Raw genomic sequence first — 144179 nt, forward strand, 5'->3', positions numbered from 1 at the left:
ACTCCATCTGAGACAAGTCAGCAGGAGTCTGAAGACGAGTCAGAGGAGGATGGTGCCTGGGGGTAGGAGGAGGAGCAAGAAGAGCAGGCCTTAAACTTTTCTGGAATCCCTGGTGTTGTTCGTGGATGGGGGGAGGAGACCGAGGATGACATTCTCCTGGGTGATGAGCAGGAGCCAGGCCGCTCCACCGCTTCCAATTGAGTGCGAATGGGGGCCTTCTTGCTCCAGTATTTGAAGAGGGACCCCTGTATAAAAAGCATAAAGGGCAAGGACCAGTACTGGTTTGCAACGTACTTAGACCCCCGGTACAAACACAAAATGGCAGACATGTTACCAGCATCACAGAGGGCTGTCAGAATGCAGCATTTCCAGGCCTTGCTTCGAGAGATGCTGCATTCTGCTGTTGCAGGCGCTGGCAGAGGAATTTCCACCCACAGAGAAACTGTTGAGGGTACCAATCCCACCGCGCATGCAAGAAGAGGGCGGTTTGAAGATGTGTTGGTCACTTTGGATATGAGATCATTCTTTCAGTCAACCTATTGACAGCTGCCCTCCTGATCCAGCCTCAGGGAACACCTAGACCGACAGGTGTCCGACTACATCGGGTTAACGGCCGATGTGGACACTCTGAGAAGTGAAGAACCCCTTGACTACTGGGTGTGCAGGCTTGACCTCTGGCCAGACCTGGCACAATTTGCCATGGAACTCTTGGCTTGCCCCTCGTCCAGTGTCCTGTCCGAAAGGACGTTCAGCGCAGCAGGGGGGATCGTGACCTATAAGTGCACTCGCCTAGCTCACGACAGTGTACGTTGAATGCATAATTTTTGGGGCCTGTAATGTAACTAGCCAACAGTAAAATTGTTATACGGTGACCGCCTAATGTACCTCCAGCCACATTATCAATTGTTCTTTACTGTACGGTGAATGATTAATTTTTGGGGCCTGTAGTCCACTGGCCTGCAGTAAAATTAATATTCAATGACCGTCTAATATACCTCCAGCCACATAATCACTTGTTCTTTTCTGTACAGTGAATGAATAATTTTTGGGGCCTGTAGTCCACTGGCCTGCAACAAAATTGATATTCAATGACCGTCTAAAATATCTCCAGCCACATAATCACTTGATGTTTTCTGTCCGGTGAATGAATAATGTTTGGGGCCTGTAATCCCGTGGCCTAAAATAAAATTTGTCTAGGCTCCAGCAGGGCACGTTTTTGATAGTTTCCCTTTAAGATGCATAAAAATGGCCCCTGATTAAAATACATTTTTTTGTGGGAATTTTTGCCATTGATCCCCTCTGGTTTGTCACTGTCCATGTTGTGGGACGATTTGTGCACTTCTAGTAAGTATTTGGTGACTGCAAATATGACCTGAAGGTTTTTCAGGTTCGCCTGCCATTAAAGTGAATGGGACCCGCCGCGAACTTGCGGTTTGCGAACATTTGATCACATTCGCGCATCGTTCCGCCTGATGTTCGTCCATCACTAGTCGCTGGTGATGAATTACTTGTTTGAAAACACTTTGACCATAGACAAAGATTGCATTTGTATTAATCTATGCAGGTATCCTTCGTATATGTGGGCAAATCCATTTATAGGCTGCAGAAGTACAAGAAGGATAAAATTAGGTTTAGGGTGTTATGGATTCTAGGAGCAGATGACTTTTAAAGGGACAGCACCATCAAAAATCTTTTAGCACATATTAAAAGCTTATATGCGAATATTCTATGTAATTTTTTTTTTTTACAAAAACATGTGGCTGGTGGATGATTTTCTGGGTACAATTTTTGGAAGTCATGTATGTATGTATTCTACTTCTTGCCCTAGCTCCTTACTTCCTCCTATGTTTGCTAGAATTTTGGCTTAGCAAACAGCCTTGCTTTACTTTCTCAGCCAGACCATTCACTGTGATCAGAGAGGGAAGGAGATAAATGACTCAATTAGAGCATCATACATTACACTGATAAGTTCAGTGCTCTTCTGTGGGTATATTTATATAGGCCTATCAAGAGAACAATAGATTATGTTGTTATCCTATTTCTACTAATCTACTATTATACTTACAGATAATATATTACCCCCACAGCAGCGGTAAACTGACAATGTGTTCCCTATCTATAAAGGAGTTTTATCTCTGTGCTGACTGCTACAGAAGGACAATATTTTGTATTTAATTTTCAATGGCATAGAACGACTGAAATAAAAAAAAACTAAGAAAACAGACAAAAATTCTAAAATAAAGGGGGTCATTTATTAAGACCAGTGATTTATACACAGGTCTAAATCCCGATGAGCTGGCGGTGGATGCACCAAAGTTATGTAGAGGTGCAAGCCTCTACGTAACTTTGGCGCTTGTTTCAGCTGACCATGCAACTTGGTTTAAACTACCCCAGCTCCCTTGCTGGCGTAGTTTAAGACCATTTCCACGCCATAAACTGGTGTAGAAAATGGTAAATGAGACGGACCGGCCGGTCTGCACTTTTCCCCGCTCATGTCAAGTCCCCTTTTTCTACCAACTTTGGAAAAGTGGTGTGAGTGGGGAAAAGGCGCAGATCTTGCTGCAAAACCCCTTTGCGACAAAATCATTGCCTTAAATACACCAAATATTGGAGTATATTTCATAATAAATGACCCCAAAATGTTTTAAGAGAATGCCCCTTTCTGACCAAAGTGTTCCTTTAAGAAAAGTTGCAAAACATTTGTCTTGACCATGTGGAGTTGAATGCTGTTTTGCAGTTCACATATAGAACAGTCCAGAGCTGCATTCACAACCCTTCTGACATCAGAGCTGAAATGTCCCTCTGATGCTTGCTGTCTCGATGTCTGCACAAATCTGTCTGGTGGTTTGCATTCTGGGAAGTGTGTCCTTTACACCAGGAACCAAACAGTAGTATATTGTGAGAAAAAGCAACTGCTCCACTGTAGCTCAGTTAAGTTTTTTTAGCTGTTTCCAATAACAACCAGCAGAACTATGAATTCAGCTCTGTCAGTGTGTCAAATGGAATTTACATATCAAAACATGAACAACCCATTATATTACTGTTTAATAGTATTCTAGGCAATGTAGTATGTAGAAAATTTTATGTTATACTGTAAATTTTGTAATGTAAGTTTTAATATGTCACGTGATTTATGCACATTACCCTGACTAGTCATCTGGGCGGATCTACTCTGGGGATTAGTCACTGCTTCTGAGCTGCAATCATGCCCACGGTGACATGATGGATGTGCCAATCAGGGTCCAATCATTACATTAGCTTGTGAAATCTTGTGCCTGTGCTCTCTCTTCCCACTCCCTGACCTCTGTGCCTAAATCTCCCAGTTTCTGGTGCATGAATGGAGGACAGGAAAAAGGAGCACAGGCGCGAGATTGTAGGAAATAATGTAATGACACTGCACCCTGCTTGGCGCGTCAATCACCCCACAGTGGGCATTAGTATGGCTCAAATGTCATGACTATTTCCAAAAGCAGAACTGGCCAGATGACTAGTCAGGGTCTTACATCAATCATGCACCAGATTGAAACTTGTATTTTCACAATCTCAATGATCAGATTGTCTTCCTACCAACTTGTCGAGAATGATGTTAACAGCAATATAATGGGTCAGTGGTGGTTCAATATGTCTGACCTACGAATATGAGTGCATGAGCAACGACTCGCTAGTGACTAGAGTGCATGAATATCTGGGACACGATGAAAGACTATCCGCTCATTTTTTGTTTTGTAAATTATGGAAGTCTTTTGGACTGGGTTCCTTAGGTTCACCAGAGGAAATTAATTTGGCACAGAGGGGACATTTGAAACTTTTGTATATGTCATCTTATGCCATTGTCTATTCCCTCTGTAAAAGCTGCAAACTCCTCAAAACAGGCTGGTAACTGCATTTACACCTATTCACCACTAGGCGGCGCTGTCACATCATGGTCCCTCAAGATACAATATTAATTGGTTGCAGGAGGACCATTGTATGTTAAAACCATTGTAAGTTGACTAATCGGTTCCAAAGCCCCAAAATGTCATCCAAGATAAGAGAAAATGAAGATTTAAGAAAAATAAGCAGATAACTAAGAAAGATAAAACAAGTCCTTACATATAACAGTCAGGAATAGCTACTAAGGCTACTTTCACACTTGCGGTAGGACGGATCCGACAGGCTGTTCACCATGTCGGATCCGTCCTGCGGCTATTTCGCCGTGCCCGCGGGCCGCCGCTCCTTCCCCATTGACTATAATGGGGACGGGGGCGGAGCTCCGGCGCAGCACGGCGGTGCACGGAGAAAGCCGCCGGACTAAAAAGCCCGACATGCAGTAATTTTAGTCCGGCAGGCTTTCTCCGAGCACCGCCGTGCTGCGCCGGAGCTCCGCCCCGTCCCCATTATAGTCAATGGGGACGGAGCGGCGATCCGCGGGCACGGCGAAATAGCCGCAGGACGCATCCGACATGGTGAACAGCCTGTCGGATCCATCCTGCCGCAAGTGTGAAAGTACCCTAGTCCAGCTATTTTACCAGAGAAGTGGCCTTGATTGGTTGGCTCTGAGTCTGAGACATTGTATGTTGAGTCTGGTTTTAACTTACGATGGGTCAGAAAAGACCATTGTATGTTGAAAATATTGTACCCTGAGGCCATTGTATCTTGAGGGATCACTATACATATATATATATATATATATATATATATATATATATATATATATATATATATACACACTCACCTAAAGAATTATTAGGAACACCATACTAATACGGTGTTGGACCCCCTTTTGCCTTCAGAACTGCCTTAATTCTACGTGGCATTGATTCAACAAGGTGCTGATAGCATTCTTTAGAAATGTTGGCCCATATTGATAGGATCGCATCTTGCAGTTGATGGAGATTTGAGGGATGCACATCCAGGGCACGAAGCTCCCGTTCCACCACATCCCAAAGATGCTCTATTGGGTTGAGATCTGGTGACTGTGGGGGCCATTTTAGTACAGTGAACTCATTGTCATGTTCAAGAAACCAATTTGAAATGATTCAAGCTTTGTGACATGGTACATTATCCTGCTGGAAGTAGCCATCAGAGGATGGGTACATGGTGGTCATGAAGGGATGGACATGGCCAGAAACAATGCTCAGGTAGCCCGTGGCATTTAAACGATGGCCAATTGGCACTAAGGGGCCTAAACAGGGGCGGATTAAGTGCATGATAGGCCCGGGGCTGTCTACCCAACTTAGGCCCCCCCCCCCCTCCATTTTAGTTTAGTTTTTTTTTTGTATGAAGAGGCTGCGGTGCTTTATGAGCGCCACAGTCTCTTCTTAGGCCATATGACATCTTCAGACTAAAAAAAAATACCCCAAATTGGGTCCTAAAACTGAAAAATTTGGGTCCTAAAACTAAAAATTTATAGTGTCCACAGTAGCTATAACGTCCCCTAGAGACCCCAGTAATAATACCACCCTATATTGTGCTCCAGGTAATAATCCCTGTATAGTATCCCCAGAAATAATAGAATTGCCTCCTATAGTGCCTCCCCAATAGCAACACCCCCATATAGTAATTTCCACCACACTGCCCCCACATAGTAATCCCCCCATAGTAATTTGCCCCCACACAGTAATTTCCCCCAAACTGCCCCCATATAGTAGCTTGCCCCCACACAGTAATTTGCCCCACACTGCCCCCATATAGTAATTTCCACCACACTGCCCCCACATAGCAATTTCCCCACACTGTTCCCACACACAATAGTTTTCCCCACACTGCCCCCCCCCTAGTAATTTGCCCCCACACAGTAATTTCACACAAACTGCACCCATATAGTAGTTTGCCCCCACACAGTAATTTGCCCCACACTGCCCCCACATAGTAATTTGCCCCACACTGCCCCCACATAGTAATTTCCACCACACTGCCCCCACACAGTAATTTGCCCCACACTGCCCCCACATAGTAATTTGCCCCACACTGCCCCCACATAGTAATTTCCACCACACTGCCCCCACACAGTAATTTGCCCCACACTGCCCCCACATAGTAATTTGCCCCACACTGCCCCCACATAGTAATTTCCACCACACTGCCCCCACATAGCAATTTCCCCACACAGAAATTACCCCACACTGTCCCCACATGGCAATTTCCCCCACACAATAGTTTCCCCCACACTGCCCCATATAGAAATTTGCCCCCACATAGTAGTCCCTCCCATAATAATTTGCCCCTACACTGCCCCCACATAGCAATTTGCCCCCACATAGTAGTCCCTCTCATAATAATTTGCCCCCACACTGCCCCCACATAGCAATTTGCCCCCACACTGCCCCATCTAGTAATTTGCCCCCACATAGTAGTCCCTCTCATAATAATTTGCCCCCACATAGCAATTTGCCCCCAAATAGTGTAGTCCCTCACATAATAATTTGCCCCCACATAGTGTAGTCCCTCTTATAATAATTTGCCCCCACACAGCAATTTGCCCCCACACTGCCCCATCTAGTAATTTGCCCCCACATAGTGTAGTCCCTCTCATAATAATTTGCCCCCACATAGTGTAGTCCCTCTCATAATAATTTGCCCCCACATAGTGTAGTCCCTCTCATAATAATTTGCCCCCACATAGTGTAGTCCCTCTCATAATAATTTGCCCCATACAGCAATTTGCCCCCACATAGTGTAGTCCCTCTCATAATAATTTGCCCCCACACAGCAATTTGCCCCCACACTGCCCCATCTAGTAATTGCCCCCACATAGTGTAGTCCCTCTCATAATAATTTGTCCCCACATAGTGTAGTCCCTCTCATAATAATTTGCCCCCACATAGTGTAGTCCCTCTCATAATAATTTGCCCCCATACAGCAATTTGCCCCCACATAGTGTAGTCCCTCTCATAATAATTTGCCCCCATACAGCAATTTGCCCCCACATAGTGTAGTCCCTCTCATAATAGTTTGCCCCCATGCAGCAATTTGCCCCCACATAGTGTAGTCCCTCTCATAATAAGTTTGCCCCCATACAGCAATTTTCCCCCACATAGTGTAGTCCCTCTCATAATAATTTGCCCCCCTACAGCAATTTTCCCCCACATAGTGTAGTCCCTCTCATAATAATTTGCCCCCACCACTGCCCCCCCCCAGAGTAGGCACATGAAATAAAAAAATAAAAAATGAACAAAAAATGAAAAGATAAATACTCACCTATGTCCAGGGCCAGGCGCTTGCTCGCAGAGGAAGGCGGGATAAGTCAGGCGCGTCACAGTGCTGCGTCCCGGCACAGGCGCGCGATGACGTCATCACGCACGCCTGCGCCGGGATTTCACTACCGCATAGGCCTCAGGCCTACAAGGCCTGAAGCCTATGGCGGTGATCGGCGACGGGACAGGGAGCTATGCGCTCCCGTGCCCCGCCGCAGTATGTGGGCGTTCGGGTCAGCGCTGGGCCCGGGGCTGCCGACCCGAACGTCCCTATTGTAATCCGCCACTGGGCCTAAAGTGTGCCCAGAAAACATCCCCCACACCATTACACCACCACCACCAGCCTGCACAGTGGTAACAAGGCATGATTAGAGATGAGCGAACTTCTGTTTTAAGTTCGGCGTCTAAAGTTCGGGGGCGGGTTAGCGGAGAATCCCGATCTGGAACCGGATATGGATTCCGACTTCCGTTGTGGTCCGTGGTAGCGGAATCAATAATCGGCCATTATTGATTCCGCTACCACGGACCACAACGGAAGTCGGAATCCATATCCGGTTCCAGATCGGGATTCTCCGCTAACCCGCCCCCGAACTTTAGACGCCGAACTTAAAACAGAAGTTCGCTCATCTCTAGGCATGATGGATACATGTTCTCATTCTGTTTACGCCAAATTCGGACTCTACCATTTGAATGTCTCAACAGAAATCGAGACTTATCAGACCAGGCAACATTTTTCCAGTCTTCAACAGTCCAATTTTGGTGAGCTCGTGCAAATTGTAGCCTCTTTTTCCTATTTGTAGTGGAGATGAGTGGTACCCGGTGGGGTCTTCTGCTGTTGTAGCCCACCTTTCTTTACCATTCTGACATTCAGTTTGGAGTTCAGGAGATTGTCTTGACCAGGACCACAACCCTACATGCATTGAAGCAACTGCCATGTGATTGGTTGACTAGATAATCACATTAATGAGAAATAGAACAGGTGTTCCTAATAATTCTTTAGGTGAGTGTATATATATATGGATCCGATAAACAACAACACACATATACGTAAATCACAAAATATTTTATTAATTCATCACATAAAAGACAAAAAACGTAAACATGAATAAATAAATAGCAGCAGTAATGTGGCGGCACTGCGAATCAGCGCCCCACCAAGGTTACAATATGGATCTATCCCCCAAGCGCACGTCAACTGCTAGCCTGAGCAAGCCGCATGGTTAGAGCGAGAACAAAGTTCTCATACACAGGCCAGGTGGAAACGTGGGCTTTCGGTAACAATACAGTTGTTACCATGCTAGCTGTAATGGAAATATAAATGGATGCAGTGTGTGGGTCATCCACCCCAGCAGCAGCACAATAGCATGCAATATGCATCCAACATATAACACTACACAACCAGCATGGAAAACACATATAAAAACAAGTAAAGGGGAACCAACCTTGGGACCTTGGTGAGCGCACCCCTCGCTCACCAAGGTTGGTTCCCCTTTACTTGTTTTTATATGTGTTTTCCATGCTGGTTGTGCTGGTTGTTCTCGCTTTAACCATGCGGCTTGCTCAGGCTAGCAGGTGACGTGCGCTTGGGGGATAGATCCATATTGTAACCTTGGTGGGGCGCTGATTCGCAGTGCCGCCACATTACTGCTGCTATTTATTTATTCATGTTTACGTTTTTTGTCTTTTATGTGATGAATTAATAAAATATTTTGTGATTTACGTATATGTGTGTTGTTGTTTATCTGATCCATTTGAGTTTTGCTCACACATGGTTTTCTCATTGTTTTTGAGAAGTATTTCGGTTATAATGAGTGTATATATAGTAGAAGGCAGGCATAGGAAGTTTAGTTGGGAGGAGTTTAGGAGAGAAGAGCCGGCGCCACCCAAAAGCAATAGTAGGCCACCGCGTAGAGCGCACTCTTGCTGGGGGCGCCGCTCTGGCCGCAATAGAAGTCACAGCGCTCTCCGGTCTGACTCTCCTGCGCTCACTCCTGCGCACCCCCCCACTGCTGGCGGCTGCTGTGAGTTGATAGGTGCGACTCCTCCGTGGCACACTCAGACTGCACTGCACTTGATGTGTAGAAGCGCGCAGCGCAGTCTGGACTCTCCTCAGCTGCAGTGCTGCTGGGAAGGGGGGGGCGCTGTGCGCGCGAGAGTCACTGTGACTTTTCTTGCGACCACCGCGGCAGTGTCTGACATAATGCAGGACTCAGGTCTTGCAGAAGTCCTGCATTATGTCTCAGACAGCCCTCCCAGGCATCCACATCAGGCATGCTGCAGGTACTCACAGAGCGCCCCCTCTGTCTGGTGAAAACCGGACCAGTCCAGACCTTACCTGCTAAAGCACATGTTGATGTTGGTTCACAGTGGACCAGACCGCCAAACCTGCTGAACCACAGACATGTTATTGAGAAGTGGACTGGAGCAGACCTGCTGATAAACACACCTAGGCCACCACCAGTCAAGGTAAAAACGTACAGTTGTCAAGAATGTAATGTAGTGTAGGGGGCCATGTAATGTTTTGAGGCCAAAATTGCACAGATGACCACCAAGAATATCTAGAATATCTAAAATTAGCTGGTCAAGTAAAATGTTGCATGCAACAATCATTAAATAGGTGGCCGACAAAAAAAGGGGCAGGTCAATTGGTGGAGTCAAGGGGGGCGGTAAAATTAGCTTTTGCCTAGGGTGGCAAAAATCCTTGCACCAGTCCTGACTGGATCCCTTCTCTTTGGAGTGCCAAACGATCGCGCTGTAAAACGCCCAACGCCCCAAGAAGTACATGAGCTTCTTTGGGGCGTCTTGTCGCGCGTTCCCGTACATAGACCTTAGCGGGAACGCGCGACAATGGGCGTTCGCTTGTCTCTGTATGCGCGATTGCAAACGCCCGTACAATCGCGCATACAGAGCGCTCCTTTCAGAACGCTCAGGTGTGAACCCAGCCTAACACTAGGGGCAAGGAACTCCAGTAGGCTGTCGTAGTTTTATTCCGGCCGCCTCTCGGCATGTTTGCCATGCTGCCGACGGAACTCCGGCCCGCCCCCATTATAGTCAGTAGGGCCGGAGTGGTAGTCCAGGGCCACGCGTGCACTAGCGGTAGCACGGATCCGACAGGCTGTTCACCTGCTGGAACAGCCTGCCGGAGTTACTTGCCGCTAGTGTGAAACTAGCCCTACTAGCCATGAGGACTGGGTGGCAACAATCCAGAAATTTCTGGTCAGTCCGTAAAAATAGGTGGCTTTTTTCCTGTGTTTGTTAAAAAAATAGATGTGTCCGTGATTTTTTTGAGGCTGGTAAACATGACTAGATTAATTTGGTGGTAATTATCATCATTTTAGGCCTCATGCACACGACCGTTGTTGTGGTCCGCATCCGAGCCACATTTTTTGTGGCTTGGGTGCGGACCTATTCACTTCAATTGGGCCGCAAAAGATTCAGACAGCACTCCGTGTGCTGTCTCCATCCGTTGCTCTGTTCCGTGGCCCCGCAAAAAAAAAAAAATATAGCATGTCCTATTCTTGTCCGTTTTGCGGACAAGAATAGGCATTTCTACAATGGGCCGCCCATTCTGTTCCGCAAACTGCGGAAGGCACACGGACGGCTTCCGTTTTTTTTGCGGATCCGCGTTTTGCAGAACGCAAAAAAACAAAAAGGTCGTGTGCATGAGGCCTTACAGCTCACAGTAAATGCTGGTGATGCGTTCTTATCAATATACTGAGCTACAGACCTGTATTAATTATAATCTTGATCATTCATTATGGATTTTCAATTTCTCCGTAAAAAGTTTTTGTCTGTCTTTGATTTTGGGATAAGTTGTGCAGGAAAAAAAACATTCTGGTGCCAACTGAAGTAGTAGCTCTACACTGGCCATGAAGGCTACCTTCACACTTGCGTCCTTGTTTTCCGGTATTGAGATCCGATAGAGGATCTCAATACCGGAAAAAAAACGTCCATTTAGTCCTCATGCATTCCTTTGTTCCGGCAGCGTTCCGTTTTATGGCTGGACACAAAAACGCTGCAAGCTGACGTTTTGTGGATCCGGCACTGGAAATCGGATCCGTCACCCATTGACTTTCAATGTATTTAGTGGCGGATCCGTTTTTTTCTGTTTTGATTTCACACAATCGCATCCTCCTACCGGAATGAATGCATCCTGATGTGCAAAATCAAAATGGATCCGTTTAATTTCGGTATTATCAACGAAAGTGTGAAAGTAGCCCCTTAGTTGTCACCCAGCTTTTCAGGGAAAAGATAAAACAAAAGGCTATGATGTGCAGGGACCTGACAGGAGCAGACATCTCAATGGCCTGTATGTACTGGTGTATTTGTGGAGAAATATTGACCAGTCATGGCTCCCACTGAGGAGATACTGACATGCTGTGACTGTGAGCAGCCCCCCGCCGCCATGGGGCTGAGAGGAGGATGCTGGCGGCGCCGCAGCAGCTCGGAGCTGACACTGGCCCTTTAAGAGCCGGGCCCCGCCCCCAGCTCCGGGGGTGTGGAGAACAAGAAAGGGATTTGTGTGATCGTGTTATTTGTCGCCTAGTGTGACAGGGACAGTGGAGCATGCTGACTACAAAGCCAGGGATGTAAATCCCCCTGCGCATCGTGCACCAGCAATGATCCCCATCGCAGGGTAAGTCACCAGGCTGTGCCCTCGCTCACTGGGCATGGATGCAGGGCATTGCTGGGGAGGGATCCAGGGCTTGTGTGCCAGCCTCGGAGCATCCATCATGTATAGCAGGCTGCAGGCTGTCCTACATGAGCTGCCACCCCCTGCATTATTGATGGAGGCTCCAGGGTGATGGTCCTGTGTGCCCTTCTGGGAGGGGGGGGGGGGGGGGGGGGGGGTCATGTCATGGAGCCATGAGGGGCTCACATCCATGGAATAACAGAGCCAGCTATGTGTACACACAGGGGCAGATATGGGGGCACCCCAGATATTTCAGATTATCCGCGGGTCCCCTCAATAAATGGTGATCATCAGAACTTTCTACAAGCTTCATTTTCTGGGGCGTTCTTCATACTGTCGCTGCGTTGCTGGTGTTGTCAGCCTATGTGTCATATTCCGCCAGGCTGCTCCAGACCCTTGGAGAACATGAGGAGGTCTGTGGCACAGCGTCTTTTAGATACCTGCACACCTTGCCGTTTACTTGCTGTTTTTCCTCGTGCAGAAAAAAAAAATGCAGCGTAATACAATTCCAAAGTGAATGCGATTTGATGAATCTCATGTACGCTTTCCGTATTTTTTTACGTGCAGAAATTGACCTGTGAATATTGAAATCCTCAGCGTGTCAATTGTTTGTGCGACTCGGCTCCTTCTGTAAAGTGGTTTTACCCATAGACTTCAATGGGGTTCATAATGTAAACAGAAAATCTGCACACAAAAAAAAACACATAAAAACTGCACAAAAACAGAAAAAAATAGTGTGTTTTTTTTTTTGCTTGAATTTCATGCAGATTTTCTGCCTACAAATCTGCACCGTCTGCAGGTAGCCTTAGGGGATGCTCACATGATGGGTTTTACAGCGTAATTTTGTGTAAAATCTGTCGGCGGGCGCGTCCTTTCTGCCTCCAATTCTTAATGCGGCAGCCGGGGAACATGTCCATTAGGCCTCATGTACACGGCCTTTCTGTGCATTGCACGGGCAACATCCGTGCCGATTCGCCGGACGGATCCAGACCCATTCGACTTGATTAGGTCCGTGATCCGTCCACACAGCAAATAAGTAGTGCTTCCATTCCGCACCGCACAGGACCTTCCGAATTGTGGACCCATTCAGGTAAATGGGGGGAAGGGGGTACAGGGTGCACACGACCAGTGCCTGTATATTGTTTGCGGTCCGCAATACGGGCACGGCCGGGCAAACCCTGTTCGACTGAATTGAACCAACTTTCCATCGCAGAAATGTTCTGCCACAAAATCTGCGGCGTGTGAAGGCACCCTTACGATGAACGATATGGCCTGTCACCCCAAGTCAGGATATACCCTACGTGGCATTACATATGATGGCCAATGACTAAATGCCATCAACACTTTTGGCCTGATTTTCGTGGTCTTCTTACGCTATCCGTCCTCGACCGCTGGCGCCCCCTTCCACTTCTCCATCCCCGTAGACATAGCGGCTGCATTAGAAGCGCTACATTAAATACTACATTAACGCCTATGACAGGACCCATTCACAAAGCTCTTACTCCCGATTGCTTTTCTATGGCCGTAGTGGGGGCCATCTGGACATTTATTGCCCATTTACCTAAATAAACACGGCCATAGGCGGTGATGGATAAGAGGCTGCTTTGTTACTTCGTCCTGGTGAAACATAATCTTATTCTCCAGCGCACACGGAAGGAGCGGACAGAGGAGAGCGGGGCGGATTGCGAACGCAGGAGGTCCCTGGCAGCAGAGGCTTCATTCACATGGAGCTCAGTTTGAAAACATCCCCGGCTCAATTGAATTAATGGCCTCAGTGTTTCCTCGTAGCTGCGTTGGCCGAGCTGAGTGGTCATTTATAGGTTTAATGTATTTATGATAATGACTGGTAGGAAAGGTCCAGGCTCCACTCATCCCTGTGCAGCAGATGGGTCTCATGGCTGGATGTGCTGCTCACAGCTGCCGTACTGTACATCATAAAAGCTTATTGCCCTTCCAGTATTGACTGCGGAAATGGAAAACTGCTGGGAGAACATGGGGCTCGATCTGTGGTCTGTGTGTGTTCAGCGAAGGATGCCGGGAATGGCTCATTAGATTGCATGTCTGAGATACTTCCAAAAAAAGGAATAAATCCTAGGTCAGATTCCCAGGTAGCAATGAGTGGTCCAAATAGTATCTGTCTGCAGGAAATTCACTGGTAAACCGGGCACAATGCCTTGTGGGGCTAGATCTGCTGAATGGAATGATAGCTTTCACTTAGCGATCCGCTGAGAAAAAGTACGATGCAAATGAGCAGTTAAAGTATCTCATGAATAATGTAAAATATGAAAATCAGACATCATATAGTACATGACAAACTCATTTTTTTTTTTTTTTTATGTATGCAATTTTTTTTATTTATGTAAGTTTTACACAATGATTTCATTTTTGAAACAAAAAAAAATCATGATTTAGTGTTTCCATAGTCCGAGAGCTATAGTTTTTTCATTTTTTGGGCGATTATCTTTTTTTATTTTATTTATATTTTTATTGTAAATTTCACAGTGTAACAGGAAATAACAAAGTATCAAGGTATAGGCTCGCAAACCAGCCCTGTACCTCACATGGATCCAGAGATCTCCCCATTCATTTAGATTTATATCAAGCTGACAGCTCAAGGGGAGTGTCCTTTCTGCTGCAGCTCAGGGGGCGTGTCCGTGCTCTGCCTATCATAACTCAGGAGGCAGATGAAGGATGAAACTGAGCATGTGCGGCCCTATCAGTGAGCAGGTCAAAGAAATAAGAAAAAGAACAAACAGCAGGTGGCGCTATACAGATACATTTTATTGCATAAAGGGTGTATTCGATACCCAGATTCTGGTAATTGTCAGGAGGGAAGCGTTCTCACCCGGCAGTCGTCAGATAGTTAGCAGAGGACACCGCTGCTATTACATCCAGCGATGTCCTCCTCAACATGGGGAGAAGCGATAGATATGCCACCAAGTCGTCACTATTAAAGACAGTGGAGTGTCGGCGGCAGATCGCTATTAATGCGATAGTTTTTTCATCCATCAGGCATTTAGAGGCAGTATTAGGCGTCATTTACACGTCAGTGTTCGGTCAGTGATTTCCATCAGTGATTTGGAGCCAAAACGAGGTGCGTCTCTAAAGACAGAACAGGTGCAGATTTTTCCCTTATGTCGGTGTAGCACCACTCCTGGTTTTGGCTCACATTCACTGATGGAAATCACTGACCAAACACTGATGTGTGAATGAGGGCTTACAGTGCCAAATGACCGTTAACGAGCGTTCATAGGAACGCTCATTACCGATCATGGGGCATAAAATCTGGCAGTCTACTATACCCTTAAGGCCTCATTCACACGGACGTTGTCCGGCCGTTCTGTGCATTGGGGCCCGCAATTTGCGGTCTCCAATGCACAGGCAAAGTTCATACGGCCATCGGGACGGGATCGAGAACCATTCAACTTGAATGGGTCCGTGATCCATCCGCACCGCCAAAAAATTTAACATGTTCAAGTGAATGGGTCCGCATCCGTGATGCGGGGAGAACACGGCCGGTGCACGCATATTGTGGACTGCAATACGGCTACGGCTGGGCAATGGCCGTGTGCATGAGGCCTAACTCAGTAGTTATAATACATTTTTAATTACGTACAAATACAAAAGTATAGACTACTTTAATAAACTGTAGAATATTTTTCAATCCCCTTAAGTGCACCAAAGGCGGGCCAAAGACACTCTGAGCACCCTAGTTTCTCCTGCTTCCTTACCTCTCTGGTGGAGATTCCGGGCCCGGCTGCTTTGTGGCATAAATGCCAGCTTTTATACCCTCACGTGACCCTGTCAGTCAAGATGGAGAGGGAGGGACTGGCAGAGGAAGCTACAGGAGGAGCAAGGGTGCACAGAAGGACTGGGGCCCGCCCTCGGTGCACGTAACTGCTCATTTGCATATGGATTAAGACTACAATTTCTCCAGAATGAAGCAGTGCCTCGGTAAGTGAAAGGTATCATTACATTTAGCTGAGCTTGCTGTCTTACAACACATTGCAGTGAATTTACTGGTGACAAATTCCCTTTAAAAAAAAAGCAGGAAAGAGGATGAATTTTGAAGTATTTTATGTCATATTCTTCAGGTAACCCCCTTGCATAGGCCCAGTCCTCCAGCACGTGAAGTGGCCATTGATACGTTATAGTGACCCATAGGGAGCTTTAGAAATGTCAAGGGGGCTGATGTGACAGCAAGCAGTAGTCCTTGAGTGATCCTCTTCCATTAGGTTGATGGGGAAAAAAAATCATTCAGTCATTTCAGAGATATATCCTTCAGGGACTAGTGTGACCACCAGCATCGCCACATGACAGCTCTGATGGTCGCCCCCGCTTTTCTAGAGCCTCCTGCATTGCTGCAATTATCATGAAGACTCCTTTTTCCCCGGACGGTACAAACCCTGCAGCACTACATGGCACAGCATAGATACTGTACTGTGCAAAAGTTTTAGGAAAAAATGCTGCGGATTTAGAACGCTGCCAAAAAGTGTTTCAGCAAATCGAGTTGGGGATTTGGTAAGGATTAAAGGGGTTATCCAACCCCTATAATGCCCCCCTAATGCCCAGGCACCTCACACAGGTTATACTTGCCCTGCTCCCCTGCACCTGTGTCGCTCCTAATGCCCACACCGCCGCTGCTGCGCGATTCAAAACATCCAGTGACGCTAGGCAGGCTCGTCCCCGTCGTGGCCTGCTATTGGCTGCCCTTCGCATTACCAGATGTTTTGATCGGCGCGACAGGCAGATGCTGCGGCGGCCGTGCGGGCATCAGAAGTGACGCGGGGAGCGGGCAGGGCCGATCCTACACGGGATGCAGTGGGTGCCCCGCACCCCAGCGCTGTCACCCGAAAGGCGCCGAGCGAGCCGCCGGGACTTTTTTTTTTTGACTTTTTTTTTTTGACTTTTTTTTTTTTTTAACCACCTCCGGACCGCTGTTGCTGTACGCACAGACGCGTCCTGGAGGTGGTTGATTCATTCCTCCTGGACGCGCCGGCGCGAGATTTCCTGTGAAACACAGGCGTGCGCGCTCACAGGAACGGAAGGTAAGAGAGTTGATCTCCAGCCTGCCAGCGGCGATCGTTCGTTGGCAGGCTGGAGTGGAGTCTTGGCCTGGTCTTTCAGGGTGTTTAAGCACTGGGGGCTGAGGTGGGTTAAGCCGAGCAGCCGAGCCGCCGATTCGCCGAGGAATCTGCGAGCCGAGCGGGATGTCAGTGACGACGTGACATCAGAGCCCGCGGCGCGCCGCCTCTGCGGCTGGAGATCATATAGCTCCGCTCGGCTCCACCCACCTCTGCCATCTTCAGACAGAGTGGTAGCTAGGAGGCAGAGGAGGGACTGGAGCGAGCGGACAGCGGAGCATTTTAAAGCTGCTGCTGCCTGATTCAGCTGAGCTGATTGAGCCTGCCCAGTGCCTTGAATGCCTTCTGCCTGGTCTGGATAGAAACATTGTAAAGGGGAGGAGTTAGTAAGATAACCACGCCCATGTGGGGGCGCCAGAAATATTTCTGCACCCAGGCGCCTGTGACCCTAGGATCGGCCCTGGGAGCGGGGTAAGTATAACCTGTATGAGATGCCTGGGCATTATAGGGGTTGGATAAGACGTCTATTTGTCTCCAAATTTATTCTGCAGCAGGACAACGGCCCCAAACATACAGTTAATGTCATTAGGAACTATCTTCAGCGTAAAGAAGAACAAGGGGTCCCGGAAGTGATGATATGGCCCCACAGAGTGTGCATTCCGTATTTTGCGGAACGGAACAGCTGACCCCTAATAGAACAGTACTATCCTTGTCTGTAATGTGGACAATAATAGGACATGTTCTATTTTCTAGCAGAGCGGACCTATTGAAATGAATGGTTCCGTATATGGTCTGCAAAAAAACCGGAACGGACACGAAAAGAAAATACGTTCGAGGCCTAAGTGGTACTTGTCAAGAAATCCATGTTTCAGTCCCTGTCTGGCAAAGGACTTGTGCCACCAGAGCGAGTGATTGTACAGAACCAAGCAGTATAAGAAATTTTTCATTTAGGGTTCATCCTCATGACCGTAGCCTGTTTTGCAGTCTGCAAATTGCGGATCTGCAAAACATGGATACCGGCCATGTCTGTCATGTGACCAGGCAAATCACCTCCATGTGATGTCTCCTCAATTCTAATACACTGCACCGGTCATCTGTACTTGTTTTGTTGGAAGTTTAGTGCAGATGACGGGTGCATTGTATTAGAATGGAGGAGACATCACATGGAGGTGATTTGCCTGGTCACATGACCCTCCATCTGCGGCCATCTTATGGACAGGACCTCTGTGTGGACAGCACAAAAGACTGTAAATAAGTGGCATGCCTTATTAAATCTAGAAAATGGAGCAGAATTTCAGCAAAGGATAAATTAGTAAATGCCATATAATCATCTCACCAACAAATTGGTCAGCAGTAACCAGAAAGTGGCCAACCCATTTAATTATGGGATAACCCCCTTTAATGATATACAGTGCAGTCGGTCTTCAAATCTATCCCTGTGAAATCTCACTAATAACCAATATGGCTGCAGTTACATGTCCCCCTTGGAGTGTGGTTTAGGTTTCGGAAACCGACAGAAATTCGGTTGAAGAATGAGAAAACTCCACATGGAGCTGTAATGGCAGCCATTGTGGTTGTCAATCAGTTTTTCACCAAAACAATTTTAACAAAAAATAAATAAAAAAAGGCTGAATAGATCAGGTTAATTCAAGAACTAATGGTTACTGGTGATGCGATAAAGAAAGATGCTCCTCACTTATGTTTACAGCTATGGACACAGTGGGGGAGAGTTATCAGAACTGGTGTAAAGGAAAACCTGCTTAGTTGCCTATAGCAACCAATCAGATTCCACCTTTCATTGTTCAGAGCTCCTTTGGAAAATGAAAGGTGGAATCTGATTGGTTGCTATGGGCAATTAAGCCAGTTTTCATTTAAATAAACCTCCCCCTAAATATACATATATATAGTTTCAGTTCCTTTGTGTTTCCTTCCCGATGAAGCTACCGTGGTGCTCTTTGCCTGTAATTGCACAGAATTTGTACAGGCGGTGATAGGAAAGGTGATAATGACCGATTTTGACTCGTTTTTGCCACGTCATGGCTGTGTACGTTTAGAGGTGTGTTGGTGGTGCACAGCAGAATTGTGAATTATTTTACATGACATAAGGGAATTGATAGAATGGTTTAAGTAATTGAATGTATTTAGAAAATGGAGCTGTGTTCCAAACATCCGTCCTCTCGCCTGTCAGCAGAACAGCCTGTTTTATCTAATGTCGTATAATTAGCGTTCAGCACATATGCTTCGTGAATCTGAATTCACAGTCTCTCGGGGTCAACAACAGACTGGAGATTAAAAAACACGAGCGTGTTCTCCGGCTACTGTATTGTTATACATAGGCTCAACTATAGATTACAGGCAAGTACCCGAGGTATCCTAAAAAAATCCCTGCCGTTCCTCTTGTATCCAGATCATCCCTGCTTCTTAAGGGCTCATGCACATGAACGTGCTGTGTTTTGCGGTCTGCAAATTGCATATCTGCAAAACACGGATGCCGCTTATGTGCCTTACGCCATTGACGGAACGGGTGGCCGATAGAAATGCCTATTCTTGTCCGCAAAACGGACAAGAATAGGACATGATCTATCATTTTTGCGGGGTCACAGAACGAAAAAACGTATGTGGACAGAACACAGAGTGCTGTCCGCATCTTTTGAGGCCCCATTGAAGTGGATGGGTCCGCATCTGAGCCGCAAAAACTGCGGCTTGGATGCGGAACCAAACCACGTTCGTGTGAATGCGCCCTAAAGAGGACACGCCACTTCTTCTGTCATTTTGGTTGTTGTAAAGATGTGTATTCTCCATTAAAAAATCTATTGGGAGCATCTTTTTCTCAGAACTCTTATTTTGTGCTGCTCCTCTGTTACTCTTCCTAGAAATTCTGAATACATTGAGAACTGGGTGTTACCAGTTAGTGGTGTGTCACACGCGGTCTGTCACTGGCAGCACTGATTGGAAAGTGCCAGAGTGTAGGAACGTACATCCAACTGGTAACAGTTGAGGAGTGACAATACTTAGGAGTTCACAAGAAAGATGTTTTATTGTTATATTTATTGTTATATTATAGGGAATATAAGTATTTACTAAAGGGCATATGTCCCCACATTATCAGCGTTAATCCTGCTGACACGTGCGCTGAATTATTGTATTTAGCCCTAATTATTTATGTGGCCTCAATGTATCTTAAATCAATCCTTTATAATATGTAAATGAGCCCCTGGGTGCAATAAGGGTGGTGACATAGCACCTAGAGGCCCCACTCCCTGCCTGCTTTGTCACGCCCCCACCGCTACGACTGACAGGTCAGGCAGTAAAAACATCCATGCCTGGCCCTGAAGAGTAATGGGAGCACATTCGGCGCAAGCGCTGTACAGGGGCTAATTTACATGTTACGCATTACATTTAGCACCAGTTGGCTGTCAGCTGGATTAATGCTGATAATCTGGTGAAAGATGCCCTTTAAAGGGGTTGTTCCATTACAAACACTTACCCCCTATATCAGGGCTGGCCAACCTGAGGCTCTCCAGCTGTTGTAAAACTACAACTCCCACCATGCTTTGCTGTAGGCTGATACCTGTAGGCAGTCTGGGCATGCTGGGGGTTGTAGTTTTGCAACAGCTGGAGAGCCTCAGGTTGGCCAGCCCTGCCCTATATAGAGGATAGGGAATAAGTACCAGTACTAGGCTATCGCTAGGGAGCGCGTGAAGCAGCAGTGCACATGTGTGACCACCAATCTATTCAGACAGCAGGGGCCCTTTTCTCATGATCAGCCCTTGTCCCCTATCCTGTGAATAGGGGATGAGTATAATGGGACAACCCCTTTAAAAAGAACCTGTCGTGACTGGTTGCTATGGATACACAACAGTTACAGCCTGTTAAATAGGGCAGTGTATCCCTAGCAACCAGTTAAGTTATTCTCAGGCTGTTAAAGGGATCCCGTCAGATCCCTTAAGCCCTATTAAAGGTGTATTCCCATCTGGGACATTGATGGCATATTGCTAGGATATACCATTAATGTCAGATAGGAGTGGGTCTCAGAAGAGGGACCCGCACCTATTTCTTGAACGAGGTCCCCAAAGTGAAGAGACAGTAGCCGTGCATGTGCGGCCACTCTCCTTTGACCTCTTTGGGAGTTCCAAAAATAGACGGCCACTGTCTGGTAATTTTGGAAGTCACATAGCAGTGAATGGAGAGAATGTGCAGTGTGCTGTACCTGCAATTTGGCAGCCTCGTTAGGGAGCAAGTCCCAGAGGTGGGACCCACACCTGTCTAACATTGATGGCTTATCCTAGTGATATGCCATCAAGGTACCAAATGGGAATTGTGCCACAAAAATATTTTACTGTTTTCAACCCAGTACCTGGGTTACTTTTGTAAATGCATGTAATTAAATTTTGTATAGCCACTGAGTTATTCAATAAAATGAATCTGTATAGCACCACCTCCTATTTGTTCTTTTCCTTATTTTGTTATCCACCTCACTGAGGTGGTCGCACACGCTCAGTTTAAACCTTCAATTGCCACAAGCCATATTTTCTGTTAGAAGGTGTGGCAGTTACAGGGCAAGAGCTGCAGCAGAAAGGACACTTCCCCTGAGCTGCTAGCCTGAAATAAATCTAAAAGTACAATAGGAACAATGAATGGGGAGCTTTCTGGATCCATGTAAGGCTACTTTCACACTTGCGTTCGGGGCTCCGCTTGTGAGTTCCGTTTGAAGGCCGACACCCGAACGGATCCGTCCAGCCCTAATGCATTCTGAGTGGACGCGGATCCGCTCAGAATACATCAGTCTGGCACCGTTTGTCCTCCGCTCCGCTCAGCAGGCGGACACTTGAACGCAGCTTGCAGCGTTCGGGTGTCCGCCTGGCCGTGCGGAGGCAAACGGATCCGTCCAGACTTACAATGTAAGTCAATGGGGACGGATCTGTTTAAAGTTGACACAGTATGGCTCAATTTGCAAACGGATCCGTCCCCCATTGACTTTCAATGTAAAGTCAAAACAGATCCGTTTGCACTATCATGAAAAAAAAGAAAACATTTTGTTCATGGTAATGCAAACGGATCTGTTCTGAACGGATCTAAGAGTTTGCATTATAGGTGCGGATCCGTCTGTGCAGATACCAGACGGATCCGCACCTAAACGCAGGTGTGAAAGTAGCCTTAGGTACAGGGCTGATTCTAGCTTTGTTAAAAAAGTATTATCATATACTATATGATGTCTGATTTATTTTTATTTTTTTACATCAATAATAGTTTAACCCCTTCTACCCCGGGCAAGTTTTCGCCCTTCTGCCCAGGCCATTTTTTGCAAAACTGACATGTGTCACTTTATGTGGTAATAGCTTTGGAGCACTTTTATTTATCCAAGCCATTCTGAGATTGTTTTATCATGACACATTTTACGTCATTTTTTTTTTTAGGACGTTAGAATGCTTGGAATTTTAGAAGCAATTTTTAAAATGACCCCATTGTAGAAACTACACCCGTCAAGTTACTCAAAATTGATTTTATAAACTTTGTTAACCCTTTAGGTCTTTCACAAGAATTAAAGGAAAATGGAGATGGAGATTTCTAAATTTCACATTTTTGGCAGATTTTCCATTTTAATCCATTTTACGTCATTTTTTTTAGGACGTTAGAAGGCTTGGAATTTTAGGAGCAATTCTTAAAATGACCCCATTGTAGAAACTAGACCCGTCACGGTCGTGTGAACAAGCCCTTAAAGAGGTATTCCCAGAATATCCATTTTATGCAGCTGCCAAAGGTGGCAGGGTTACAGAAACAGCCGAGCGGGCTGTTCTATACGGTTTCTTTAAATCCCCAAGAAGTGAACGGGAGTTACAGAGAGAGCGTAATGGCGGGTTTAAATGGCTTGATTTTCAGGCAGATTATCAGGAAGGAACGTTCCTACGCATGCTCGTTTCCGATAATCTGTTCATTTAAAGGTGCAGCTGATCACCCGATGGATGTTAAAGTAAATTAATGTTTCTGGGCAGCAGATCGTCCTGTTTAAACAGCAATCTGCTGCACAGGAACAATGCAGCTATAGGAGGACCAGAGATTGCAGTAGCGACTGCCAGTTGTCAAGACGCAATGCTTCCTTCCCCGTAATCGGCTGCTGCTCGGGCCGTGTAAACCCGACATAACACATATGTTTCCCCGTATCCATAGGTATCAAAATGGTGTCGTTCACTGTGCTACGCTGTTACTTTGTTCACTTTCATGAGAGTTACAGCCCGCTCAGCTGGTTCGGTAAGTCTGGATGCTGCATAAGGTAGGTATTTTGCAGCCATGAATGTCAGATGGGTGTGGTAGGCGCAGCACTTTGAAGTGCCTTTTGCGCTGTGGCATTAGAAGAATTTGGATATCTCTGACTTTTTAGTCTAACCAGACTGTCTATTACTCTGTAATTCCTCTAGCACCGTTCTATGGAAACAGTAGGTTTAAAGAGCACACCAAATGCTTGAAATAACTTCTTTATTAACGTCAACTTTTCTTCATATATAACACTGCTGCCTCTGCAGCAGATAGTCCAGGTACATAACACGTGTTGAATAAAGTATCAGAAAATGGCAGTATGCATAAGATGGTGGTTCAACTGTTCAATCTTGTCATTCAACATAAAATGGTGGATACATTTCTCTCTTCAGTATCTGTACTTTGACTTTAGGTTATTTAAGCACTTTATGATCTCTCTGAGAGGTATATCTGAGGTTAACCAATAGTTCACTTGCTCTACTTGGTTTGCAGTTTTCTCTATACAATTGCTTATGATCTGGTATGAGCAGTTCGCATTTGTATGCAATTTGTTTGGATTGTATGGCTCAGTAGTTCGTTTGTATGGTGTTTGCAATTGTGAACGTTGTAGTTTGCAATTGAATTTGTTGGAACTGTAAGTAGACACACTTATAACTGGCTCAGTATACAGTTCTAATCACTATATTAACAGTAGGAACATTATATAACTGTTTTAAATACCAATTTTGGTCTATATGCTTCTATAAAACACAGCTCTTAGTGGAGTGAATGTCTGTTCAGCTTCTCTCTCTGGTGAATAATGATTCCAGCAGCTCCTGCTAGGGGAATTTCCCATATAAACTGTGTGTGAGGCTGGCTGTAAGTGGTCAAAACTCCTGCAGTGTGTGAGGCTGGCTGTGATTGGTCAAGACTCCTGCCCAGCAACAACAGTTTAACTCTATGCTTTTTGTTGTTTCTGCTGTGTCATTGAGCTTACCTTGACATCCAAATAATGAATCTTAAAGGTATATTATCTTTTCTGCTTCTGTGAACACAATATACATAACATTTATATGACATCCAAACATGAAGTCACAGTAAATAACTCTGCTTTTGTCTTTAACACACAAACATAGGAACTGTATTAGGTTATCGGCAGGTCTAGCTGTATAAACATATAAGCTATATTAGCAACCTAGGACAGGTCTTAGCTGGCCAGCTACAACGGGAATACCCTTTAAAGATAGACATTATCAAATAAGTAGGGGGTTGTGTAGGGCATAGTGCAGGGATGTAAGGTCACTTGCTAGTTTATCTGTGCGGTGCTCCGTTCCCCTGCTGTGCCCCCCTTTTACTTTTTTCGCCTGTTATGTAAATTAATATCATCGATACAGGGAGGAGGAGACTGCCCTGTTTCTCAATGGGCGCCTCCTTCTCCCTGGCTGTGACGCTCTCCGCTGTGATTGGACCGCTCTACAGCCAGGGAAAAGGAGACGCCCATTAAGAAACAGGGCTGTCTCCTCCTCCCTGTACCGATGATATTCATTTACATACCAGGTGGGAAAAGTAAAAGGGGGACACAGCGGGGGAACGGAGAGGCGCCCAAACAAACTAGTAAGTGACCTTATATCCCTGCACTATGCCCTACACAACCCCCTACTTATTTGATAATGTCTATCTTTAAACCCGGGACCCCTGCCGATCAGATGCTGATGATCATCAGTTTAAACAAACTGCAAAACCCCTTTAAGTAAACATTACTAAACAGATAATCCTTACAGTTTTCTTTTTATGCATCTGCTTTTAAAGTTGTCCAGCACCCACATCAGTCATGGGAAAAAAGTAAAAGACCCTTTAAAACGTAATAAGCTGTTGCACGGCTTTTAGCAGCAGTAATTACAATCAGACACTTTCTGTAATTTAGTACGAGTCTTTCACTTCATAAGAAAAAATCCCAAATTGAGATTCGAAGTAGTGTCTGAGGCTGCGGGGAACAGCTGATCAGTGGGAATGCCGGGTCTCGGACCATCACTTATCAAATATTCATGACCAATCCTGAGAATAGATCATCAATATCATGAGACCGGAAAGCCCATTAATAATAAAATGTACCTTTAATAAATAAAAAAAGGATTTTCCCATCAGCCCTTCCCATCCCATAAGCATGCATTTGAGGGGAAGAAGATACATATAGTAGATGTCAGGCACTTCTGGTGCTCCCTAAATGGAATCTGTCACCAGCGATCCAGCTGCTTGTATAGACAAATAGCTATGGTTCACCTGATTTCTTTTGTTGATCCCAGGCTCCATTCCTAAGTTATGCAAATTAGGCCTTTGGTGCAATGAGGGCATCACCATTGCTCTTGTTGCATCTAAACTCCACTCCTTTCTGTGGTCGGCCCCTCCCTGGCTGCTTTACCACCACCTGGCCTTGTCAATCAAAGCAGCCAGGGAGGGGCTGACCACAGAAAGGAGGGGAGTTTGGGTGCAATAAGAGTAGTGGTGAGGCTCCTATTGCACCAAAGGCCTAATTTGCATATTAAGAAAAAGTAGCTTGGGGACGGAGCCTGGGACCAACAAAAGAAAAGCAGTGTTTTAATCAGGTAAACCATAGCTATATGCAAACAGGGAGGTCGCTGGTGACAGATTCCCTTTAAAGGGCATCTGTCAGCAGATTTGTACCTATGAAACTTGCTGACCTGTTACATGTGCACTTGGCAGCTGAAGGCATCTGTGTTGGTTCCATGTACCGTACATATGTGCTCGCATTGCTGAGAAAAATGATGTTATAATATATGCAAATGAGCTTCTAGGAGCAACGGGGGCGTTATCATTACACCTAAATGCTCGGCTCTGTATGCAGCTGCTATGCCCTTTGATTGACAGGGCCAGACAGTGGAGAGGGCGCAGCAGTTGCAGAGAGAGCTGAGCCTCTAGGTGTAATAGTAACACCCCCGTTGCTCCTAGCGGCTCATTTTTCTCAGTAATGCGGGCACATATGAACATGGGACCAACACAGATGCCTTCAGCTGCCAAGTGCACATGTAACAGGTCAGCCGGTTTCATAGGTGCAAATCTGCTGACTGATGCCCTTTAAGGATGGGTCTGGTTATAATCTAGTAAAGGGGCTTCATTGTCATCATCATTTGCTGGACACACAGTAGGTTTCAGCAGGGAATTTACATGAGAAAGGAAATTGATTTTCGGGACTGGTATTGATTTCTGTAAAGCTCCAGTAATATGTAGGTGCACTTAAGCCACCCACTGTTCAGTCATCTATAATTCCTGAAAGCATTCAGTAAGAGGTCTTCACCCAGGTCAACGTTTGGCTGAATCATTCGTTCCCAACAGTTGCCCAGCGTCATCCGATCTCATATGTGGCGTAAAAATACTCACTGGTCGGCAGCCCACCCGGTGTAAACAAGGGGTGAGCTACAGGTGCCTATCGGACTGTCCATACTGACCCCGAGTCTGAATCAGTTTATATGATGTCACCTTTTTATAAAATTGTTCAAAAAGTTTGTAAGCAAAGCTGTTCACTGATGATTCAGATGCCATCGGTTCTAATAATGCTTCTTGTTTTTACATTAATATTTTTAAAGATATAAGTGAAGAAGTCAATCCAGAGGGGACATATCCACAGGATAAGCCATAAATGTCCCGTAGATACAGGTCCCACCCCAAGGACTGGTTCCTATCTTTGAGAATGGAGCCACGTCTCACCGGTGTCTGGCCCCCACCGATCAGATACTGATGACCTATCTACTGATGACCTATCCAGAGGATAGGTCATCCCAGAGGATAGGTCATCAGTAAAAAAAAAACTTGGAAAACCCTTTTAAAGGGTTTGTTTAACCACTTTTTAAAAGAAGTACTGTAATACACATCTGCTGCTTCTGTTTCGACGTTTCCCATGTCCCTCAGAAGTCTCTGTACTGCCTGGTCCCTGTCGACACAGGCATGCGACACTGTAGCCAATCACTGATTGTATTATTTTTTTTAAATAGAATTTTAAATAAATTTTAAAGGGTTTTCGGATTGCGTCAAAACCATTTAAAATAATAATTTATGAAGGTAGCTGTTATTTTGTAATGCATTTATTTTACTCTTATTGCTCCTATTTGCCATTCTGAGCTCTGGTCACATGACCATGTCCATTCAGCTCTTTCTTATTTCCTGTTATGTCCATGGGCGGGGCAGTGATAGGGGAGTGTCTATGTAACTGGCTGGGTAGGAGGAGCTATAATCTAGCTGGGTGTTGTTAGAGGCGGTGCTGGAGCTGTGGTAGAGAAAAGAGCAGTGCATCATGGGTTTGGTTGGATACAACAACAGGAAGTGCTACATACAGGATGGAAACCAACCAGAAGGATTTCTTTACATGTTGAAAAGGGGTCAGGAGAGTCTAAATAGAAAGAAAACAAAGCATGGGGAAGAAGTACATGAGGGGAGCAGCTACATGGGCATATCTGTTAAAAAAAATTGAAATCCGAGAAAACCCTTTTAAGTGGCAGGTCATGGGAAGCTGTACCTGGATAGTATTTTTAGCATCCCATGGAATACATGGATGGGCCTAATCCGCCAGAGCAGAAGCTTCTGATACTTAGCAGCTTTCCACTCTGGCTCCTATGAGTCCTGAGACAGAGACCTCTTCTATGAGGTCTAAGGGCCTTAGAGGGGTATTCCTATCTTAATGATCACTGTTAAATCTGTTAAAGATTTAACAGTGATCATTTTTCTAAATATATTTAATTAACTAATTCCCACCCCTTAGAAGAAAATAAACATATACTTACCTGACTGTTGTCTTCCATCTCCTCTGGTTACGGCCACCGCTCTTCTCAGGAATCGCGGTGGCCGCGCTTGCTCAGACGACTTCTCTTCTCCCGGCCGGCCGCACGCAGTCCCGAAAGCGCACGCCGAGGCCGCGCATGCGCTATGGTGATTTCTTCCTGGCCAGTATAGTATACTTGCCAGGAAGAAGTCAACAGGGCGCATGCGCAGCCTCGGCATGCGCGTTCAGTCCAGCGCGCGGCCCGGCCGGGAGAAGACTTCAATCAAGATGGAGCCCACCCCCTGCCGAGTGTCGAAACCAGGAAGTGGACAGCGCGCCGGGAGCAGGCAAGTATGAAATAGCGTGTTGAGAATACCCCTTTTAACTGGGTGTACAGAAAAGGGTTGTCCCTTGAAGCTTTATATTCGGATACTACAGTTTGGTTTGGGGTATAATGTACATTTGCTTAGAGTTACCAAGCTGGAAGTTAACTGATGGACATTTCCAAGAATTGGTAATAACGTTCTTTACATTAAGTAAACTATTACTGAGAATTCTGTATATCTAGAAGATCTGAGGCAATAGTCCAGTCAGCTGTGCTGTAATTTCACAACTTAATGTTCAGTGTCTTTCACGCCATCAGCACTGATCATGTGCGGCCCGCGAGTCACCGGACTCATTCAGTTACCGATGCGTGCTGCTAAATGATCACTGTAATTGCTAATTAACATCATTCAGTCTTATTAGATGGGTACAAGTAATGTCAGTATTTCTCATCTATTTCCTGAACCTTTTCAGATGGAATTGCTTTTTCATGTTAAGCGCTTTCATCTCATATACTTCAGCCATTCGACTGGCAGCTACTCTTTACCTATATGTGGGCATTCTCCTGTTTGGCATAATTTCCACCTTTCCTGATCCCAATGTACAAGACCAATGGACTATTTAGATATGAAGAATAACACAACCTGCTAATTCTCACTAGTGGAGCATTGTAGCACGTCTTTCTCTAGGTGGTCCCACACGTTAGATGAATTATGGTTGAACCCTCTGGAAATCAGCAGGTCCTGTCAGATGTACAGCGGCGTCCCTAAGGGTGCCCATACACATTCAATAACAGCTATCTCTCCTGGCTTTCCCGTATGAACCAAGCCAAATGTGTATGTGTATTCTATGGGGAGAGCAGAGAAAATGGCTCATCTCTCAGAAGAACAAAAGGATCGGGCAAAGATGTTTATTTTACCCAATCCTCCTAATAATGTTGCGGTGGAGTCAGGAGCTTCCCATACACATAAACTTGCCGTTCTCAGCAGGTTCAGCCAACAAAAGACTTAGGCAGGGCAAACTGACCATAGACCCTACCGTAAAAACTTTGCCGATGCCTAGGTGACCTCCTGAGCCCTCCTCGCGGCCGTTGACCATGGTTAGTAATGATCTGACGTTCCCATCTTGACTCATGAATTCAACTAGAGTAGGAGGACAGCACATGGCAGCTGCCACAGAGGGGCAGTTTTTGAGGAGGTATTTTGTGCTGCTGGGCAATATTTTGTTGGGATGGTATAATGTGCTGCAATATGGTATTTCTGCCCCTCCCCCACCCCTGTGTTGACCCTGCCTTCTGTCAGTTTGGGCCCCACTATAAAATAGGGCTACTTTTAGTTCCCGTGTATGGGCAGCTTTAGAGAAGGATTGGGCAGTTGGATTATAACATGCTCGATCCTTTTTGTTCTTCAGGAAGATAAGCCGCTGCCAGAGGCGTATAGCAGCGGCTTATTTCCTTCATTGAGGAAGCTTACATATCTGTGGCGGGATTAGGAGGAATGGCTTTGAAAGCGAACTACAGCCCCTGATATCGATAGCAAGCAAATAACTGGCTTCTGAGTGTGTATTCTGTTCTCATTGGTGTCATGTACTCATCTTTCATTGGTCGTGCAAAGTAGAAATGGATATTTATCTAGAAGGGCATTCATCAGGAGTGTCATCACACAAATTTCTGGCAGGGTAGAAATACCGGCAGCATGGTGACTGAGCGGTTAGCGCCGTTCAGCATGGAGGTTGGAGGAGCTCCCCGTGTTTGTGTCGGTTTCCTCCAACACAACAACATGCTGATAATTTAATCCTATTACATTAGTCCTAACACGTTTCTGGGATTGTGGGGACTAATGTGAGCAATGGCAATCTGTGTAAACAGCTGCAGAATATGTTAGTGTCATATTAGTAACGTGTCATATTAGTAACGATTAATAAATACTGGGTTAATAACTTATATAATGTAAAGGGAGTCTATCAGCAGTTTTGACCTTGAAAGACTGCTGACAGCACTAGCTAGGGTCTGGGGAGAAAGGGACAAACATACCTTTTTGCAGCGATGTTATCATCAGGAGTAGTGTGAATATGAAGTTTTATTCTATCAGGCACCGCTCAAGAGGTGGAGCTTTAATGTGAAGTGCTTTCTGCACTAAGCTGCTTCAGAGCCCATCCCCCAATGCAGAGAGCACTTGCAGGAGCAGAACCTGGCAGAATAAAATTTCATGTCGACACCACTCCTGATAATAAAAGCTCTGTAAAAGGCATGTTTGTCCTGCTGTTCCCAGGTCCCTACCAAGCACTGTCCCCAATATTAAATGATCTTTAAGGGATCATTGTCCTTTGAAAAATAGAATATTTTCTATGTGTCCTATATTTTATAGATTTTTATTTTCTCTGAAATGAATATAAATGTGTCTGGAGGCGACATCATGTTGGCGAATTGTTGTGGATGTGTCACATGGGTGACATCATGTTGGGAAAGTAATATGGACAAGTCCTTAGGTGACATCATGTTAAGGAATCAGTATGAACAGCTCTGGGGATGACACCATGTTTGGGAATTATATGTCTGTTATTAGAGTCAGGTTGTAGTATTATTCCTGCATGTCCATGACTGATTGGTAAAAATGATGCATCTTAGGCTACTTTCACACTAGCCTTTTTACTGGATCCGTCTGGGTTCAGCAAAAACGCCTCCGTTACTGATAATACAACCATCTGCATCCGTCATTAACTCCATTGAAAGTCAATCGAGGACAGATCTGTTTTCTATTGTGGCAGAGAAAATTGATCCATCCCCATTGACTTGCATTGGGGTTCTTGCTCCGCATCCCAGGACGGAAAGCAAACCGCAGCATTTTGGAACACTCCGTTCTGTTCAGTTCAGTTTTGTCCCTATTGACAATGAATGGGGACAAAACTGAAGCGTTTTTTTTCCGGTATTGAGCCCCTATGGTGGAAATCAATAACGGAAAACTAAAACGCTAGTGTAAAAGTAGCTTTATTATTGTGTGTCTCATGTTCACATACAAATCAATTTCCCTTTTAGTTTTTTTTGTCTTGTCAGATCGGTTATCATAGTTGTGCAAACCATAGGAAAATGGAAAATTGTTATTTTTAGCAAGTTCTCGTTTTTGCATGGGAATCTGCATATAGATGTATATGTCAGCGAGATTAACTGGAGTTTCACATCTGGTGAAATTAACCAATAAATGTTCTCTGTTTATAAAGTTGACTCACAAAGTAACAAACTTTTTTAATATTTATAATGTAAGCAGTTAGCTCTCCTGGCATGTGCATTCCCTATAAAGTATCAATTTTGGAGCAACTTGTGCCATTCCTCTGTTATTCCCCCTGGAAATTTATGAATAATGTAACAATTGGGTGTTACCATTCCCTTTGTCATTGGGGTGCATCCTTAGGCCCCTTTCACTCAGGCGAGATTTCCGCGCGGGTGCGATGTGTGAGGTGAATGCATTGCACCCGCACTGAATCCGGACTCATTCATTTCTATGGGGCTGTGCAGATGAGAGGTGATTTTCACGCATCACTTGTGCGTTGCGTGAAAATCGCAGCTTGCTCCTCTTTGTGCGTTTTCCACAAAGAAAGCAAGCATCGCAAGCAAGTGCGGATGCGGTGCGATTTTGACGCACGGTTGCTAGGTGACGATCGGGATGGGGACCCGATCATAATTATTTTCCCTTATAACATGGTTATAAGGGAAAATAATAGCATTCTTAATACAGAATGCATAGTACAATAGGGCTGGAGGGGTTAAAAAAATAAAAATTATAACTTAACTCACCTTAATCCACTTGCTCGCGCAGCCCGGCTTCTCTTCTGTCTTCATCTTTGCTGTGCACAGGAAAAGGACCTGTGGTGACATCACTGCGCTCATCACATGGTCCGTCACATGATCCATCACCATGGTGATGGACCATGTGATGAGCGCAGTGATGTCATCAAAGGTCCTATTCCTGTGCACAGCAAAGATGAAGACAGAAGAGAAGCCGGGCTGTGCGAGCAAGTGGATTAAAGTGAGTTAAGTTATTTTTTGTTTTATTTTTTAACCCCTCCAGCCCTATTGTACTAAGCATTCTGTATTCAGAATGCTATTATTTTCCCTTATAACCACGTTATAAGGGAAAATAATAATATCTACACAACACCTAACCCAAACCCGAACTTCTGTGAAGAAGTACCAAACATGCCGATTTTTCTCACGTGGGTGCAAAACGCATTAATATGTTTTGCACTCGGTCTGGAAAATCACGCATTTTCCCGCAACGCACCCGCATCTTATCCGGGCCAAAAACATGACGCCTGTGTGAAAGAGGCCTTACACTGTCAGTGCTGACCGTCTCAGACTATGTAGGAACACACTGAACCAGATTTACTAATGTGTCTGCACAAAAAATCTGTCTAAGAAATGTAGGGTCTCTACACTACTTTCCTAAATATTCAACAAGCGTGGGAAGTTAGTGGAAGAGAAGGAGCATTTAGGAAAAGGGGGCGGACCTAAGGTGCGCCAAAATTAAGAGAATTCTGGTGTAAAAATCTGTCTAAAAGTAAGGGCTCATGCACACGAACGTATTTTCTTTCCATGTTCCTTCCATTTTTTTTGAGGACCGTATGTGGAACCATTTATTTCAATGGGTCTGCAAAAAAAAAAAAAAAACTGAAATTAATAGTTGGTATAGGGTCAGTGAAAACTAGGGATGTCCCGATACCATTTTTTTAAGACCGAGTACAAGTACCTATACTTTTATTTAAGTACTCGCTGATACCAATTACCGATACCAATTATGGTGTGGTAATGTTTTTACAGCAAATTTCTATTTAATTTAGCCATAGGGGAGATTTATCGAACCTTGTACAAAGAAACAGCGGCGCAGTTGCTGATATCAGTGAAAAAAATATAAAGCTGGAATTTGGTTGCTATGGGCAACTGCTTTACTTTTCCTTTGTACAAGGGTTAATAAATGGGCATATAGTATTTCCCAACCAATGTGCCTCCAGCTGTTGCAAAACTACAACTCCCAGCATGCCCGGACAGCCTTTGGAGTTGTAGTTTTGCAACAGCTGGAGGCACACTGGTTGGGAATCACTATTATATGCCCATTCCCCCCCTCACCTTATTTTATATTCACTGTTTGAACATGAAATGGAGAGAAATTAACTGAATTTCTCCATTTCATGCACCATACCCACCTGGCCTGCTGTAATCCTTCCCATGCAGATGCACCAGAGTACTGGGAGGAAGTGGCTTTAAAGAGGACCTTTCATTACGATAAAAAATCTAAACTAAGTATGCTGACATGGAGAGCGGCGCCCAGGGATCTCCCTGCACTTACTATTATCCCTGGGCGCCGCTCCGTTCTCCCAGTATAGGCTCCGGTATCTTCAGATTTTCGGCTCAACTGGGAGGAGCCTGCTCTTGTTCTCCTGGGCGTCTCCTTCTCCCATGCTGTAGCGCTGGCCAATTTCTCCCAGGCTATGAGCTGAGCGCTGCCGTCCCCATGCTGATCGGCTGGGAGCGCCGCCGCACAGAAGCCGACACGGAACCCGCCACGGCCGCCCCCACCGCTGATCATCTGGGACACGGGACCCGCCTCTGCACGGCCATCAGGTATCGGCAGTGGTATCTGCGACATTTGCACGAGTGCAAATGTCCGGTATCGGGACATCCCTAGTGAAAATCATCTATCTCTGTGCCTGAGGGCCTGTGATAAATCCGGAGTAGGATTTAGGCCTCATGCACACGACCGTTGTGTGCATCCGTGGCCGTTGTGCCGTTTTCCGTTTTTTTTTCTCACACTGCCACCAATGCTATTATTACACTATAGGGAGGGAGGGGGGGGGGGGGCGCACACTGCCACCAATGCTATTATTACAATAGAGGGAGGGGGGGGCGCACACTGCCACCAATGCTATTATTACAATAGAGGGAGGGGGGGGGGCGCACACTGCCACCAATGCTATTATTACAATAGAGGGAGGGGGGGGGGGCGCACACTGCCACCAATGCTATTATTACAATAGAGGGAGGGGGGGGCGCACACTGCCACCAATGCTATTATTACAATAGAGGGAGGGAGGGGGGGGCGGGGGGGGGCGCACACTGGCCACCAACGAGTTAACTACAGGGGAGGGAGGGGGGGGCCCCACTGGCCACCAATGAGTTAAAAACAGGGGGGGGGGTCTGCCCCCTGCTGCCTGGCAGCACCTGCCAGGCAGCAGGGGGCAGTCATGTACACAGTTTTTTTGTATATTCTAACCTGAAGCGTCCCCATCACTATGGGAACGCCTCTGTGTTAGAATATACTGTCGGATCTGAGTTTCACGATGTAGCTCATATCCGACAGTATATTCTAACATAGAGGCGTTCCCATGGTGATGGGGACGCTTCAAGTTAAAATATACCATCGGATTGGAGAAAACTGCAATAGGATGGTATAAAAGAACTCCAGACTTTACATTGAAAGTCAATAGGGACGGATCCGTTTGAAATGGCACCATATTGTGTCAACGTCAAACGGATCCGTCTCCATTGACTTGCATTGTAATTCAGGACGGATCCGTTTGGCTCCGCACGGCCAGGCGGACACCAAAACGACTTTTTTTTCATGACCGTGGATCCTCCAAAAATCAAGGAAGACCCACGGACGAAAAAACGGTCACGGATCACGGACCTACGGACCCCGTTTTTGCGGACCGTGAAAAAAAACTCGTGTGCATGAGGCCTTAGTAGGAGTAGTAAATCTGCCCCAGTAGTACATTTCCAGGAGGAAGAACAAAGGAGAGTTGTTATTTTATAGGGAGTTCAGGTATTTACTATATAAATTATAATCTCAGATTGTATACAGAAGATTCCTTATTTATTTTATTTTTTTTCAGATTTTTATCTTATTAAGGGCTCATTCAGACAGCTGTATGCTGTTTCCAAAAATGCGGATCCGTTTTTTTTTCCGGATTAGATGCAGACCTTTTCACTTCTATGGGGCTGTTTTCTTCCGTTCTAAGGCCTCATGCACACGACCGTTGTGTGTTTTGTGGTCCGCAAATTGTGGTTCTGCAAAACACGGATGGCGTCAGTGTGCGTTCTGCAATTTGCGGAACGGCACGGACAGCCTTTAATATAACTGCCTATTCTTGTCCACAAAGCGCGGACAAGAATAGGACAGGTTATTTTTTTATTTTTTTGCGGGGCCACGGAATGGAGCAACGGATACGGACAGCACAAGGAGTGCTGTCCGCATCTTTTCTGGCCCCATTGAAGTGAATGGGTCCGCATCCGAGCCGCCAAAACTGCGGCTCGGATGCGGTTCAAAACAACGGCCGTGTGCATGAGGCCTAAGGCTCTGCAAAACAATTAAAACATGTCCTACACTTGTCAGTCAAAATCAGGACGTGGAGCCATTGAAGTCTGAGGGTCTGCGTGACGTGAACGCATAGCACCCGCACTGAATCCTGACCCATTCATTTCATTGGGTCTGTGTAAATGAGCATTTTTTCTTTCATGCATCAGTTCTGCGTTGCATGAAAATCGCAGCGTGTTCTATATTCTGCGTTTTTCACGCAGAGCTGACCCCATAGAAGTGAATAGGGCTGCGTGAAAAACGCATCGCATCCGCAAGCAAGTGCGGATGCGATGCGTTTTTCACTGATGGTTGCTAAGAGATGTTGTTTGTAATGATTCTGTTTTCTATCACGCGTGTGAAAAACGCATCAATGCGCATTTCACCTGCACAATACAAACTGAATAACTGAACGCAATCGCAAACAAAACTGACTGAACTTGCTTGCGAAATGGTGCGAGTTTTCCTGACCTAAGTTGTATTCAGAATTTCTTCTTCCTACACCTGAGGGCTGCTTGAGGGTTAGTTTGCCAATTATCAGGTGCAGATTTGGCATGGATTTTGTACCTGTTACAGATGGCGCTTCTCCGTCTTTATGTCTTTCCACGCGTTTTATGCTGGGACATATTTCCATTTGGCTGTGACCAGGATTTATAGACTGTGTACAGCATTCAAAAGAACCACAGAGGCTAAAATCAGTCCTGATTAAAGTCTGAATAAAAAAAATGTTGGCTACAGATTCCATCTCCCAACCAAGAAGCATTCTTTATGTGACATTCTGATTGTGAGATTACAGATGGGAGGGTGGATGCTGTCTGTGGAAGCAAGCCAGCGCTTCTAGTGCTTGCACAACAAAACCAGTGACTAGTTACTTTCCAGCCTCCACAGCCCGCTTCACTTAGACTCTGTTCACACTCTGGGGGGAATTTATCATGAGGGGAATATTTGAAGTCCGTTTTGCTTGAGTCTGCGTTGGAGTACACTTAGCAAACGTCGCGTGTTGTTTTTAATAAATTTGTCCTATCCTTAAAGGGGTTATCCCACTTCGCCTTTTCATACTTACCTGCTGCCAGCGCGCAGTTCACTTCCTGGATTCTAGCTGGGGGCGGGCTTCATCTTGATTGAAGTCTTCTCCCGGCCGTGCCGCGCATGTGCCATGGTGACTTATTCCTGGCCAGTATAGTACAGAGCCGGCATGCGCGTTTCTCGGCTCTGTACTATTCTGGCTAAGAAGAAGTCACCATCGCGCATGCGCGGCGGCGTGTGCGCATTCAGGACAGCGAGCGGCCCGGCCGGGAGAAAAGAAGGAGTCTTCTGCGCAAGCGCGGCCACCGGGATTCCGGAGAACAGCGGTGGCCGTAACCAGGGGAGACTGAATGACAACAATGAGGTAAGTGGGGATGAATTTTCTCCTAAACAGTGGGAATTTGTTAATCAAATGCATTTACAAAAATGATCACTGTCAAATCATTAACACATTTAACAGTTATCATTATGATGGGATAACCCCTTTAAGGCTACATGCACACGACCGTATGTGTTTTGCGGTCTGCAAATTGCCATCCGTTTATTTTATTTTTTTGCGGATCCATTGTAACAGTGCCTAAAACGGACAACAATAGGAGATGTTCTATTTTTTTTGCGGGGCTATGGAACGGTCATACGGATGCGGATAGCACACGGTGTGCTGTCCGCAATTTTTGCAGACCCATTCTGAAAACGGCTGTGTAAAGGCCGCTATTCAATGTTGCGTGAAAAGGGCGTGAAAAGCCTGAAACATCACACTAAGGCCTCATGCACACGACCATTCTGCAATTTGCGGAACGGAACAGGCGGCCCATTGTAGATCTTTTGCGGCCCCAATAAAGTGAATGGGTCCGCACCCGAGCCGCAAAAACTGCAGCTCGGATGCGGACCAGAACAATGGTCGTGTGCATGAGGCCTAAATAGAACTGAACTAATCTGTTTGTTTATTTTTTATTTTTTTGCTTATTGGAGTTTTTGCTGTTTTTTTGGGGGGGCTTTTATGTGACTTCGGATGACGCGTAACTTCCAGCACCTGAATCTCTAGTAACATAGCGCTGTTATTTTTTCACTTTTGGATCTTGTAATTTGTAGTGATGATAGAAATCATGTTTTGTGAGAAAAGTTTTGTAATCTCTGGGGAAAACGTTTTATGATAATTCAGCATAAAAGTTGCTGTTTTGTGCAACTTTCATTATTTTGTATGAATAGAAAGTTCCTTGAAATGTTTTACCAGTGACAGAAAACTTTCCATGTCTGTTGTGACAAAATATAGTCCTAGGGGGCGGGGGGGTAACATTAGCACTTTTCCACTGCCCTATTCCACTTGCCTGTACTCGATTTTCGGTTTCTCGTAGTTTGTACCTCCTCAGTATAGATGATAGCAGCATAGTGACCATTCTGTATGACAAATCACTGGTCAATAGTTTGATCATGTGACCTTTGTGGTACCAGTCTCCTCACATGTGGTTCTAAAAAGGTACCATTTTCAACAGGGTAGAGTCAGATAAAGTCGAACTAGGTTCATACAGTACATAAGGGATTAAAGGGAACCTGTCATCAACTTTATGCTAACCTCACTGAGGGCAGCATAAAATAGTGACAGAAATGCTGATTTCAGCAGTGTGTCACTCATGAGCTAATAGTAAGTGGTTGCTGAGAACCAACATCACAATCATTGGAACCCAGGCCTTGAAAAGAGTCAAATCTACCTGAGAAGAGTCCTGGTTATTAGTAATCTCCTGCTCTCCCGCCATCTGCTGATGATTGGCAGTTCTCTCCTAGATAGAAAGGGAGAAAACTAGGTAGAAGCCGGTCAGTCATCAGCAGGTGGGCAGGAGAGCAGGACTTCATGAATAACCAGGACTCTTCTCAGGTGGCCAGGACTCTTTTCCAGGCTCAGTCTGCAATAATTGTGATGTTGGTTCTCGGCTTTATACTGCCGTTAGTATGGGCAGCACAAAGTTGATGTCAACATGGAGCCCTAGTTGGGGACGTGAACCGCTAATATACATGGGGCAGAAGACCTGTCAGCACTCTATTCCAGGCTGCAGGCTACTACACAAGATTTGCACTCTTTGGCCTCATGCACACGACCGTTGTGTGCATCCGTGGCCGTTGTGCCGTTTTCTGTTTTTTTTCGCGGACCCATTGACTTTCAATGGGTCCGTGGAAAAATCTGAAAATGCACCGTTTGGCAGCCGCATCCGTGATCCGTGTTTCCTGGCCGTGAAAAAAATAAGACCTGTCCTATTTTTTTCACGGCCAACGGTTCACGGACCCATTCAAATCAATGGGTCCGTGAAAAATCACGGATGCACACAAGATTGTCATCCGCATCCGTGTCCGTGATCCGTGTCCGTTTTTTCCTATCATTTCAATGGCAAACTTGACTTAGATTTTTTTTTCATTTTTCATGTCCGTGGATCCTCCAAAAAACAAGGAAGACCCACGGACGAAAAAACGGTCACGGATCACGGACCTATGGACCCCGTTTTTGCGGACCTTAAAAAAAAAACGGTCGTGTGCATGAGGCCTTTATGTTATTATATTTTATTTGTGCTCTTTTTGTTATTATATTTGTGCTCTTTATGTTATTATATTATATTTTTGCTCTTTATTTGTGCTCTTTATGCTGACAAATGACATTATATTTGTGCTTGTTATGTATTACATTTGTATATTACATTTTGGAGAATATGTAGCACATTCAGTATCTATTTTCGGAGGTTACATAGCCCAAGCAAAATTATTTTTGATAAAACCAAAAACTTTCAGTTCTACTTTCTTTGTGGTTGGAAAACTAAAAACAAAGCTCTTTCTTATGTCATGCTTGAAAGTGCACAATGAAAAAAAACCTGTTACCTCGCACTAAGCAGCTTCTTTCAGTTTGTACAGTGTTACAATTTTTTCCCCTTATATACCAACTGTACTGATTTATGGTGTAAGTGTTTGTGACATCCCAAATCTAACAAGTGTAGCGGAAAGGTCTTGAAGATAGAAATGCATGAATAAACCAGAAGAAATTGCCGCCGACTGCAAAAACTTTGTGAAGCTAAGACTCATGTGAGTTACATCCATAAAAGTCAAATGGAAAAAAATTGTGCAATTCAAAAAAAAATTCAGAACTGCATTTCAGGCTTCAGAGCTCCAGTCGCCCAGCTTGTGCTTTCTAGGAAGTGCACTTTATTCACCAGGGACCTCCAGTAATCTGATATGGGAAGAGTTAACTGTCCTGCTGCATTATAGGAGCTCCGCTAAGCTTTTTGCGATGGCTCTGATTGTTTCCAATGACAACCGTCAAAACTATTATTATAATACAGGCTGTAACTCCGACAGTATAAGTAATACAGTATATCCAGAAAGTAAGCCGTGTCCTGCAGAATGGTGCCACATGGAAAATTGTGTTTAAAGGTGGGAATAATCAAAATTAAAGGAAGTGGAATTCTGTCCAAACAGCCGTACTTTGCACCTGTTCTGCCTACGGTATTTCTGTGTTCAGTCAAGCAGTGCATTCAGCTGGGTGGATTTATATAGGAGGGAGACATTTAGGGCAAGGTAGTCACGCTACTTCTCAACCAGATGTTTTTGGAGGCATCAGCTCACTACACAGTGGTGGACGCCCACTACACAGAGGCCCAGATTTACTAACGTGTCTGCGCCAAAAATCTGTCTGAAAAATGATGCACAGTTTGGTGCATCTAGGGTTTCTACACTTTTTTCCAACCTGCATGACAAGTGGGTTGGTGTAGCAGAAAGGGGATGGAGCTTCGCGGAAAGGGGGGCTTAAGATGTGCCGTTCTAAGTAATAATCCAACCAATAGTTGTTAGAGACTCAAGCGGAAGGTGTCCATCCCTGCACCAGATCTAGCATCCAGCCTGAGCCTCCAAGCTTACTCCAGCTTCAGGATTAGTAGATCTGGACCAGACTGTTATAAGAAACATCCCGCTGTTACTCTTGGAATCGCCATGAATTTGAAGTGACATAATGTGCATTAGCGTTTATTAAATGTTTGTATCTCCATGTTTTGACCTTATGGCCTTTAAATATTAGACCAGGACTTTGTAGGATTAGCCATAGGCCTCTCAAGTCTTGTAGACCAGCAGGTCAGTGCTGGATATTGGGTGTCTGCCCAAGTGATCTCTCTCCCATCTTACGCTGGGTTCAGACCTGAGCGTTCGGAAACGAGCGCTCTGTATGCGCGATTGTACCGGCGTTTACAATCGCGCATACAGAGATTGGCGTTCACACATTGTCGCGCGTTCCCGAATTTCTATGTGCGGGAACGCGCGACAAACGCCCAAAAAAAAGCTCAAGCACTTGTTTGAGCGTCGGGCGTTTTACAGCGCGATCGTACGTGCTGTAAAACGCCCAGGTGAGAACCATTCCCATAGGGAATCATTGGTTCTTGCCTGTTGTGCGTTTTACAGCGCGTAGGAACGCGCTGTAAAACGCTCAGGTGTGAACCCAGCGTGATGAAATTGCCAATGGGCCTGTGAACTGAGATGACTTTTGGCACTTGGGAAACCTAAAGTTAGGGTCCATTCACATTTGTTCCGCAATTTGCGGACCCATTCACTTTCAATGGGGCTGGAACGGATGTGAATCCGCATTTCCGGGATCCGCATCCGCATTTCTGGGATCTTCACCCATTTTTTTCGGGATCCGCAATTCCGGTGCCTGAAAAAAATAGAAAATGTCCTATTCTTGCAATTGCGGACCAGAAAAGGCATTTTCTATTATACTGTCTGTGCGGATCGCACATTGCAGGTGTTCTTGTTTTGCAGATCTGCAATTTGCGGATCCGCAAAACACTTATGGACTTGTGAATGGACCCTTAGGACCTCTTTCACACAGGCGTCATTATTTTATTCGTCATATTCGCGCATTTTCCCGCAACGCACCCGGATAAGAGGCGGGTGCGTTGCGGGAAAATGCGCAATTTTTCTGCGCGAGTGCAAGACATTGTAATGCGTTTTTCACTCGTGTGGGAAAAATCGCGCATGTTTGGTACCCAAACCTGAACTTCTTCACAGAAGTTCGGGCTTGGGATTGATGTTCTTAAGATTGTATTCTTTTCCCTTATAACATGGTTATAAGGGAAAATAATAGCATTCTGAATACAGAATGCATAGTATAATAGCGCTGGAGGGGTTAAAAAAAGTTAACTCGCCTTCTCCTCTTGATCGCGTAGTTCCCGGTCTCTTTACTTCTTGAATGATGAGCTGTGGGCTAAAGGACCTGTGGTGACGTCAGATCACATGCTCCAATCACATGGTCCATCACCGTGGTGATGGAGCATGTGATCTGACGTCACCACAGGTCCTTTAGCCCACAGCTCATCATTCAAGAAGTAAAGAGACAGGGAACTACGCGATCAAGAGGAGAAGGTGAGTTAACTTTTTAAAAAAAAAATTTAACCCCTCCAGCACTATTGTACTATGCATTCTGTATTCAGAATGCTATTATTTTCCCTTATAACCATGTTATAAGTGAAAATAATACAGTGAGTAGACTATCAGATAGCAACCGTGCCTGGAAATCGCACCGCATCCGCTCTTGCTTGCGGATGCTATGCAATTTTCACGCACCCCATTCACTTCTATGGGGCCTGCGTCGCGTGAAAATCGCACAATATAGAGCATTCTGCGATTTTCACTCAACGCACAAGTGATGCGTGAAAATCACTGCTCATGTGCACAGCCCCATAGAAATGAATGGGTCAGGATTCAGTGCGGGTGCAATACGTTCACCGCACGCATCGCACCCGCACGAAAAACTCACCCGTGTGAAAGGGGCCTTAAAGTGGTTTTCTGGGACGGACTTTAAATTAAACTAAACCAATGTTCAACTTTGTAATGCAACATCTGCAAATTCTTAATACTGTCATGTATACTGTTTTTTACAGTTTTGGTCTCGCTGGTGTCACGGATCAGCGGGTGTGAACTCACTGCGCCACTGACTGGCTATACTGTGTGTGTGGGGGGGGGGGGGGGGGATGTCTGAGCAACTACCTGGTTTTCACTAAAGCCTCTGGTGGTGAGAATACACTTGAGCCGTTAGGGTAGTTGCCAGGGACTAGGGCTGGGCAATATGGCCTAAAATCTATATCGCAATATAATTTGAAGCATGTGCCATATAATGATATATTGCAATATATTATTTTCTTCTGTATGTATACAAATTACATGGCCAGTCATAATCCATACATCCCAGCCAGTAGCATTAGCCCCATGCAATTGCCAGTTTGCCACCATCATCATGTTCCCCAGCCAGCCAGAGCGTAGATTCGGGCCCTTACCTTTCCTGCAGAGTGCGCGGCTGGCTGATGGAGTCTGCAGGAGACGTACCGCGTCTTCTTCCCAGCATGCACTGGGAGGGACCTGACGTCACACACAGCATCAGCCAGCACGCTGACGATGTGTGCACGCAAGGCTCTGGCCAGCGCAGCGCAGTGCAGAGTCGGGGGGCCACGGAGTGGTGAGTGAGAAGCTTCTTCAATTCACTACGGCTCTGTGGTCATCTATCGCGATATGGCGATATAGCTAAAATCTATATTGTTGCCCGAATTTATGGCGATAATATCGTATATCGTTTATATCTCCCACCCCTACCAGGGACTACTTCAGAGCAGTTACTGAGTCAGTGGCAGGTGGTCCGGGTGGATCAAAAGGTACCTGAGTAGGTACCGGAAGTATAAGCGTAGTCAGGCGAGCAGAGATGTTACCAGGAGCAACAGTGTAGGACAAAAGGATAAGGCAGAGACGTGGTCAAACAGGCAATGGGTCAGGTCAGGCGGCACAGGTACAGGTCAGGCATTCCGGGTCGGCAACAGAAGAGTCAAAGCAAGCAGGCAGGGTTAAGACGATAAGCAGAGTCCAGGAACGGAGTACACGCCAACAACACAAGTGGTTATCAGGCTCTTTAGCAAAAGACAAGGACCTTGTCACTGGGAAGAGGGCAGAGCCACCTAAATACCTGCAGAGAGCCAGGGTTGGTCAGCGAGGTCACCTGACCGAACGCCCACTCAGCCCAGGGAGTGATGTGCTCTGCCCTTAGAGCAATGAAACATGAAACCAGCCGAACACAGGCTGTGACCGGGGCTGAGTGGAAGCTGTGGAGCGGAATCCTCAGAAGCAATGCACACACCCTGACAGAGCCCAAGACTGCAGCGGTAAGCGGGGGAACAGCGGGGGCGCCCCGCAGCCGCTGGTGATCCCGTGTCATTCATAGTGCACATGATCTATCCAGACTTGGTCTGCACCACCAATCTCAACAGTGACGTCACTGTATGGGCTGGCTCTATCACCGTTCGGCACTGGGCATGCATTACATGTGCAATACACAAAGCGCAAGGGTTTTGAATGATCTAGGAGACGGGAAAATATTGCACAGTGAGAAATGCAGTTTGGGCTGTCACTTCCACTTCCCCCAAATAAAGACGTGCAGAAGCACAAGTGGCGCCTGACTCAAATATTTGGTGCAAGAAACAGCAAAACTTACCAAACGTTACTACATTTCCATTGGACACCTAAGGTTACAGCAAGTTTTGAAATCTTTATCTCTCAGAATCCCCCTCTAAAAGTGCCCCATTAGACCATCCAAAGGTTGTTCCACGATCCGCCACCCGAATGGAGAGGCAGTAACGCATGTGTTCCATGGGGCTACCAGAGATAGCCAAGTGCGAGTACCCTGCTATCTCCGGCAGTCCCATAGAGTTCAATGCATGTGTGACCACTGGTGTATTCAAACACAGGGAACACAGGGCCCCCGTTCACATGACAGGTGTGGCCACAGTGGTCGGACCCCACTGATAAGACATTTATCCTCTATCCTGTGAATAGCAGATAAGTGTTTGCAATGGGACAACCCATTTAAGCTGGTTATGTGAATAAGGCATTAAACATTTTGCCACATTCAGCCAGCATCCCGATCACACAGCGGAAGAGAGGTGACCAGAAATTGGGCTTGGTTAGGGGTGATCGGCTCTGTATGCTGTAATTATGGGCGGTGTATGCACTAAAACGGTACTGTATGTCTGCATGTACTCTTTATCTGAGCACCTTATGGCACTTTTGGGGCAATATGTGCGTTATTTATCTGTCTACTGTATGTCATTGTTAATTGTGCAGGGCCTATGAGGCCTTAAAACGGATAATAGAGTATCCACTTTGCAAAGCAGAGGTTTTTTTATGTACTTTACATTTTTCTGTCTGGTAGCGCCCCCTGCTGGTTCCCCTTCTCCTGCAGACAATCATGGACTAATGGTCCCTTTTACACAGGATGACCATCTAGCAGAATTCCTTCCTGACAATCTGATCGCTAGCAGAGGAGACCACTGCATTTACATACACAGATTTCCTGCAGAGTATGGGGAGGAACAATCGCTAATGCCGTCTCCCTTCCCCATACCGACTCGTTGTTTCCCGGCAGCAGATCGTGCTTACACAGCATGATCTGCCACTGGGAAAACAATGGTCTTTTGTGCTGCACAAAAGATACAATTACCCGATGAATGAGCGTTTTAAGGTACTTTCAGACTAGCTTTTAAGTTTTCCGGTATTGAGTTCCGTCATAGGGGCTCAATACCGCAAAAAAACACTTCAGTTTTGTCCCAATTCATTGTGAATGGGGACAAAACTAAACCGAACAGAACGGAGTGCTCCAAAATGCATTCCATTCCGTTAAGTTGCGTTCCCAGACCGGAGAGAAAACCGCAAGATGTTGTATTTTGTTTTCCGTCCTGTGATGCGGAGCAAGATGGATGCGGCATGACCCCAAATGCAAGTCAATGGGGACGGATCCGTTTTCTCTGCCACAATAGAAAACGGATCCGTCCTGGCACACAATGTAAGTCAATGGGGACGGATCAGTTTTCTATGAGACAAACTGCCACAATAGAAAACGGATCCGTCCCCCATTGACTTTCAATGGAGTTAATGACGGATCCGTCTTGGCAATGTTAAAGATAATACAACCGGATCCGTTCATAACGGATGCAGATGGTTGTATTATCAGTAACGGAAGTGTTTTTGCTAGTGTGAAAGTAGTCTTACTCGTTCATCGGGTAAGGCTACTTTCACACTAGCGCTTTGGCTTTCCGTTTGTGAGATCCGTTCAGGGCTCTCACAAGCGGTCCAAAACGGATTAGTTTTGCCCTAATGTATTCTGAATGGAAAAGGATCCGCTCAGAATGCACCAGTTTGCCTCCGTTCCGGCACTATTCCGCTCTGGAGGCGAACACCAAAACGCTGCCTGCAGTGTTTTGCTGTCCGCCTCACGAAGCAGAGCCAAACGGATCCGTCCTGGCAATGTAAGTCAATGGGGACGGATCCGTTTTCTCTGACACAATAACTCAGAAAGGAAGATAACACAATATCGATGTGTAAAGTCACTGAAAACTGTGATCAATTGCTGAACTAAAACATAACTTTTAATTTATACATATCAATAAAATGATAGACCCTAAGGCAGTAAAATAAATCAAAATAGCTGCTTGTAAGCAATCACACATATATTTACACAAGTAAGAAACTTAGTGCACGGCGGCACGTTTTCAGCGACTTCTCTGACATAATCTGGCACAAAAGAAAACAGATCCCTCCTCCATTGACTTTCAATGGTGTTCAAGACGGATCCGTCATGGCTATAGAAGACATAATACAACCGGATCCGTTCATGACGGATGCATGCGGTTGTATTATTGTAACGGAAGCGTTTTCGCAGATCCATGACGGATCCACAAAAAACGCTAGTGTGAAAGTATACTAATCCCTATGTGAGTAAAAATAACAAATTCCATAAAAAATCTATTTTAAATTTGTGGAACAACCACTTCTTTTGTAGCAAGTAACACTTACCGTATATTACCATATTACTTATGTTTGTAGCTACATTCACACGGGGGGATTATATTAAAGCTAAAGCAGCAGGTTTTTCCCTGATTCTCCAGTCATAGGCTGTAAAAATATGAATGGGGTCACAGTATATATTGTTTAAATCAGATGACAAAGGATCATAATGGCTGATTGATTTCCATGAACAACAGCGTCCCTCTCATCCAACATATCCGTCAGAAAGCCTAATATTGGTAAACCAATTAACATCAATATCATCAATCTCTGTTACTAATTGGCACGCCTGTGCTCCTGCTTGGCAGAGATCTCTGTGTTCCAGGAATTACTGCTATAGATACAATTGATAGGGAACATTAGAAATGAAAGAGAGCGATGACACCAGGTTTCGAGTCCCATGAAATGAGTACCTGGTGTGTATCTGTTGCTTGTGCCCTGGTGTATTGTGTATGTTTGCATTGATTTATAGTGTAGTAGATAGATACAGTATATAGAAATGAATTGCAAGGGGCCCATTTACCCCACGCTGGTGGTATGTCTTGTTTTTGGTTATGGTTAGTGCATTTGCTGAAAACAGTTAAAATGAGAGTTTTCTAAAATGAGAAAAAAAAAATATTTCAGAATGAGACACTGTTAAAGAGAATAAACTGCAATGTGCAAAAAAATGAATTGCAATTTGAAATCTAAATGAATAGAATGTCAGTATAGTCTTTTCAAGATTGACATAATGAGTCATTTTGTGAGGGGGCTGAGATTGCGGCGCTGCTGATCATATAATTCCCATTATTCCGCAATTGTCTTTTGGTGATCTTTTATTGCTACTATTTGTCTTTATTAAATAGGTTGTCCAGTTAAAAAAATATATATATACCCTTAGGCTACGGACACATGGTCAGGTTTCCTGATGCAGTTTTGGAAGTCAAAATCAGGAGTGGATTATAAAAGGAGAAAATGTAAAGACAGATACGACTTTTTGTCATTTTTTTATTCACTCCTGGTTTTGGCTAACAAAACTGCATCAGGAAACCTGACCATGTGTCATGACAGCAAAAACGCACTAAACGCAGCGGCCTCCTTGCTTCAGGTCAAGGTAACCGTCCCCTCTTGCCTCAGAGTGACAGCCTGCAGTGCGGCCGTGATTCCTCAAGTCTCGCGCATGCTCATTGCGCTGCTAAAACCCGGCTATGGGATAGCTCATTACTACAGAGCGCAGACTTGGGGAATCGCGGCCGCACTGCAGGCTGTCACTCTCAGGCAAGAAGGGACTGTTAGGGGGCATGGTTACCTTGACTTGAAGCAAGGCGGCCGCTACCCCCGTGACTTCAAGCTGGCCGGCACTATAGCGCTGATGGAGAATAAAACTGTGTTTTCTGAACTTGCGCAGCATCGGACAACAGGATAAAATATATGATTATTAACAGGCTGCGGGCTACTATGAGGTACTGCTGGCAGGTGTAGATGCATTTTTAAGGTGACAGGTTCCCTTTAAGATTTTTTTTTTGACTGGGCAAGCCCTTTAATTTTAGATCAGAACTTGCCTACAATCCTCCTAAGGTTAAGTTCATATAACAGTTTTGCATTCTATTGAAGAATTCTTGATTAATGTTAAAGGAAACAACTGTAATAATTAAAACTAATAGCCAAGAGTGGTTTTCAAGAAACCAATACATTTAAGAGGAAGAGACCAGATTTCCACTGGCCCAGACTTGTCATAGAGGAGCACTCTTGCCTCAAAATCCTGATAAAAGCCTCTGCATTATCTCCATTTTGATGGTTACCTTGAGATATTAGCTGCATGAAGTTAAAACATACTCATCTCACAATATCTTGGTCTGTATACTGTAGAATTTGTAGGCACCTTCTCATTTCATAGTCACCTTCTCTTTTTTATCTCCCTTTACTATTAGCATAATTTTATTATTTTATACCTGACATTTTATTTTTCAGATTCACTAAAACCTGCTTTACCCATTCACGTCCTCCTTCTTCCCATCTGTTTCATCCTCTGAACATGTCTTCTTCTTCACTTTCCCACCCTATCCCTTCAGTTCCTCTGTTTTACTGATTCTGGCCTTCCACCATTCCCTGCACTCGTCCCTTTCACTTTTCACTATCCCCCTTTAGTCTCAGCAGTCTCACATTTCACTACATGATGGACTTTGTCATGCAACCAGCTTTTTGTATTCCACTCCACTTCCACATTCTCTTTTTCATTCACAGGATCCCAGGGTTGCCAACTGTCCTGTGTCCGTGACACAAAATACATGTGTCTGGGATTTTTTTTGAGGGTGGTGGTACTTGACTAGAATATTTCGGTGGTAATAATCCACATTTTACAGCTCACAGTAAACACTGCTAATACATTTGTATCAGTATTGTGCTATAGACATGTATTAGTTATAATCTTCGTCATTCATTATGGTTTTCCAATTTCTCTGTAATAAAAATGTTGGTCGTTCATGATATTGGTTAAGTTGTCCAGAGAAAAAGAAAAATTCTGGTTGGCAACCCTGTAAGATCCATCAGGAAAGTCCTCTGCTTAGATGAAAGCCCCATCTTCTGAAAGCCCCAGTGATTAGTTGTATTCACCAATGGAAGCTGAGAGTTCCTCGCGTTTCTCTTGCAGCATCCCTGTGGTGCTGTCATTTACATGAAAGGATTAGCAAAACATGGGGCTGAGGCTCAATGCCACGCACAAACTGTGGACAGGTGTGGCGCCATTTCTAGAAGAAATCGGTCATGTCTTTCTAAGTTTAAACAACCTCTTTCATGGACAACCTTATGCATGGCGGAGCCAAGTGCACAAGAAAGCAGCTGCTTTTATAGGCATATCCTCTAATTGGAAATATTAGATTTTTTATGTCTTAGGCTGGGTTCACACGGGCGTCACGTTTTGGCTCAGAATGCGTCCCGGGTGCATTGCGGCAAACACGCGTGAGTAGGTACCCAATTGCAGTCAGTTTTGACTGCGATTGCGTTCCGTTGTTCAGTTTTTATCATGCTGGTGCAATGCGTTTTGCACGCGCGTGATAAAAAACTGAATGTGGTACCCAGACCCGAACTTCTTCACTGAAGTTCAGGTTGGGGTTCGGTGTTGTGTAGATGTAATTATTTTCCCTTTATAACATGGTTATAAGGGAAAATAATAGCATTCTGAATACAGAATGCTTAGTGCAAGGTCAATTGAGGGTTAAAAAATAAAATAAAAATTAACTAACCTCCTCCTTTTGATCGCGTAGCTGCCGGTCTCCTGTTCTTTCTTCAGGACCTGTCAAAGGACCTGTGGTGATGTCACTGAGCTCATCACATGGTCCATCACCACGGTGATGGACCATGTGATTGGACCATGTGATGTGACGTCACCACAGGTCCTTTAGCCGGCAGCTCATGATTAAAGAAGTAAGAAGAGATCGGCAACTACGCGATCAAGAGGAGGAGAGTTAATTTTTTTTTAGTTTTTTAACCCTCAATTGACCTTCTACTAAGCATTCTGTATTTAAGAATGCTATTATTTTCCCTTATAACCATGTTATAAGGGAAAATAATACAGTGAATAGACTTTCATCTTAGCAACCATGCGTGAAAATTGCACCGCATCCGCACTTGCTTGCGGATGCTTGTGATTTTCACGTAGCCCCATTCACTTCTATGTGGCCTGCGTTGCGTGAAAAACGCACAATATAGAGCATGCTGCGATTTTCACGCAACGAACAAGTGATGCATGAAGATCACCGCTCATGTGCACAGCCCCATAGAAATGAATGGGTCCAGATTCAGTGCGGTTGCAGTGCGTTCATCTCACGCATTGCACCCGCGTGAAAATCTCGCCCGTGTGAACCCAGCAGTGATTTTCACGCATCACTTGTGCGTTGCATGAAAATCGCATCATGTTCTATATTCTGCGTTTTTCACGCAACACAGGCCCCAAGCAAGTGCGGATGCGGTGCAATTTTCACGCACGGTTGCTAGGAGACGATCGGGATGGGGACCCGATCATTATTATTTTCCCTTATAACATGGTTAGAAGGGAAAATAATAGCATTCTGAATACAGAATGCATAGTACAATAAGGGCTGGAGGGGTTAAAAAATTTTTTCATTTGTTCGTGCAGCCGGCCGGCATCTCTTCTATCTTCTTTTTTGAGGAAGAGGACCTTTGATGACGTCACTACGCTCGTCACATGATCCATCACCATTGTAAACGATCATGTGACGGACCATGTGATGAGCGTAGCGACGTCATCAAAGGTCCTATTCCTCACAGAACAAGACAGAAGAGATGCCGGCTGCGCGAACAAGTGGATTAAGGTGAGTTAAAAAAAAAATATATATTTTTTTAACCCCTCCAGCCCTATTGTACTATGCATTCTGTATTAAGAATGCTATTATTTTCCCTTATAACCATGTTATAATGGGAAATAATACACTCTACACAACCTTGAACCCAAACCTAAACTTCTGTGAAGAAGTCCGGGTCTGGGTACTACATGGAGGCAAATGACACCACTCCCCTTCAACCATGTGCGATTTAGATAAATAAAAACCATGACAACAATTTCTTAGTGGAGTAGAAATGGCCGAAGTGCTTTATTAAGGGTAACCAAAATTAAAACCAATAAATAATTTAATAAATTAATTAATAATTAAAACCATAAACCATAACAATAAATACCACTTTCAAACCATCCATATAGACCAAGATCCACTCAGCATCAGCTGAGCGATACAGCCCCTCTAATAAAGCACAGCGACAGATAGCACAAGATTAAAGTAAGGGGGGGGGGGGGGGGGCGGGCGCTGTCCAGATCCGCGACGACTGCCCTGAGGTAGCGGCGAACCTGACAATATAAAGGGGACAAGTTTCCCGCCTTGCAGCCAGGAACAAATCAAATGGCTGGAAATCTCCCCCAGCAACAGGGCAGCAACCAATCAGCAGATCCGCTCCAGTTGCCATCCAGAATCTTCAACTTAAACAGCACCAGCTCCAACCGGATTCAGCATCCTGAGGTAAAATTTTACCTGAAAAATAAAGCGGGAAGGGAAAGAAAAGGGGGGACAAAAGGGGGGTAGAGAACACCGACTGCCTAATAAACTTGCCATCAAATATGGGGTCATTGCCCCCATGTGTCCCCCAAGCTATATGCTCTGGTGGGCCCTTACATTCAGTTTTTTATCATGCGCGTGCAATAAAAACTGGACAACGGAACGCAATCGCAGTCAAAACTGACTGCAATTGGGTACCTACTCGCGTGGGTTTGCCGCAATGCATCCGGACACGCTCGTCTGCAAGGGGCCTTATAGTCCATAAACCCTTCCTGCCCTTTGATTGCTGTTTCTTCCTACAACTTCCTCTCTTTTCCTTTCTATTTTCATGTCCTTGGTCTTTTTAAGCAACTCACTTTCCATGTCAACATTAAGGTCATTTTGACCTCACTTGGTGAAAAAACATTATTTAGCCTATGGCAACCAACTACAGACTCTTGCACATTTTCTAACCTCAGCTTGTGACCGCATTAGTCTGATAAATGGCCATAGGCAGTGTCACAGTGTGTTCACTGTGACACCGTGTTGCTGTTGTAGGCTTCCTGCGCTGGTGCGTACTGGACGCAGAGTTGTGTGGACGTGTGTCTAGGACCGTGTGTCGGTGCGGCAGTACACGTCCTCTTTCCATGTAGGCTGGTGTCACGTGTGCTGGCTGCAGTCTTCTGTCTGTCTTTCACTGTTCTCCGTGTCCCTTGTATGCAGCGTGGGCTAATCGTGTGAATGTGTATCTAGGGCCGTGCGTCAGTGCGACAGTGCACATTCTCTTCTATGCGTACTGGCCATGGATAGTTGTGGGTGCGCCATTGCTACTGTGTTTGCTGTTTCCAGAGTCGTGTGAATGTGTGTCTAGGGCCGCGTGTCAGTGCGGCAGAGCATACTCTCGGCGGTCCGTGCATACTCGCAGCAGTGGCTTGGTTTCTGAACAAAGTCTGAGTCTGTCTAGTTTTGTCTGGTCCCTGTGGGGTTAATTGCGCAGCCGGCATTCCTGTATGTTTCTGTACCTGCCTCGTCAGTGGGGTTTAACTTTCCAATCTAAATCTGTATCTGTCCCAGTTGCCTCACCTGTCTGTCATTTGCTTCTCTGTTTGCCTATTTGGTTCCTGGGTTGTCTTTGCACTGTTTCAGACGAGAGTGTCCAATGTGGAAATCACGCTCCGTGTGTGAGCAGAATTCTCCATTCTGGACACCGCTCCTTTAGCATTATATATATACTGATTTAGGCCTCATGTACACAACCGTGTGCCGGCCGTGCCTGTGCTGCGGACCGCAAATTGCACAGGCATTGACTGTGTGCCCACCATCTGCGATGCAGATCCGTTCACTTGAATGGGGTTCTCGATCCGCGTCCAGCGGTCCACACCGCTTTAGTGCATGCATTACTTTTTTGCGGTGCAGAGTAGGGTTGTCACGATATCAATTTGATTTTGATACCATAAAAAAGTATTGCGATACTCGATACTATTCGATAACACGCGGAAAAAATAAAACACAAAAAAAGCTGCATGCATTCCGCATTTTATCAAACTTTCGGCCCATAATAGTAAAGTCCTATCCTATTTTTGAGGAGAACAAGGTGACAAAAAAAGGCGAACCACATGGTTTTTATTTTTTTTCTGTCACAGCATAGGAGATTTTTTTTATATTTTAATAGTTCACACTTTTTTGAGAATGGCGATATGTAATATGTTTATTTTTTTATTGTTAAACTTTTAGTATTTTGGGTTTTTTTTTCAATTATTTTTTTTATTTAATAACTATAAGCCCCCTTAGGGGGCTAGAACACTTGTCCTACTCACCCTAATAGAGCACACTGCGCCACTAATGAACATAATTAACACATTAATTCAAGCGTAGGCTGCGGGTGGCGGCAGCAGTATCACATACCCGGCACCCAGCCTCTATGACAGAACTCTGCAAGCCCCATCAATTAACCCCTCAGGTACGGGGCTAATTGCCACGGTTCACGGGATAGCAGCGCCCTGTTATTGAGGTCGAGTACTGGGTATGTGATACCGGCACCCGCAGCCTGCGCGTGAATGAATGTGTTAACTTAATTATATTCATTGGTGGTGTAGTGGTCACAGCCCCTCGCCTGCTCCACAGTACCATGTTCCCATTTGTGGCAGCGGCACAGTGGGGAGGGAGGGACTCCATCCTTCTCCACTATGCTGCTGAAGAGAACATGGTGTGCACTGAGAGCGGCGGCTGCCATGTCCTCTAACTGATACTAGGCTGCACAGCAGCACAGCCTAATATTGTTAAATAGCAAACCTGGTATCGTATCAATACGGGTCTAAAAGTGTTGATTGGGTATTGATACTTCGATACCCGGTGCAACTCTAGTGCAGAGGCACAGACAGTAAACCAGAGTGCTTCCATGGGTCTCTGTTCCCCACCACAACGCATCTTCTGGATTGCTGATTGCGTGATACGGTGCGCACATGGCCGGTGCCTGTATGTTGGGGACCCATTGTTTGCGGGTTGCAATACGGGCACGGGCCTGCTATGCTCATGTGCATGAAGCCTTATTATGCTGTGTGCTGTGTGTCTGTGCATGACCTTAATAATGCTGTCAGTATGATTTTGAAGCAGAAAGGTCATGCAAAGACGCACAGCATTATAGATCAGTATAATGCCGTGCGCTCTTGTGAAAAGACCAGTGTCATAAATGGAGTATAATTTCCGTACTTGTTTTTTTTTTCTGTTTCTTTGCAGGGCAGCTGACAAATGTACTGGGACCATCCCAGGAGGTAGCAGTCCAGTCGCTCCCCTTCGCACTGAATCCAGACCCATTCATTTCTATGGGGCTGTGCACATGAGCGGTGATTTTCACGCATCACTTGTGCGTTGCGTGAAAATCGCAGCATGCTCCTCTTTGTGCGTTTTTCACGTAACGCAGGCCCCATAGAAATGAATGGGGTTGCGTGAAAATCGCAAGCATCCGCAAGCAAGTGCGGATGCGGTGCGATTTTCACGCACGGTTGCTAGGAGATAATCGGGATGGAGACCCGATCATTATTATTTTCCCTTATAACATGGTTATAAGGGAAAATAATAGCATTCTGAATACAGAATGTATAGTAAAATAGGGCTGGAGGGGTTAAAAAAAAAAAAATAATAATAATTTAACTCACCTTAATCCACTTGTTCGTTCGCCCAACCGGCATCTCTTCTGTCTTCCTCTGTGAGCAATAGGACCTTTGATGACGTCACTGCGTTCATCACATGGTCCGTCACATGATCCATCACCATAGTGATGGATCATGTGACGGACCATGTGATCAGCGTAGTGACATCATCAAAGGTCCTATTCCTCACAGAACAAGACAGAAGAGATGCCCGTCGGGCGAACAAGTGGATTAAGGTGAGTTAAGTTATTTATTTAATTTTTTTAACCCCTCCAGCCCTATTGTACTATGCATTCTGTATTCAGAATACTACTATTTTCCCTTATAACCATGTTATAAGGGGAAATAATACAATCTACACTACAACTAACCCACAGTCAGTTTTTTATCACGTGCGTGCAAAACACACTGCACCCGTGCAATAAAAACTGAACATCGGAACGCAATCCCAGTCAAAACTGACTGCAATTGCGTTCCTACTCGCGTGGGTTTGCCGCAATGCACCGGGACGCATCCGGACACGCTCGTCTGCAAGGGGCCTTAGGGTTTGGCCAAAAGTCAAACCAGTCACTTAGCACAGTGGTTATACATATCTCACTGATGTCACCTATCTGCCACCGAGACAGGCCGCACTGTGGTTCCTTGACCATGTTTTTAATATATTGACTCGTTACCGAGTCACATTATTATGACCAGAGTAACCACTGTATGCAGGATGGAAGCAACTCAATAAGGTCCTGGTAGGTATCTGGAGCCATGCTGACTGCAGTGTAGCCTACAGCTGCTATAGGGTGCGTAGGGTGACCATAGAGGGAACACATTGATCCAGATGGTCCCACAAATGCTCAATTTAGTTCAAGCCTGGGGAATTAGGGGGCCAGGGGAGTACTTAGAAGTCTTTATCATACTCTTCCAACCAATGTCAAACATTTTGGACATGTGGCTTTTTCTTTCTGAAAGATCACATCCACCCCAGGGAGGACAATCGGCATGTATGGTTGTACATGATCTGCAAGGATAGATTCATACACAAATCGGTTGAGAGTGCCTTCCCCATGGATGAGTGGTCTCAGACAGTGCCACGAAAACATTCCCCCAGACCATAACTCTGCAGCCACCAGCTTATGTTCTTCCAGCAATGGTTGCAGGGTGTTTGTTCTCTGATGTTCTCTTCTATGAAGCAGAAAATGTGACTAGCCAGAGAAGGCAGCCCTCTGCCAATCAGCAGAGATCCAATTTCTATACTGTTGTGAAAATGGAAGCCTTTTCTGCCGATGCAGCTTCGTTAGCAGTGATGCAATGACCATCCATCTGCTTTACATCCCCATACACAGTAGGGTTCGCTGAACTGTTGCATTATACACACGTCTGGTAGCCCCCTGGTACATTCTGGCGGTGAGCTGCTCCACTGTCAGTCCGCTGTCACGCAGTGGTACGTGGTGCTCCGCAGTTTCCATGGTGCTTATTCACAATGGTGCCATTTGTCCATTCACCATACACTTTAACCACAACAGGACGTGAACAGTTCACAAACTGCGCAGTTTCAGATATAATGACACCCTTGGCCCAAAGCCAATAATCGCCCCTTTTTGCAACTCTATTCGCCCTTTTAACCATGACAGTAACAAGGGATATGTGTGCAGACAGCCTATCCCACACCCTATATACCCACCAAATCTGCTCACCACATGTGACTTCCTTCCTGAGCTACGCCCTGCCGATGTCGAAAGTAGGAAGTGGTCATAATAATGTGACTCGACTGTGTAACTTACCATAGCATTCCAAGGAAGGATCCTCAATAAGAAGCCCAATCAATAGAAATATTGGGGGTCATTTATCAAAGAGCAGTTTTTTGCGCCGGTCTTTGATACCCTCTGCACTGCCACATGATGCGCTCAATTTATGACGTGCGTGAAATCTACCCAAGCCGCTGGCTGTAGATTTCAGTCGTCATTTACGCTATTTGCCTGGTGTAAATGTTCATAAATTTGCTGGGCCTTGCGGGTTTTTTTTTTTTTTTTTTACACCTAAATTTGGCATAAGGACTCTTAGTAAATGACCCCATTGTCTTGTAGTGTGATTATTGTTTTTATGCTCTTGATATTTCCCATGAAATTTACGATGATGAAAAAAATGTACAGGCTGTAAATATTTAATGCTGTTTTCTAGAGAAATCAATAAAAGATATTGATCTGGTTCCAGATCAGTCGGCAGTGGCCAGACATTAGAAATCCAAACTAGCTGAATAAATAGATGCAGCGCTGTAGAAAGAGAGGCCTTGTGTGAGAGCGCAGGAATGTCCAAGCATGAAGCTTACGGTTGGCGACATAAATTTCAAAACCAGAAGCTTACCAATAAACAGGAACATAGTGTTACATTTACATTCAAGGGGCTGTGAAGTGGCATTGCTAGGGGCCGCTGATGAGACTCCGGCATGTGCAGCGCAGTAAACATTGAATAAAAGATGAGCACACAACCTTCATGCCAAACACAAAACTGGAGTGCAAACCACAGAAAGTTTTCCCCCAGAGGAGACCTTCACCGGCCGAGTCGTCTCAGGCTTTATTGTGATGCATGTTTACTGTCCAAAAATAGGAACTCGCACGAAAAAGCGGTGCCATGAAAAGGGCTCTGTGCCCAAGAAGCAAGCAGGGCGGAATTCGGCCTCTTTCACACGTCAGTGAGTCGGCGATGTGTGCTGCCTGTCGTCTCCACGGACCTCTCACGTGTCTATTGACTTTAACGTGTGTATTCACACGCACGCAGGCACCACCACGGAAGCGTGCCCTATTTTTGTATGTGATTACAGATCCCTCCTGCACATGATAGCCTATGGGTCCATGAATGTCACAGACACAACACGGATGCCATCTGGTCCATTGGTAGGAGATGCTCTGGAAATTAATTTTCAGACTAGCAGTGTCCGTGGAATACAGGTGACATACAGATAGCAAAAAACGGATACACAGACCAAACACCAACTTCATCATGGATGAACCACTGACCATCTTGTCACGGATGTGTGAAAGAGGCCTTTCTGTTAAAGGGCCAGCTACCAACTATCCACATACAAATGTCGTGCAGTCACGATAGAGTTAAAGCTAATTTGTTGCATTGCAAATGCAGTATCCAGTAAAAAACGTATCATTAATACATTATTATGTATGCGTCTTTTTTATTTATTTATTTTTTACAGTGGCACTTTATGGTTGACAGATGCCACAGTATGGCATCCACTGGGAAATATATGCTACACTAAGGCCATAACCATTATGTGAAGAGAGACAAAGCTGCGGGAAGTTTTTATTTTCCTTTCTAGCTGTTCTCTGGAATTTGTCACCAGAAGATTCACTGTAAATCCAGGCACAATGTCTAATAGGACTAGATCCGTTGAATGTAATGATATATTTTACTCAGAAATGCTTTATTATGAAGAAAAAGTACTTTTAACCCATATGCAGATGAGCAGTTAAGTGCACCGAGGGCGGACCCAAGCCTTTCTATGCACTATAGCTCCACCTGCTTCCTCTGCCAGCCCTTCCATCTTCTTCTTGATTGACAGGATCAGGTGAGAGGACTATTGGCCCTGTCAATCAGGAAGAAGAAGGAGGGGTTGGTAGAGAAAGCAAGAGGAGCAAGGACTTGGTTCCGGCCTCGGTGCACTTAACTGCTGATTTGCATATGGATTAAAAGTATTTTTTTTTTCTCCAGAATGAAGATGTGGAAAGATATCATAGCATTCAGCTGAACTAGTCCTACAAGGCATCGTGCCTGGTTTCACAGTGAATTTCCTGGTGATAGATTGCCTTTAAACAAACCTCTAAGATATTTTGAAAGGTTCATCAGTTGTTTTTGAACTTTCACCCTGAGAAGTGTTGTTGGCCACATGGACATCAGATTGTCTCAGTGTTTGTACACAGAACCTTCGTTCATTCTTCCCGTGTCAGTGGATGTAAGGTTCATTGACATGTCACATGAAAAATGGGGGTCAGGGTCTCATTATGACGTATTGGTGGAAAATCCAGATCAATGGGCGGCGTTTTGTCATGTATCCAGCAGATGACCTAGAGAAGTGGTTTGGCTTTTCATCGAGTTGCTTGTTTTGAAATCATTCAGAAAGTTTGAGCCTGGGCAAATCCTCATTCCTGTTCTCAGCCATGATGAAAGCCTCTTTATTTTATTACCTCAGAGGAAACAATCCTGATCGACATGATCACTGTCCACTGCTATTCACTATTATACAGGGTTAACTTGTGTTTCCCATCATAGTTGTTGAGGTAATTTGGCCTAGTATTAATGTCTCAAGGATTCTTGCTCATGGTGACTCTGTGTCTTACAGCCTGTTGGTTTGTTTTCAGTTTCCCAATTTCAAGTTCTTCACTATTCATTTAAAGATTGAGGAAGTATGGGGAGGGAGCTTGCTGATTTAGCGAACACGCTGTGTGTATAATAATGGTAGCAAAGAAATGCTTTCTTGGATTGCAGTTTTACATTATTTCATGCCAACATTTTTATTGTAAAGTCTATCTAGGAATAGATGATTTACAGTATTTTTGGGTCTATAAGATGCAATTTGGATTTGGAGGAGGAAAATAAGAAAAAAAATATAGACCTCAAATCAGACCCCCATTCTTCATCAGACCTCAAAATCAGACCCCCAAGCTCCATCAGCCTCAGTCAGACCCTTCAACTTCCATCAGCCTCAGATCAGACCTTTCTCATCAAACCCCCCAGCCCCCATCAGCCTCAGATTAGACCCCCAATCAGCCTCAGATCAGACCCCCAGTCTCAGATGGGACCCCACAGCCCTCCTCAGACTCAGATCAGACCCCCCTAGCCCCACTCAGCCTCAGATATGATACCCCAGTCCCTATCAGCCTCAGATCAGACCCCCGGTCAGACCCTACTAGCATCTGATTGGACCACCCCATGCCCCACAGGCTCAGATCACAGCCCCAGCCCCCATCAGACCTGAGATCAGATGTTTTAAAAAAAAAAATGAAAGTACCTTGCTTGCTTCGGCTGGCGCCACATATCCAGGACTTACCGCTCCATTGCTTCTTCCGGGTCCCGCTGTGTATTATGACCTGACGACACACAGTGTCAGGTCATAGTGGGAGCCTACCTGTACTACATACTTCCACCCTATAGATCGAAAAATACAGTACAAAGAATATTTGTATTTTTCATAATTTATACAATGCATTCGGAAAGTCTTCAGACTAGGGCTGAACGATTAATCAATTTAATTCTCTATTTTACTGCCCGATGATATTGATTTAAAAAAAAAATCACCATATCAATTATTTTATATTTTGGAGCAGCTCAGCAGGCTTCAGGGACTAAACAGACCTGCGCTGATACGGCTCTGCAGATCACCATGGGAGTGCGGCACTGACTGTAGCCGGGCTCCTGCTGTAATGGCCGCTATCTGGTACCTGCTCCAGAGCCAGAAGTGGTTTATTCCCCGCCTTCTCTCTCTCTCGTCCCTCATCTTTTTCTTTCCGGCCTTCTTCTGGTCTCTTCAGATATCCCCAGCTATCTGTGTGGGCGAGAAGTGTGCAACATACAGTTAAAAGACATGGGCACCGCGGTGACAGAGAAGGCCAGGCGGCCTCCCGTGGACATAGCCACTAAATATATAGGAGGGTCAGACAATAAGGATAAGTAACTAAAACTTAATTTTAATTGGCTTCAGTTAAAATTATAAATAAAGCCTGTATTAGATCAGGCAGATCACCAAGCGATTTTCATGAGGGAAGTGTTCCCTATTAGGCCCCTTTCACACGAGCGTGACGGATTAGGTCCGGATGCGTTCAGGGTGAGTTCAGTGAAACTCGCACTATTTTGCAAGCAAGTTCAGTCAGTTTTGTCTGCGATTGCGTTCAGTTGTTCAGTTTTTTCCGCACGGGTGCAATGCGTTTTGATGCATTGCACTGAAGGTTTACAAACAACATCTCTTAGCAACCATCAGTGAAAAACGCATCGCACCCCCACTTGCTTGCGGATGCAATGTGTTTTTCACGCAGCCCCATTCACTTCTATGGGGCCAGGGCTGTGTGAAAAACGCAGAATATTAAACATGCTGCGATTTTCACGCAACGCAGAACTGATGGGTGAAAAACAACGCTCATGTACACAGACCCATTGAAATGAATGGGTCAGGATTCAGTGCGGGTGCTATGCGTTCACGTCACACATTGCACCCACGCGGAAAACTTGCTTGTGTGAAAGGGGCCTTACATGCAGCGATCTACTCTGCAGCATGGGGAGGAGCGATCGCTATGTCATCGCTTGTCCTCATACTGTCTAGTGGTTTGCTGGTAGCAGATTGCTATTAGCCTGCACCATCTGCTGCCGGCAAATGCTGATTTTTAAGCATGCTTAAAAATCTGAATTGCCCAATGAACGACCGTTTGCTCTTTCAACGGGCAATTGGAGCAGTATTACACTGCAAGATGATTGCTAACGAGCATGCATGCGAACACTAGTTGGCGATTATCGGCCAGTGTAATACAGTGTTTATTGATAAAACGGAGTAATAAGTGTTGAAGCCCACAGCATTAGTGAACTGTCTGCTGCAGGTTGTTTCTAAACCCCACAGCCAGACATGGGTGGAGCACCAGCCCGAGAAGGGCGACCCCTGGTTTGCCACTGGAACCTAACCCCTAGGCCAGTGATGGCTAACCTCCGGCACTCCAATTATGGTGAAACTACAACTTCCAGCATGCTCCATTCATTTCTATGGAGTTCTGAGAACAGCCAAGCAAGTGTATATCTTGGGAGTCGTAGTTTTACCACAGCTGGAGTGCTTGACGTTAGCCACAGGCCTAGGCCTACGATAGCTATCCCTCTATACTAAACACTGCTCTTCAACGTGTTTTGCCTGTTAAACATAGTGCATGCTCGGCGGAGAGACTTCCAGCAGCATGGCAGCAAGGGCAAAATATAAGGCAGTGGCCACTTACTGTATGTCAATGCAATATTTAAATTTTTCTTTTTTATTACATTAGCAAGGATTTAGAACATCTGTTTTCCTTTTGTCATTATAGGATATTTTAGTTTAGTTTATTTTTTTTATTGTTCTTTTGTTTCCTAAATGCAAAATTAAGCAACTTTTGAAATAGTCAGTAAACATATCCTACAATTTTGCTTCTGCAGAGTGTGTGTAAGTCCTTCACCTAGCTGCTGGTGCTTCTGAATTCTGAATACGTCAGAGCACTGCTCCTGTTTCTGATCTCAGGTTCCTGTCAAACCAGAGTAGATATGGTTTGTAGTCAGTAGGCACATACTAGAAATATGGAATTTACTGCTCAAAATGTGTAGACATTCCAGTCCTCTATCTTCCAATCCCTGGCTTGTTTTTTTCCAGCCAAGGCATGGCCATGGTCACCTGTGCTGCTGCAGTCAATGACTGGCTTCAGTGTTGATGTGTCATGAAGTGGCATGTGACCATGTCCATGCCCTGGCCAGAAGAAAACAAGATGATGGAATGGGAGCCAGTGCACAGGACTGGCACGTCAGGGAACAGGAATCTGTCAGTATGCAATGCAGGCTAGGATTTCAGGATTCACGTGCGGAGAATCCGCAGGTGTTTGCAGGCAAATCCGTGCGGTCAATCCGCATCAATTGGTACGGATTTGCATGCGGATTTGGTCCGGTCAGGAAAAATAAAATAAATTGACATGCTGCGGATTTAAAAATTGTCACCGGAGGTCAAAATCTGTGCGGAAAAAAAATCTGCATTGTGTGCATTGAGAATTTCAAATTCTCATGGAATACAATGTACATGACCGATGGTGCGGATTTTCCACACACAAATCTGCGCAGAAAATCTGCACGCTTCCTGAGCGTGCGGATCATCCTGATCGTGTGCATTTAGCCTTAGAAGAGACACAGATGAAAAGAGAACCACACACTTAAATTCATGGTGGATAAATTACTTTATGACTATTTATTCAAAGTATACCCTCTACTTAACTAAACTAAGGCTACTTTCACACTAGCGTTTTTGCTGGATCCGGCAGGGTTCAGCAAAAACGCTTTCGTTACTGATAATACCCGTTATGAACGAATCCGATTCTCTTTAACATTGCCAAGACGGATCGGTCATTAACTCCATTGAAAGTCAGTAGGGGACGGATCAGTTTTCTATTGTGGCAGAGAAAACGGATCCGTCCCCATTGATTTGTATTGGGGGTCATGCCGGATCCTTCTTGCTCCGCATCCCAGGACTAAAAGCAAAATACAACATGTTGCGGTTTGCTCTCCAATCTGGGAACGCAACTAAACGGAACGGAATGCATTTTGGAGCATAACGTTCTGTTCAGTTCTGTCCCCATTGACAATGAATTGGGACAAAACTGAAGTGTTTTTTCCGGTATTGAGCCCCTAGGACAGAACTCAATACCGGAAAACTTAAACGCTAGTGTGAAAGTATCCTAAGGCCTCATGCACACGACAGTTGTTTTTTGCGTCTGCGAAAAAAAACTGATGCGGCATCCTTTTTTTTGGAGGATGGGATCCGTTTTTTTCCACAGATCCCTTTTAATAAATGCCTATCCTTGTCCGCAAATGAGAAAAAAGTAGGACATGCACAATATTTTATGCTGAAGGGAAATACGGACAACGCATGCGGAACACAATTGGATGAACTATCAGCATTTTTTTGCTGACCCATTGAAATGAATGGGTCCTCATCCTATCCGCAAAAAAAACGTGTGCATGAGGCCTTGCCTTGTACTGGAGATTGTGGATTCATAAACCCTACTTCCAGAAGAGCAGCCAGGAGATTTATCCTTCCTCTACCTCACTACCCTGTGACTGATTGAAAGACAACTGGCTGCAGCAGACTCCTCTCCCCAGTGCCCTGTCTGCAACAGCACCCAAAGACACAGTCTTGCAGAATTTCTACAAGGCCATTTGTATCAGAAAATCCTGCATAGAAAGGGCTCATGTGAAGCCTGTGCATAGGGCTGGCGCATGGGCATCGCAGACCCATTCTTTTTGCGGTGCGGAAGCACGGAACGGAACCCCAGGAAGCACTCCATAGTGCTTCAGTAGTGTTCTGTTCGGCATCTCCGGGTCTGCTGACCCTTTGAAATGAATGGGTCCACATCTGTGATGCGAAATGGCCACGGAACGGTGCCCGTGTATTGCAAATCTGCAAGTGCCCTAACTAACATGGGGAGGTCAGCATGACCATAGTAATCTGAGTAGGAATTGATGTAAAGTCCCAATCTGCTTATTATAGTATTTCCTGTTTTGTGACCCTGGATACACTGCCTAAATAATGAGAATGAAACATTAGGAATAGAGAGAAATGGCCAAGAAGGACCACATATGAGGGCCTCGTGTTGCCTTCCTCTGTGTGATCTCAAAGAGGCTGATGCTTCTTATCATGAATGATTTAGCGGAAGAATTGATTTACCATTCTCATAACATATAGATATTGATCCCTTGACTGTAACAAAAACTCAGAAACATTTGAAGACATACTGCAAATCCCTTTTTTTTTTTTTTAATACAATGAAATTATTATAATTTTTTTAAATTTTCAAAGCACAAATAATTAAGGCTGTTCATATCAGGTGCCATGGATGGCAAATCTTGGCCATCTGAATATTGTAGTTTGAAAATGCAGATTTTGTCTGCAATGCTGTGAACCCACTGCATCTGTGTTAAAATTGAGATGAACAGTTCTTGACAGTCTCTCTGTGCCATGGCTGCAGGTCATCCCGCTAATATTTACAGCTATTAAAATGAATGTGATTTAAATAGGCTGCCCAAAGCTGACAAGAAGGGTTTTTGCTTATTACTGCTTCAGTTCAGTTCACACCATACACATTGCTGCTAAAATTGTATCTAGTGCCAATTAAAAAAATTCTTGTGAACTTTGAGAAAGGAAAGGAACATAGGATTATTCCCGGTGTATTTTCAATATGATATTATTATAGGGAAATAATGGGATTTTTTTTTATGGAGTAATTATTTTAGTACTAATACCAATATCTCAAATATTGCCAAAGGCACCTGTTTAAACTGGTGTTCAGTGAGATCCCCCTAGGGGTGCCTGCAGACGGCCAAAATGTTGTCTGTGTGAAAAAAAACATAGGATTAGCTGCTATATGCAAAAAAAAAAAAAAAAAAATAGAGCTCTGACACCTTTATAAAGATATATTTTGAAATTAGTGAGTACAAAATAATTTAAAGGGGTTTTCTGATATTCTCTATTCTCAGGATAGACCATCAATATCAGATCGCCAGGGGTCCGACTCTTGGCACCCCTGCCCATTAGCTGTTTTGAAGAGGAGCAGCCCTCCGATGAGCACCACGGCCTCTTTGTATGCCGGTGATGTCACCTTCATTGGTCACATGACCTAGGCACAGTTCAGTCCCATTTAAGGGAATAGGGCTGAGCTGCAGTACCAAGGACAGCCACTATCCAATGGCTGGCCGGCTTAGTAAGTTGCAAGGAGACCACGTCACCCACCGATGCACCACTGCCTCCTCAAACAGCAATGGGGGTTCGAGGTGTTAGACTTCCGCCGATCTTATTTTGATGAGCTATATAATATATACATTTTAATACATCCTTAGATTTATTATGCGGTACCACAAATACTACTTAATGCAACCACCCTTTAAACAAATGTATGTGTACGCCTATGCTTCTACACAGGATGTTTTTTTAGATAAAGATTTATTCCAGATTTGGTGATTTCTCTTCATTTTGCCTTGCAGATTTCTTAGAGAGGAATGGAACAGCCATGAATGGTGATGCACTTAATCAAGACTCTTCCTCCCAGCTTCCTGACTGGAAGGAGTTCTGTGAGCTTCATGCACAAGCCGCTGCAGTGGACTTTGCCCAGAAATTCTGCCAGTTTTTAAAGGAGAACCCTCACTATAATGCTCCAGGAGCAGAGACATCTTTCTCCCACCATTTTGCTGCCAATTTTTTAGATTTCTTCAGTTTTGAGGTTAGCAGGGTATATGTATCTGATTCTCCAACAAAGTATAACATTGTACCCTTCGTAGGACTACAAAATTGCCAGGTGCCTTTAGCAAGAGATTTCGTCTCCAGGAAAGAGGAAACCTCCACAGAGTCATTAGACAGCATGGAAAATACCATGACAAATAAATATTTAAGTCGGACTCAAGCCAGGGCCCACAAGGTGTCATCCTATGGACACTCCCGAAGCTCGGAGGATGTTTCAGTACATGCGAGCTCTAAGACAAAATTTAAAAAAGGTTTTTCACTGAGGAATATGAGTCTGTGTGTGGTGGATGGCATGAAGGAAATGTGGCATAGGAAGTCCTCTCCAGAGCCTGGCATAGACAATGGGACATTGAAACGCTCGGAACGTGAACATTGCACATCAGGCAACAAGGAGCAAGTGGAACCACGGGAAAAATGGACTCACAAATTACGACTGTCAAAAATGCAAGCGGCTAAGATAGATGCTGTCGAAATTCAGAGAGAAGGAACTCTCAGGTACATGGTTGCTGATGACACCAATTGTGTTGGTAGCTCTCAGTGGCAAAAATGTCGTTTGCTTTTGAGAAAAGCCATGAAAATGGAAGGAGAAAGATTTCTTCTTGAATTCTATGTGCCTCCTAAGGTAAGAAATGGGAATACATTCTTCCTAAACTGCACTTGTTTCTTAAATGCTTCCAATTTTCTAACAAAAGGAATATTGTATTATAATGTATAATAATATATTATTGGTCAAAATGCACCTTCCTTGTCCTATTCTACTTCATGCCTTCATAGCAGATCCAACATGTCAATCCTTGTTTTCTCCAACATCTGCCCTTGAAGAACAGTCAGGGGCCCTCATACAGATTAATCTAATGTGTATAAGCAGCTTTGGGCTCTGGGAAAACACTTTATCTAAGTAACACTCATCCAACAGGCAGAACTTTACTCCTAAAGTGCCCTTAAAGGGGTACCACAAGATATGTCATAACAGTCTCGTAGTCAATGGTCCACTGGGTGGGAAGGGGGGAGGCAGTGTCCACCACAGTTATGAAAAGAACACAGCAAACTTATTATATTCTGTGAACACGCAATGAAACCCTAAATGTGAAAACTCTTTTAGCATGTCAAACTTTTTGGTCTTTTGGACCTCCTTAGTGCAGAAATGGCATTGGGTTAGCTGGGAACATCTCTCTATGTTGCATCCCATTCTCTGTATTAGCACTTCATATTCCTAACCAGCTCCATGTTCAGTACTGAAGAGGTCCAAAAGACTTAATCTAAAGGTGGCCACACACTCAATAGTTGTCTGACAGCTATCTCTCCCAATTCCCTTCGGCACAGCCGAATATGTAAATGTAGTCAATGGAGAGAGGGAAGAAAGACACTTCGAGACCCATCTCTGGCAGCGGCTTATCTCCTGGGAGAACAAAAGGATTGGGTGAAAATATTAATTTCTCCCAATCCTTCTTTCCCCCCGCCATCATCTGACAGAGGAGAGTTGGGAGCTCCCCATACTCATTAAGTTGTTGGCCGAACCTGCCATTCTCAGCGGGTTCGGCTGACAATACACTAATGTGTATGGGGGCCTTAAAGTGAACCTGTCATCAACTTTATGCTGCCCATACTAACAGCAGCATATAGTAGGGACAGGTGAGTTGATTTCAGCGGTCTGTCATTTATAAGTTAAAAGTAAGTGGTTGCCGAGAACCAACATCACAATTCTTGCAGACTGGGCCCGGAAAAGAGTCCCGGCCACCTGAGAAGAGTCCTGGTTATTCATGAAGTCCTGCTCTCCTGCCCACCTGCTGATGAGTTTTCTCCCTTTCTCTCTAAGAAAGCTCCTATAACAACTGAGTAATAGCTATGATCGTGGTACAATGGCCCTATTAACATAAAAAAACCCACGCAACAGTAAATAGTAAAATTCACAATCTTAATACAATCCAATACAATAAAAATACATGTCAAAGTAATTGCTTCAAAGCGGTTAAAATAGGATCCTATGTAGCAGCACTAGTTAAATCACCCACACTAAAGTGGTCTACAAATACCAACAATATAGCAACTGGACCACCAAAACATGGAGTCCATAAACCACTGTGCAAATTAGCAAAAGTGAGTAAGAAAATGGGAACAGCTAGTCACATAATTACAATACCGGGAGAGCCAGAATAAAATACCGGCAGTCCAAAAAATCCCATCAAACTCACTCTAAGGCCTCGTTCACACTTCAGTGTTTGGTCAGTGATTTCCATCAGTGATTTGTGAGCCAAAACCAGGTGCAGCTCTCAACATAGAACAGGAGCAGATCTTTCCCTTCTACCTCATGTCTATGGAGGCTCCACTTCTGGTTTTGGCTCACAAATCACTGATGGAAATCACTGACCAAACACTGAAGTGTGAACGAGGCCTAAGGCCAAGTTCACACAAACGTGTGTGACCCGTGACCGTGCTGCGGCCCGCAAATTGCGGGCCGCAATGCACGATCGCCGGCCGTAGGTCAGCCGCATCGGATTGCGGACCCATTCACTTTAATGGGTCCGTGATCGGCCCATTCCGCAAAAAGATAGGACATGTTCTATCTTTTTGCGGAACGGAAGTACGGGACGCAACCCCACGGAAGCACTCCGTAGTGCTTCCGAGGGGTCCCGTTCCGTGCGGCTGTTCCGCAATTCCGGTTTTACGGACCCATTGAAGTGAATGGGTCCGCATCCGTGATGCGGAATGCACACGGAACTGTGGCCGTGTATTGCGGCCTGCAATTTGCGGGCCGCAATACGGCCACGGATCACACACGTTCGTGTGAACAGGCCTAAGGGCTCATGCACACGACCGTATGGCTTTTTCATTGTTTTGCAGTCTGTTTTTTACGGATCCGTTGTTCCGTTTTGTGTTTCCGTTTTTCCGTTCCGTTTTTCCGTTCCGTTTTTCCGTATGCCACATACAGTATACAGTAATTACATAGACAAAATTGGGCTAGGCATAACATTTTCAATAGATGGTTCAGCAAAAACGGAACGGATATGGAAGACATACGGATGAATTTCCGTATGTGTTCAGTTTTTTTTGCGGACCCATTGACTTGAATGGAGCCAAGCACCGTGATTTGCGGACAAGAATAGGCCATGTTCTATCTTTTCACGGTACAGAAATACTGAAACGGAATGCACACGGAGACACTTCAGTTTTTTTTGCTGAACCATTGAAATGAATGGTTTAGTATATGTACCACATACTGAACTCCAAAAAATACTGAACGCAAAATACTGTCGTGTGCATGAGCCCTAAGGCCTTCTGCACACAATTTTTTTTTTCACCGTTTACTGGCCGTTTTTTGCGTTCCGTATACGGTCCGTATACGGAACCATTCATGTCAATAGTTCCGCAAAAAAAACGGAATGTACTCCATATGCATTCCGTTTCCGTATTTCTCTTTTTCCATTCCGTTTAAACATAGAACATGTCCTATTATTGCCCGCAAATCACGTTCCGTGGCTCCATTCAAGTCAATGGGTCCGCAAAAAAACTGAACACATACGGTCGTGTGCAGGAGGCCTAAAAGGTGATGACTAATGCACAGGGTTATGGAAGTCCATGTAGTTGTGTATGCAGCAGTGTGCCACCAAACCAGATAGGTAAGCAATCACTGAATACTGCTGACAAACTACAAGTGGAACAAGTAAAGTATTATACACATGGTTCAGACCTCAAGGTGGTGTGACCTCCAGACCTCCAGCGACTCCCTGCCAGTCATCAGATGGGCGGGAGAGCAGGAGATTATGAATAACCAGGACTCTTCTCAGGTAGATTTGACTCTTTTCAAGGACTGTACTACAATGATTATGATGCTGGTTCTGAGCAACCACTTACTATTAGCTCATGAGTGCCACACCGCTGAATACGGACCCCGGACATTCTGGCACCACATCACAGATGTGGACCTATTCACTTGAATGGGTTCGCAATCCGGAAAGGTTGGTGCGGAACGGAGGCAAGGAACACCACGGAAGCACTACGGAATGCTTCTGTAGGGTTTCTGTCCGTGCCTCCGCACCGCAAAAAAGTAGTGCATGCACTACTTTTTTCCGATGCGGACCGTGAGTCTGCGATCCACATGCGGCGGCTCCACAGTCGGTGCCCGTGCATTGCGGACCACAATTTGCATTCCGCAGCATGGGCCTGGCCGGCACAGGTCGCGTGCATGAGCCCTAAAATTTATGACAGGTTCCCTTTAAGACATAATCTAAGACTATTTCTAGACTGACACCTTAGGTTACAGGACAGCCATGTAGTTGGCACTTTACAGGTGACATTCTCTCCTGCATTGTTTCCCACCGAGCATTGCCTGAAGCAGTTTTCCAGGAAGTACATGCCCCAATATGTACCCAATCAGGACCTGATATGGAGTTTTGGAAAATATAGTTCTGCATAAACTACACAGACTATAGTCATTCTCATGGAACAGTAACTGAGCTTGATGTTGGCACTGAACCGCGAGCTCATTCTGCCACTGGTGCACTGAGCCTTTGTCTGACCTGGCACAGAGTATGGAATATTGTAAAAATCAAGGGGGCTTTGTCCAGCTGCTGGCTATCTGTTGCCCTCCTACACAGGCTTTAGTGGAACACGAAGATTAGTCTCATAGTACGGTACATAATTAGCAAATTATTGCAGCTCATGCGTGCAAATTGGTAAAAAATGCATTTTCACAGCAGAACTTTGTATTAAACAGAAAACTAGAAGGAAATATATAAAATAATTGAAATGAAAAAGAGTAAATTGCTCAAATTGTGTGCTGCAAGGGTTAGCGGTCATATTTATCGTCACTGTATTCATATGGCGTTCAGCAATTACTTTCAGCAAATGGTTCTGCAGAATGTATGCCCTGACACATTCACCTACTGTGTATGGCTGCACCATTATACATTTGTGCCATAGACTGTCATTAATGAGTATCTGCAGGCATGATCAACCCTATCAAATGAGGCACATTCTGTGCGCCTGGCAGAAAAATGTAACCGGCCTCGGGCTGGAGTAGTCTTTCACCAAAATTCATGCCTGTTTCCAGGCGTAAATGTTGGTAAATTTATCTGAGACAAAGTCTGGACCACCACCACATCCTCGACAATCCTATGTGACTAACGTGCCACAAAAACACCTGTGCATTCAAAAAGTCACAGAAAGGGGTCATTCTACATTTTTACGTCAAAAACTGAAGTGAAAATGTTCATAACTGACTGTATGAAAGCAGCCTAAGGCCTAGTTCACACGAACGTATGGCTTTTATAGTTTTTTGCGGTCCGTTTTTCACGGATCCGTTGTTCCGTTTTTGAGTTCTGTTGTGTTTCCGTTTTTCCGTATGCAATGTACAGTATACAGTAATTACATAGAAAAAATTGGGCTGGACATAACATTTTCAATAGATGGTTCAGAAAAAACGGAATGGATACGGAAGACATACGGATGCATTTCTGTATGTGTTCCGTTTTTTTTGCGGACCCATTGACTTGAATGGAGCCACGGAACGTGATTTGCGGGCAATAATAGGACATGTTCTATCTTTCAACGGAACGGAAAAACAGGAATACGGAAACGGAAAGTATACGGAGTACATTCCGTTTTTTTTGCGGAACCATTGAAATTATACGGACTGTATATGGACCACAAAAAATTGGCCCGTACACTGGGTTTTTAGTAAAGATCAGTGTTTTTAGGAAAAACACAACTTTTTTTTACCTAAAGCTTCCTTCATAGACAGCTTCCTTTACAGGTGGCTTGTAAAAATGCAGGATTTTTATTTTTTATTTTTTGTGGCATTGCTTTACTTGCATTTTTTTCAAGATTTTTATATGTAAAACTGTAAAAACACAAAAAACCAAATCAAAAAATGCCCCAAACAAAGCACTTGTGTTTCATAATTCCCTAACTTACAGTAAAGATCCGAGGACATTAGGGTTTATTTCTGCCAAGGAAGCATGGGAAAGAACAGGAGGAAGACGATGCAAACAACGCATGAGTTTACTAACCAGCCTAATGGAAACAATATTAAATGACATTTTGTCTTGTTGAAGACTCTTCCCCCGTATGCCACGATATAATAAATAGACAACATGTATAGTGAATGTTAGGCTGCGTTCACACGGGCGAGATTTCCGCGCGGGTGCAATGCAGTAGGTGAACGCATTGCACCTGCACTGAATCCTGACCCATTCATTTCAATGGAGCTGTGCACATGAGCGTTTTTTTTCATGCATCAGTTCTGCAATGCTTTAGGCTGAGTTCACACGAGCGAGATTTCCGCGCGGGTGCAATGCAGTAGGTGAACGCATTGCACCTGCACTGAATCCTGACCCATTCATTTCAATGGAGCTGTGCACATGAGCGTTTTTTTTCATGCATCAGTTCTGCAATGCTTTAAGGCTGAGTTCACACGAGCGTGACAGATTTGGTCCGGATGCGTTCAGGGTGCGTTCAGTTAAACTCGCACCATTTTGCAAGCAAGTTCAGTCAGTTTTGTCTGCGGTTGCGTTTAGTTGTTCAGTTTTTTCCGCGCGGGTGCAATGCGTTTTGATGCGTTTTTCACGCGCGTGATAAAAAACTGAAGGTTTACAAACAACATCTCCTAGCAACCATCAGTGAAAAACGCATTGCATCCGCACTTGCTTGCAGATGCAATGCGTTATTAACGCAGCCCCATTCACTTCTATGGAGCCAGGGCTGCGTTAAAAACGCAGAATATAGAACATGCTGCGATTTTAAAGCATTGCAGAAGTGATGCATGAAAAAAAATGCTCATGTGCACAGCCCCATTGAAATGAATGGGTCAGGATTCAGTGCAGGTGCAATGCGTTCACCTACTGCATTGCACCCGCGCGGAAATCTCGCCCGTGTGAACTCAGCCTTAAAATCGCAGCATGTTCTATATTCTGCGTTTTTCACGCAGCCCTGGCTCCATAGAAGTGAATGGGGCTGCTTTAATAACGCATTGCATCTGCAAGCAAGTGCGGATGCAATGCGTTTTTCACTGATGGTTGCTAGGAGATGTTGTTTGTAAACCTTCAGTTTTTTATCACGCGCGTGAAAAACGCATCAAAACGCATTGCACCCGCGCGGAAAAAACTGAACAACTAAACGCAATTGCAGCCAAAACTGACTGAACTTGCTTGCAAAATGGTGCGAGTTTAACTGAACGCACCCTGAACGCATCCGGACCAAATCTGTCACGCTCGTGTGAACTCAGCCTAATACTCTCACCTAAATATGTCTTATCCTTGAATCAGAGCCGGAGCTAGAACAGGAATTGTTTCCCTGGACAATAAACCTTTGTGATGCTCTTAATGGTCTGACACAAAAAAAAAAAAAAACTTAACCAGTTTTTTACTCGGTGTAGTAGCTTCTTTCACGGTGTCTGCCTTTGTTAAGGCTGCCATTGAATTCATGATACTCCCACCCAGATCAATTAGCACAACCACAAAACAAAGTGTATGGCTGTGAGAAGAGCAGATGATGCCAAGAGAAGCTCGTTGAAAATTCAGTTTGTACATCACGAGAAAATGGGGGAATAAAAACCTTTCATTAATTCATTTAACATGGAGCGTGAAGCATCAGTGTCGAAAGAGCCAGCGTGGTATACTTCATCGTCCCTGTATGGAAAGTAGTTTTATGTCTCATGTCACTCATATTGTCTGGGAAGTATTTATGGATTTTTCTCCTTTTTATATTAAATCTGATTAAAAAAATTTATTGCTGCAACTACCATGTGGTGACGGTAGAGGGACAAAGTCCTCAAAAAGCTGTTAATTGATGTTTTAACATTATTTGCAGTTTTTCTAGCTTAAAAAATACATTTGACTTAAATATTGGCTTCCTGCTAATCTGCGCTGCTGGAGATGGTCTCTGGACAGAGTCAGCCTCCTTCTCCCTCTGACAGCTGACAGTATAGTCTGTTCTTGCTCCCCCTGCAGAAGGAGCTTTCTCAGCTACACTGCCATGCTGCAGCAGACGGTTTGCACCTTCCCTGACAAGTCGAGCAGAAAACTATTTCTGTTAAGCCTCCTGCAGACGACCGTATCCATTTTGTGGTCCTCAAAATGCGTATCTGCAAAAAAAACGGATACCAGCCATGTGTATCCCTAAATTTTCTCGTCCCCCATAGTAGGAATGCCTATTCTTGTCATTGAAGACAGCATGTAGATGACATCTGTGTGCTGTCAGCATTTTTTGTGGCCCCATAGAAATGAATGGGTCCACTTCAACTCCGTAAAAAAATCTGACGCAGACCAAATCCGCAGTGCGGATCAGACGCACACCAAAAATACAGTCCTGTGCATGAGGCCTTAGCTGTGCAGCAGTGAACAGAGGATCTGTAGGGAGACCAGCCCGCTTACATGTCCACCAGCACTCAGCTCATCAGGTGGATGTGCACTTTCCTATAAACTGTGAACACCAGGGGGCTCCATACTTAGAAATTAAATAAGCACGCCAGCATTTTTTATATATAATGCAGTATTCTAACAGCTCAGTTACATTCATACAGTTTGAACCATTTCATTATGGGCACCAGGTTTAGGTGGTCCCAGTCTGACCAAAGCACGCTCTGCTGGGCCATCCGGGAGAAACCTGTCACAAGCAGGAGGAAAGGAAGACATCTGCATCACATAGGAATACACTAGGCTGTTCTGTGTGAGTTAGAGGACAACAGTGTGGTCACTGCTCCATCACTTGCTGCCCTTGCGGTGCTACACTGTTCCTGGAATTCCCATTCACTTTTATGGGAGCGGCGGAAACGGCATAGCGTATCTATAGTTCTGGCCATTACATGCAGACTGGAGGAGGTCTAGCAGGGGGTCAGCCAGGATGGGAATACCACTTTAAAGTGGTCCTCCGGTTCAAGAAAAATAAAAAATAACAAGAACTGAAGAATGAACAGAACACTTACATGGTGACCACCTTTTATGATTATTCTCGTGCCAAGCATAGCCTCATACAGTGCTTTGCCAAATATATAGTGAGGAGGCCGCAGCGCTCAATAGGCCTCTTCAAACAGCTTATTGGTAGGGGTGTCGGGAGTTGAACCCCCACTGTTAATATACATTGATGAACTATCCTGAGGATAGACCATAAATATCAAAATCCTGGGCAACCCCTTTAAGCAGCCATATGCATGCTGTGCAGTAGTAACACACTGGCCAATGAATGTATTCTTTTCCACCTATACATTCATGGGTACTATGGTGGGCAAAATCAGGATGCAAGGGCATGACAAGTGCAACGTGATGAACATCTAGACTATTACAAAAAAGAGAAGAGTTGTCCCTTCGAGGGAGAATGGTGCAACCGCACCTCTCACCAGGGTACTGCTAAGAAACGTAATATGTGAAAATTAAAGGGGCAGTAACGTTCTAAAATGTCTAACTTTTAATAGTACGAATAAAATATACATAAACCCCTTACAGACAAAAACAGACAGACACAAGCGGGACCCCACGTACACGTGGACCGCTGGGAGGCGGGTTGCGGTAGATGGGGCCCCTCGGGCCGACCCTTATTCAAATGGTGTGGACCCCAAGGGTCAGGGGAAATCACACCTAGTGGTGGGAATAAACATAAATGTCCTGTGTCCCAGGGTAAGGACACCAGGGCAATGCCTAATGTAGGTAAGAAGACAAGGGTAGATCTTACCAGTACCAAGTAGATAGGCACATTTATTCAACAAGCTCAGGAGGTCACCGGAAATGATGGTCCTTTCTCAGCGCCTAGGTGGGTGTCCTTCGGAACCAGGTCTTCGTGAGCAGGGTCATGCGTTGTGGAGTACCACAGGGAATTGGACTGTCCCTGTTGCACCCTACTTGACCTAATGTGACCCTGATGCCCTAACACGGGATCCGTGCCCCGCAAGGGGTGGTCCCGCCCGGAACCTCACCCTGGTCTAAGGTCCCTATAAGACCCTGCCGGGGTGATGGGGAGGACACCTGATACAGTGGAAAATGGAAAACCGTGGGTACCAAAAATTGGGTATGTTCACCTGTCCCTACGCGTTTCTTCGATAGAACATACTTAAGAATAATTATAATGAACCCCTTGAATTGTCAGGGGACGGGGGTTAGCACAAGTGGTGGTTGTCCTCAGTTGCACAGTATAAAGGTTATATTGCTGAGCATGATGAAAGGGGCAAACGTAGATTAGGCCACTCGTGGTACGTGGTGTGTTTACACTAGAGCTGACCTCAACTGCAGATAATCAATAAAATAATGTTAGGCAGTTGGGACGAAAGCGCAGACTAGCTCTAACCACTAAATGGTGTGCGGTGCGGTAACTGTGTACCTAGAGTGCGTATGGCAAAAATCCAGGTGTACATACAGCCTGGGATGCGTATGGCAACCTTCTGGCTGGACCAGCGTCAGACAGTTTATGTGAGGCCGGGTCTGTGGCGTCTGATCTAGAGCTATGTATATGCATGAGAACAATACTGACATTTAGCAAATTTAATTTGATGATTCTAATATTTGTATCCACTGAAATACAATATATTATCTTTCAGTAGCATTTGAGTATCTCAAGCCCTGCAAGTATATCCAGTTATTTTTTATAGTGCAGGGGCAGATGGTATTTTAGGGGAGGCAGATGGTAAATTAGTTAAATAAATGCAGAACAGGAATGAGGAATGACCCCAAACTCCCAAGAGTCCTAGGACGTATTTCCTCGTCACAACAAAGGATGGAGCATATTGCAAGTGAGAGGTCATTCACTCCTAAACATTACATATACTTTGGCTAATGACCAGAACTAGGACGAGACTATTAAAATGTATCCAGAGATGTCAGCTAGTTAGTGAGATACACCACAGTGCAGCCCATTAGATCAATACGCTCCAGCAGCTATGAGATCAATAGGCTTTAAGGTCGGTATATGTAACGTCCTACCGATGCCTCATCTGGTGTGAAAGCTTAACATCGCTCTACAGGTCTGTCAGTGGATTTACTGTAGACCAGTCATTTGTGCAGGAACCTCATCCCTTGGCCACAGTGGACGGCGCTTACCAAGAACGTCTCCTCTCTCTATGGAGGCCTCGCCTGCCCTACATTACCTATTGATTTAAATGGGCTCCATGTAATGTGTATTTTTGTCTCCGTTTTCCATGTCGCTATATTTAAAGTTCTGTTTTTGCACAGACCACTAGGCCTAATAATATGTCCCTACTGCCCGTTCTTTACAAGTAACTTTTCAGAAGTGATTTCATTATCATCACAGGCAGGATTACACTGACAAATATCACCTCTATAGAAATAACAGTGGATCTACCATTCACAATAGCTGATATCACAGCTTGTCTACTCCCTCCTGACCTCTGCGCAGGTCTCAGACCATGCCTAGAAGACTCTCTCATAGAAGTCAGTGACGTGCCCTCTGTGTCTCTCAAAGAACACAAAGTCTTGACATATTTTAGTTCTAGCGACCAGTGAGAAAACTGCAGAATTTTTGGATATTTTTTTAAAATATAGTGACTTGGAAATAAAAATAAAATAAATAAAAATCACCAAAAATTCTACAAAATAAATAAATAAATAAATAAATAAATGTTTAACATAAAAACAAATTTCATTTTCATTTCATTTTCAATTCTCTGATGAGACATTTCCTGTAAGGCATTAGCGTTGGTCGTTATGTCACACAACATAGCCTGATGTATTCTGATGCACTTTCCAGATCTCCTAACGATCCTGACGATGATGTGGTGGAGAACAGTAACATTGTAATATTCCATGACAACTTATAAACCATTATAATTGTGCATAATTGGCCAGGAAAAGCTGGATGCTGGGAGATGCGCCTAAGGCTGTAAGCGCTGCACAGGCTCCGGTATAACTTGTGTGAATTATGCATGAGCCCTCGTCACCCGCTCTTCGCATTGTGCTGTGTCACCGGCTGCCTGAAATGTCCCCCTGCAGTAGACATGCCATTTACATACCTAATGCCTTGTGTTCTTACTGCGCAGAGCCATAGAGTGTTTTACATGGCAGATGCCACCAGCACCTTTGTTCATTCGCAGATTATTTTGCCCTGTTTTGTTCATAGACATTTTACCCTGTGAAGTCTTTGCTTCTTTCCTACCTATACACAGAGGGCTCAATATAAAGTGGCGTCGCGTATACACAGCAAAATACCTCCAAAAAATACCACACCACACAAATTGTACCAACAAAGGAGAGGGGAGAAACCCATACCCACACCGAAACGGAGAGCTACAAAGAGCAATGATTACACAGAAGAACCAATTAACATATTACCCAAAAGGGGATAAGCATTGGGATACAGTGGGTACATAGGTGGTCCGTGTATTTGGGGTCTGTGTACACATTGTATCCTAATGCTTCTTGGTTCTTATGTGTAATCATTGTTCTTTACGGACACAATGTAGCTCTCTGTTTTGGGTTTCTCACCTCTCTTTTAATTATTTTTTGTCATTTTTAATTCATATGGGTTTTTTATTTTGGTACAGTTTGTGCGGTGTATTGTTTGGAGGGATTTGCTTCTTTCTTGGTCTGAATAAGAGATTTACGGTAAAAAAAAAATTTTTTTTACCCTTTGACGACTGTCTGTCCCATTTGCGATATTTCATTCACATGTTTCACCGTCTGGCGTTCAGTGATCGTATAAATGACATATATGGAAACATAAATTGCACAGATCCAGGCATTTTATATTGTGCCGAGTGATTTGTTAGCAAATTACAACTTCGCTGCCTGCTTCCCAGCTGTCGGATGCACACGATAGATAACAGATCGGACAGCTCTCCTCATTTTCATCAGCTTCTTATAATAAATGAACTCGCACATAATCTAAAGCTGGGCATACATGTTAAATTTAAGTTGGCCGGACCCACCAATTTTGGCAGGTTCACCTGACCGTCAAATGTATATGGGGTCTCCCGATCGGGCACGTTGGATTTCAGCTGCCTGGTACTAGAGGTGTCTGGCAGCAGCTTTCTTCCCTCTGCCAGGGAAGGGTCACATGCTGCTGCAGTGGTGTGTAAAAAAAGGTGGGCACATATGAACATAGGACCAACACAGATGCCTTCAGCTGCCAAGTGCACATGTAACAGGTCAGCCAGTGTCATAGGGACAAATCTGCTGACAGATGCCCTTTAAAGTAGCAACCCAATGGGACTTGTGGGCAGCAACCCCGATTTTCCTATGCACCAGTTTTGATAAATGCCCCAGAAAGTCTGTCCTGCCATTTCCCAATCTAGGTCTTTTACCTGGTCAGCATACGAACCATCTGCACCAATACAGAAGGCGATCACACTGGCTTAATAAAGAGAGTGGAGATGAGAGGTAGTCACCACTGGTGGTAGGCTTTGTTCCTAAGCAGGTACCCAAATTCATTCAAGTGCCACACAGGAAGTTTCCCCTTGGTAAACAGTATTCATTAAGGTCAGCCATGATGAGTCTGAAAACTCCCTTATGATCTTTATGGTGGAAAAATCTCGTGTTTGTTAGAGTTTCCCTTTAGGTTCATCTTGATGACAAGCTGTGTGTCTCTATGCTATATGATAATTGTGTTCAATTATTTTTTGCAGTCATCTAAACCTAAAGTAAGCATTCCTCTCTCTGCCATTATCGAGGTCCGCACCACAATGCCATTGGAGATGCCTGACAAGGACAACACGTTTGTACTTAAGGTAGAACTTTTCTTGCATATAGGTTTAGAAATACTCCTTTTACCAAACTGTATAATTGTGACCGCTCTATGCTGCCAAAGAGCCCGAGAAGCAGAATTAAAGGGGTTGTCCAGCTTTTTAACATTTTTCTCTTTCTACCTGTGGAGGGAAGCATACTTACCTGCTCCCCTTCGCTTGGTTCTGGTTCCTTCAGTCCACCACTGCATGGTGCGATACCTGCTCGTAAACTTGGGGAACACGTCACCACAGTAATGGCACACGTGATCCCCCTCCGTGCCAGAAGTTTACAAGTGGGGACTGCAGGAACTGGAACGGAGTGGTGAGGTCCAGTAAGAAGGGGAAGTGGTAAAGCTGGACGACCCCTTCAAAGGTGGACCACATTCATCATCCAGCCTGTCATTGTGATAAATCTGGTGGATTCTACACTGCCGAACTCTTAGACGGGATTAGTAAATCTGCCCCAGTGTCTCCTAATCGTGGCATTACTGTGACTTATGCTGCCATTACATTTTTCTCCTGTTGCTGTAAACTCACAAAAATTCTAACATGTCCGCTACTCTGTTCTCTACGGTAAAACACATTTTTCCAGGTGGCATGCAGCGAAAAAGTGAAATAGTCTTTTGGACTTGACGCGACAGTAACTTGACGGCGACACCTTTTTACTATGGCGCATAAAGCTGGCCATACACATTATACTTTTGTTCACCGAACCCTCCAAGAACGGCAGGTTCAGCAGAGACACTGATGTATGTGGGGAGCTCCCGCACACTGATGAGGGAGACGGGAGTCATAGCTCGCGGGTGAAAAAAAGTTCGGCCGACTGCTATTGAATGTGTATGCCCTGCTTTTGCCTAGACTTAGGCCTCTTTCACACGGGTGAGATTTCCGCACGGGTGCAATGCGTGAGGTGAACGCATTGCACCCGCACTGAATCCGGACCCATTCATTTCTATGGGGCTGTGCACATAAGCGGTGATTTTCATGCATCACTTGTGCGTTGCGTGAATATCGCAGCATGCTCTACTTTGTGCGTTTTTCATGTAACGCAGGCCCCATAGAAGTGAATGGGGCTTCGTGAAAATCGCAAGCATCCGCAAGCAAGTGCGGATGCGGTGCGATTTTCACGCACGGTTGCTAGAGATGGGGACTTGATCATTATTATAACCATGTTATAAGGGAAAATAATAGCATTCTTAATACAGAATGCATAATACAATAGGGCTTGTTCGCGCTGCCCGGCTTCTCTTCTGTCTTTGCTGTGCAGTAGGAAAAGGACTTGTGGTGACGTCACTGCGCTTTTTGCTCCGGCCAAAAATCGTGAACACTTGCCGCAAGGCCGTATCCGGAATTAATGCCCATTGAAAGGCATTAATCCGGATCCGGCCTTAAGCTAAACGTCGTTTCGTGCATTACCGGATCCGACGTTTAGCTTTTTCTGAATAGTTACCATGGCTGCCAGGACGCTAAAGTCCTGTTTGCCATGGTAAAGTGTAGTGGGGAGCGGGGGAGTAGTATACTTACCGTCCCTGCGGCTCCCGGGGCGCTTCAGAGTGACGTCAGGGCGCCCCACGCGCATGGATGACGTGATCGCATGGACACATCATCCATGCGCATGGGGCAATCTGACTGCTCCCCCGCTCCCCGCTCCCCACTACTACTATGGCAACTATGGAAGCCCTTAGCCTCTTATCTGGGCCAAAAATATGACGCCCGTGTGAAAGAGGACTAAGGCTGGTTTCACACGGGCGCTGCGGATTGGGGCCGGATGCGTTCAGTGAAACTCGCACTATTTTGCAAGCAAGTTCAGTCAGTTTTGTCTGCGATTGCGTTTAGTTGTTCAGTTTTTTTCCGCGCGGGTGCAATGCGTTTTGATGCGTTTTTCACGCGCGTGATAAAAAATAGAATGTTTACAAACAACATCTCTTAGCAACCATCAGTGAAAAACGCATCGCACTCGCACTTGCTTGTGGATGCAATGAGTTTTTCACGCAGCCCCATTCACTTCTATGGGGCCAGGGCTGCGTGAAAAAACGCAGAATATAGAACATGCTGCGATTTTCACGCAACGCAGAAGTGATACGTAAAAAACAACGCTCATGCACACAGACCCATTGAAATGAACCGGTCAGGATTCAGTGCGGGTGCTATGCTTTCACGTCACGCATTGCACACGCGTGGAAAACTCGCTCGTGTGAAAGGGACCTAAGGCCCCTTTCACATGGGCAAGTATTCCGCGTGGATGCGATGCGTGAGTTGAACGCATTGCACCCGCACTGAATACCGACCCATTCATTTCTATGGGGCTGTTCACATGAGCGGTGATTTTCACGCATCACTTATGCGTTGCTTGAAAATTGCAGCATGCTCTATTTTGTGCGTTTTTCACGTAACGCAGGCCCCATAGAAATGGTTGCGTGAAAATCGCAAGCATCCGCTAGCAAGTGCGGATGCGGTACGATTTTCACGGACGGTTGCTAGGAGACGATCGGGATGGCGACCCGATCATTATTATTTTCCCTTATAACATGGTTATAAGGGAAAATAATAGCATTCTGAATATAGAATGCATAGTAAAATAGCGCTGGAGGGGTTAAAAAAAAAAAATAAATTTAACTCACCTTAGTCCACTTGATCGCGCTGCCCGGCATCTCGTATGTCTCCTTTGCTGAACAGGACCTGTGGTAACGTCACTCCGGTCATCACATGTTCCATCACATGATCTTTTACCATGGTGATGGATCATGTGATGAACGGAGTGACGTCACCACAGGTCCTATTCCTGAAATGAATGCTCACCACAGGTCCTTTTCAGCAAAGGAGACAGAAGAGATGCCGGCTACGCGATCAAGTGGACTAAGGTGAGTTAAAAAAAAATCTAACCCCTCCAGCGCTATTGTACTATGCATTCTGTATTCAGAATGCTATTATTTTCCCTTATAACCATGTTATAAGGGAAAATAATACAATCTACAGAACACCGATCCCAGACCCGAACTTCTGTGAAGAAGTTCGGGTTTGGGTACCAAACATGCGCGATTTTTCTCACGTGAGTGCAAAACGCATTACAATGTTTTGCACTCGCTCGGAAAAATCGCGGGTGTTCCCGCAAAGGCACCCGCACATTTTCCCGCAACACCCGTCTGAAAGAGGCCTAAAGGTCTGGGAGGACTGACAGGACACAAGCAATGAAGAAGGCATACCGTTTTCTTTTCTAATATTATACAGCCAGTTTAAAGAAACTCTAAACATAGAAACTGCACAAAAATACCTTTATTTTCATTTATTTTATTTTGCCTTGTAGTAGTAAAGGCATAAAAAAAAGAGAAATATATTTTTAAAAAATCCTCTTTATGTGTGCTTTAAGTTCATGTATGTTCTTCTCACTGTGTCCGACTGGAGCAGGAGCCTCCACCATCTACTGTGTCTGCAGTAGGACAAAAATATTAAGCTCGACCCCTAGAATAAGCCACACCCCTCAACCATTCTGCAGCTGAATGTAGAACAGATCAGTAAGAAAATAACCCCTGTGTTCAGGGGCGTAGCTACAGCCATAGCACTTGTGTAAAATAACAATATGGCGGCTTTTTGCTGTAATGTGGGTTTTCTGATATATTGTGCTATTATTATACCTTTAATTACTACTACCTATAGGGGCCCCATCTTTTCTTGCCATGGGACCCTATGAGTTATGCCCCTGCCTGTGCCATCTGCAGGCTGTTTCAGGAACGTATAAAAAAATCTGCATCCTAAGGGCCCCAATTCACATTAGTGTATTGTTGGCCGAACCCACCAAGAAGGTGTGGGGAGCTCCCTGTGTTGGGGCAGAGAAGGATTGGGTGAAAAGAATGTTTTTGCCAGATCTTTTTGTCCTCTTGTGAGTTAGGCCAAGAGTATGACAGTTGGCTCCGGATTTCACAAGAGTGTGACAAATTGGCTCCGGATGCGTTCAGGGTGCGTTCAGTGAAACTCGCACTATTTTGCAAGCAAGTTCAGTCAGTTATGTCTGCTATTGCGTTCAGTTGTTCCGTTTTTTCCGCGATGGCGCAATGCGTTTACAAACAATATCGCTTAGCAACCATCAGTGAAAAAAGCATTGCATCCGCACTTGATTGCAGATGCCATGCGTATTTCACTGAAGCCCCGTTGACTTCTATGGGGCCAGGGCTGCGTGAAAAATATAAAACATTCTGCGTTTTTCACGCAACGCAGAACAGATCCTTGAAATTAATGGGTCAGGATTCAGTGCAGATGCTATGCGTTCACATCACGCATTGCACCCAGGCGGAAAACTTTCTCGTGTGAAAGGGGCCTTAGGCGTCGCGTGTGAGGGCCGGACAAGATGCAGGTGCGATGTGGGAAAATGCTAAATTTTTCGGCACGAGTGCAAAGCGTTTTAATGCGTTTTGCATACGTGTGAGAAAAATTGTCATGTTGGTACCCAGACTCGAACCTGGACTTCTTCACAGAAGTTGGGGTTTGGGTTAGGTGTTGTGTAGATTTTATTATTTTCCCTTATAACATGGTTATAAGGGAAAATAAGTAAGTTAGGGATGAAGGGGTTAAAAACATTTTTTTTACTCACCTCATCCACTTGTTTGCGCAGGCCAGCTTGTCTTCTTTCTTCTTCTTTGAGGTCACTGCGCTCATCACATGGTCCGTCACATGGTCGATCACATGGCCCATCACCATGATGATGGACCATGTGATGAGCGCAGTGACGTCACCAAAGGTCCTTTTCCTCCCAGGTCCTCAAAGAAGAAGAAAGAAGACGAGCCGGGCTGCGCGAACAAGTTGATGAGGTGAGTTTAATTATTTTTTAACCCCTCCATCCCTAATTTACTTAGCATTCTGTATTAAGAATGCTATTATTTTCCCTTATGAGCATGTTATAAGGGAAAGTAATAAAGATTGGGTCCCCATCCCGATCGTCTCCTAGCAACCATGCATGAAAATCGCACCACATCTGCACTTGCTTGCGATTTTCACACAGCCCCTTTCACTTCTATGGGGCCTGCGTTGCTTGAAAAACACACAATATAGAGCTTGCTGCGATTTTCACGCAATGTTCAAGTGATGCGTGAAAATCACTGCTCATGTGCACAGCCCCAATTGGAGTGAATGGGTCCGGATTCAGTGCGGGTGCAATGCGTTCACCTCACGCATTGCACCCGCGCGGAATTCTCGCCCATGTGAAAGGGGCCTTAAGGTACTGCCAGAGGTGTCTGGTGGTGGCTTTATCCCCTCCCTCTATTGAATACATATACACATTCGCCGACAGCTATTGAATGTGTTTGGTAGCCTTTACAAACAGTGGAGCAAAATTTTCTTCAATTTCTAAGTTTAGTTTTCCTTAAATAAATAGGACTAAAAAAGAGATGAAAGTACTAAAGACAAATGTGTCCACTGATACAGAAAACTGATCATTACGAGTTATCAATTACTTCAGGGTACTCTCACACTAGCAGCGCTGGATTCCGGCAGGAAGTTCCGTCGCCGGAACCGCCTGCCGGATCCAGAAATCTGTGTGCAAACGGATACCATTTGTAGACGGATCCGGATACGGATCCGTCTCACAAATGTATTGCAATACCGGATCCGTCTCTCCGGTTGTCATCCGGAAAAACGGATCCGGTATTTATATTTTTCACATTTGTAAAGGTCTGTGTATGCGCAGACCGCAAAACTGGATCTGTTTTTCCGGAATACTTTGGTCCGGATCCGGCATTAATGCATTTCAATGTAGTTCACTTCAAGGCTTCCGGAATTTTAGACGGAGAAAATACCGCAGCATGCTGCGGTATTTTCTCCGTACAAAAACTGTATAGTAACTGAACTGAAGACATCTTGATGCATCCTGAACGGATTGCTCTCCATTTAGAATGCATGGGGATAAAACTTTTTTCTGGTATTGAGCCACTAGGACGGAACGCAATAACAGAAAAGAAAAACGCTAGTGTGAAAGTACTCTTAGGCTTCTTGCACATGAATGTATGGCTTTTTTAGTATTTTGCGGTCCGCAAAAATCAAATCGGCAAAAAATACAGATGACATCCGTGTGCATTCTGTTTCTTGCGAAAACGGAACAGCTGGCCCCTGATAGAACAGTACTATCCTTGTCCGTTATGCGGACAATAATAGGACATGTTCTATCTTTTAACGGAACGGAAAAACGGAAATGGAAGGCATATGGAGTTCCAATGAAATGAATGGTTCCGTATACGGTCCATATACGAAACGCAAAAAACGGAACGTAAACGGAAATTTTTTTTCATGTGCAAGAGTCCTTAGAATGTATTTTTTTAGAAGACTTGGGGCGCCCTTGGGGATTGAGGGACATGGCATAGCAGCCATCCTGTAGACTGCCAGGAATTCCTTTGGAGAGCTTGTCTATGGTTTTACTGGCATTTCCTGATGTATGAACGGGACCAAGCAGATCTCTGAAGGTGAACTAGGGATAAGGGAAACCACAGAAACCTTCATGAGAAGATAGACATTCAGAAGGAATTCAGCTTTTAAATAAGAAGACTGAAGTATATTTGCTGGGACACTGATTATATAAGAAGTATTATTGAATTACAATGGCAACAATAAGTAAGTGAACCCTTTGCACTTACCTGGATTTCTGCAATGATTACTAATAAGATGTGGGCTGATCGTTTTCTAAGTCACAATTATCTTAAAACAAAAACAGCATGTGTCCCAGAGGCAAAGATGGGTGTTGCTTCACCAACCTGGGAAAACTGCATCTAAAAGTGGTGAAACAATTTCATAAAAATGTTCCTCAATGTCAAACTTTTAAGACTTTGACTGTCCCACCATCTACAGTACATGATATCAAAAGAGAATGAACAGACAATCTGGATAAATCCATGTGCACAAGGGACGAGGCTAAGGGACAACACTGGATGCCCTCAGACGGCCCTGCATTGAGAGAACAAGGCTATACGAGTATATATATATATATATATATATATATATATATATATATATATATAGATCTATACCGGTGTATTACTGTAGTGCAGCGGCGGCATGAAGCGCACGGCGTCATAGCAACCAATGACGCCGTGCGCTCCTGCTGTCAGCAGGAATCCAGGCCGGCATACCACGGACCGCTCACGGCCGCGGAACACAGCCGTGTGCATTCGGCCTTCACCTGTCCGTTAGTGTTTTGCGGATCCGCAAAACACGGACACCTGCAATGTGCGATCCGCAATTTGCGGACCGCACATCACAGACACTATAATAGAAAATGCCTTTTCTGGTCCGCAATTGCTGACAAAAATAGGACATGTTCTATTTATTTCAGGAATGGGATTGCGAATCCCGAAAAACGGATGCGGATCCCGAAAATGCGGATTCACATCCGTTCCAGCCCCATTGAAAATGAATGAGTCCGCAAATTGCAGAACGAATGCGGACCCAGATTACGGACGTGTGAATGGACCCTTACATGGATTTCATTGCTCAAATTATAGAGCATGTCCTATTCTTGTCCGTTTTGACAAGAATAGTAATTTCTATAAGGAAATGCACACGGACAGTGTCCGTATTTTGTGAATGTATGTATATCTGTAAGGCTACATGCACACGACCGTTCAGTTTTTTGCTGTCCTCAAATCGCGTATCCGCAAAACAAGGATGACGTCCGTGCGCGTTCCGTAATTTGCGGAACACACGGACGGACAGCCTTTAATATAACTGCCTATTCTTGTCCGCAACTCGCGGACAAGAATAGGACATGTTATATATTTTTTTGCGGGGCCACGGAACGGAGCAACGGATTCGGACAGTGCTGTCCGCATCTTTTGCTGCCCTATTGAAGTGAATGGGTCCGCACCAGAGCCGCAAAAACTGCGGCACGGATGCGGACCAAAACAACGGCCGTGTGCATGAGGCCCAAGTGTGATTTACTACAGAAGGATCACTTTGCATGGGTATTATGTGGTTCCATGAAGTACATTTGGATTTGCACTGCTTATATTATGCTTTTATTTCATTTACAAAGGTAAAACATTCTGTATTTTTTTGCTCCTCAGGTAGAAAACAGCGCAGAGTACATTTTAGAAACAATTGATTCTCTTCAGAAACATTCTTGGGTGGCTGACATACACGACTGTATAGATCCCGGGTGAGTGCCATCTAAATATATTTACCCTTGACATTAAAGGTGTTGTCTCACTTCAGCAAATGGCATTTACCATGTAGACAAAGATAAAACAAGCCACTTACTAATGTACTGTGATTGTCCATATTGCCTCCTTTGCTGGCTGGATTCATTTTTCCATCTCATTTATGCACTTCTCGTTTCCATGGTTACAACCACCCTGTAATCCAGCAGCGGCAGAAAAAGCACCGGCCTCTCTGGTGGCTGGGACCATGGGAGCGCACATATGATAGTGCTTTTTCCTATATTGCGCAAGCACGACCACCACTGCCTGTTTGCAGGGTGGTCATAACTATGGAAACGAGCCACATATAATGTGATGGAAAAATGAATCCAGCTAGAAAAGGAGGCAATATGGTCCATCACAATACATTAGTAAGTGGCTTGTATTAACTTTCTCTACATGATAAATGCCTTTTGCCGAAGTGAGACAACCCCTTTAAAGGAAATTTCCCATCTCAACCTATATAACTTATTGTTAGGATATGCCACAAATGTCCTGCGCTTGCTCTTTATTCACTGCTATGGGACTTCTGAAGATACCACACCTGCATGGATGCTCTCCTTTACTTCGAGGGCCCCAATCTCTACATGGGATCTGGTCTCAGAGGTGGGACCTGCACCTATTTGACATTTATGGCATATCCTAGTGATGTGCCACAAATGTTTAGATGGGAAACGCCCTTTAAGTAGGTTAGGGCTAACAGGTTATGCAGAAATGTCTTTATTTGTTTTCCCATCATAAGCATTTATGACATATCCACAGGATAGGTGCCAGTCCGTGTGCCCCTACACATAGGATAGTTGCCTGCTTGCAGCTGAAAATGATCATAGGCATCTGTATTAGGTCTGATACACATGGCCGTTGCCTCGCCATGGCCGTATTGCGGCCACCAAACAGCGGGTCCGCAATATGCTGGCAACGGCCTTGTGCTCCCCCATCACGGATGCAGACCCATTCACATAAATGGGTGCGCAATTCGGATCTGCGGTGCGGAATGGAGGCACGGAACCCCACGGAAGCACTACATGTTCTATTTTTTTTTTTGCGGTGCGGACAGATCAAGGACCCATTCTAGTTAAATGGGTCTCGATCTGTCCCTGCCGCAACAAGGATGTTGACCGTGCATTGGGGACTGCAAATTGTGGTCCCCAATGCACGGTACAGCTGCACAAGGGCCGTGTGCATAAGGCCTTAACCTGTATGGAGGCAGGGACTGAAACCACTACAATCAGATAAAAGCAAACCTGTCATATCCATTGTGCTCCAAGGAACAGACACTATTATCAGTTAAAGCCCTTTTTACATGGGCCACTGGTCGGGTGAATATTCAGTCCTGATCTATTGCCCCTTGTAATCAGCCAACGCTCATTTATTATTGATTGCATCTTTTATGCAGACAATAAAGGCTTTTACCATGTGGACATATCTATAGCATGTGCCGTAAATGGCTTATACGGTAGGTGCGGATCTCACCTCTGGGAACTGTTCCTATCTCAAAAATAGAACCCCAGTGTCAATGAAGAGCACACTACCACGTGTGCAGTGTCCTCTCCATTCATTGATATGGGACTTCCAAAAATAACCAAGTGAGCACACTTTTGCTATCTTCAGAAGTCGCATAGCAGTAAATGGAGTGGACTCCGAGCATGTGCGGCTTTCTCCATTGACCCCTATGGGACGTCCAAAAACAGCTTAGACAGTGCCCTACTATCTTCGGAAGTCCTATGGCAGTGAATGGAGAAAGCCGCATATGCGCATCATGTTCTCCGTTCACAATGGAGTCCCGTTCTTGAGACAGGAGTGAGTCCCAAAGGTGGGACCTGCACTTATCAGCCACTTATGGCATATCCTATTGCTATGCCATAAATGTCCAAATGGGAATACCCCTTTAAAATCATTTGTCGACAGCACATCCCCTTGTGTAAACAGCGGATGTGCTGCCAACAATATGCAGTCTGTAAGGGAGCAATCATTCTAACGGTCATTTGTCCCCATACAGTAGGACGATTGCTGCAGGTCAATGTACTATACCAGGGATACCCAAACTGCGGCCCTCCAGCTGTTGCAAAACTACGACTCCCAGCATGCCTTGATATCTGTAGGTTGTCCAGGGATGATGGAAGTTGTAGTTTTGCAATAGCTAGAGGGCCGCAGGTTGGGCATCCCTGTACTATTCGAACTCCACTTAACACGCTATATGGTTGGTCAGCACTCATTTATGGACATACACATATCATGAAAATCACTGAAAGAGGATATTATGAGTAATAATAGGTGATAATAATGTATTATATATTGCCTCCTCTATAAAATTGTGGCTTCAATCAGTGAAAAAGATTAAAGGGAAGCTATCACGTTGAACATGGTGTTTGAGCTGCAAGCAGCATGTTATAGAGCAGGAGGAGCGGAGCAGATTGGCACATCATTCTATGGGAAAAGATTCACTATAACTTGTATTTCATTCTTTTATATTCCTGCTCATTCTGGGCTTTGATGTCCAGGAGGCGGTCCTATCAGTGATTGACAGCCTTCCCTCTAGGACTGTGTATACACTGATGTCACTGATAGGACCGCCTCCTCGACTTCAAGGCACAGAATGAGCAGGAATATTAATGAATGAGATATAGGTTATACTGGATCTTTTCCCATAAAATTATATACCAATCTGCTCAGCTCCTCCTGCTCTATCACAGGCTGTCTGCATATTATTTTGCATTTTCATGGTACTAGGTTCCCTTTAAAGGGGCTGTCTAGGTTTTTTCTTCTGAGGATAGACCTTCACCAGCTGATCAGTGGGGGTTTGACACTCTACCCCCCACCGATCAGTTGTTCTATGTAGCTCTGATGATGGGAACCATAAACATAGTAGTGGAAGGAGCTCACTACTACAGCGCAGCTCCCATTGACTTCAGTGTGGACTTCCGACTCTGTAGTGTTGTTGGTGCTATGTAGCTCCAGGGACGGAACAGTTGATTGGCGGAGGGGGCAAGGTATCAGACTCCCGCCGATCAGCTGGTGATGGTCTATCCTGGTGGATAGGCCACCACTTAAAAGGCCTGGACAACCTTACCCGTATACTAGTAAATCAGAAACATCAGCAGTTACACTTTGATAATTACATCTCTTTGTACAGATATTGGAATTTTATTTTTGTTGTAACATTTTTATGAAAGTGACAGCAGAAACTATGCAGCCATATTGGTTGTCATTTCTGAGTTAGTTTCCCAGAAGATGGTAAACTGTTACTTTGTTTGTAAAGAGCACGGTCAGTTATGATCTCTTTCCTTGCAGAGATAGCGGAGATGACATCGAACTTTCTTCTTGTGAGCAGGGCGCATGTCTGCCGAGTCGCGTCTCTTCATGTAGCTGTGAGTTTCTTGCTGAAGGTAAGGAGATTTGTTTGTGAACCTCCAGTCTTTACTTGTATAGTCAGTGACCCCTGTAGTGACGACCATAATACACAATGGGGTGAATTTATCACAGTGGTGTACCGTCAATGGAGGCACATCATGCAACTGCTGTGAGGTCCAGGGAGAGGCCAGCACTGGAGAACTTCTTCCTTCTCTTCTGTATCTTCAAGCAGTATCACTAGGGGGAGCTCCGTGCAAACAGATGATTGCTATGCACTGAGCTCCCCCTAGTGGTGGCTGCAGGCAGCCAGCTTTGAAATAGAAAGGGAGCAATCTATTCTGGGGTGAATACGTTGAGAAATATGGTGTTCAGGATGAGCGCCATATTTATGAAGCACCTGTCCACTTTACAAACAAAGAAGTTGGATAAAGTGGGTGAGGCATGATTATTTTTAAATTAAAATTTCTTTGACTTAATCAGAAATCTGGAGTGTTGCTCTTTGCATTCTGCGTTACCTGGGAGTGTTTGACGCATGCGTACTTGGAAACTTAATGAGTCAGGGGGCCGATATTAAGTTTTGCTATGGGGCCCTATGAGATCTGTGTATGCTCCTGCTAGCACAACTGGCTTCAAAAAGTCACAAAATAGGGATTTTGCACCTTTTTTTTTTTTTTTTTTGGCTTAGGCTACTTTCACACTCGCGTTTTGGGCGGCTCCGTTTGTATTATCTGTAACATAGCTAAGACGGATCCATCATGAACTCCATTGAAAGTCAATGGAGGACGGATCCGTTTTCTATTGTGGCAGATTGTGTTAGGTGATTTTCACGCATCACTTGTGCGTTGCGTGAAAATCGCAGCATAGAAGTGAATGGGGCTGCGTTAAAATCGCAAGCATCCGCAAGCAAGTGCGGATGCGATCATTATTATTTCCCCTTATAACATGGTTATAAGGGAAAATAATAGCATTCTGAATACAGAATGAATAGTACAATAGCGCGGGAGGGGTTAAAAAAAATAAAAAAATAATTTTACTTACCTTAATCCACTTTCTCACGCAGCCCGGCATCTCTTCTGTGCTGTGTACAGGAAAAGGACCTGTGGTGATGTCACTCCGGTCATCACATGATCCATCACATGATCTTTTACCATGGTGATGGATCATGTAATGGACCATGTGATGACCGGAGTGACATCACCACAGGTCCTTTTCCTGTACACAGCACAGAAGAGATGCCGGGCTGCGCGAGCAAGTGGATTAAGGTGAGTTAAATTATTATATATTTTTTTAACCCCTCCAGCACTATTATACTATGCATTCTATATTCAGAATGCTATTATTTTCCCTTATAACCATGTTATAAGGGAAAATAATACAATCTACAGAACACCGATCCCAAACATGCCGATTTTTCTCACGTGCGTGCAAAACGCACTGCAGTGTTTTGCACTCGCGGAAAAATCGCGCATGTTACCGCAACGCACCCACACCTTTTCCCGCAACGCCCGTGTGAAAGAGGCCTTAGGTTTACACATGCGACATTTGATGCAAAGTACGCTAACGCAGACTTCAGCAAAACCGACTTCAAATACTACCCTCATGAAACATTGTCCAATGCTGCAGGAAGTTAAGTGGGAACCTTTATAAACCTGACATGATAGTCATGGTATGTTCACACAACAGGTTTTTCTGTCCGGAAAATCTGCTATAGAATGCTGCATATTTTTAATTGTACATGTTACGGGTCTTCCGCGGATTTAGCTACTTTCAGTGAGGCAAATATGTGAGCAGCTACGAGTATACATGTCAAAGTTTTTTTTTCTTCTGCAAAGTGAATTTCAAATACACGTGTGAAAAAATCCACGGCATATGAGCAGCAGTGTGACTTTCTCAATGGGAGGCATATTGGGAGCATTTTCTGCTTTGGAGTCTTTACAGAAAAACTGAATTAGAAAAATACTGTTTAAGGCGTCATTCACAGGAACGTAGGTCGTCTCTACCTATGCTGCGGACCGCAAATAGCGGTCCACAATGCAAGGGCACCAGCTGTGTGAATGCCGTATTGCAGTGCGGACCTATTCAAGTCATCCACAATATGCGGCCAAAGATAGGACATGTCATATCTTTTGCAGTGCAGAAGCATGGACCCAAAAGCCCATGGAAGCGCTCCTATGAGCTTCCGATCCGTGCCTTTAGCACCGCTCCATATCTTGAAGATTGCGGACCCATTCGAGTCAATAGGTCCACATCTGTGATATGGAATTCACACGGCCCGTCGTTTGTGGTCTGCAATATGTGCGCAGACGGCTTACTGTGTTGTGAATGGGACCTAAAACAGGAGGTAGGGGAAGAAGAAGAGCTGCTGCAGGGGACATCACATAAGTAGGGAAGAATCACACAGGCGTATGTTAGGCACATCAGTGGCAGACATGCTATACACTCAGCTAAAGAATTATTAGGAACACCATACTAATACGGTGTTGGACCCCCTTTTGCCTTCAGAACTGCCTTAATTCTACGTGGCATTGATTCAACAAGGTGCTGATAGCATTCTTTAGAAACGTTGGCCCATATTGATAGGATAGCATCTTGCAGTTGATGGAGATTTAAGGGATGCACATCCAGGGCACGAAGCTCCTGTTCCATCACATCCCAAAGATGCTCTATTGGGTTGAGATCTGGTGACTGTGGGGGACATTTTAGGACAGTGAACTCATTGTCATGTTCAAGAAACCAATTTGAAATGATTCGAGCTTTGTGACATGGTGCATTATCCTGCTGGAAGTAGCCCATCAGAGGATGGGTACATGGTGGTCATGAAGGGATGGACATGGTCAGAAACAATGCTCAGGTAGTCTGTGGCATTTAAACGATGGCCAATTGGCACTAAAGGGCCTAAAGTGTGCCCAGGAAACATCCCCCACACCATTACACCACCACCACCAGCCTGCACAGTGGTAACAAGGCATGATGGATACATGTTCTCAATTCGGACTCTACCATTTGAATGTCTCAACAGAAATCGAGACTCATCAGACCAGGCAACATTTTTCCAGTCTTCAACAGTCTAATTTTGGTGAGCTCATGCAAATTGTAGCCTCTTTTTCCTATTTGTAGTGGAGATGAGTGGTCCCCGGTGGGGTCTTCTGCTGTTGTAGCCCACCTTTCTTTCCCATTCTGACATTCAGTTTGGAGTTCAGGAGATTGTCTTGACCAGGACCACAACCCTACATGCATTGAAGCAACTGCCATGTGATTGGTTGACTAGATAATCGCATTAATAATAAATAGAACAGGTGTTCCTAATAATTCTTTAGGTGAGTGTATACAGTACAGACCAAAAGTTTGGACACACCTTCTCATTCAAAGAGTTTTCTTTATTTTCATGACTACGAAGGCATCAAAACTATGAATTAACACATGTGGAATTATATACATAACAAAAAAGTGTGAAACAATTGAAAATATGTCATATTCTAGGTTCTTCAAAGTAGCCACCTTTTGCTTTGATTACTGCTTTGCACACTCTTGGCATTCTCTTGATGAGCTTCAAGAGGTAGTCACCTGAAATGGTCTTCCAACAGTCTTGAAGGAGTTCCCAGAGATGCTTAGCACTTGTTGGCCCTTTTTCCTTCACTCTGCCATCCAGCTCACCCCAAACCATCTCGATTGGGTTCAGGTCCGGTGACTGTGGAGGCCAGGTCATCTGGCGCAGCACTCCATCACTCCTTCATGGCCAAATAGCCATTACTTTTAAAGTTTTCCCAATTTTTCGGCCATCGTTACTTTTTTTTTTTTTAAAGTAATGATGGCCGCTCGTTTTTCTTTACTTAGCTGCTTTTTTCTTGCCATAATACAAATTCTAACAGTCTATTCAGTAGGACTATCAGCTGTGTATCCACCTGACTTCTCCACAACGCAACTGATGGTCTCAACCCCATTTATAAGGCAAGAAATCCCACTTATTAAACCTGACAGGGCACACCTGTGAAGTGAAAACCATTTCAGGTGACTACCTCTTGAAGCTCATCAAGAGAATGCCAAGAGTGTGCAAAGCAGTAATCAAAGCAAAAAGGGGCTACTTTGAAGAACCTAGAATATGACATATTTTCAGTTGTTTCACACTTTTTTGTTATGTATATAATTCCACATGTGTTAATTCATAGTTTTGATGCCTTCAGTGTGAATCTACAATTTTCATAGTCATGAAAATAAAGAAAACTCTTTGAATGAGAAGGTGTGTTCAAACTTTTGGTCTGTACTGTGTATATATATATATATATATATATATATATATATAGATTGGATCCTGCCTGGTATCTTGTCACGTACCTTGTCACCCATTCAATTGTATGGGCACAATGTAATACTACAATCCCCTGCAGGGGGTGCTGTATTGGGAAAGGTAAGGTCGCACACAGCATCCCCTGGTTACAACAGATTGAGAGTTTCATGCACTAGATCTGCTGCAACCAGGTGCTCTCCAGCAGGTCTACATTCAGAAAAGGATTTATACTGATAATCCATTTTAGGCCTCCTGCACACAACTGTTTTTTTCCCCATTCATGGGCCGTTTTTTGCGTTCCGTATACGGAACCATTTATTTCAATGGTTCCGTGAAAAAAACGGAATGTACTCTGTATGCATTTCCGTTCCTTTTAGGCCTAGTTCACACAAACGTTTTTTTTTGCGAGTGTACAGGCCGTTTTTTTGTGGTCCGTATACGGAACCATTCATTTCAATGGTTCCGCAAAAAAAAAAAACGGAATGTGTTCCGTATGCATTGCATTTCCGTATTTCCGTTTTTCCGTTCCGTCGAAAGATAGAGCTTGTCCTATATTTGGCTGTAAATCACGGGTTGTGGCTCCATTCAAGTCAATGGGTCTGCAAAAAAAACGGAACACATACGGAAATGCATCCGTATGTCTTCCGTTTCCGTTCCGTTTTTTCTGAACCATCTATTGAAAATGTTATGGCCAGCCCAATTTTTTCTATGTAATTACTGTATACTGTACATGACATACGGAAAAACGGAAACACAACGGAACACAAAAACAGAACAACGGATCCGTGAAAAACGGACCGCAAAACACTGAAAAAGCCATACGGTCGTGTGCAGGAGGCCTAAGGCTACACGGTATCCATTTTGCAGTCCACAAACCATGGATCCGCAAATTATAGATCCCGGCCATGGTAAAGCCCCATTTTTCTACTAGAACTGGCAATTCTTGTCCGCAAAATGGCAAAGAATAGGACATAGTTTATATTTTGCGCAATGGTCACATGAATGTGAACAGCACACGGATGACATCTGTGTGCTGTCTGCATTTTTGCGGACCCGTAGAAATGAATTGGTCCGCAAAAAAAGTGGATCGGACACAGACCAAAACTGCGGTCGTGTGCATGTAGCCTAAGCCAGGGATGCCTAACCTGCGTCCCTCCTGCTGTTGTAAAAATACAACTTCCACCATGGCCTGCTGTAGGCTGTAAGCTCTAGGCTGTCGTGGTATGCTGGGAGTTGTAGTTTTCCAACAGCTGGAGAGCCTCAGTTTGGGCATCCCTGGCCTAAGCCATGCAGTTTTTAGAATCATTTTGTGTAGTCCAGTTCTTGGATTAGCAAATTATATGTAAACCCAGAGCTCCGGTAACGCCAAATCCTCTGCTGTTCCTTTTCAGCAATGCTCTGCGCCCGCTTCTTCTCTCCTGTCATATTATCTGCTATTAGAGGTCCTCTTATAACATCGTACATAGCGCATGGAGCAAGCTGGCCTGTTGGTAGCTAGATTGTCATTTTGACTGCCATAGCTCTAATTAACTATGAACACTAATATTGAGATGTGTCTCGCTATTGGCCCTCGTGGCTGAAAGCAATAATGTTCCTCATTTCTGGCTGCCATTTAGACTGATTAATGATACGGCTCCATAAAACGAACATATGGATTACAGCGCGGGGCTCGTCTGTTACTACATCGTCTCTTATTCAGTGGGTTGAGGAAAACCTGTTGATTTGTTTTGCTTTTATATCATTAACATTCACTGCTTAATATTTCATTGCTGGGTTTATATGACTTTGTTCGGTTATGTATTATTTTTGTCGGTGTAAACGTGTGATGATGTTCATTTCAGTAAATGAGATATGTCCAATGTGGTGGGTATAATGCACTGAGGAATATCTTCTTGTGTCCATCTCAGGAGCTTACCGACCGCTGGAAATGTGTGGTCAGGATGTCTCTACAATATCTGCTTTTCCTTATCCTCCACCCGCGGCAACTCCTCAGGTCCGGAGCCGGGAGCATGCTTCAGTAGACCACCTCATACACGTCCCTCTAGAGACCTTCCTGCAGACCTTGGAGAGTCCTCCGTCTAACCAAGGAGCAGGTACACTAAGCAGCTAATTAAAAATCCATTCATCTCGGCAGTGGTCACCTGGATTGTTCTTTACTTAAAAAAAAAAAAAAAAAAAAGAATAATTGGAAAAGCAGCTTGGTGTTTGCAGCTGGTAATACAGATTAGCTGGCCATGGATGCAACAACAAAGATGAATGAACTGACTATAAAAAGATCATGAATTATTACTTTTATGGAACTTAGAAGATTCGTTCCAAATGGTGGAAATTTGTTCCACCGGCTAGTTTAAAGGGCATCTGTCGGCAGATTACTGGCTGACCTGTTACATGTGTGCTTGGCATCTGTGCTGGTCCCATGTTCATATGTGCCAGCATTGCTGAGAAAATTAAAGTTTTAATATATGCAAATAAGACTCTAGGAGCAACAGTGGCGTGGCCATTGCACCTAGGGGCTCTGCTGTCTCTGCAGCTACCGCACCCTCTGCACTTTGATTGACAGGGCCAGGCAGTGAAAACGTCATCACACCTGGCCCTGGCTTTTCAAAGTCAATCAAAGTGCAGAGGGCAGAACAGCAGAGCTTCTAGGTGCAACGATTGCGCCGCTGTTGCTCCTAGGGGCTTATTTGCATATATTAAAACTTGAATTTTTCTCAGCAATGCAGACACATATGAACATGGGACCAACACAGATGCCTTCAGCTGCCAAGCACACATGTAACAGGTCAGCCAGTGTCATAGGTACAAATCTGCTGACAGATGCCCTTTTAAGGCCTCTTTCACACGGGCGTCACATTTTGCCTCCTGAGGCGTCCCGGTGCAATGCGGCAAACCCGCGCGAGTAGGTACCCAATTGCAGTCAGTTTTGACTGCGATTGCGTTCCATTGTTCAGTTTTTATCGCACGGGTGCAATGTGTTTTGCACACGCGTGATAAAAAAAACTGAATGTGGTACTGTCACGGCCATGGTCATGGTCGTGACTCCTGAACCGCATGCGGTTGTCAGCGGTCTGGTCTGTTGTCAATCACAGGTGAGGGCTGTGGTATTTGCCCCACCTGTGGTTGCTGCTGGCAACAGTATGTATGTGGCAGCATAGCAGTCTGAGCTGTATCGTGGCAGCTTGCTATGTTGTGCATGCGGTTGCGTTTGGTATTGTGTGCACTTCCCCTTTAAGTGGTGTTTTCCCTTCCCTGGTGTTGGAAGGGTTAACTCCCTTTCTGTGTGTGTGACACACTGGGTGTGTCTGTGTGGGTGTGGCCTCTTAGGCCTATAAAGCCTCAGTGTTTGGCATGTGTCAGTGGGTTGCTTCAGCCATACTTAGCTGGAGCAGCCTCCTGTGTATATATTCTGCCAGTGGGGGCCACCCTTGTGGTCATAGGTTTATCTGTGAAGTTTATGTCTTGATGTTCAGTTGATGTTTTCCTTTGTCTCTGTTTATTGCAACTACGGATGTCCTGGTTACCTGTGTGTTATGTGTGCTGTGTCCTCTAGTTGTTCTGTGGACATTAGTAGTGCATGCATGGGTTCCAGTCAGCGTGGCTGTGACAGGTACGTGTGGAACTAGTAGTTCGCCTGTCATATCTGTATGTTGTATGTGTTTCCCCATTCCTTGTAGCTTGGCCAGTGAGACCCCTGTTCCTCCATGTCCAGAAGGAACAGGCCGTCTTACCTTGACTCCTAGTTCAGGGCCCGGACGGAGGGTGAGTTAGGGATCCGAGGTTCCTGAGCATGGGCCCTCCTACCTTCAAGGTCGGCCCATGCAGCTAGGAGTTAGGGTCAGGTTAGGGACGCTTTAGGAGGTAACCTGCTCCCTAATCCTGTCGTCCTGGCCGAGCAGCCTAACATCTTCTGGCATCGCACGGCTGAGGATTTTCCCCATCCTCAGCCGTGACAGTATGACCACAAGGGTGGCCCCCACTGGCAGATGATAAACACAGGAGGCTGCTCCAGCTAAGCATGGCTGAAGCAACCCACTGACACATGCCAAACACTGAGGCTTTATAGGCCTAAGAGGCCACACCCACACAGACACACCCAGTGTCTCACACACACAGAAAGGGAGTTAACCCTTCCAACACCAGGGAAGGGAAAACACCACTTAAAGGGGAAGTGCACACAATACCAAACGCAACCGCATGCACAACATAGCAAGCTGCCACGATACAGCTCAGACTGCTATGCTGCCACATACATACTGTTGCCAGCGGCAACCACAGGTGAGGCAAATACCACAGCCCTCACCTGTGATTGACAACAGACCAGACCGCTGACAACCGCATGCGGTTCAGGAGTCACGACCATGACCATGGCCGTGACAGTACCCAGACCCAAACTTCTTCACAGAAGTTCAGGTTTGGGTTCAAGGTTGTGTAGATTGTATTATTTTCCCTTATAATAATAGCATTCTGAATACAGAATGCATAGTACAATAGGGCTGGAGGGGTTAAAAATAATTTAACGTGCCTTAATCCACTTGTTCGCGCAGCCTGGCTTCTCTTCTGTCTTCTTCTTTGAGGAATAGGACCTTTGATGACGTCACTGCGCTCATCACATGGTCCATCACATGATCTTTTACCATGGTGATGGATCATGTGACGGACCATGTGATGAGAGCAGTGGCGTCACCACAGGTCCTTTTCCTGTGCACAGCAAAGATGAAGACAGAAGAGAAGCCATGCTGCGCGATCAAGTGGATTAAGGTTAGTTAAATTATTTATTTTTTATTTTTTTAACCCCTCCAGCCCTATTGTACTAAGCATTCTGTATGAAGAATACTATTATTTTCCCTTATAACCATGTTCTAAGGGAAAATATTAATGATCGGGTCCCCATCCCGATTGTCTCCTAGCAATCATGCGTGAAAATCTCACCGCATCCGCACTTGCTTGCGATTTTCACGCAGCCCCATTCACTTCTATGGGGCCTGCGATGCGTGGAAAACGCACAAAGAGGAGCATGCTGCGATTTTCACGCAATGCACAACTGATGCGTGAAAATCACTGCTCATCTGCACAGCCCCATAGAAAGGAATGGGTCTGGATTCAGTGCGGGTGCAATGCGTTCACCTTGCGCATTGCACCCGCGCGGAATTCTCGCCCGTGTGAAAGGGGCCTAAGGAGTTAGTACTAGCATGTAACCATGACTTTTTCTTAGTGTATTAAGTGCTTTGTAATGATAACTGTTTAACCAAATTTAGCATGCCACTGGAGAAGAGTCCCGAACTCTTCTCCCATTAAGTTCTATTTGCATTTACTGTTCTTTGCAAATTTGGGACCCTAAGGCCTCTTGCACGCGACTGTATTTTTTTTCCGTTTTCTTTTTCTGCGTTCTGTTTGCGTTCCGTATGTGGAACTATTCACTTCAATGGGTCCGCAAAAACAACGTAAGGTACTCCATATGCATTCAGTTTCCGTATTTCCGTTTAGTTCAAAGATAGAACATGTCCTATTATTGCCTGCAAATCACGTTCTGTGGCTCCATTCAAGTCAATGGTTCCGCAAAAAAAAAAACTGAATGCACACGGAATGCATCCGTATATCTTCCATATCCGTTCTGTTTTTGCGGAACCATCTATTGAAAATGTTATGCCCAGCCCATGCCCAGTACTTACGGTTTAAACATTATAGTATGCTTCCGTTTGTGATCCGCAACAGACGGAAAAACGGAAACGAAAACACTACTGAAACAAAAAAACTGAAAAACGGATCAGTTTAAAATGGACCTCAAAACCCTACGGTTGTGTGCAAGAGGCCTAAACCCTAGCTGCACAGTGGCATGCCGGTAGTTTAGTGGCCCCAACCAGTCACAGGTTCCCTTTAGAAGTGCTACAGTGATAAAAGTCTAGCTGTAGCCCCAGCCTTAGGATGCTGCCACATATACAAGTTGTTTGATGGAGTTTTTGAAGCCAAAATCAGGAGTGGATCATGAATGTAGAGAAAGTATAAAGGACAGATACGACTTCTCTTTTTTTTTTATTTTTTTTATTTACTTCTGGTTTTGGCTTCAAAAACTGCATCTAAAAACCTGAACATGTAGCCGTACCCTTAGGGAAGCAACATGGTGGTTTTTCTGTGCACTGCATGCTAATAAAATGAAAAACCATCCACACTTGTCACATTGTCCATGCAGTCTGTGGGCAACATGGTGTAGAGCAGAAGGAGCTGAGCAGATTGATACACAAACCCAGATTTACTAATGTGTCTGCACCAATATCGGTCTAAAAAGTGGAGCAAATTGGCACATCTTGGGTTTCTACACTTTCTTTTTTTTATGAAGATGCTTAACAAGGGGCAGGGCTTCACTGGAAAGGATGTGGGCCTAAGATTCACCATTTTGCACCAAAATTGCACCACAATTCTGCCATAGTTAGTACAGAGCTAGAGAAAAGTCTCCATCCTTGCACCAGCATGAGTCCAGGTCTAGACTCTAGACAGACTGTCTAAGCTTACTCTATCTTTAGGATTAGTAAATCTGGGCTATCTATACTCAGGAGTCCAGTGGGTGGTCTTACTCAGTGATCACCCACTATCTCTATGCACACTTATACAAGGAAGGCTGCCAGTCATTGAGTAGGACCTCCAATTGGACTGCTTTAGGGTACTTTCACACTTGCGTTTTTCTTTACCGGCATAGAGTTCCGTCACAGGGGCTCTATACCGGAAAATAACTGATCAGTTTTATCCCCATGCATTCTGAATGGAGAGCATTCCGTTCAGTTTGCATCAGGATGTCTTCAGTTCAGTCGTTTTGACTGATCAGGCAAAAGAGAAAACCGCAGCATGCTACGGTTTTCTCTCCGGCGAAAAAAACTGAAGACTTGCCTGAACGCCGGATCCGACATTTTTTCCCATAGGAATGTATTAGCGCCGGATCCGGCATTCAGAATACTGGAATGCCGGATCTGTCGTTCCTCTGGCCTGCGCATGTGCAGATCGGTCAAAATGTGAAAAAATGTACAAGACGGATCCGTCGATCTGCATGACAAGCAGAGAGACGGATCAGTCCTTGCAATGCATTTGTGAGACGGATCCGTCTCACAAATGCTTTCAGTCAGCGGCAAATCGGCGGATCCTGCAACGACGGAACTGCCCGCCGGATCACACTGCCGCAAGTGTGAAAGTAGCCTTAAATGTATAAAATACAGATTATACTGCATCGTTTCCCACAAAACTGTATATCAGTCTGCTCAGCTCTTCCTGCTCTATAACATGCGGCCTGCAGATCAGACACCATGTTCGGTTGGGGACATCACACTGGAGAAGGCATAATGCGGGTCAGAGATGGCTTTACCTTTATCCCACTGTATATAGTAATAGTTTACATTTCTATAACTTGTAGCAATATTTGAATTCTGAAATACCATATGTTGTAACCTGGCACTAGGGGAAGAAGCGGAGAAAGATGCAGAAATCAATCTGTTAGAGTACCCTTGGTTCCATGGGACACTGTCAAGAATAAAAGCGGCTCAGCTTGTGCTCGCTAGTGGCACTCGGAGTCATGGACTGTTTGTCATCAGGCAAAGTGAAACGCGCCCAGGAGAGTATGTGCTTACTTTCAACTTTCAAGGCAAAGCAAAGGCAAGTGGACTATGTAAAATCTTCTCCCGGTGATTGTTTAGGTGTTAGGAAGTTGGCGAAAGAGGCACCGATCAACCATAACATTTAATTTCTGATTAGCAAAGCCAGACAGCAGGTGACGGCCATTCCTCCCCGTTATTTGCTGACCAGGTTGTGTCTCTCAGTCCAGATGTTTTTTATTGTTTTGTTGAAAAACTTGTATCTTTTCACTGAAGGTCAAAATGACCTTGAGATATGTGAATAGTTTTTTTTCTCTTTTTTTGGGGGAATCGTATATTTTTGGGGGGATTCCTAACATATTTACAACCCTAAAAACACATAAGCAACCTGAATTTAGCTAATAATGCAGTAAATCATGTTTTATGCTATTTTTTACTGTTAAAGGCGGCAGCAGTGTGGAGAATTCTCAGTGTGTTTGCAGGCAACGAAGGAAGCAGATATAAGGCTGAGTTCACACTTCCGTTATTTGGTCAGTTATTTCCATCAGTTAGGCCTCTTGCACACGATGTATGCCGCTCCAGGACATATTGCCCGCTCACGGACCGTATGTCTCGGAGACCATACGGTCCTGTGCATGAGCCCTTATTGTGCGCCAAAACCAGTAGTGACGCCTACTCAGAGATCAGGTGTAATGATTTGATTTGCGCCTATTTAGTGTTTTTGAACCCCACCTGGTTTTGATTCACAATAAGGGCTCATGCACACAAACATGTGCCGGCCGTGCCGTGTATTGGGGACCGCAAATTGTGATCCCCAATGCACGGGCACCGTCTGCGTGGCCTGCGCTGACTGATCCAGACCCATTCAACTTGAATGGGTCCGCGATCCGTCCACACAGCAAAAAAAAAAATAGAGCATGGCAGGCAGGAACCAAAATGCCACGGAAGCGCACCGTAGTGCATCTGTGTCCTTCCACTCCGTGCCTTCGCCATGTTGATCCCAGATTGTGGACCCATTCGAGTGAATAGGCCCGCATCTGTGATATGGTGCACACACAGCTGTAAATCCAGTGGCTTTATATTTCTAGCACCTGATCATTTTAATACCATAGAGGTAACTTTTATGCCGTCACTTGGTCGGTGGCGATCTGACCTTTGAGGCCCTCAATGATTTTGAGAATGAAGGAACTGTAGTGCTAATTTAGTGCTGTGTTCCCTTCGCTGTTTTTCCTGCACTGTGGCGGCCCAGCCCCCTGCTGTACAGATAGCTGCGGCATGGCCCTATACTAGTGAGAATATGCCATCACGTTATGAGATAAGATATATCCCTTTAAAGGAGTTCTCTGTCTTCAGGGTATTGATGGCCTCAGAATAGGCCATCGACATCAGATTGATGGGGTCTGACTGTCAGCACACTGCTGATGAGTTGTTGATGGGGACATGGCCCTTATGTACTGGAGCCTCATCATGGTTTACATGGGTCCTGCTACCTGCCTGTCGTATGATTAGTAATGGCAGTGTAGGATATTGCACTTGAATGGAATGAAGCTGCAATATCCTACACCAGGCATGGCCAACCTGCAGCTCTCCAGCTGTTGTAAAACTCAAATTTCTACCATGCCCTGCTGTAGGCTGATGGTTGTAGACAGTCTGGGCATGATGGGAGTTGTAGTTTTGCAACAGCTGGAGAGCCTCAGGTTGGCCATCCCTGTCCTACACCATTGCTACAGAGAAGACAGCGTGCATGTAGATAACCCCATGTTAACTATGAAGATGCCACAGCACTCGCACAAGCTCCACTACATCTTCAGACAGCTGGTCAGCAGGGGTGCCAAGGGACGGACACCCACCAGTCTGGTAGTGATGGCCATCGGTATCCTAAACCTGGAAAACCCCTTTTACTCTAATCATATACATTGTGTGAAAGTTGATGTTTCCATGGCCCAATGCCGGAAAGCAGCTGGACCTCATTACAGTTAATGGGGATCCGGCAGTCAACTAGAACTCCAGCAGGCCGGAAACATTCACCGGAAATGTGAACGTGGCCTACTGAGCTGCAGTGTAGATTATAAATGTGACTTAAGCCTCATCCACACATCCGTGTCTGTGCTTAAATCCGTGAAAAGATGGCCAGTGATTCCTCCGTGAAGATGTGTTGGGTCCGTGTGTCAGTTTTTTGCTGTCCGTGTGCCATTCGTGTTTCACTGACACTGCACAGCCGAAAAATAATTTTCAAAGCATCTCTTCCTAACGATCCGTGAAAAAAAACGAACCCACAGACTGTGCTAAAACACTGATGTGTGAATACACACATTAAAATGAATGGGGACGTGTGCTGTCCGTGGAGAACATGTACAGCACATGTATGTGGAACACTGACGTGTGAATGAGGCTTAAAAGGTTTTCACTGAAGAGACCAGGCTGTTGTACAGAGATTTACAGGTAATTTTCCATGGGAAAAAGTATTCAAATGAACTCTCCTCCAGAAGGTGGACCACTTGTATCAGCAAACTAGAGATTCCTCCAAAGGAAAGACACACCCATCCGTTTTGGGGTTCTTGTATACAGCGGGGTACTGCTTGTCTGGATGAGTTGCCTCGGAAGCAGTTTTGCTTTAAAGGGGACCTGTCACCGGGATTTTGTGTATAGAGCTGAGGACATGGGTTGCTAGATGGCCGCTAGCACATCCGCAATATCCAGTCCCCATAGCTCTGTGTGCTTTTATTGTGTAAAAAAAAAACGATTTGATACATATGCAAATTACCCTGAGATGAGTCCTGTACGTGAGATGAGTCAGGGACAGGACACATCTCAGTGTAATTTCCATATGTATCAAATCTTTTTTTTTTTACACAATTAAAGCACACAGAGCTATGGGGACTGGATATTGCGGATGTGCTAGCGGCCATCTAGCAACCCATGTCCTCAGCTCTCTACACAAAATCCCGGGGACAGGTTCCCTTTAAGAGGAGTCTCTGGTTTGGCTGAAACAAGATGGTTTTCTTCCTTCTGATGGAAAGCCAATCTGTATGTATGGCTACAGAGAGAGATTTAATACAGTAATATAATATAATAGTGAGGGATGTAAATACATAGATTAGAATATGAAAGCTTCAACAAAAATGTGTTTTCCTGTCTTTCTATGGGAACAGAAATGTTTCCACATTACTAAAAATACTACAAGGCCGGTGAATTTTTAATTGTTTGGGTTTTAACTGTCCTTGCTCTTTCCCCAGCACCTGCGATTGTCTCTGAATGAGAACGGTCAGTGTCATGTACAGCACCTGTGGTTCCAGACCATATTTGATATGTTGAAACACTTTCACTCCCATCCAATACCGTTAGAGTCTGGCGGCTCGGCTGACATCACTCTGCGCAGTTATGTTGTTGCACAGAACCTATCATCTGGTAAGATGTGTTTGCTTTACAAAAATCTTTTACTTAACCCTTAGGCTACCGGAGGTTATTTCGTTTTTGCTTTTTTTTTATTTTTCTTCCCTATTTTCCTTGAGCCATAACTTTTTTATATTTCTGGTCACATAGCTGTATGAGGGCTTATTTTTTCTGGGACAGGTTCTACTTTCTGATGCCACCATTAATTATGGCATAAAATGTAATGGGAAGCGGTGAAAAAATAGGGGTGGAATTGGAAAAAAAACACAATTCCTCCACAGTTTTACAGGTTTTGTTCCCACGGCATTTCGTTTACTGCTAAATTGACCCATGCCCTTCATTCTCTGGGTCAGTACGATTACAACTATACCCCATATGTGTAGGTTTTTTATGTCTAAATAGTGTAAAAATAAATGTAAACTTTGAAAAAATAAAAGAAAAATTACATCACCATATTCTGTCCCCCATAACTTTTTTATACCTATGTCTACTGAGCTGTTTAGGGGCTAATTTTTTGCGGAACAATCTGTAGTTTTTATTGATACCATTTGGAGTGTGTGTGACTTTTTGATCACATCTCATTCCATTTTTTGGGGGGTAAGAGAAGCAATGAAAAAATGGCAAATTGGCCATTTTGACCTTTTTTCCGTTACGCTATTTGTCGTATTGGAATTTTTAAAAAATATTTTAATAGTATGGGCGTTTCGGTCGCGATGATACCCATGACGTTTATATTTATTGTTATTTAGGTATTTATTTTTTTATTAGACAAATGGGGGGGTGATTTAATAACATTTTTATATTTTCTTTTTTATATATACAGTTGTGTTCAAAATTATTCAACCCCCACTGAAATTGAGTGTTTTGGCCAGTTTGACATTGATTTTGATCATTTCAGTCATCTTGTTTACCATTAAATCAAAGAGGCACTTGTAAGTCAGACAAATATAACATAACATTTATAATGAAATAACCACAAATGTCTTTTCTGTGCTCACATCATTATCAGTTTTATTCAACCCCCAAGTGACATTCAATCTTAGTACTTAGTACAACATTCTTTTCCAGTTATAACAGCTTTTAAACGTGAAGCATAGCTTGACACAAGTGTCTTGCAGCGATCTACGGGTATCTTCGCCCATTCTTCATGGGCAAAAGCCTCCAGTTCAGTCACATTCTTAGGCTTGCGCGCTGCAAGTCCCACCAGAGGTTCTCAATCGGATTTAAGTCTGGTGACTGCGATGGCCACTTCAAAATGTTCCAGCCTTTAATCTGCAACCATGCTCTAGTGGACTTGGAGGTATGCTTGGAATCATTGTCCTGTTGAAAGGTCCAACGTCTCCCAAGCCTCAGATTTTTGACGGACTGCATCACATTTTTATCCAATATCTCCTGGTACTGAAGAGAATTCATGGTACCTTGCACACGCTGAAGCTTCCCTGTACCTGTAGAAGCAAAACAGCCCCAAAGCATGATTGACCCCCCGCCATGCTTCACAGTAGGCAAGGTCTTCTTTTCTTCATAGGCCTTTTTCTTCCTCCTCCAAACATAGAGTTGATCCATGGGCCCAAACAGTTCTAATTTTGTTTCATCAGTCCACAGAACACTATCCCAAAACTTTTGTGGTTTGTCCACATGACTTTTGGCATACTGCAGTCGACTCTTCTTATTCTTTGGAGACAGCAAGGGGGTGCGCCTGGGAGTTCTGGCATGGAGGCCTTCATTACGCAGTGTGCGCCTTATTGTCTGAGCTGAAACTTCAGTACCCACATCTGACAAATCTTTTTTCAGTTCCTCAGCAGTCACACAGGGACTTTTCTCCACTTTGCGCTTCAGGTAGCGCACAGCAGTCGAAGTCAGCATCTTCTTTCTGCCACGACCAGGTAGCGTTTCAACAGAGCCCTTTGCCTTGAATTTGGGAATGATGCTTCCTATGGTGTCTCTTGGTATGTTTAACATCTTTGCAATCTTCTTATAGCCATTGCCCTTCCTGTGAAGAGAAATAACCTCTTCTCTTGTCTTCCTGGACCATTCTCTTGACTTCACCATGTTTGTAAACACACCAGTAAATGTCTAGAAGGAGCTGAGTATCACAGTCCTTTTAAATCTGCCTAATTGGTGCTTATTATGCTTGATTGCTGCTCCTTGACATCCACAGGTGTTTTCAATACCTGATCGAAAACACTTGAATGAACCTCTGTTCTTAAGAGTGGTAGTCTTTAAGGGGTTGAATAATTGTGTCAATGAAGAAATCACAAAAAAAAACATTTAATACTGTATTACAAAAACAATTGATGTCATTTTTGTTGCATTTGGTTCTTTAAAAAGTCCTTGTAAGATTTCATTCTGAACACAATTACAAATGTACACTAAATTCCCTAAAACCCTTTACAGCATTGGGGGTTGAATAATTTTGAACACAACTGTATATATTTTTTAACATTTTTGTTTATTTTTTGTGATGATTTTGAAGCTCATATATGCCTATAAATAATGTTTTTAAATTTTTGATTTTGTTCTATCAGGGATTTTTTAAATTACATTTAAACTAGAAGTTGCTAATTTCTTATCCTGGCCTGCCATCTGGTGGGCAAAATAAGAATTGCAGCATGAATACTTAAAGCCTCGTCAGCAGTGATGGACAGTTCGCCATGTTCGCCCGCGAACACATGTGAGCTGCCGTATTAACTCACAAGTCCGGCGATGCACAGGTAAGTCCTTACCTGTGCCTGTGCGCGAGCCGGTCTGAAATAAAATACGGTCACCGGGAGCAGGAAGTTCAGAGAACAGCCTCCAGGGGCCTTCATCGGGCTGTTCTCGGAACTGCCTGCACCCGGACACCGCATTTGTTTCAGACCGGCTCGTCAGCACGAGCTTCCGGGTTTTTGCGCATTTAGATGATCTCGCTTGATCACAGCATCTAAAACCTTTAATTACCGCGATCTGCATTATTGCCGGTCATGGTAATTAGCCGGAGGTCTCTGCTGTATGAAACAGCAGAGACCTGCCGACCATGGCGCCCGCAGCATGTGCGAGCGGACGCCATGTTTACACATGCTTCAGCGCCGTACATGTACGGTGCTGGTAGCGAACGGGTTAAAGGGGAGTTCCCATCTGGAACATTTATACAATATGCTATAAATGTCGCATAGGGGCTGGTCTCACTTCTGGGACCCTCTCCTATCTCAGGAATGGGCCCTCTGTTAATGGAGAGCAAGCTGAGCATGCATGGCTTTTTCCATTCACAACTATAGGACTTCCGAAAATAACACCTTATTTGGTATTTACTATTTAGACCAGTAATACCCAACTAGCAGCCCAGGGGCCACAGGCAGTCCTTATTTGCCTAAGGCCTCATGCACACGACCGTTGTTTTGGTCCGCATCCAAGCCGCAGTTTTTGCGGCTCGGAAGCGGACCCATTCACTTCAGTGGGGCCGCAAAAGATGCAGACAGCACTCGGTGTGCTGTCCGCATCCGTTGCTCCGTTCCGTGGCACCGCAAAAAAAAAATAACATGTCCTAATCTTGTCCGTTTTGCGGACAAGAATAGGTATTTCTACAATATGCTGCCCGTTCCGCAAATTGAGCTTTTATATTAAATTTATTTTTAAGAATTTTTGGTGATGTCATTTCTAATTTTCCATGTCACTAATATGTTTAGTGGATACAAGAAGACAAAAGAGCGATGGTCAGGCGGCACTGCATACACTGATGATGCCGTGATAAACCGGACCGTATGCAGTAAGATAGACACTTCTCAGTGTGGTGCTCAGCAAGGAAAGTACTTGTAGCAGGAAGTTTGCAACTTGGAGAGAAAGTAGAAATAAGGTTGCGGCACTCACCGAAGTGTATGACAATTTCTTTTATTGTAGCTTCCTCGACGGGTAGCTTGGAGAATCCAGGGGCGGACACAAAGTTGCGAGCGGCGACGGCCGTTTCGCGTGCAAGAACGCGCTTCCTCAGGCCACGATTTGTGGCCTGAGGAAGCGCGTTCTTGCGTGCGAAACGGCCGTCGCCGCTCGCAACTTTGTGTCCGCCCCTGGATCCTCCAAGCTACCCGTCGAGGAAGCTACAATAAAAGAAATTGTCATACACTTCGGTGAGTGCCGCAACCTTATGACCGTTTGCATACAGTTTGCCTGATCAGGCAGTCAGTTCAGGCAACGGAACTGCCTGCCGGAATCAAACAACGCAAGTGTGAAAGTGCCCTTAGTAGAAGGTCAATTGAGGGTAAAAAAAAAAAAACTCACCTCCTTCGATTGATTGTGTAGCTGCCGGTCTCCTGTTCTTTCTTCAGGACCTGTGGTGACGTCACTGAGCTCATCACATGGTCCATCACCATGGTGATGGATCATGTGATGAGCACAGTGATGTCACCACAGGTCCTGAAGAAAGAACAGGAGACCGGCAGCTACGCGATCAATTGGAGGAGGTGAGTTTTTTTTTTTTTACCCTCAATTGACCTTCTACTAAGGGCACTTTCACACTTGCGTTGTTTGATTCCGGCAGGCAGTTCCGTTGCCTGAACTGACTGCCTGATCAGGCAAACTGTATGCAAACGGATGTCATTTTTTCTGACTGATCAGGCATTTTTCAGACTAATCAGGATCCTGATCAGTCAGAAAAATGCCTGATCAGTCAGAAAAATGCATTGCAATACCGGATCCGTTTTTCCGGTGTCATCAGGCAAAACGGATCAGTTTTTTTTTGTTTTTTTTTTCATTTTTAAAGGTCTGCGTATGCGCAGACCGGAAGGACGGATCCGGCACTAATACATTCCTATGGAAAAAAATGCCGGATCCGGCATTCAGGCAAGTCTTCAGTTTTTTTCGCCGGAGATAAAACCGTAGCATGCTACGGTTTTCTCTTTTGCCTGATCAGTCAAAACGACTGAACTGAAGACATCCTGATGCAAACTGAACGGATTACTCTCCATTCAGAATGCATAGGGATATGCCTGATCAGTTATTTTCCGGTATAGAGCCCCTGTGACGGAACTCTATGCCGGAAAAGAAAAACGCAAGTGTGAAAGTACCCTTAGCATTCTGTATTAAAGAATGCTATTATTTTCCCTTATAACCATTCTATAAGGGAAAATAATACAGTGAATAAACATTCATCCTAGCAACCAGGCGTGAAAATCTCACTGTATCCACACTTGCTTGCAGATGCTTCCGATTTTCACGCAGCCCCATTCACTTCTATGGGGCGTGAAAAAACGCACAATATAGAGCATGCTGCGATTCACCTCTGAAAATCACCGCTCATGTGCACAGCCCCAGAGAAATGAATGGGTCCGGATTCAGTGCGGGCAGGCAGAGCCTTTCCTCATGAATGTCAGGACTCATCGGCTCGTGCTGTTTGTTGAACAGCTGAAGTGCCTCTTTCACACAACCGTGATTTTTTATTTTTATTTTACTGCCCGTTTTTTTTTGTCCGTATACGGAACCATTAATTTCAATGGTTCCGCAAAAAAAACGGAATGTACTCCGTATGCATTCCGTTTCTGTATTTCCATTCCATTGAAGGATAGAACATGTCCTATTGTTGCCTGCAAATCACGTTCCGTGGCTCCATTCAAGTCAATGGGTCCACAAAAAAAAACGGAACACATACGGAAATGCATCCGTATGTCTTCCGTATCCGTTCTTGCGGAACCCTCTATTGAAAATGTTATGCCCAGCCCAATTTTTTCCATATAATTACTGTATACTACAAATAAAAAAATGTGGGGGGTTCACACATACTGAATACTGAAACGGAATGGAAAAACAGAACAGAAACACAACGGGAAAAAAACGGAATAATGGATCCGTTAAAAACGGACCGCAAAACACTGAAAAAGCCATACGATCGTGTGAAAGAGGCCTAAGATTTTAGGCAAACATTGTATAGCTGCTGTGCTTGGTATTGCAGCTCAGCCCTATTTACTTCTATGGGGCTGAGCTGCGCCTCGGCCATGTGACTGATGAACGTGTCTTCACCGGCCTAGGAAAAGCTGGAGAAGGTTGAAGCGCTACTGAGTGCACCGCTGCCTTCTTGAACAGCTAATCGGGGGGGATCCTGGGTGTTGTACCCCCACCGAATGGATAGGTCATGAGTATTAAAATCTCGGGGAAAAAAAACTTTAAGCATGCAGTAATAGGCTTGAAGATGATATACTTTTAAATGCAAACAGCTCACGTGTTGTAACTTTTTATAACCTTTGTGCATTGATCAGCGTATACGTTTTTTTAACCTGATCCCTCATTCTTTTTAAGAACCTGGACCCTCTGGTGTTGGTTTACAGCAACAAAGCTGCAGGACTGATACTCAATCCCAACACTACTTTTCTAATTCTGGAGGAACAAGTGTTCCGCCTGTGACTCCTCCAGACAACTCCTCTTCCTCGGCACATCCAGCATATCACAGAGTGGAAGGGACTCTTGGCGCCAGAAGCCGAAGCAACAGTGCAGAGCTATTGCTAGAATCATCAAATGGGAGCACGGAAGACTACCATGAAACCGATGGGTCTCGGAGTAGGACAAGGGCTGTGGAGAATCAATATTCTTTTTACTGAAAAATACCATTTTAAGTCACAGCGCTAATTCTTTTCCAGATTTCTAACTTAATTGCTGTTGCTGATAATTATTAGTAAGCCATTTGATGTTATAAAAAGCCAAATCCATAACAGAACCCAAACTGTATTAGCAGAAATGTGAGGACCTCATGTCATGAAATCCAGGGGCATTGGCTGCTAGTGATCAAGTTCAATTGTAATCCATTAAGTTTTGAATGCATTTGTTGTAAATGGAAGCTGGTCATACATTTAAAAGCCATCTGCCAAGAGATTTGTACCTAGGACACCGGCTGGCCTGTTACATGTGCACTTGGCAGCTGAAGACATCTGTGTAAGTCCCATGTTCATATGTGCCCGCATTGCTGAGAAAAATTATGTTTTAATATATATAAATGAGCCTCTGGGAGCAACAGGGGCGTTACCGTTACACCTAGAGGCTCTGCTCTCTCTCTGCACCTGCCGTGCCCTCTCCACTTTGATTGACAGGGCCAGGCATTGTAAATGTCATCACGCCTTGTCAATCAAAGTGCAGAGGACACAACGGTTGCAGACAGAGCAGAACCTCTAAGTCTAATGGCAACGCCCCCGTTGCTCCTAGAGTCTAATTTGCATATATGAAAACATTGTTATTCTTAGCAATGCGGGCAAATTTGAACATGTGACCAACACGGATGTCTTCAGCTGCCAAGCGCACATGCAACATTTGCCAGTTTTATAGGTACAAATCTGCTGACAGATGCCCTTTAAGGCTTATGGGTTAGTACTAGCAGGTAACCATGACTTTTTCTTAGCGCATTGGAAATGCAGATTTAGGCTGCATTAAAAGGATTGGTATGGGACTATGAAAAATGGGTTTAGTTTATTTCTAGAAACTAGCTTTTGTCCAAAGGTTGTATTGCGGCTCAGCAGTATTCACTTGAATGGGCTTGAGCCGCAGTACAGTCCACGGACAGAAGTGGCGCTGTTTCTGGTGAAAATAAATTTTATAAACACAGAAATATTCTTTCTTCATTACAATGAAGCCCCTATACGTATCCCAGTAAACATATTTTTAGGGACTATGAGGCTGCCCATTTATATACTAATTCAACAGGGATTGAGCAGAAGACGAATGTGTTCCAATTCTACATTTCTGTTGCTAAATAGCATATGAATCAGCAAATATTAGTGGAAGATAACTGTGATTTCACAAAACTCCTGACCAGATCAGATATTTAGAAATTTTGATTGTTGTGGATCTGGATGCTGAGACTCCCACCGATCTCTAGAAGTCTATGAGCCCCCGAAGAGAGCCGATCACAGCTGGGCACATCAGTTGAGTAAAAACTTTTGCCCCTTCCTTTCAGTGATTGGTGGGGATTTCAGCACTCGCACCCCCACCGCTTCCTAGGACAGGTCGCTTTCACACAGTCAGTGTTTGGTTAGCGATTTCCATCAGTGATTGTGAGCCAAAACCAGGAGTGGAACCTACACAAGAGATAGGGCCAGATTTATCATTAGCTCGAGTCAAAATAATGGAGTGAAAAAGTCGCAAATTTTTGCGAATTTTATTGGCTCTGCGCTATGCTCGCCAGCTTTCTGAAAGTGGGCGTGTTTTCTTATGTAAATAGATCTCTAGACAGATTTACTAATGGGACTATTTAAAAATTCACAAAGAAATGCGCAATTTCACTCCAGTGAGAACCATGTTTATCATATGCGACTTTTTAATGGAACATGCGACTTTTTCGTAAAGTCGTGTGACTTTTGTAAAGCCGCTTACTGAAGGATAAACTGCTACCGTTAAACCACATTTATCACAGTATTAAAGGGCCATTACTAAATATGACTTAGCCAAAAGTGACTTTGGACATATGTAACAGTGGAGTAAGATGTAAGTGTAATGATGAATCCGGCCCATAGTGTAGAATGGAAAGATTGGCTCCTGTTCTGTGTTTTTGACCCAACCTGTTCTGGCTCACAACCACTGATGGAAATCCCGTATAAAACACTGTCCAAACACTGACTGTGTGAAAGTAGCTTTAGGCCTCATGCACATGACCGTAGTTATTATGGTCCGCATCCAAGCCGCAGTTTTTTGCAGCTCGGATGCGGACCCATTCACTTCAATGTGCTGTCCACAAGAATAGGCATGTCTACAATAGGCCCCCCCTTCCGTTCCGCAAATTGCGGAAGGCACACGGACGGCTTCCGTTTTTTGCGGCTCTCGGACCGAAAAAAACGGCGCGGTCGTGTGCATTAGGCCTTACTCTTTAAGGGTTCTTTGACATCAGAGAATTTTCCATCCAGATGCAATGCTTGTTGGGAACACATAGCATCCGGACTGATCTCTGACCTATTCCTTTCAATGGGTCTGTGTACGTTTCATTGCTTTACATGCATCAACTTTTCGTTCAGGAAAAATCACAGTATGTTCTATATATTGTGCATTTTTCACTCAGCCCTGGCTCCATAGAAGTAAAAAACGCAAGGCATCCGGATGCAATGTGATTTTCACTGATGGATGCTAGATGTTGAAAAACGTGTCAAAAACTGATTGCATTTGCCCGGAAAAATGCAGTTGCAGACAAAACCAGTTTTTCCCTGAACAGATCCTGACCGTATCGCTTGTGTGAAAGAGGCCTAACAGTAGTGCCAGAGACCAGAAGCCTCACTTTCCCCTGACTCAGGAAGTCTAGATCTGTCTAGTGTCCCTCCCTCCCCGTAGAAGAAGCACAAAGGATCACAGTTCAGCACAATTCATTCCTGTACGGTTTCATTAAAACACTATTGGGGGTCATTTATCAAACTGGTGTAAAGTTGAACTGGCTTATTTGCCGATAGCAACCAATCAGATTCCACCTTTTGTTTTTGACAGGTCATTTGGAAAATGAAAGCTGGAATCTGATTGGCTGCTATGGGCAACTAAGTCAGTTCTACTTTACACCAGTTTGATAAATGACCCCATATGAATCCGATCACAGACTAATGGTTACACTGACTGATATCATAGCAGCATAGCTTATAGTGACAATGCACATCCAGTCCTACAGACACTTGAGTCCAATGTGTCCATTACTGTTTGCTTCCACTTTTCATGAACCTTGGCCATTGTCACAGTAGTAACAGAACATGCAGAAGATGGTGGAGATTCTAATATTTCATAGGAGGCCACACACCCCTCTGCTATGGAAATTGGGATATTCAAATATCATGCAAATGTCATACTGTTACGTGGGTCACTTAGCACTGTGTAACTCTTCACGAGACAGCACAAGTCTCCTTATTTCCAGACTAGCACCAGCAGGGTTAATTGCAGGTCTACACGGGTCAGGGGGAATGGGGCAGTGTTCTTAAACCCTTGCTCTGTACTGTTAATGGTTTACATAATGGATTCATTATTGCCCATTTTATGTCATATTGACAGTATCCAGTGGGAGATAGAAGTGATGCAAATCAGAGACAATAAAAGGACAATTTCCAGATTTTCAGTAGATAAGAATGGTCATTGTCCATCCAGTCAGGAGCACAGGAATACGGGCACCAGCGTGAGATGCATTTAATAAACTTAGGCCTAGTTCACACGTCAGTGTTTGGTCAGTGATTTTCATCAGTGATTGTGAGCTAAAAACCAGGATTGGAGCCACCACAGAGATAAGGTGTAATGGAAAGATCTGCACCTGCTCTGTGTTTTTGATCTGCACCTGGTTTTGGCTCACAATCACCGATAAAAGTCACTGATCAAATCACTGAAGTGTGAACTAGGCCTAACTGCTGAAACGGGAGATTTATCAAACTGGTGCAATGGAAAACTAGCTATGTTTCCCACAGCAACCAATCAGATTCCATCTTTCATTTTTCAGAGCTCCTTTGGAAAATGAAAAGATCAGTCTGATGGGTTGCTATAGGCAGCTAAGCCAGTTTCCGTTTGCACCAGTTTTGATAGATTCGCCTCCAAAGTGTTTCAGTAATACATTCTGCATTAAACAGGCTATAGGAATATTGTTAATCATTCTTCGGTTGTATCTTGGCTCATGCAGCAGCTGTTCTTATAAGGCTAGCTTCACACTAACGGTAAATTCTTCCAGTAGGCCGTCGGGGACTTATTAAGGATATAGTATCTGTCATAGCCAGAAAAGGCTGGAGTACCGCCAGACCCATTGACTATAATTGGACTCGGTGGGAATCCAGTCTGCTTCCGGCCGCATCCGCAACCGTCCACAATTATGGCTGAAGTTGAGGCAAAGGACTGGTGTACTTGCCTTACACCAGGTTTGTTATCTATTTTAGACGCTGTTTGTGCCTCGTTAAATGGGTGCCTTGTCTTAGGGGAAAGTGGGCAAATGTGTAAAGATGTGCTGTAATACATCTCAAGTCTAGTTCTAGGAAGCATTACTAAATCTGAGGCCTCATGCACACGGCCATTGCCCAGCCGTGGCCATATTGCGGCCTGCAAACAGTGGGTCCGCAATATGCTGGCACCGGCCGTGTGCACCCGTATCAAGGATGCAATCTGGAGCTGCGGTGCGTAACGGAGGCACGGAACCCCACGTAAGCACTACGGAGTGCTTCCGTGGTGTTTCTGTCTGTGCCTCCGCACCGCCAAAAAATAGAACATGTTCTATTTTTTTGCGGTGCGGACGGATCACGGACCCATTCAAGTTAAATGGGTCTCCATCTGTCCTGGCCGCCACACAGGACGTTGCCCGTGCATTGGGGACCTCAAATAGTGGTCCCTAATGCACGGAACAGCTGCACAACAGCCGTTTGCATGAGGCCTGAAAGAAAGAAAATACCAGAATGTTTAGTTAACGGTGGCAAAATCTGCTAGGGGGCAGAAAGTCAAACATGCAATTAACTGATTAAAGGTCATCAGGGAATAGCCCATGTCACAAAAATCGGATCACTTTCATTTAATTGTGACGTGTGGCTTTAGGTGGCCATCTTCTGATGTCTGAGCATCATTCATATAGTATTGAATGAAAAGGTCTGTTAACAATTTTCAGCAGTTGTAAAATGAGTTGCCCAAAGTACGGTAAATTTACAAAAAGATCATAAAAATTATGATTTGTCAGATTGTTACAGGGGTTGATTGGCGTTGACCACCATTCTAACAATTTGAATGTAAATGGTCGTCTAATTTTTCAGTTGAACAGAAATGATGGAAATATTTGTCTTAAAGGTAAAGACAGTTAAAGGGGTATTGCCATCTTCAGCATCATTACATATCCATAGACTATGCCATAACTGGTGCAGGCCTCACATCGGTTTGTGCCAGCCCTTTCTGTAACACTCATAGACTACTCTGTTGTACTGAATGGAGGCGATGGTCCTAAACGTGGGACCTGTGGAAATGCAATAAAAAATTAATTTACCTAATTCCTGCAGCCTGCATTCAATAAAGGAGTTGTTTCATGACAGACAATGGGGGCACATCACTAGGCTATGCCCCTATTGTCTTATAGTGGGACCCGTGCCTATATCGAGAACGGAGCCCTGAAAGTGAAGGAAGGCACACTGCGCATGCGCAGCCGCCCTCCGTTCATTTTCTATGGGGCTGGCGAAAATAGCCTATATTTCCGTTGAGCCCATAGAAGTGAATAGGAGCGGTGGCTGGTCATGCGAGGTTCACTTCTATGGGGAGCCGGCTTGGTGGTGGCCGGACCGGAGTCCTCCAGCACCTTGCGGGGCTCCGTTCTCGATATAGGTGCGGGTCCCAGCGGTGGGACTCGCACCTATAAGACAATGGGAGCATATCCTAGTGATATGCCCCCATTGTCTATGATGAGACAACCCCTTTAAGGAAAGAATCATACTTAAATACTGTCCATCACTGTGGTCCTGTGGGCTGGCTTCCATATGTCCACCTTCCTGTCTGCGGTTTTTTTTCTTTCTTTCTGGTATTGGCATGGTCACCTGCTCTGTTGCAGCCAATGACTGTCTTCAGCAGTGACATATCTCTTGTGGATACCTTACCATTGAAGCCAGTGGATAGCTGCAGCAGAGCAGGTGACCATGCCCATGCTGAGGAGGAAGAAACAAAATGCAGACAGGAGGATGGACACATGGGAGCCAGTGCACCAAACTGGTGAAGAGCCGGTAAGTATGAAACCTTTCCCTAGCAGAGGCAGGCTGTGGGAATCAGGGAAACATTATGTATTCCTAGACAACCCATTTAAGATTGAAATAACGCTCAAAGAAGTATTCCCATATCATCAAGCGACGGCATATCATTAGAATCTGCAATCACTTTGTGATGGACCTCTGGTACCTTCACCGATCCTGAGAATTAAAGGTTGGCCGGGAGTGCCGCTATGCTGGGATAATAGTGAAGAGGCCACCTCGTTGAATCTTTGTTTTGGCTCCTTCGTTCTACAAGTCAGTGGGGATCTCTAAGATTGGTCCCACCCCGATAATATAGTAATTGCATTGCTTTATGAGATGGGAATACGTTTTGAAGAATTTAAGTTTGTAGACAAGCCTGAAAGCCAGCCATAGCTGCAGTAATGTCTAGCTGTCCTCAGAAGCCTTCTGTGTGGTATGTCCTTTCTTTTGCTATAAGAACATAGACATTTTGGTTAATCGCAAAAATGATTTTCAATATACAAAAAAAAAAAAACTCTTTGCCCAATATCTAGAGCTTCTAATTATCCTCCAGCCTATGACCTGGCTGAAAGCCAGCCATAGCTGCAGTAATGTCAAGCTGACATCTTCCTGTCCTCAGAAGCCTTCTGTGTGGTATGTCCTTTCTTTTGATATATGAACATAGACATTTTGGTTAATCGCAAAAATGATTTTCAATATACAAAAAAAAAAAAACTCTTTGCCCAATATCTAGAGCTTCTAATTATCCTTCAGCCTATGACCTGGCTGCTGCATTAGCCCAAGAATTCTGACCACACGTGATCACAAGTAAATAAGAGCCTGCCGGCCGCACAAATCCGTTGCTTTACAGACTGAATGCAGAGATAAATTTTGAGTAGTATAAAACACCCCTGGATTAGTACAGTGAATAGAGGTTTGGTTGAGCAGTTACAAATGGTACAGTGAATTAGCCAGATGGATAGTTAAAGTTTTTTTTTAGAGATTTTGATATTGATGGCCGATCCTCAGGATAGGTCATCAACATTAGATTGGCGGGGCTCCAACTCGCAGCACCCCTGCCGATCAGCTGTTTGAAGAGCTCCTGTGAGCTCTGCGGTCTCTTCCTACGCCAGTGACATGACATTTATCGGTCACATGGCCAGGGAGCAGCTCATTCAAGTGAATGGGGCTGAGCTGCAATACCAAGCACAGCCACTGTACAATGTGCGGAAATGTGCTTGGTGAGCTGTAAACACCTGGACACCACCTTTAATTCTGTGTTTAGCTCTCTCATTTCACTTTATTTTATATAGTCAAGAGAAGAAAGGCACCTTTGGTTTGACATGAATTGTGTTTCCACAATGAGTATGGTCAATGGTTACTATAAGTGTTTTATTTTTAGAGAACGCTGTAAAAATGTAGACTAAGTGTGTACATTTGTGTTGTATAACTGTGACATAAAAACTGCCAAAATACACACGTGAGAAATGGAGGTTTTTAGTACTGTAATGAGTATTTCTATGTTTTCTTTCGTGTACGTTCCTTTTAAAGTCGTTAATAAAAGATGCTGAAGTATGTCTTGCTGATTTTATGTGACAGTATACCTTGTAAGATGGGTTCATATGAACGTATAAAACACTTTGAAAGGGTTTTCCGAGATTTTAATACTAATGACGGATCCTCATTATAAGTTATCAGTATCTGGTCAGCGGGAGTTTGATACCCAGGACCCGGATCAGCAATTTGAGAAGGCACCAGTGCTGCTGGGAGCACCGCAGCCTTCTCTTTGTATAGCGTCTGTGCTTGGTATCATGCTGGGCCCCATTGATTTCAATGGGGCTGAGCGCCGCCTAGGCCTCATGACAGATGACCTTGTCATCACTGGCCTAGGCAAAGCTGCGAGAAGGCCGCTGCACTCACAGGAGCGTCGGTGCCTTCTCAAACAGCTGAACGGCGGGGGCCCCGGGTGTCAGACCCCCCACAGTGAACAGATACTGATGAGCTATCCTGATAATAGGTCATCAGTATTAAAATCTCAGAAATCGTACCAGAGTTTAAAAAAAAAAAAAGTTTCAAAAAGAGTGGGCGTTTGCTGGCAAGGGCTTTCAGGGGAAAACTGATTGTCTCCCACATCCTATCACAAACTTTGCGGATCACATGGTACACACCACCACAGATATTGCCTCTTCCTTCCCCTCTTTCTACTCTGAGCTATACAATCTACCCTGCTCTTCCCCAGTGCAACCAGAACATATGCCTGAACCCCTCTCTCAGCCCCCCAAGTTATCTGAATTGGAGTCTGCTAGTTTAGAAACACCATTCACGGAGGTAGAACTCCAAGCGGTTCTCAAATCCCTACTGGGGGCAAGAGCCCAGGACCAGACAGGTTCTACAAGTCCTTCTCGACCTCTCTCTCCCTTTTCTTACTCCGGGTCTTTCATGCGGTGTCCCCTGGGCTTCTCTTCCCGGCACAAACCACTGAGGCCCATATTGCAGTCATCCCTAAACCTGGTAAGGACCCGCACTTATGTGCTAGTTATCGTCCTATTTCCCTCCTAAATGTAGATCTTAAAATATTTGCCAAATTACTGGCTAATAGACTGAATGCCTTTCTACCCTCGCTCATCCACCCGACTAGGTGGGATTCATGCCGGGGCGGGAGGCTCGGGACAACACCCTGAAAACACTAGATATCATCCATCATGCAAATACAAACAATACCCCCCTCATGATCTTGTCCTTAGACGCTGAGAAAACCTTCGACCGCATCTCCTGGCACTCTATCCACACTGTCCTTTCACATCTGGGTATAGGTCCGGGATTTCTGTCGAAGATTCTCAGTTTTTACCAACAACACGATTTAAAATCAGTGGCACTCCCCCCCCCCCCCCCCCCCTTTCTCATTCACAATGGGATGAGACAAGGCTGTCCATTGTCTCCTTTGCTTTACGTCTTGGTTATGGAGCATCTTATGTCCTCCATACGTGCCAGCTTGGACATCTCCAGAGTAAAAATTAGAGATCATGAATATAAATGTGCGGCTTTCGCGGATGACCTCCTGCTCTATATAACCAATCCCCACATTTCCCTGTCATCTTTGCTCAGTGAGATTTCCCGCTGACTGGACCAATTTTAAAATCAATATGACTAAGGCCTCATGCACACGGACGTTGTTTGGGTCTGCATCCGAGCCGCTGTTTTGGCGGCTCGGATGCGGACCCATTCACTTCAATGGGGCCGCAAAAGATGCGGACAGAACTCCGTGTGCTGTCCGCATCCGTTGCTCCATTCCGCGGCCACGCAAAAAAAAATATAACATGTCCTATTCTTGTCCGCTCTTTGCAGACAAGAATAGGCATTTATATTGACGGCCGCCTGTTCTGTTCCGCAAATTGCGGGCGGCTTTCGTTTTTCGCGGATCTGAGGCCCTAAATGTCTCCCTACCCAATGCCTTGTTCTCTTCCCTTAAAACCTCTTTCCCCTTTGCCTGGCCATCAAATGGGATAACATATTTAGGTATAAAAATCACAGCTGAAAGTTTGTGACTTTTTAGATTAAACTTCCCTCTTCTCCAGCAATTCCAGAAGGACTTGGAGGCATGTACAGAACTCCCCTGAAGCTCTTCTATTATTTGTACTCAACCTAAATGTTCCAGCCTACAAGAACTCACTTTTTAAATACATGATTCAGGCAGCAAAAGCAGTTATCCCACGACACTGGAAATCCCCCTCTCTCACCGGAGGAATGGTTCGAAGAGATCACTGTATACCAGAGAATGGAGGACCTAATTAGTGTGACACCCTTGGAATCCTCACGATTCTTGAAGTTTGTGGGGCGCGTTCCGCTCATCGGAGACATTCCGGAAGAACATACAGATGTAAACTCTACATATTTAGCTCCTAACCCCTCCTTACCTTTCTTCTTCCCCCCCACTGTCTTTTTGTTTCCTTTTTTTTTATTTGTCTCTCTCTTATTTTATCAGTTGTTAAGTTCTATGTTTCCTTAATTGTCCTCATCCTCGTCGTTGCGTGGTTTACTATTTTTGAGCACTGAATGTTATGCGTGCTCTCTCATAATGCATCTTTATTACAAGTTTGTATCACGTTACTTTAAAGAATACATTACACTAAAAACCTCAATAAAAATTGAACCAGGAAAAAAAAAGGGCTAATGCACACGACCGTATGGCTTTTTCTGTGTTTTGCAGGCCGTTTTCAACTGATCTGTTTTTCCGTTTTTTGTTTTAGTAGTGTTTCCGGTTCCGTTTTTCCGTATGGCATTTACAGTATACAGTAATTACATAGAAAAAATTGGGCTGGGCATAAAATTTCCAATAGATGGTTCCGCAAAAACGGAATGGATACGGAAGACATACGGAGTACATTCCATATGTGTTTCTTTTTTTTGGCGGACCCATTGACTTAAATAGAGCCACGGAACGTGATTTGTGGGCAATAATAGGACATGTTCTATCTTTGAACGGAACGGAAATACAGAAACGGAATGCACACGGAGACACTTAAGTTTTTTTTGCTGACCCAATGAAATGAATGGTTCAGTATAAGTAACGCATGCTGAACTAAAAAAAATGGCCAGTATACTGAACACAAAAAACATTTCTGTGCATGAGCCCTTACTGAAGGTGTTGAAAAAAATATTATAAATCTTGAAAAAAGCCAAATAAACACACTGCAATATACAAGATCATAGCTGGTAATAACACATTGTAGCAGTGAGCCCTTTGTTGGCATCATGTGGCTCCTACATCACTAGTGCCTTACTACTGTCATAGCACTGGCACATAGATCTTAGTACAGTGGGTCTTAAAGGGTTTGAACACTTTCTTTTTTAATTCTAAGATGATCACAGAGTGTCACGTTGCTGGGACCTCCAAGAAGCAGCAGAAATCTGCGGTGGAGCAGCAAGTATTCAATGCCTCTGCAGCACCTCCACAAGCAAAATAAAGCATGAATGTTGATATTTAAAGGGCTTTTAGATATTGATGACCTATTCTTAGTATAGCTCATCAATATCCAATCAGTGGGGATCCAAGATCTGCACCTCCATCTGTTTGCTTTGCGGCAGCATCATAACTAACACAGAGAATGGAGCCGGAAGCAGACATGCCAGGTTATTGAAGCTTGGCTGCCATTCAAGTGGCAAACCCTGCCAATAGGGGCACAATTAAAATCCATGCCAGAGCTGCCAACCATCCATAGTGACACAGTCTGTGAAAATAAGAGATTTTTTTTCTAGTTTCCACTAAAACAAATTAGTTATGATTTTAGTTTGCAGTAAATGTGGTCAGGGCAGAAAGGGGTTAATTCAGACAGCAGGACCACAGTTCACTTTACAGCCAACAGGAGTCGCTCTCACATAGCTGAAAGCGCCCCCTGTTGGCTTTATATATTTTTCTTCACAGAAGATCATTGTAAGGGCTCATTCAGGTGGCCTTAAAGAGGACCTTTCACCAGAATTAAACTTCTAAAGTAACTATACAGGGATGTAGAGCGGCGCCCAGGGACCCCCCTGCACTTACTGTTATACCTGGGCGCCTCTCCGTTCTTCTGTTATTGCCTCCGGTATCTTCATAGTTAGGCTCCACCCAGTGGAACCTGCCGTAGGCTCATTCTCCCATGCTGCAGCGCTGGCCAATCACAGCGCTCAGCTCATAGCCTGAGAGAGAAAAAAGCCTCTCAGGCTATGAGCTGAGCGTTGTGATTGGCCAGCGCTGCAGCATGGGAGAAGGAGGCGCCGGCAGGTTCCCCTGGGTGGAGCCTAACATATGAAGATACCAGAGCCTATACCGGGAGAACGGAGCGGCGCCCAGGTATAACAGTAAGTGCAGGGGGGTCCCTGGGCGCCGCTCTACATGCCTGTATAGTTACTTTAGAAGTTTAATTCTGGTGAAAGGTCCTCTTTAAGGCTTATTGCACACAAACGTGTGCGCTCCGTGGACGCATTTGTGGATCCGAAATACAGGGGCACCATTCCGTGTGCATTCCGCATCACAGATGGAGACCCATTCACTTTAATGGGTCCGCAAATCCGGAGATGCGGAATAGTGCGGAACAGAAGAACGGAAGCACTAAGGAGTGCTTCCGTGGGGTTTCGTCCCGTATTTCCGTTCCGCAAAAAGATAGAACATGTCCTATCTTCTTGCGGAACGGCCAGATCGCGGACCCATTAAACTGAATGGGTCCACGATCCGCTGCGGCTGCCCCACGGTGGGTGTTTGTGCATTGCGGCCCGCAGCACAGCCACGGGGCGCACACGAAGCAAGAGGCCTAAGGGCTGTTTCACACGAGCGAGTCCATTGCGGGAATCGCGCTCCGTGTGTGAGCCTTATCCTCCGCTATGGACTTGCAGGTGCGCACAGCATTATCATGATTTATAATGCTATGTGTCTCTTCCACAGAATCATACTGACATAAAGCTGTCACTATGATTCTGTAGAAATAAGGTCAAGCAGAGACACATAGCATTATAAATCATGATAATGCCGTGCGCTCCTGCAAGTCCAGAGCGGAGGATCACACTCACACACGGAGCGTGATTCCCGCAATGGACTCGCTCGTTGGAAACAGCCCTAAGTATCTTGCGGCTTGCAAATTGCCGATCCGCAAAACACACGTAATGGCTGTGTGCATTGCGCATTTTGCAGACCGCACATGGCCGGCCCTATGATAGAAATGCCTATTCTTGTCCAGATTGCGGACACACCATTAAAATCTCCACGTCTGTGACGTGAAACGGCCGTAGGCTGACTGCTCTCCTGCATTACCCTTCTGTCCTTGCTGGATTAAATAAAGGAAGGATTTTATGGTGAGTGCCATGCTTTGGATCTCTTTTTTTCTGGATATATAGTAGGTGTGTATTTTCAAGAAGTGTAAATGTGTCAAAATGTACCCCAGGTGTATAAAAAAGTTATAAATAAGGAGAACAAAATGTGAAAAGAGAGAAAAAAAAGACCAAGAAAAAGCTATTAAATAACCTATATTGAATCAGTATATACGGTATACATAAAGGCTCATGCACGAGGCCAAAGTTTCTATCGGCATCTGATACACATATTTTTGCAGATTAGATGTGGACCCATTCATTTCAATGGGGCTAAAAAATAAAGGGTGGCATGCACTCGGCCAGGATCCATGTTTTGGGGAATCCGCAATTTGCAGACTGAAAAACACGGCCGCGTGCATGAGCCCTAAGGCCTCTTTCACACGGGCGTCATGTTTTTTGCCCGGATAAGAGGCGGGTGCGTTGCGGGAAAATGCGCGATTTTTCCGCGCGAGTGCAAAACATTGTCATGCGTTTTGCACTCGCGTGAGAAAAATCACGCATGTTTGGTACCCAGACCCGAACTTCTTCACAGAAGTTCGGGCTTGGGATTGATGTTCTGAAGATTGTATTATTTTCCCTTATAACATGGTTATAAGGGAAAATAATAGCATTCTGAATACAGAATGCTTAGTATAATAGTGCTGGAAGGGTTAAAAATAATAAAAAAAAGTTAACTCACCTTCTCCTCTTGTTAGCGTAGATCCCGGTCTGTTCTTTAGCTGTGGACTGAATGACCTGAGGTGATGTCAGATCACATGCTCCAATCACATGGTCCATCACCATGGTGATGGAGCATGTGATCTGACGTCATCAAAGGTCCTTCAGCCACAGCTAAAGAACAGACCGGCCTCTACGCGAACAGGAGGAGAAGGTGAGTTAACTTTTTTATTATTTTTAACCCTTCCAGCACTATTATACTAAGCATTCTGTATTCAGAATGCTATTATTTTCCCTTATAACCATGTTATAAGGGAAAATAATACAGTGAATAGACTGTCACCTAGAACCCATGCGTGAAAATCGCACCGCATCCGCACTTGCTTGCGGATGCATGCGATTTTCACGCAACCCCATTCATTTCTATAGGGCCTGCATTACGTGAAAAACGCACAAAGAGGAGCATGCTGCGATTTTCACGCAACGCATAAGTGATGCGTGAAAATCACCGCTCGTGTGCACAGCCCCATAGAAATGAATGGGTCAGGATTCAGTGCGGGTGCAATGCGTTCACCGCACGCATCGCACCCGCACGGAAAACTCGCCCGTGTGAAAGGGGCCTAACAGTGATGTAATTAAGTATAAATACAAATACACACGGGGTGCAGTCCTCTTTGTTCTGCACTGTCTATTGGCACCAGATTGCATGCGATGTAGTGGGAAGCTGGAAAAAAAAATTCAAATAGGGCGGAACTGGAAAAAAAGGCATTTCCGGCATAGTTTTGTGGGTTTGGATTTTACAGCATTCACTATGCGTCACCAGCAACCTCCCTATAACCTGAAAACAACGTTTTTTTTTCTGTTGATCCGAGGCTATCTGAACATTCAACTTAGGGCTTTGGTGGAAAGAAGGTGTCACCATTGCTCTTGTTGCACCCAAGCTCCACTCATTTCTGAAGCCATCCCCTCCCTGGCTGCTTTGCCACTGCCTGGCTATGTCAATGAAAGCAAATCCAACAATACACATGGTTATATCAAGAGAAGTTATGACTCTTGGAAAGTGGGGAGAAAAAAAACCAACAAATTCCCATCTGTATTATGCGACGTCGTACTCCCTTCAAATCTGATATAATAGATTTTTCTGCAAAGAAAAACTCTGTGTGAACATAGCCTAAGTGGGTCATACACAATCCAGAAATCCACTAATTTCACTGGAATTGGCCAACCAATTTATTAAAGGGGCTGTGCTATTATTAACACGTATTCCCTATCCACTGGATGAGGGATGTGTTTGATCACTGGAGGTACGACCACTGGGACCTCAAAGATCACAGGAACTGGGGTCGGCAAGTACCGCTGAGCTGTCCCATGAGGAAGCAGCCGTTGCGCACATGCATGCCCACAGCTCGATTCACTTCCATGGAGCTAGTGCGACCACCTTGTCCAAACACTATTTACTACAATATATAGACTCCCTGATCACCCCCCTGTAAGGCTCCATTCAGACGTCCGTATGATTTTTTCGGATCCGCTAAACACATACGGACGTCTGAATGGAGCCTTACAGGGGGGTGATGAATGACAGGGGGGTGATCCCCTCATATACACTCCCTGATCACCCCCTGTCATTGATCACCCCCCTGTAAGGCTCCATTCAGAGGTCCGTATGTGTTTCGCGGATCTGATCCATGGATCCGTAAAACACATACGGACGTCTGAATGGAGCCTTACAGGGGGGTGATCAGGGAGTCTATATGGGGTGATCACCCCCCTGTCATTGATCACCCCCCTGTAAAGCTCCATTCAGACATTTTTTTGGGCACAAGTTAGTGGAAATTGATTTTTTTAGTTTTTTCTTACAAAGTCTCATATTCCACTAACTTGTGACAAAAAATTAAATCTCACATGAACTCACCATACCCCTCACGGAATCCAAATGCGTAAAATTTTTTAGACATTTATATCCCAAACTTCTCACGCTTTAGGGCCCCTAAAATGCCAGGGCAGTATAAATACCCCACAAGTGACCCCATTTTGGAAAGAAGACATCCCAAGGTATTTCGTAATGGGCATAGTGAGTTCATGGAAGTTTTTATTTTTTGTCCCAAGTTAGTGGAATATGAGACTTTGTAAGGAAAAAAAAAATCATAATTTTCTGCTAACTTGTGACAAAAAATAAAAAGTTCTATGAACTCACTATGCCCATCAGCGTATACCTTAGGGTGTCTACTTTCCGAAATGGGGTCATTTGTGGGGTGTTTCTACTGTCTGGGCATTGTAGAACCTCAGGTAACATGAGAGGTGCTCAGAAAGTCAGAGCTGCTTCAAAAAGCGGAAATTCACATTTTTGCACCATAGTTTGTAAACGCTATAACCTTTGTGCAAACCAATAAATATACACTTATTGCATTTCTTTTTATCCAAGACATGTAGAACAATAAATTTAGAGAAAAATGTATATAGAAATGTAGTTTTATTTGAAAAATTTTACAACCGAAAGTGAAAAATGTCATTTTTTTTCAAAAATTTCGGTCAATTTCGATTAATATAAAAAAAGTAAAAATGTCAGCAGCAATGAAATGCCACCAAATGAAAGCTCTATTAGTGAGAAGAAAAGGAGGTAAAATTCATTTGGGTGGTAAGTTGCATGACCGAGCAATAAACGGTGAAAGTAGTGTAGTGCAGAAGTGTAAAAAGTGGCCTGGTCATTATGGGGGTTTCAGCGGGTTAATGTATGCGGGGGTGGGCGTTTAATATTGTATGCGGGGGGGGCGTATAATATTGCATGGAGGGGGGGGGCGTTTGCCCGTATAATATTGTATGCGGGGGGGCATTGTAATATTGCGCAGAGGGGGGGGGGAGTAATATTGGATGCAGGGGGGGGGGGGCGCTGTGTGATTTTGTTTGCGGGCTGCTATCTGGGGAGGCCACGTTGTATGTCACATGTTTTACTGAATAGAACAGGTTTCCATCTTCTCCGCACCCGATATTTATTCTTATATATTTTCTACTGTACAAGTCGAAGTGAAAGCTGCAGGTTTTACTGTTTTAATAAAAACTTATTGTTGAACCCCAAAAAAATGTATTCTATATATTTATGTTCATTTCTCTATTTTTTTATTTATTTTTTATTGCAGTTCTTCTGTATTCTTGGCGCTTGTAGCTGTGCATAGAGACGGGCGCAGACGTCTGTAATGGTCAGTGTTGAGTGAAGCTTCAGATGCTTCATTCAAAACTTTGGAGTAATACTGTACAGTGATTCGTCTCTGTACAGTCTTAGAATGTATGGGCTCCGAGGAGCCGAAGCAAGTTATTCACGAAGTTGTGCGAGACCCCATTGAATAACTCGGGTAGTGGATTTTTAAAGAGGACCTTTCACTACTCTACAAACTAAAAACTAACTATACCTGTGGGCAGAGTGGCGCCCACATAGCCTGGCTATGAGCTGTGCGCCGCGATTGGCCAGCAGTGCAGCAAGGGACACGCCTCCTACAAGAAATCAGTCAGAGGGAGCGCAGACACCGGAGCCTATACCGGGCGAACGGAGCGGCGCCCAGACTTACTAGTAAGTGCAGGGGGACCCCTGGGCGCCGCTCTGCCCACAGGTATAGTTAGTTTTTAGTTTGTAGAGTAGTGAAAGGTCCTCTTTAAAGTGGAAAAAAACACTTTAAAACTTTAAACAGAACTCTGCTTCGGTTCAGAGGTTCTAGACGGGACCGAAGCAGAGTTCGGTTTCAAGTGTTTTTCCACTTTAAAAATCAACTACCTGAGTTATTCAATGGAGTCTCGTGCAACTTCATGAATAACTAACTTCGGCTCCTCGGAGCCCATACATTCTAAGACTGTACAGAGACAAATCACTGTACAGTATTAATCCGAAGTTTTAAACGAAGTGCCTTCGGATGAAGCCTCCAACGCTCACTGCCCTTGACACCAACAATGGCCTAACGGATGCGCACATTACACCGCCCTGCTGATCTGTGAGGACTGTGCTACAAGGGGACTTCCTGATCACCAAATGTAAATATACAGTACTGATCAAAAGTTTGAGACCACTTGAAAAATGGCAAAAAATCTTATTCTAAATTGTTGGATCTTAACAAGGTTCCAAGTAGAGCTTCAACGTGCAACAAGAAGAAATAGGAGTGAGAGAAAACATTAAGGTTAAGCATGCCTGCTTTAGAAGGTGCCCCAGGGTAGCAGCGGAGGCAGCCCCCCAGAGTGAGCCCACATGGACCCCACCCCCTGACGATTATCAGCCCCAAATTCCGGAGTTCGTGGGCCACTCAGGAACTCTGATAGACTGTGCGGACTTCACTGAGCTAGATTTTTTTCAAAATCTTCTCTGAAGATTTTGTAAATCTTATGGTGGCCCAAACCAATTTTTACACCCAACAATTCATTGCTCAGAACCCGAGTTCGCCATACGCTAGACCCCTAGGTTAGACCCCAGTAGATGCAGCAGAGATGATGAAGTTTTGGGGACTTGTGCTGCATACGGGCATAGTAAAGAAGCCAAACGTTAGACAATATTGGAGTTCTGTCATTTTCTACCAGACTCCAATTTACAGTCAGACCATGAACCAGAAGCGATTTGAATGGCAGCTAAAATCCATGTCTGCCGATTCAGGCCTGCAAAAACCGTATTTTGCACTTTGCCTGTAGAGGCCTGCTGTGCGCCAATACAGCAGGCTACGAGCACATATGGTGTGTTCGCAAAATGGAGAACATATACTGGGGTGCATTTTCTCCTTTAACCCCTTGTGTAAGTGAAAAATTGGGGACTGCTAGTAATTTTTCATTTTTACAAATATGTGCTTTGAAATCCTCTCTCTAGTATTTCTTCCTTCTATGAGACACCTATTTGGTAAAAAGTACCCTTTCCACCACTTAAAATGTTGATACAGGGGTGTAGTTTCTGGAATGGGGTCACTTTTGGGGGTTTCCACTCTAGGGCCAGCTCTGGGTGTCTTCATATGCAACATGGCTCCCAATTACCATTCCAGCTAAATCCTCTCTCCTAACCCCCATATGGTGCTCCTTCCACTCTGAAGCCTGCCGTGCGGCCAAACATCACGTGGGGTGCATTTTGTCCTGTTACCCCTTGTGAAAGTGAAAAATCTGGGTGTAAAGCAACTGTTTCTGGAAAAAATTGTGTATAGTAGACACAGGTAGATTTGGTTAGCAAATGTTTGGCAAAAGAAAATCATTTCTAGGTTCGTCCACATGTTCGTAGTAACATGTCCGCTCCTGCCGCCACTGCAAACCCACCACAGCCAGACATCATCTCCTGCACCTTGTCCATCATGTTCCACACTGTCACTGCTGCAACCAACTGCTACTACAACTGCAAAGCCAGACATTTTCTGCACCTGTATTGCCGTCAGGTGTATGGGAAATAGACAGTTGACACTGTGAGCAGGCTAAACTCCATGTCTGAAGAGGACCTCAGCAGCAGGAGAACCTCTCTGTATATAACACATAGAAAAGGTCCGTCTGGTGTATGGGAAATAGACAGTTCACTGTGAGTAGGCTAAACTCCATGTCTGAAGAGGTCCTCACCAGCAGGAGAACCTCTCTGTATATAACACATAGAAAAGGTCCGTCTGGTGTATGGGAAATAGACAGTTCACTGTGAGCAGGCTAAACTCCATGTCTGAAGAGGACCTCACCAGCAGGAGAACCTCTCTGTATATAACACATAGACAAGATCCGTCTGGTGTATGGGAAATAGACAGTTCACTGTGAGCAGGCTAAACCCCATGTCTGAAGAGGACTTCACCAGCAGGAGAACCTCTCTGTATATTATATTTACATATAGTCATAGACTACTAATTGCCTACTCTTGACAGGTGCAAATTATGTATTTTGTTTATTTAAAATTTAACTTTTATTGATTTCTTTTTTAATAATAGATAGTGAACATTTTTATAACCTACTAAATTAAAACTATCTATTATTAAAAAAGCAATCAATAAAAGTTAAATTTTAAATAAACAAAATACATAATTTGCACCTGTCAAGAGTAGGCAATTAGTAGTCTATGACTATATGTAAATATAACAAAAGTGCCTCTACACGTGCAGGGTATATATGAATGTAATATATACCTCTCTGTATATAACACATAGAAAAGGTCCGTCTGGTGTATGGGAAATAGACAGTTCACTGTGAGCAGGCTAAACCCCATGTCTGAAGAGGACCTCAGCAGCAGGAGAACCTCTCTGTAGATAACACATACACAAGATCTGTCTGGTGTATGGGAAATAGACAGTTCACTGTGAGCAGGCTAAACCCCATACTTGAAGAGGACCTCACCAGCAGGAGAACCTCTCTGTATATAACACATAGACAAGGTCCGTCTGGTGTATCGGAAATAGACAGTTCACTGTGAGCAGGCTAAACTCCATACCTGAAGAGGACCTCACCAGCAGGAGAACCTCTCTGTATATAACACATAGACAAGGTCCGTCTGGTGTATCGGAAATAGACAGTACACTGTGAGCAGGCTAAACTCCATACCTGAAGAGGACCTCACCAGCAGGAGAACCTCTCTGTATATAACACATAGACAAGGTCCGTCTGGTGTATCGGAAATAGACAGTTCACTGTGAGCAGGCTAAACTCCATACCTGAAGAGGTCCTCACCAGCAGAAGAACCTCTCTGTATATAACACATAGAAAAGGTCCGTCTGGTGTATGGGAAATAGATAGTTCACTGTGAGCAGGCTAAACTCCATACCTGAAGAGGACCTCACCAGGACAACCTCTCTGTATATAACACATAGAAAAGGTCCGTCTGGTGTATGGGAAATAGACAGTTCACTGTGAGCAGGCTAAACGCCATGTCTGAAGAGGACCTCACCAGCAGGAGAACCTCTCTGTATATAACACACAGAAAAGGTCCATCTGGTGTATGGGAAATAGACATTACACTGTTAGGCTAGGTCTACACAATGACTTTTGTCGCGCAACAGGGCGCAACAGTTGTCGCACGACAATTTTTATAATGCCAGTCTATGGTGTCGCACTGCAACATGCGACATGTTGCGACTGCGACGCGACAGTCGCAGAAAAATCCATCTTGAATGGATTTTCTGTGACTGTCGCGTCGCAGTCGCAGCATGTCGCATGTCGCAGTGCGACCCCATAGACTGGCATTATAAAAATTGTCGCGCGACAAATGTCGTCGTGTAGACCTAGCCTTAGAAGGCTAAACGCCATACCTGAAGAGGACCTCACCTGAAGGAAAACTGATGGGGCCACATGCTGAGCTTTGTGTGGTCCAGCTACAGCATAACCCTAACAAAAAATATAAATCAACTTTATTACTATTTACAACAAACACATTGTCCACAAATGTCCAGGCGTACACCAGACCATCGAAGTGATTGGCCAATGTATATATTAAAAATAGCCCTAAACTGCAAATCCTAAGACTAGGCCCTAAGCCCAGGGGCGACTCCTGATGGTGGAGGCCCCCTGTCCTCGAACCTGACTGGACACTCCTGATGTACCCTATTAGATATGGTTATTGGAGGCCATGATTATATATGGTGGGCTGGTGTAGGCGTGGACAAGGAGGATAAAAAACAAGCAATGCACAGTGTATGCAGCCCTGTTGATGTCAGAAACCAACAGGTACACGGTGCGGTAAACTACAATAACATAAATCCAAAGACACCAAAAAGTAATAGTTAGTAATATCACAGAACTAGTCTGTGTTCAACCCCAACGTGTTTCCCCCACGGTGTGGGATCATCAGGGGGTGGATGAAATAAGATAAATCAATAAAGAAGGAAGGAAAGAAACCATGTCAGACGGAAGGAGGCCCAAACAATGTTGGCGTATCCATGATATATCCGTCTAGCAGGTGGTGTCGAACAAAGACATACAAAATTAAAAGATTAGACCAGATGATATTCCTGGGAGGTCTAGAGGGAGGAAAAGAGTACCAGACGTCTTGATATATCAGGCATGTGCATGTCACATAGGACAATCAAAAATGGATGTCTGTAAAGAAAAAGAGAGTACATGCTGTATACAGGCGTCCAATTGTACCCCGGTTCCACACCCACTATAGTGAGAGGCCACCACCAGCACGTGCCATAATACAAGAGATCACTCACTATGTCAAGACAGAGTATAAAGCAAACACGTGGCCACGATTGATCCCAGAAAGTATAGGCGGCAGTCTTCAATACACTACGTGCAGAATTATTAGGCAAATGAGTATTTTGACCACATCATCCTCTTTATGCATGTTGTCTTACTCCAAGCTGTATAGGCTCGAAAGCCTACTACTAGGGATGAGCGAACTCGAACTGTATAGTTCGGGTTCGTACCGAATTTTGGGGTGTCCGTGACACGGACCCGAACCCGGACATTTTCGTAAAAGTCCGGGTTCGGGTTCGGTGTTCGTCGCTTTCTTCGCGCTTTTGTGACGCTTTCTTGGCGCTTTTTGAAAGGCTGCAAAGCAGCCAATCAACAAGCGTCATACTACTTGCCCCAAGAGGCCATCACAGCCATGCCTACTATTGGCATGGCTGTGATTGGCCAGAGCACCATGTGACCCAGCCTCTATTTAAGCTGGAGTCACATAGCGCCGCCCGTCACTCTGCTCTGATTAGCGTAGGGAGAGGTTGCGGCTGCGACAGTAGGGCGAGATTAGGCAGATTAACTCCTCCAAAGGACTTGATTAACTGATCGATCTGCAGCTGTGGATCATTGAGCTGCTGATCCTCAATTGCTCACTGTTTTTAGGCTGCCCAGACCGTTTGTCAGTCACATTTTTCTGGGGTGATCGGCGGCCATTTTGTGTCTTGTGGTGCGCCAGCACAAGCTGCGACCAAGTGCATTTAACCCTCAATGGTGTGGTTGTTTTTTGGCTAAAGCCTACATCAGGGTGAAGCTGTCACACCAAGTGCATTTAACCAGCAATAGTCTGTTTATTTTTTGGCCATATACTACATCAGGGGCAAGCTGCGCCTGTCACCAAGTGCATTTAACCCTCAATGGTGCGTTTGTTTTTTGGCTAAAGCCTACATCAGGGTGAAGCTGTCACACCAAGTGCATTTAACCAGCAATAGTCTGTTTATTTTTTGGCCATATACTACATCAGGGGCAAGCTGCGCCCGTCACCAAGTGCATTTAACCCTCAGTAGTGTGGTTGGTCAAGCTATCACACCAAGTGCATTTAACCAGCAATAGTCTGTTCATTTTTTGGCCATATACTAAATCAGGGGCAAGCTGCGCCCGTCACCAAGTGCATTTAACCAGCAATAGTCTGTTCATTTTTTGGCCATATACTACATCAGGGGCAAGCTGCGCCCGTCACCAAGTGCATTTAACCCTCAGTAGTGTGGTTGGTCAAGCTGTGACACCAAGTGCATTTAACCAGCAATAGTCTGTTCATTTTTTGGCCATATACTACATCAGGGGCAAGCTGCGCCCATCACCAAGTGCATTTAACCAGCAATAGTGTGGTTATTTTTTGGCCATATCCCAGTCTAATTCTGTCACTAAATCCATACCGGTCACCCAGCGCCTAAATACTAGGCCTCAAATTTATATCCCGCTAAATCTCTCGTTACCGCTGTCCTGTTGTGGCTGGGAAAGTTATTTAGTGTCCGTCAAAGCACATTTTTTGTTCTGGGTTGAAATACAATTCCCAATTTAGCAATTTAAAAATTTAGTGGTTTCTGCTGTATCAGAGCTATTTGAAATCTATCCCTAAAAGGGTATATAATATTCAAGGTGCACATAGGGTCATTCAGAATAACTTCACACACCCGCTACTGTGCATTTCCAAGTCTAATTCTGTCACTAAACCCATACCTGTCACCCAGCGCCTAAATACTAGGCCTCAAATTCATATCCAGCTAAATCTGTCGTTAGTGCTGTAGCTGGGCGAGTTATTTAGTGTCCGTTCAAGCACATTTCTTGTTCTGGGTTGAAATACAATTCCCAATTTAGCAATTTCATAATTTAGTGGTTTCTGCTATATCAGAGCTATTTGAAATCTATCCCTAAAAGGGTAGATCATATTGAAGGTGCACATAGGGACATTCAGAATAACTTCACACACCCGCTACTGTGCATTTCCAAGTCTAATTCTGTCACTAAACCCATACCTGTCACCCAGCGCCTAAATACTAGGCCTCAAAATTATATCCAGCTAAATCTGTCCTTAGTGCTGTAGCTGGGCGAGTTATTTAGTGTCCGTTCAAGCACATTTCTTGTTCTGGGTTGAAATACAATTCCCAATTTAGCAATTTCATAATTTAGTGGTTTCTGCTATATCAGAGCTATTTGAAATCTATCCCTAAAAGGGTAGATCATATTGAAGGTGCACATAGGGACATTCAGAATAACTTCACACACCCGCTACTGTGCATTTCCAAGTCTAATTCTGTCACTAAACCCATACCTGTCACCCAGCGCCTAAATACTAGGCCTCAAATTTATATCCAGCTAAATCTGTCCTTAGTGCTGTAGCTGGGCGAGTTATTTAGTGTCCGTTCAAGCACATTTCTTGTTCTGGGTTGAAATACAATTCCCAATTTAGCAATTTCATAATTTAGTGGTTTCTGCTATATCAGAGCTATTTGAAATCTATCCCTAAAAGGGTATATAATATTCAAGGTGCACATTGGGTCATTCAGAATAACTTCACACACACCCGCTACTGTGTATTTCCAAGTCTAATTCTGTCACTAAACCCATACCTGTCACCCAGCGCCTAAATACTAGGCCTCAAATTCATATCCAGCTAAATCTGTCGTTAGTGCTGTAGCTGGGCGAGTTATTTAGTGTCCGTTCAAGCACATTTCTTGTTCTGGGTTGAAATACAATTCCCAATTTAGCAATTTCATAATTTAGTGGTTTCTGCTATATCAGAGCTATTTGAAATCTATCCCTAAAAGGGTAGATCATATTGAAGGTGCACATAGGGACATTCAGAATAACTTCACACACCCGCTACTGTGCATTTCCAAGTCTAATTCTGTCACTAAACCCATACCTGTCACCCAGCGCCTAAATACTAGGCCTCAAATTTATATCCAGCTAAATCTGTCCTTAGTGCTGTAGCTGGGCGAGTTATTTAGTGTCCGTTCAAGCACATTTCTTGTTCTGGGTTGAAATACAATTCCCAATTTAGCAATTTCATAATTTAGTGGTTTCTGCTATATCAGAGCTATTTGAAATCTATCCCTAAAAGGGTATATAATATTCAAGGTGCACATTGGGTCATTCAGAATAACTTCACACACACCCGCTACTGTGTATTTCTAAGTCTAATTCTGTCACTAAACCCATACCTGTCACCCAGCGCCTAAATACTAGGCCTCAAATTTATATCCTGCTAAATCTCTCGTTAACGCTGTCCTGTTGTGGCTGGGAAAGTTATTTAGTGTCCGTCAAAGCACATTTTTTGTTCTGGGTTGAAATACAATTCCCAATTTAGCAATTTCATAATTTAGTGGTTTCTGCTATATCAGAGCTATTTGAAATCTATCCCTAAAAGGGTATATAATATTCAAGGTGCACATTGGGTCATTCAGAATAACTTCACACACACCCGCTACTGTGTATTTCTAAGTCTAATTCTGTCACTAAACCCATACCTGTCACCCAGCGCCTAAATACTAGGCCTCAAATTTATATCCTGCTAAATCTCTCGTTAACGCTGTCCTGTTGTGGCTGGGAAAGTTATTTAGTGTCCGTCAAAGCACATTTTTTGTTCTGGGTTGAAATACAATTCCCAATTTAGCAATTTCATAATTTAGTGGTTTCTGCTATATCAGAGCTATTTGAAATCTATCCCTAAAAGGGTATATAATATTCAAGGTGCACATTGGGTCATTCAGAATAACTTCACACACACCCGCTACTGTGTATTTCTAAGTCTAATTCTGTCACTAAACCCATACCTGTCACCCAGCGCCTAAATACTAGGCCTCAAATTTATATCCTGCTAAATCTCTCGTTAACGCTGTCCTGTTGTGGCTGGGAAAGTTATTTAGTGTCCGTCAAAGCACATTTTTTGTTCTGGGTTGAAATACAATTCCCAATTTAGCAATTTCATAATTTAGTGGTTTCTGCTATATCAGAGCTATTTGAAATCTATCCCTAAAAGGGTATATAATATTCAAGGTGCACATTGGGTCATTCAGAATAACTTCACACACACCCGCTACTGTGTATTTCTAAGTCTAATTCTGTCACTAAACCCATACCTGTCACCCAGCGCCTAAATACTAGGCCTCAAATTTATATCCTGCTAAATCTCTCGTTAACGCTGTCCTGTTGTGGCTGGGAAAGTTATTTAGTGTCCGTCAAAGCACATTTTTTGTTCTGGGTTGAAATACAATTCCCAATTTAGCAATTTCATAATTTAGTGGTTTCTGCTATATCAGAGCTATTTGAAATCTATCCCTAAAAGGGTATATAATATTCAAGGTGCACATTGGGTCATTCAGAATAACTTCACACACACCCGCTACTGTGTATTTCTAAGTCTAATTCTGTCACTAAACCCATACCTGTCACCCAGCGCCTAAATACTAGGCCTCAAATTTATATCCTGCTAAATCTCTCGTTAACGCTGTCCTGTTGTGGCTGGGAAAGTTATTTAGTGTCCGTCAAAGCACATTTTTTGTTCTGGGTTGAAATACAATTCCCAATTTAGCAATTTCATAATTTAGTGGTTTCTGCTATATCAGAGCTATTTGAAATCTATCCCTAAAAGGGTATATAATATTCAAGGTGCACATTGGGTCATTCAGAATAACTTCACACACACCCGCTACTGTGTATTTCTAAGTCTAATTCTGTCACTAAACCCATACCTGTCACCCAGCGCCTAAATACTAGGCCTCAAATTTATATCCTGCTAAATCTCTCGTTAACGCTGTCCTGTTGTGGCTGGGAAAGTTATTTAGTGTCCGTCAAAGCACATTTTTTGTTCTGGGTTGAAATACAATTCCCAATTTAGCAATTTCATAATTTAGTGGTTTCTGCTATATCAGAGCTATTTGAAATCTATCCCTAAAAGGGTATATAATATTCAAGGTGCACATTGGGTCATTCAGAATAACTTCACACACACACGCTTCTGTGCATTTCCAAGTCTAATTCTGTCACTAAATCCATACCGGTCACCCAGCGCCTAAATACTAGGCCTCAAATTTATATCCTGCTAAATCTCTCGTTAACGCTGTCCTGTTGTGGCTGGGAAAGTTATTTAGTGTCCGTCAAAGCACATTTTTTGTTCTGGGTTGAAATACAATTCCCAATTTAGCAATTTCATAATTTAGTGGTTTCTGCTATATCAGAGCTATTTGAAATCTATCCCTAAAAGGGTATATAATATTCAAGGTGCACATTGGGTCATTCAGAATAACTTCACACACACACGCTTCTGTGCATTTCCAAGTCTAATTCTGTCACTAAATCCATACCGGTCACCCAGCGCCTAAATACTAGGCCTCAAATTTATATCCTGCTAAATCTCTCGTTAACGCTGTCCTGTTGTGGCTGGGAAAGTTATTTAGTGTCCGTCAAAGCACATTTTTTGTTCTGGGTTGAAATACAATTCCCAATTTAGCAATTTCATAATTTAGTGGTTTCTGCTATATCAGAGCTATTTGAAATCTATCCCTAAAAGGGTATATAATATTCAAGGTGCACATTGGGTCATTCAGAATAACTTCACACACACACGCTTCTGTGCATTTCCAAGTCTAATTCTGTCACTAAATCCATACCGGTCACCCAGCGCCTAAATACTAGGCCTCAAATTTATATCCCGCTGAATTTGAATACAATACATTGGGCCAAATAATATATTTGTTGTTGTGGTGAACCATAACAATGAGAAAAACATCTAGTAAGGGACGCGGACGTGGACATGGTCGTGGTGGTGTTAGTGGACCCTCTGGTGCTGGGAGAGGACGTGGCCGTTCTGCCACATCCACACGTCCTAGTGTACCAACTACCTCAGGTCCCAGTAGCCGCCAGAATTTACAGCGATATATGGTGGGGCCCAATGCCGTTCTAAGGATGGTAAGGCCTGAGCAGGTACAGGCATTAGTCAATTGGGTGGCCGACAGTGGATCCAGCACGTTCACATTATCTCCCACCCAGTCTTCTGCAGAAAGCGCACAGATGGCGCCTGAAAACCAACCCCATCAGTCTGTCACATCACCCCCATGCATACCAGGGAAACTGTCTCAGCCTCAAGTTATGCAGCAGTCTCTTATGCTGTTTGAAGACTCCGCTGGCAGGGTTTCCCAAGGGCATCCACCTAGCCCTTCCCCAGCGGTGAAAGACATAGAATGCACTGACGCACAACCACTTATGTTTCCTGATGATGAGGACATGGGAATACCACCTCAGCATGTCTCTGATGATGACGAAACACAGGTGCCAACTGCTGCGTCTTTCTGCAGTGTGCAGACTGAACAGGAGGTCAGGGATCAAGACTGGGTGGAAGACGATGCAGGGGACGATGAGGTCCTAGACCCCACATGGAATGAAGGTCGTGCCACTGACTTTCACAGTTCGGAGGAAGAGGCAGTGGTGAGACCGAGCCAACAGCGTAGCAAAAGAGGGAGCAGTGGGCAAAAGCAGAACACCCGCCGCCAAGAGACTCCGCCTGCTACTGACCGCCGCCATCTGGGACCGAGCACCCCAAAGGCAGCTTCAAGGAGTTCCCTGGCATGGCACTTCTTCAAACAATGTGCTGACGACAAGACCCGAGTGGTTTGCACGCTGTGCCATCAGAGCCTGAAGCGAGGCATTAACGTTCTGAACCTGAGCACAACCTGCATGACCAGGCACCTGCATGCAAAGCATGAACTGCAGTGGAGTAAACACCTTAAAACCAAGGAAGTCACTCAGGCTCCCCCTGCTACCTCTTCTGCTGCTGCCGCCTCGGCCTATTCTGCTGCTGCCGCCTCGGCCTCTTCCTCCGCCTCTGGAGGAACGTTGGCACCTGCCGCCCAGCAAACAGGGGATGTACCACCAACACCACCACCACCACCTCCGTCACCAAGCGTCTCAACCATGTCACACGCCAGCGTTCAGCTCTCCATCTCACAAACATTTGATAGAAAGCGTAAATTCCCACCTAGCCACCCTCGATCCCTGGCCCTGAATGCCAGCATTTCTAAACTACTGGCCTATGAAATGCTGTCATTTAGGCTGGTGGACACAGACAGCTTCAAACAGCTCATGTCGCTTGCTGTCCCACAGTATGTTGTTCCCAGCCGGCACTACTTCTCCAAGAGAGCCGTGCCTTCCCTGCACAACCAAGTATCCGATAAAATCAAGTGTGCACTGCGCAACGCCATCTGTAGCAAGGTCCACCTAACCACAGATACGTGGACCAGTAAGCACGGCCAGGGACGCTATATCTCCCTAACTGCACACTGGGTAAATGTAGTGGCAGCTGGGCCCCAGGCGGAGAGCTGTTTGGCGCACGTCCTTCCGCCGCCAAGGATCGCAGGGCAACATTCTTTGCCTCCTGTTGCCACCTCCTCCTTCTCGGCTTCCTCCTCCTCTTCTTCCACCTGCTCATCCAGTCAGCCACACACCTTCACCACCAACTTCAGCACAGCCCGGGGTAAACGTCAGCAGGCCATTCTGAAACTCATATGTTTGGGGGACAGGCCCCACACCGCACAGGAGTTGTGGCGGGGTATTGAACAACAGACCGACGAGTGGTTGCTGCCGGTGAGCCTCAAGCCCGGCCTGGTGGTGTGTGATAATGGGCGAAATCTCGTTGCAGCTCTGGGACTAGCCAATTTGACGCACATCCCTTGCTTGGCGCATGTGCTGAATTTGGTGGTGCAGAAGTTCATTCACAACTACCCCGACATGTCAGAGCTGCTGCATAAAGTGCGGGCCGTCTGTTCGCGCTTCCGGCGTTCACATCCTGCTGCTGCTCGCCTGTCTGCGCTACAGCGTAACTTCGGCCTTCCCGCTCACCGCCTCATATGCGACGTGCCCACCAGGTGGAACTCCACCTTGCACATGCTGGACAGACTGTGCGAGCAGCAGCAGGCCATAGTGGAGTTTCAGCTGCAGCACGCACGGGTCAGTCGCACTACAGAACAGCACCACTTCACCACCAATGACTGGGCCTCCATGCGAGACCTGTGTGCCCTGTTGCGCTGTTTCGAGTACTCCACCAACATGGCCAGTGGCGATGACACCGTTATCAGCGTTACAATACCACTTCTATGTCTCCTTGAGAAAACACTTAGGGCGATGATGGAAGAGGAGGTGGCCCAGGAGGAGGAGGAGGAGGAGGAGGAGGAAGAGGGGTCATTTTTAGCACTTTCAGGCCAGTCTCTTCGAAGTGACTCAGAGGGAGGTTTTTGGCAACAGCAGAGGCCAGGTACAAATGTGGCCAGCCAGGGCCCACTACTGGAGGACGAGGAGGACGAGGATGAGGAGGAGGTGGAGGAGGATGAGGATGAAGCATGGTCACAGCGGGGTGGCACCCAACGCAGCTCGGGTCCATCACTGGTGCGTGGCTGGGGGGAAAGGCAGGACGATGACGATACGCCTCCCACAGAGGACAGCTTGTCCTTATCCCTGGGCAGCCTGGCACACATGAGCGACTACATGCTGCAGTGCCTGCGCAACGACAGCAGAGTTGCCCACATTTTAACCTGTGCGGACTACTGGGTGCCCACCCTGCTGGATCCACGCTACAAAGACAATGTGCCCACCTTACTTCCTGCACTGGAGCGTGATAGGAAGATGCGCGAGTACAAGCGCACGTTGGTAGACGCGCTACTGAGAGCATTCCCAAATGTCACAGGGGAACAAGTGGAAGCCCAAGGCCAAGGCAGAGGAGGAGCAAGAGGTCGCCAAGGCAGCTGTGTCACGGCCAGCTCCTCTGAGGGCAGGGTTAGCATGGCAGAGATGTGGAAAACTTTTGTCAACACGCCACAGCTAACTGCACCACCACCTGATACGCAACGTGTTAGCAGGAGGCAACATTTCACTAACATGGTGGAACAGTACGTGTGCACACCCCTCCACGTACTGACTGATGGTTCGGCCCCATTCAACTTCTGGGTCTCTAAATTGTCCACGTGGCCAGAGCTAGCCTTTTATGCCTTGGAGGTGCTGGCCTGCCCGGCAGCCAGCGTTTTGTCTGAACGTGTATTCAGCACGGCAGGGGGCGTCATTACAGACAAACGCAGCCGCCTGTCTACAGCCAATGTGGACAAGCTGACGTTCATAAAAATGAACCAGGCATGGATCCCACAGGACCTGTCCGTCCCTTGTCCAGATTAGACATTAACTACCTCCCCATAACCATATATTATTGGACTCCAGGGCACTTCCTCATTCAATCCTATTTTTATTTTCATTTTACCATTATATTGCGAGGCTACCCAAAGTTGAATGAACCTCTCCTCTGCCTGTGTGCTAGGCCTAAATATATGCCAATGGACTGTTGCAGTGGTGGCTGACATGAAGCCTGATTCTCTGCTATGACATGCAGACTAATTCTCTGCTGACATGAAGCCAGATTGTCTGTTACGGGACCTCTCTCCTCTGCCTGGGTGCTGGGCCTAAATTTATGACAATGGACTGTTGCAGTGGTGGCTGACGTGAAGCCTCATTCTCTGCTATGACATGCAGACTGATTCTCTGCTGACATGAAGCCAGATTGTCTGTTACGGGACCTCTCTGCTCTGCCTGTGTGCTAGGCCTAAATATATGCCAATGGACTGTTGCAGTGGTGGGTGACGTGAAGCCTCATTCTCTGCTATGACATGCAGACTGATTCTCTACTGACATGAAGCCAGATCGTCTGTTACGGGACCTCTCTGCTCTGCCTGTGTGCTAGGCCTAAATATATGCCAATGGACTGTTGCAGTGGTGGGTGACGTGAAGCCTCATTCTCTGCTATGACATGCAGA

General features: G+C 44.8%; 1 protein-coding gene across 5 annotated transcripts; it reads left to right on the top strand.

Annotated features, from left to right (window-relative positions):
* Window positions 1-11719: 11719 nt before the first annotated feature.
* SH2B2 (SH2B adaptor protein 2) lies at window positions 11720-113015 on the top strand. Of its 5 annotated transcripts, none has more exons than XM_044273512.1 (11): window positions 11720-11811; window positions 65416-66293; window positions 79233-79334; window positions 84080-84133; window positions 87374-87465; window positions 90797-90891; window positions 93876-93932; window positions 97049-97234; window positions 102583-102776; window positions 105952-106123; window positions 112370-113015. In XM_044273512.1, the coding sequence occupies exons 2-11, from the start codon at window positions 65442-65444 to the stop codon at window positions 112666-112668; spliced, it is 2103 nt and encodes a 700-aa protein (XP_044129447.1). In that variant the 5' UTR covers window positions 11720-11811; window positions 65416-65441; the 3' UTR covers window positions 112669-113015. The 5 variants fall into 5 exon arrangements, with proteins under 5 accessions (XP_044129447.1, XP_044129451.1, XP_044129449.1 ...); XM_044273516.1 differs by lacking the exon at window positions 112370-113015 and adding an exon at window positions 109771-109943; XM_044273514.1 differs by lacking the exon at window positions 93876-93932.
* Window positions 113016-144179: the final 31164 nt, after the last annotated feature.

The sequence above is a fragment of the Bufo gargarizans genome, unplaced genomic scaffold (assembly GCF_014858855.1).
Source record: "Bufo gargarizans isolate SCDJY-AF-19 unplaced genomic scaffold, ASM1485885v1 fragScaff_scaffold_703_pilon:::fragment_4:::debris, whole genome shotgun sequence".
Taxonomy (NCBI): domain Eukaryota; kingdom Metazoa; phylum Chordata; class Amphibia; order Anura; family Bufonidae; genus Bufo; species Bufo gargarizans.

Excerpts from the sequence above, each read along its gene's own strand:
- SH2B2 (XM_044273512.1), top strand. The coding sequence starts at position 65,442 with ATGAATGGTGATGCACTTAATCAAGACTCTTCCTCCCAGCTTCCTGAC. Across the intron at positions 79,335-84,079 it reads ACAACACGTTTGTACTTAAG|GTCCTCAAAGAAGAAGAAAG; the intron begins GTAGAACTTTTC and ends TTTTCCTCCCAG. Across the intron at positions 93,933-97,048 it reads TCTTCAACAGTCTAATTTTG|GAGCTTACCGACCGCTGGAA; the intron begins GTGAGCTCATGC and ends TGTCCATCTCAG.